General features: G+C 38.3%; 4 protein-coding genes and 1 long non-coding RNA gene across 6 annotated transcripts; 2 read left to right on the top strand and 3 right to left on the bottom strand.

Moving 5' to 3' along the window:
- Positions 1–50,994: 50,994 nt before the first annotated feature.
- Positions 50,995–54,158, bottom strand: LOC145739547 (uncharacterized). Its single transcript, XM_081994941.1, has 3 exons — positions 54,019–54,158; positions 51,983–52,276; positions 50,995–51,544 (listed from the first exon to the last, which is right to left on the bottom strand). Exons 1-3 carry the CDS (start codon positions 54,156–54,158, stop codon positions 50,995–50,997), a joined length of 984 nt encoding a protein of 327 aa, XP_081851067.1.
- Positions 54,159–56,847: 2,689 nt separating this feature from the next.
- Positions 56,848–57,652, bottom strand: LOC145739546 (uncharacterized). Its single transcript, XM_081994940.1, has 2 exons — positions 57,304–57,652; positions 56,848–57,233 (listed from the first exon to the last, which is right to left on the bottom strand). The coding sequence occupies exons 1-2, from the start codon at positions 57,650–57,652 to the stop codon at positions 56,848–56,850; spliced, it is 735 nt and encodes a 244-aa protein (XP_081851066.1).
- Positions 57,653–74,185: 16,533 nt separating this feature from the next.
- Positions 74,186–80,356, top strand: LOC145739517 (uncharacterized). Its single transcript, XR_014181065.1, has 3 exons — positions 74,186–75,134; positions 79,339–79,401; positions 79,452–80,356. It is a non-coding gene; the product is annotated as an uncharacterized LOC145739517 (long non-coding RNA).
- A 2,962-nt stretch (positions 80,357–83,318) lies between these two features.
- LOC145739536 (uncharacterized) lies at positions 83,319–92,601 on the bottom strand. 2 transcript variants are annotated; one of them, XM_081994933.1, is made up of 5 exons: positions 92,325–92,601; positions 91,937–92,127; positions 91,750–91,875; positions 91,439–91,670; positions 83,319–83,543 (listed from the first exon to the last, which is right to left on the bottom strand). In XM_081994933.1, exons 1-5 carry the CDS (start codon positions 92,411–92,413, stop codon positions 83,324–83,326), a joined length of 858 nt encoding a protein of 285 aa, XP_081851059.1. In that variant the 5' UTR covers positions 92,414–92,601; the 3' UTR covers positions 83,319–83,323. The 2 variants fall into 2 exon arrangements, with proteins under 2 accessions (XP_081851059.1, XP_081851058.1); XM_081994932.1 differs by lacking the exon at positions 83,319–83,543 and having other exon boundaries at positions 90,084–91,670.
- Positions 92,602–126,553: 33,952 nt separating this feature from the next.
- On the top strand, positions 126,554–132,139 carry LOC145739545 (uncharacterized). Its single transcript, XM_081994939.1, has 4 exons — positions 126,554–126,623; positions 128,931–129,103; positions 131,442–131,595; positions 131,828–132,139. Exons 1-4 carry the CDS (start codon positions 126,554–126,556, stop codon positions 132,001–132,003), a joined length of 573 nt encoding a protein of 190 aa, XP_081851065.1. The 3' UTR covers positions 132,004–132,139.
- Positions 132,140–135,550: the final 3,411 nt, after the last annotated feature.

Raw genomic sequence — 135,550 nt, 5'->3', positions numbered from 1 at the left:
TAAAAGTGTTTAAAAATTTGGAAGCGATAGCTGATAATAATGGGTTAAGAATTGCGCTTCTCCAATAAAAGCTGAAATAGAACGACTTTATGTAGTGCGCCACAACAAACGACCAATCAGGTATCAGCATCGCGCGCATGCGGATGGATCACGGGCGACGGCCAAACGCGCCTGTCACGATACGTGCAAGAATGGGGAGTATAACCCTTTTAAACGGTAATATTGTCGCAGATTCCAACATTTAAATTCACCATACCTATCGTACTATACACTGAATAATCGTTTATGTCAGAAAGTCTGGTAGGAATCTGGGTCAATAGACGAGTATTTATTCAGCAAGGCTGGCCATCTAAAATCACTGGTCTCCGGGTTGGTCGGCGAGCAACATTCCCTAACTTGAAGTGGTGGGTCGGCTCGCTACCCTCTTAGGATCCCAGGCTGAAAAGAGAAGGGTTCTCTCGCAACTTGAAGTGACCCTTAGAACCCTTAACCCTGTCAGTTTTTCACTTGGTCTTTTCGTCACATCGTACAAGAAAACCTTTGCGTGCCCCTTTACGGTGTAGCTGAAGGGCTAAAACCAAACTCACCCTCCCCGAACTCTCATGCGCTCAACGGCAATTACGGCCGTGTTGGCCCTTCTATTCTGGGGGTAAGAATAACCCCTCTTAAGTGTTTATTCTACGTCGTTTATAATAAATAAGGCTTACCTGTAACCAGAGTTGTTTCTCTACCATCCCTCCACTCAGGGCCCAACGTGCTGCAAAATTCTACACATCAACGCGGTGGTGAACGGTTACTATGTACCAGTAATTATCGACACGGGTGCAGAGTTAAACATAATAAGCCACCACCTCACAGAGGGGGTGTACAAGCGTGGCCAACACCCCACCCTACTACTCACAGCAGGAGGACAAAGAATAGCTAGTCAAGAAGAGACATGGGCATCTCTTGAACTTAGGGGCAACAAAGTAAGAAAATTGAAAGTGAAAGAGACAGTATTGACAGGCCCACCCCAACTTTTGATATTAGGGATGGAATTTTTAAGGGAAATGAAGGGGTCCATATGTTTAGTAATGAACACGCTCAGCTTGGCACAAAACATGATTATACCACTAAGACAGAATATGAAAAGCACCCACAAGCTGCACCCAATTGCCAATATAAAAAGCACCCACAATCTTAAATTAGAGCCAAGACAGGAAAGCAGCATACGAAGCTGGAGAGAAGTTTTCCGAGAAATGCCCGGATCAATTTTCAGCTTGTCGAGCAACATTGCATGGGCCTTTACGTGCTCCACAACGCCAAGCAAAAACAGAGGAGTCGGAAAAGCCATTAGAAATTAACTAGCGGAAAAAGAAACAGGCAAAATAAGCTTAGGCAGTACGAACAGCTTTCAGAAAGGAAACAGGCACGTCTTACAGATGGCAATAATAGGAAATAATGGCGAATGCACGCCCGCCCAGACACTCAAAAACTGCTGCACTAAATTAAAAGAATGGACAGTACGGAACGGTATCTCTAACATAGCCATCCCGAGATCGACTGCTCAAATAACAGAACCGACTGGACAGAAATTAAAAATGCACTCTACGAAGAATTCAAAGACACAAACTTAACGTTAGGGGTCTCTAAAGATAAGAACCCGCGGCCAAAACCCCATAAACTGAGCAAAGTCAGCTCATGGGACGCCCTGCCGTACTTTGTAAAAGACGAAGAAAACATGGCTGAAAAAATAAGAATGTGTGCAGATTGCGTCCTTAATCCAGGGGAAAAAAAAACAGTAAAAGTTGAACCTCAGCCCCCAGGAAACGACAAAAAACTCATGGTGCCAAACAAAGGGTTGTTGGTCCACAATAACCTCTTGTGCAGCTTAGATCAGCCAGGAGAAAAAAACACGGTAAATCTGACAAACATAGGACCCACAAATAGAGTAATTTTCAAAGGCACAACGATAGCACGGTTAGAAGATACAAATGAAGACATAAGCCACCTCTATACAACGTACAAAACTGAAGAGGACGTAGTGACACTAGACGACCATAAATTAGATCACATCACAGAAAAAGAATTCAAAAAGAAGCTGGAAAATTTGCTAACCGAATATGAGGACATTTTTTGTAAATCGCCTAAGTACATGGGAAAAACACTCATAGAGCACAAAATAGAAGTCACGGAAAATAAACCAGTCAAATGCCGCCTTTACAGATTATCTCAAACTGAGCGAGAAATCATTGACGCTCAGATACAAGAAATGTTAGAGTGTGGCGTAATAAGACCGTGCCATTCACCCTGGGCAAGCCCAGTTGTACTGGTGAAGAAAAAAGATGGCTCCACCAGATTGTGCGTAGACTACAAAAGAACAATAAACCCAGTGACTAAAAAATCTTGCTACCCAGTACCGCAGATCGACGACATTCTTACATATCTGGGAAATGCCAAGTACTTTACCACCTTGGATATGTTTTCAGGGTATTGGCAAATACCAATCGAAGAGTCATCAAAACAATACACGGCATTTACGGCACAAGGACACAAGTTATACGAATTCAATGTGTTGAGTTTCGGACTGTGCAACGCACCGGCAACTTTCCAACAATTAGCAGATAAGATATTCAAAGACATGAAATGGAAAGACATCCTAATCTACCTAGATGACATTATAATCTACTCAGAAAACCTAGATGACCACATCACAAAATTAAGAAAAGTGTTTCAAAAAATGAGAGAAGCCCATTTAACCCTTAAGCCAAGCAAGTGCGAATATTTACAGCAAAAGATAAGAATTCTAGGATTCTCTGTAAGCAGTGAGGGAATAAGCCCCGAAGAGGATAAGTTAGCTGAAATTAAGCAATTTCCCACCCCTAATAAAACAAAAGAATTACAAAGCTTTTTGGGATTATGTAATTTTTATAGAAAGTTTATTAAAAATTACGCAGTATTAGCTCGGCCCTTGCATGAGGCAACAAGAAAGAACAAATTCTGCTGGGGTAAGGAAGAAGAAGAAGCATTTCAAGTACTAAAAGAGAAACTCACTTCAGCACCAGTCCTGAAACATTACAACCCCAACATTGGCTGCACAATGCATACAGCCGCCTGCACAGAAGAAATAGGGGCAATTCTACTACAGGAGAGCGACGACGGACAAGAACACCCTATAGCCTATATAAGCAGGTCGCTGTCGAAAGCGGAAAAAAACTATTCAATCAGCGAATTAGAGTTACTAGCAGCAGTTTGGGGAATGACCTACTTAAGGCATTTAATTTATGGGCACCCGGTAAAAATAATGACCGATCACCACGCTTTATGCTGGATTCACAATATTAAGGATCACTCAAGGAGGTTGGCGCGTTGGGCTCTCAAACTAGCGGAATTCGATTACACTGTAGTGTACAAGAAAGGGAGTAAACATCAGGACGCAGACTGCCTGTGGCGGAACCCAGTGGGTAGTGCAGATGAGTACATCATAGAAGACTTAGACGAGGTACCAACGTTCACCATCTCAACAGTTAGTATGGGGTACTTGCAAGATCAAGACAAGAATTTACTTTTGACTTAAAACTTGCAATACGCAATCCTGAAGAAAGCAGTATTAACGCACTGACACGCAGAAAAGCAAAAAATTAAAGACTAGAAAACGACATTTTATTCAAAACTACCCCTACGAAAGATGGATTGGAATACGCACTCGTAATTCCAAGGGCATTAAGAGAAGAAATCCTATGGGAAGCTCATAATGCACCCACCAGTGGACACATGGGCGTCACGAAAACACTAAGCAGATTAATCCCTAAATATTACTGGGACTCTATGATTAAAGATGTCCGCGGGTACATTAGAGGATGCAGGGATTGTCAGGCAAGGAAGGGGCCCACAAACAGAAAACCACTAGGGTTTCTTCAACCCATAAAAGTTGGTCGGGTTTTTGATCAAATAGGTATAGACTTACTTGGGCCATTCAGGAAAAGTAGCCAGGGAAAAACCACCATTATAGTAGTAACGGATTATGCAAGCAGATATGCCATTACAGCAGCCCTACCCAATGGAAAAGCAGGTCCCGTGGCCAAATTTCTACTAGAAAAAGTAATACTGATACACGGGGTCCCACGGAGCATCCTCAGCGATAAAGGAAAAGTTTTTCAGTCGGAAATAGTACAGGAGTTGCAGCAAATCATGGGGATGAGGAGTACCTCATTGATATGCTAGCCCCCATGAAAATGGTACAAAATTTGGTTTTTATTTTTTAAAATCAAAGCAGCAACTCGGATCAAAAAAGGTATAGAATATAAAATAATCGTATCGGTATGAGCCATGCCTGTAAATAATTTGAGAGTCGTAAATGGAACAGTTTCCTAGAAAATTACGAAAGTGTGCAAAAATTTAAAGTGAACTTTGGCGACCTCTAGCGGCAGAACGGTTATGCGTAGAAACACTGTTCCAAAGCCAATAGATAGCCTAGTTGATTAGTTAAAAATAGTTGTATAATGGATGTTGAGCAAAAGTTTGAAATAAGCGAGTTATTCGCGATTGAACGGAGCGGTGCACAAAAAATTGATCGAAAGTACGGTTTTTCTAGGCTTTCATATGCTACCTACGAGTATATGACACCGTCAAATTGGATTATGACGAAACAAAATAATGTAACATAGGTAATTTGGGTATTCTAAACCCATTTCCAGTGTCAAATTGAATGTAACTGTCAAAGTGTAGAATTTGACCAAAAAAATTACATCATTTGTGAGATTTTAGAACATATTTAGTGAAATATTCATAAATAACTGTAAAACAATGTTTAAAAGGGGTAGCAAATAATAAAATCCGATAAAAAAACATAAATTTAATTTTTTAATAACAAATAAAAAAAGTAAACCGCTACCGAGATTCGAACCCACCATTATGCGGTCCCCAGGTCGGTCAGCTAAACACCGTTCCACGTTGTTTACGTAGTTCATTCGTTCTATACCGGTAGTGACATATATAATTTTGTAGTAGGTTAAATAAAATAATAAATAGTATAAAAACATAACACAATATGTTGTAGGAGTTGTAGGAAAAAAAAAGTAGAAGCTGACGCAAGACTCCAACCGTATACCCTACAGTTGCTAGTCCGCTCCTATACCACCGTGCCACGCTGTTCAGGTTGATTAGTTGTCTGGCTCGTGTAAACTTTCGGTTCTGTTGCCACGGATTTTCTTCCTCTAATTAAGAAGATTGACACATTGAAATTCAAAACAACTGCTGAATTAAACTATCTAGTTCGTAGGCAAATTGTACCCAAAATTCAGTGAAAGCTTGGAGAGTAGGGAGAGTTATGAGGTCGCCACCAGTTCGACGGCAGAACTGGAAACCCCAAATTGCATTTGAATTCCTAAACAGCAAAATACGAACCAAAGGTCATAACGTATAAACGAGTGGAGTACCCGAACGGCATTCCACTAAAACGGCTAATCAATATATATGAATCTAAAAATAAAACTAGGTACCGAAATATGAAGAAAAATAGCAATTTTGCACTTTACAAATTCCCCCTCCGTTCCGGAAGGAGGTAAATTTCCTAGAAGTTTACTGACGATAAATGAAAAGAATTTAAACAAATTGACATAAACTTTAGCTATGAAAACTCAACGGCATCGCTCAAATACGAAGCAATGACGAGGAACAAGCCAAGACCTGCACACGGTAATATTACACAAAATCCTATTTAAACTGTAGTACTACATATGCGATTTGACCAGCTAGTTCCAGTTCGTGCGCATTACAATACAGTTACCTAAAGGAATACCCACTTATATATTATCACAGTTAAACACATTTCATACCGCTAACAACAATTCGACCCTAAATAAAGGGCTACTAATTCCGCAATCTTCCTACATAACCATTACAGAATGTAAACCAAATTAGGTAAGGTGAGATAAGTAAGTATTTTTGAAAGTTATTTATTTTTTTTCTCTTTATTACTAAGGGAAAAAAAACAGTAAACTAGAATGTGAGAATGCTGAGCAGCGAATTTCAATCACTAGCCTGGTCTGCTAAATTAGTTAGAGCAGACGGACTATAAAAAGGTTTAAGGTCTTGCACGTGCCAAACACCCTTGGGATGTTCGAATTCATATAAAACTTAATTTTTACGCCAAACTTTATCTCCTGGGTTGAAGACAAGAGGACGCCTGCGTAAATTATACCTGTTAGCGTTATATACCCTAGCTGCCTCAATTCTATTTCTAACTTTTTTATACAACTTGATAAAGCCCTCCTGACGCCCCTTAAGGTAACTGTCAACACTGATGTCAGAATCCAATAACGCTCCAGAGTGTTCATCTCCATATAATTTGTGTTCCCTAACAAACACAATAAAATAAAAACTAAAACGGGTTGTCTCACTTGGGCAAGTTCGCAAAGCGCAATCAATCTCACTCAGATGTTGATCCCAAGTTCTGTGGTCATCCTGACGAACATAAGCGCGCAGCATGGTTTTAATAACCCGGTTATGACGTTCAACAGGATTTGCCCTAGGGTTATAATTGGCAGTGCAAAATATTCTGGCTCTATATTTCTCACACAACCTCTGAAATTCCTTGGACTTAAATTGAACTCCATTGTCACACATCAAATAATTAGGAGTACCAAAAAGCAAGAAGAACTCCTCCACACACTTTACCAACTAGCAACATCTTTTCTCATTTTTGGCCAATAGTAATGTTGAAGCAACTTCCCAAACGTTTTAAAAACGCCAACATGACCGGAGGTTGGTTTGTCATGACAGCGATGGAGAATATCCTTTCTTCTGTCTTTAGGAACAACAATCTTCCAATCATCGCGGTAGAAAGACAAATCTGGGATGGTAGACTTCACATACTTATAAAGGGTATCGTTCTCAACGCGCCAAACGGGAAATTGAACAGGATGCTGCTTCACACGCTCAAGCATATCCAAATACCATTCATCCTTTATCGTAGAAACTGAATTTTGCTCGCCAGCCCGTACGCAATCGGTAGCAACAGGAACTGAGCGCGAGAGGAAGTCAGGAACGATATTTTCCTTACCCCTACGGTGGACCAATTCAAAATCGAACTGCTGCAGGCGCAGTTGCCAGCGTGCCAGGCGGCCCTGGGGATCTTTCAAATTGTGAAGCCACAAAAGAGAAGCATGGTCAGTGAAAACCTTGAAGTGGACATGATCCAAATAATGCCCCAGCTTTTCGATGCTCCAGATTACGGCCACACTCCTTTTCTGTGACAGTAAGTTTCATTTCTTGCTTGGACAAAGATCTTGAAAGATAACAGATTACTTTTTCTTCGTCATCGAAGAATTGTGTGAGAACAGCACCCAGTCCATAGGACGACGCGTCAGTTTGTAAATGAAAAGTGCGATCAAAGTCGGGTACTGTTAAAACAGGGGCAGTTACTAGAGATTCTTTAAGAGCGGTGAATGAATCCTGGCATTCAGGGTCCAATTCCATTTGGCATGCTTTTTAGTAAGCTTCAGAATTGGGGCCAGTAAAAGAGAAAAATTAGGGATAAGACGCCTATACCAAGAAGCGGTTCCAATAGTAGTAGTAGTAGTAGTAGTAAAAGTACTTTATTGTCCAAGACGTCACGACAACAATCTTATTGACAAAGCATTCAAAAACAAACAAAAAAAAAACATAAAGTTACGCAAATTACAACATACAGCTGGACTTAAAAAGCCCGCTACAAACCTTATTTACTAATGTAAAATATAAAAATATACTAGAATATAAAATATAAAAACTGAACCTAAATGACAACTTCACACTCAGACATTTAAAAAGAATTCGTCTACTCTATAAAGAGCCTTTTCAAGTAGTACCCCTCCCAGCACTCGCCGGAACTCTCTCATATCTATCATGCTTTTGAGGTTGTCATCTATGTGATTGTAAATTCTAATGCCCTTGTATATGAGAGAATCCCTTACAAGACTGGAGTGTGGAATGGGAAGAGGTATATTGTTCTCGAGCCGAGAAGCGTGCGTCCGTAGGGGTAATAAACCGTCGGATTTCAGTGACATTAGTAGGTGGTGGTATATTTAGAATGGCCTCCACTTTTCCAGGATCAGGCCTAAGACCTGCAGAATCTACCATATAACCCAAATATTTAAGCTCTGACTTGCAGAAATGACATTTATTAAGCGAAACAACTAGACCCGACTCATGTAGCCTATCAAAAACTGTTGTTAACAGTTTCAAATGATCAGAGAAAGTGTGTGAAATTATAATGATATCGTCTAAATAAACGAACACATGTGGTTCCAACTCCGGACCCAATACAGTGTCAATAATCCGTTGCCAGGTAGCAGGGGCGTTAGTTAAGCCAAACGGCATTCTTTTAAAATGAAACAAACCCCGCCCAGGCACTGTAAAGGCGGTATACTCGCGGGATTTCGCACTTCAATTTTCGGGATTTTTCACATCAATGACACGAGTTTTGCTCATGAGAGTTATGGGAGCCTGCATATAACCAATACTTCTGCAAGTCTGTGTGAACAAGTGACAGAATGCTTAATCAAATTAAGATTTAGTTTCTAAAACAATTCATATCCCGGCAAACCTGCTAGCGTGCGAGTCTCGCCCGAGTCAAGCAAAGCCAAAATAGGACAACCCAAAACTTCGACAGATAGGTAAGGTCGTTGGTCACCGTGTGAAATGATATAATCTAATAATACTTGGTTTGGAAAAGTCGAAATGGCGGTCGCAGCACACTGAATGAAGGACATCTTACGACCTATCGATTCCTCCGAAAGTCGTTTCCCGAGTTATTACACTTTTGACAAGTACGAATAGTCACGTTGGGAGACCCACAACGAAAACAATGCGTTTTCCTAGGGTTAGGACAATCACGACTAATATAACCCGTCTTTTGGCAATTCCAGCAATTTACTTTCTTAGATTGACCTGTCTGACGTATTTCAAGGGGGTTAAAAGCCTCAGAAGGAGAATCAAGACAATCAGAATCAATCTGTTGAGTCGTTCCCGTAGAAACAAAGGTAAAATCAGGCTCGACAAATTGTTGTTTCTTCCGAGAAGGGGGCACGTAGTTGTCGACCCTGTACTTTTTGACCTCCAGTTTCAAACATTCTTCCTCAAGCTGAGAGATAGTATCTACAACAGGTAACTGAGTGGAATAAAAAGGAGCCAAATTCCTTGTGAGGATGTCAAGTTGTGCTGTTTCAGCCAATCCACCATAGCGTCTAAATAAGGCCTGCATACAGGACAAATATTCAATAATACCTTCGGAAGGGTCTTGTGTGCGTTCCAAAATTTCTCTGAACAATCGTGGACGGTAATCAGGAGGCTCAAAATGGCGGCGTAGAAGTACGGTGAGGGTTTGCCAATCTTCAAAAATTTTTTTGGGCAAATTTTACCCAAAACTCAGTGAAAGCTCAGAGAGTAGGGAGGGTTATGAGGGCGCCACCAGTTCGACGGCAGAACTGGAAACCCCAAACTGCATTTGAATTCCTAAACAGCAAAATACGGACCAAAGGTCATAACGTATAAACGAGTGGAGTACCCGAACGGCATTTCACTAAAACGGCTAATCAATATAATCTAAAAATAAAACTAGGTACCGAAATATGAAGAAAAATAGCAATTTTGCACGTTACAGTGTGATAATAGTTTTTTTCATTTTCTGAGGAAACCCTAATAGATAGCGTTCTTACTGAAAGAATCATTTCGATGGGTATCGAAAATGTCTACAAATTGTTATAATGCTACATTTACGTTAAAACATATTGTAACATAGTTATTGTTAAAAAACATATCTTAACTGCCAGTTTTGACATGCTGAATTGTCATTTGAAATATGACGTGATTTTAAAGTGGGTTTGCGTTTTCAGCGACCTCGAAAATACCTTAAAAGGTGGGTTTCGAGAAATTGGGAGAAAAAAAATTTCACCTCCAAGAGTACCTAAGCGAGCCGGCGAGTAATAATGGCCTTTTCTAACTTTTTTTTTATCAACCGATTTTCAAGTGTAGCCATATTTTTGAACGTAGAATTTCCCGCTGATTCACACCTGTCATTTTGACAGAAATTGAAAATAGCCAAAAGTTGCCTTTTGGTCCAAACTGGTGCCATACGAAGCCCGATTTTTCTTTTTTTTAAACCTGTCATTTTGACAGGTCAAAAAATGAAATCTGTCATTTTGACATTTTATCACATAGAATCGAGAGAAGGTATGGAAAATAGAGTAATCTGAAAATTTCAAGAAAATCGGTAAATAAATAATGACAGTACGGCGGCTGGAAAGTGTGACATATTTCCCTTATGACGGCGTATAAGTCGAGAACCTTAACAGTTAGCGTTTTCATCCTAATAGGCTTTTCGATGTAGTTTGTCGAGATGCATAATTTAGTATATCGTATGTTGTGACATAAAATCTATACTAACCAAGTTAATTGAAAAAAAACACTCACTAACATGTCAATTTTGACAGGTACAGCTGTCATTTGAATCTTGACAGAATTTTAACGTGCGGCATCGTTTTCAGGGACCTCAAAAACCCCTAAAAAGGTGGCTTTTAATATGTCATCCTGGAGCTGGCCCCTAAAATGTCATCCTAGAGCTGTCAAACAACCGTCATTCGATAGAGGGGGAAAAATCATTAAAATGACCTGTGAACCGCACTTTTCTAACTCTCACCGTTCGGCCGCTAGAACCTTTCAAAATCCGCCGTACAGGCTACAGGTCACAGCTGTCATTTTGACAGAAATCGAAAATAGCCAAAAGTTGCCGTTTGGTCCAAACTGGTGCCATACGAAGCCCGATTTTTAGATTTTTTTTTTAACCTGTCATTTTGACAGCTTGAAAATTTGAGATCTGTCATTTTGACAGTTACGAAAAATCGGTTGTCATAGGTCGATTTTACGCCCCAAAATTAGTAATACCTGAAAGTTACAAAGCAATCGAACAATTAGTTTGCCTGTAATACCGTTCCAACCTTTACTCGCTCCCGCCGATAATCCATCTTTCAAAATAAATGATTTTCCGTTTGTGACAATATCGAGACACCTCCTAGCGGTGGTGGATCTAGAAAGCTGAAAATTGTTTTCACCATTTTCTCGAACTCACATTTTCTTTGCTCTGTTAGACAGAATTTTTTTCCGAAGCGTTACTGTATATAAACTGCTCGTCAAAAAGAATGGAACAAAATTTTTGCTCTTTTTTGAGCGGCTGCTTCTTCAAATTGATTTACTTGATTCTAATAATTTTTTTGAGGATTAAAAGGTATTTTCTTCCTCTTTCTTTTGACCTAAATAATCTTTTTGCAAGGTGCCACGGATCCGAGTATACAGGGTGTGACTGAGGTGTAGTCAAAAAATGAAATATTCGGTATAACGCCATTTCTCGCAAAAAAAAAATTTACGTTTTACAATAGCCTTAATCGAGTCTTGCGGTCAATATCTCTAAACGTTTTCGCCAGTTTGGCGATTAAAGGCTGTTTACAAAATTTATTGCAAAATTTTTAAAATGTGGTACCTTTAATTCTCTTGTTTAAAATTAAACAATTTCTTTAGATCTTTTGTGGAAGAAGAGCGGGATTAGCAAGTTTACACTTAAAACTACCCAATAAAAAACATACACTGCGAGATTCAGGGTGACCCAAAAAAAAAAAATTGAAAAGAAAATCATATGTTTTATCATAAATCTTAGCATATTTAGTCATTTTAATGGAAAATAATGATATTGGATAGAGAAGCACACTATTTGTTTAGTAATCCAATTCATATCTCTAGACGTTTTCGCCAGTTTGGCGATTAAGGGGCCTTTACGATATTTATTGAATTTTTTATTTTTAATTCCCTTGTTTTAATTTTAAAAATTTATTTCTTTAGATCTTTTTCGGATGAAATATGAGATTAGAAAAATTACACTTAAAACTACCCAATTTAAGTAAAAACTTATAAACTGCATTCATACAGAGTGAACCAAAAAAAAATCAAAATAAAATATTATGTGCATGCTTTGTAGACGTGTGTTGAGTACCATAGCAACACGCTATTGTCAATAGTGACAATTTATTTCCACGCTTCGAATTTTTGGCATCGAATGACATTATTGATGTCATGATGGGGAATTGATGAATGGAGTAAGTGTATGTTCACGGATGAATGTCGGTTCAATTTGTATGAATCTGACGGGCGATTATTGGTATGGAGAGAAAGAAATGAACGATATATGGAAGAACGCATGGATGCTAGGGTTGCTTTTGGGGGAGGTGGAATTTCAGTTTGGGGCGGGATTATGAGGAATGGAAGAACAGATTTAGTCATTTTGATTGAGGATAGTATGAATGCGCAGAGGTACAGGAATATGTGTATACGTGATATCGTTGTTCCCTAGAGCAAATAACTGTGCAGCATAATAAAAAAATGTTTATTCTCAAATAAAACGAAATGGGTTGGATTTAGGTATAGGCAAGTAAATTGAAACTTATAGTAATTTTTAATGCTCAAAATGATTCCGTCATAAAAAATGTGGGTTTCTATTTAAAAAACTTGAGATTTTTCATTTTTTTTAGTGGCAAGTTTATGATTTTTTTTTGGCGACCCAGTATACAAATGAGTCATTACGCACCCTCAGTTTAATAAAACGACCCTTTATTAACAATAACCCAAAGTTTCATTGCAAAATGAAATACGGTTTTAACATAGTACAATAATATGTTGAGCGTTGCAACTGTCAGTTTTTTGGAAAAACATGAAATATTTCGAAAACGGCTAGAGATAGGCATAGGGCATTCTATGCAAAAGTTGGTCAGAATTTTGTGAGGAATCCAAATATGTAATAATATATAGGGTGTTGTATTTAAAATAAGAAAGTTGTGATCGACTTCCGGTATAAACGGAAGTGCAACCATCTTGAAAATATTTTAGTTGGATTGGGCATGCCCACATCAGTACCCTGCCAAATTTTCAAAACTCTCCTATTTATACTTTTTCCAATATCAATCGATGTCTTTCGTCGTGGGACACCCTGTATATAACAGCCGCGAGCACGGCTTATTGGAACACCATTTAGTAAGCAAGACTATGCAATAAATTTGTTTAAAACTCTAACTAGAAATATTTTTTCATTCTTCCATTGGCCCAGCCTCAGGAAACGATGTAGTTCAGTGGCGTTTTTGGTCTCAGATGACGGTGCTCATGTTACAGGCGAGTCTTTGGTTTTAGCAGGGGGCATGGCATCAAGATAGTAGAATAAATAAGCATGAACAAAATCTTTGTCCCACTCAAAATATTTACCATTCTATTACATTGTTAAGTATCACTTCGAGTTTTGCCATATCTCTTTTAAATATCCGCAACAGTCACAACATGTATATCAAAAAGAAGTTTAATAAATCGGACAAGTAGTAATACTATGCCGGTTCTGGACCATTTTTATGAAATGGTGAAGGCGCGAGGTTCGCGTTCGGTTCGTGTGCGGCGATAACAAGGGGGACGGTCGGTGGTGACGTCACGTGGATCCCCTTGGAGCCCCACCCGAGGGCCCCCCTGTGACCGTGGGGCCCCGCTGGAGCCCCCCACCTGTCAAATGTCATTTGTTAAGTGTACTGTGGAAGAACTGCGTGACCTACCACTTATTTTTTATCAGACACGGGTTGATAGTACAACGCTTTTAAATATATGGGGCAAGCTACCGTTTCACTATAGAAAGGATTTTCTGTAACATAGTTAGTTGAAGTTGTAACAGTTCATTGACATGCATAGCTAAGTATTATTATTAATCGTATTGCATCAATCGGTTCGCTATTATAAGTATTTTATGTATACACAGCAACCTATATTATATTGTATGAGTAGGCATAATAGAGTACGATAAATATAAGCGATTTATTCAGCAAATATATATTGAATACAGGGAACTTGCCGGAGTATCATTTACTACCTTTACATGGCGATCCTGCTAATTTTTCGTGGACTTCTGATTAAATAGTAAAAAGTAAAAGTTAAAAGAAAAGTGTAGTGCCATTGGTTGTGTTTCGTAATGTATCCGATGCCGACAAATCTGCTTAGGAGCTGAGCGTGGTATAAATGTGAGCTAAGATGGGGCAAACCAAGTCAAAAGATACCAAGCAAGAAGTAACGGAAAATGGCGTAGTTAACTCCAATTTTATAGTACAAGAAGCTGAGTACAACATCACTAAAGACGTCAAAGTGGTTCTGTATCTTATTTTCGCTATGTTGGCAATGCTCTTATTGTGGAGAATTATTCGGGCTGTCAAGAAAAATATGAAGAAGCAGATCCGCCGCGACATGGCAGCAGTCTCTTTAGCATCTATAAGAGAAACGTACTGTTGAGTAAGTAAACGTAAGAGCTGTTCCGGTAAGCGTGTGCGCGTATGTACAGTGATAGTGATGTGCTGTTTATTGTGCACAAACTCAACAAACTCAAGTGTCTTCAGTGTTAAGTTCTTGTGTGTAACTGTGCAAAAGAAAAGTAAGCAATAATTAGTCATAGTAAATAGTTTATTAAACTGGGTTTTATAATGGAACTTTTAAGTTGATTTCAATTCAGGCGTTTAAAAATTTTATTATAGGTATTATTGTCTATATGACTATTCTGTAGTTACTATCTTTAAACTGCAGTATTTGGATTAATTTTATTATTTTTGATAAATGACTAGTAAAGGATTAACAGAAGTTAAGAAAATTTACGAAACTGCAAAAAGCTTTTCAAGTAATATCAATAAAGAATCTACCGAGAGACGCGGAAATTTAGACAGAGTAAATAAATTACTTGTACAGATTGGTTTAATCGAAAAAGAGTTAAGCAACTTTAAAACTCAAGTTTTAAAAGAGAGTCAGAGCCCAGAGGAATTATTGGCAGCAGCAGCGCCCTATATAAAAGAAACTGAAAAACTAAATTTTAATTCCAGACAAACACTGCTAGAACGTTTAAAAAGTATCGTTGAAATATCAAAAATGTCGACAAGCACCGTAGAATTTTTTAGTTTGGCTAGTAAATTAGTTCCAAGTCAATTCGATGGTAACTCCGAAAATTTACAGTCATTTTTAGATGCATTAACTTTACTTAAAAACAACTGCGAAAATCAACTTGCTAACGCTGTAGCTTTCGTGAAAACTCGTTTGACCGGAAAAGCGCGAAGTCTTATTACGAATGAAAATACAATTGACGACATAATTTTTAAACTTCAAAATTCGATTAAAGGCGATACTTCACAATTATTGACTGCAAAAATTTTACATCTGAAACAAAACGATAAAGAAGCCACAAAATATGCTTCTGAAGTGGACGCATTAGCGCAAAAATTACAAACAGCCTATATTACAGAGGGCGTACCAGCGGAAGTTGCCCAACGGTACACGGTTGAAAATACTGTGCGAGGATTTAGCCAAAATGTCAGTAGTGAAAGAGTTCGATTAATAATGGAGGCTGGCACGTTTTCTTCGGTACAGGAAACTATTACTAAGTTTGTGAATGTTAGTTCGTTGGCACCGTCTTCGGCAAATATTTTTCAGTTTAGGCAAAACAATTTTCATAATGCGCGACGTCACTTTAGGGGCACAGGTCCACGTAATAATAGTTATAACCAGCATTTCGATAGGAGTTTCAATAGATATTCTAACAGTTACAATAGAAATTCTAATAATTTTGGAAACAATATTAATAATTATAGAGAACAATTTAGAGGCAGTAATAGAAGCAGAGGCGCATTTAATAGAGGTTTTAATCGTGGTAACACATCTGCTAGGTACTATAGAGGCTCTAGTCCTAATTTTGTTGGCTTTTCGGAGTCGGGAAACGGATTGGAGCACCAATCGAGCCAAGAAGCGACTCGGTTGGGCGATATGTAACCATATATAGTTTTAGTCTGACATTTTCAAATTTTGTGAAAGTTGAGTTAGAAATGACTGGTTCAGTTAGTACGCTACTAGTAGACACCGGAGCTGACATATCAATTTTTAAACGTTTATCAGTAAATCCTGATCAAATAGTTGATTTTTCTCGAGCCACTAGCATCAAAGGTATCACAGAAGACCTAATTAATTGATTAGGTGTTGCAAACACAAATATTTTTATCCAAGGGTGTACGTTACCTCACCAATTTCATATAGTTGATTCTAATGTTCCAATACCATGTGACGGAATATTGGGTAGAGATTTTTTAGTTGCTTACCAATCAATAATAGATTATTCTAACTGGAATATGACGGTACACTTAAAACACAAAAAGTTAACAATTCCAATTTTAAGCAGTCCTGAAAAGAATGTGTACCATATTCCTTCTAGATGTGAAGTTATTAGAGAGATCGACGTTTTGAAACATTTGACGCACGACGTTGTGGTGTTAAATAAAGAATTAAAGCCTGGTGTATACTTAGCTCGTAGTATAGTATCTCAAAAACATCCCCTTGTAAAAATCTTAAACACAACATTTGAAAATGTAACTGTAGACATATCTAATCTTGAAACTATCAGTCTCGATAAATTTAACATTTACAACATAGAAACAGAAAATCAAGATAGACATGTTCAACTCTTAAAAGAACTTAATCAAGATGTCCCAGACTTTGTTAAAAAAGATCTGCTACAACTTTGCGAAGATTATTCAGACGTTTTTGGATTAGAAACAGATAAATTAACATTTAACAACTTTTACACACAAAAATTTAAAGTTATTGACAAAAAACCTATTTATATTAAAAATTATAGAGCTCCCAGAGCACTTAAAGATGAAACAAATCGACAAGTTGAAAAATTGTTACATAATAATATAATCGAACCATCTTGCTCAGCATACAATAGTCCGGTTCTATTGGTTCCTAAAAAATCGCAAAATGATCAGAAAGCGTGGAGATTATGTATTGACTTTAGAGCTGTAAATAAGGTACTTATAGGAGACAAGTTTCCGATTAATCGCATAGACGATATTTTAGATCAACTTGGTAGAGCAAAGTGGTTCTCAGTAGTCGATTTGTTATCAGGATTCCATCAGATACCTTTAGATGAAGAATCGCGAGATTTGACTTCATTTAGCAGCGATAAGGGTTCATATCGATTTACCAGATTGCCTTTTGGACTTTCAGTCAGTCCCAACAGTTTTCAAAGAATGATGTCTATTGCTTTTGCCGGAATAACTCCAGAAAAAGCTTTTTTATATATGGACGATTTAATAGTAATAGGCTGTTCAGAAAAACATCACTTGAATAATTTAAAAAGCGTTTTTGAAACTTGCAGAAAGTACAATTTGAAAATAAATCCCAAGAAATGGAATTTTTTTAGAAAAGAGGTCACTTTTCTAGGTCATAAAATAACAGACAAAGGTATTTTGCCCGATGAAACTAAGTACGATATTATAAACAAATATCCGACGCCGCGAGCTGCTGATGAGGTAAAAAGGTTCGTTGCCTTTTGCAACTATTATCGAAGGTTTATACCAAATTTTGCAACTATCACATTACCTTTAAATTCGCTAACTAAGAAAAATGCTGTGTTTGTATGGTCAAGCGAATGCGAAAGTTCATTTAACCGTTTAAAGCAAGCACTAATTAGTCCTCGCATTTTGCAATATCCGGATTTCTCAAAACAGTTTATTTTAGTTACTGACGCATCCCAACTTGCTTGTGGTGCAGTTCTTTCACAAAATTTTAATGGTCAGGAACTACCTATAGCTTATGCATCTCGTATGTTTACAAAAGGCGAGTCTCACAAACCAACTATTCTTAAAGAACTCACAGCTATTCACTGGGCAATAAAGTACTTTCGTTGTTATTTATATGGACAAAAATTTTTAGTCAAAACAGACCATGGACCTCCTGTTTACTTATTCTCTATGAAAGACCCGTCGTCCAAATTAACCAGAATACGATTGGATTTAGAAGACTTTGACTTTGATATAGAATATATAAAAGGAACAGATAATGTAGGCGCAGACGCCTTATCTCGAATAAATATTTCGGATTTGCAGGAAATCAGAAACACGGCTCAAATATTAGCAATTACCAGATCAATGACTAAGACAAACCAAAATTTTAATAAACACACTACTACTGGGGATAAACAATTATCACGTACTGAAGAACCTCAGATTTATGAAGCCCTTAATAATTATAATGTATTGAAATTTCCTTCCTTAAGATTTGAAATTGATAAAGAATGCATTCACATTATTATTAATTATCGCAAAAAGAGCGCTCGTTGTTGGCTTTCAATTACTAATGGCAATTTTTCATTACCGAAACTATTGTCTAAGCTGAATAACATGGCTGGTGATAGTAAGTTTACACATTTGCGATTGAATTTAAATGACAAGATTTTCACACGGTGCACCGTAAATGAATTAAAGGAAGTAGGGCATAAAATACTTTCAAAAGTTAAAATTGTTTTATGTAAAGAAAGAAAATTAATCAAAGACAATGACGAGAAACTTAACTTAATCAAACAATTTCATGATGATCCTATGTTAGGTGGACATTGTGGCCAGAAAAAGGGAAATAATAGATGCCCAGATACAGGAAATGTTAGACTGTGGGGTAATAAGACCCTGCCATTCACCCTGGGCAAGCCCGGTAGTCCTAGTTAAGAAAAAGGATGGTTCCACCAGATTCTGTGTGGATTACAAGAGAACCATTAACCCGGTGACAAAGAAATCCTGCTACCCCCTACCGCAGATAGATGATATATTGACCTATCTAGGAAACGCCAGATATTTCACGACACTGGACATGTTCTCGGGGTACTGGCAGATTCCGATCGAAGAATCTTCAAAGCAATATACGGCTTTCACAGCACAAGGCCATGGCTCGTATGAGTTCAATGTACTAAGCTTTGGACTCTGCAACGCCCCAGCCACCTTCCAGCAGCTAGCAGACAAAGTTTTTAGAGATCTTAAGTGGAGAGAAATACTGATATATTTAGACGACTTAATAATATTCTCCGAAAACCTAGAGGATCACATCAAGAAGCTGGAAAAAGTATTCACAAGAATGAGAGAAGCTAACCTCACGCTTAAACCCAGCAAATGCGAGTATCTGCAGGAGCAAGTAAGAATACTGGGCTATACAGTAAGCGGGGAAGGCATATACCCCGAAGAAGGGAAGTTAGCAGGGATTAAAGAATTCCCGACGCCGAAGAAAACGAAAGAACTTCAAAGTTTCCTGGGCTTGTGCAATTTTTACAGGAAATTCATAAAAAAATATTCAGTGTTGGCACGGCCCCTGCATGAGGCCACAAAGAAAAACAAATTTCATTGGGGCACAGAACAAGAAAAGGCATTTCAGGAACTGAAAGAACGGCTGACAACAGCCCCGGTGTTGAAACTGTACAGAGGGCATTGGGGCGATACTATTGCAGGAAGGAGATGACAAGCAAAACCACCCCATAGCATACATAAGCAGGTCACTATCTAAAGCTGAGAGAAACTACTCTATAAGTGAACTAGAACTGCTGGCCGCTGTATGGGGGATGACGTACTTGAGACATCTCATTTACGGAAGACCGGTGGTAATAGTCACCGACCACCATGCACTCTGTTGGATACATAACATAAAAGACCACTCCAGGCGGTTAGCACGGTGGGCACTAAAACTAGCCGAGTTCGACTACTCGGTGGTATACAAGAAAGGCAGCAAGCATCAAGACGCAGACTGCCTATCGCGCAACCCCGCTCTACATATAGATAACATGGAAATCGAGGAGTTAGATGACGTACCCACCTTCACCATCTCGACAGTAAAGATAGACGAACTACAAAACAGAGACAAGGATCTAAGGGATTTAAAAGAAGCAATTGTAGACCCTGATAACAGTACCTGCGACGCAATAACACGACGGAAGGCGAAGAATTTCAGGTTAAGGGACAACATATTATACAAAGCCACCACAGATAAAGACGGCTTAGAATATGCGCTCGTAATACCACGGGCACTAAGAGAGGAAGTGCTATGGGAAGCCCACAACGCACCCACAAGTGGACACATGGGCATGACCAAAACCCTGAGTAGACTAAGCCCAAAGTACTACTGGGACAACATGGTGAAGGACGTGCATAAGTACATCCGAGGATGCAGGGATTGTCAAGCAAGAAAAGGGCCCTCAAACAGGAAACCCCTGGGGCTACTCCAGCCTATTCAAGTGGGACAAGTGTTCGATCAGCTGGGGATAGACCTATTGGGTCCTTTTCGGAAAAGTAGTCTGGGAAAAACAACCATTGTGGTGGTAACAGACTACGCAACGAGATACGCGATAACAGCGGCCCTACCTAACGGCAAGGCAGGGCCAGTAGCAAAATTCTTGCTAGAAAAAGTGCTCTTAATACACGGTGTACCCCGTACTATTCTAAGCGACAGGGGAAAGGTGTTCCAGTCAGAGATAGTGCAAGAGCTTCAACAAATAATGGGCGTCCAAAGCACCTTCACCACAGCATACCACCCTTCGTGCAATGGATTGACGGAAAGGCTAAACAAAACACTAGCCGACATGCTGTCTCTGTATTGTAACACGGAACAAACAGACTGGTGTTCGTACCTGCCCTTCGTCACCTTCGCGTACAACACGGCAATAGTGCAACTTAACGTGGAGCAGTAGGTGACCAAGTGCCACACCCCAGATCAGCCCTAGCAAAGGAAATAGTGTGGGCGCGCAGCTTAAGTTGCCGTTCCAGCTTACCTCCCTTTGTTAGGTTCTTCACGTCTTTGCCGGCTCGGTGAATGCCCTCGGACCTAAGTTTAGGGTTCATTCACCACCGCTAAAGCGCTGCCCTCCGTGTATCTTCAGCCTAGCCAGTTCACATCATGCCCCCAGCCATCTTGGCCATCTGGGGGTAAGATAACTATCTAGACAATAAGGCACAACTAATTAAATAAAGTGGGTTACTTGTGGAATCCTGTGTGTTCTTCCCCCTCAACCAACCCTTAACGTGACATTATTGTTATAGTCGGAAAAGTAGTAGGTACAGAGAAAATTTTATCGTAAAAGTAACTATATTTTGAGAGTGTATAGCTTTAAGTACTAAAGATTGCAAATTTGTAATTAAATTAACTTAAAACAGTTTTAATTAACTTGGCATCAGTAACCTTTTTTTTAGTAAAGTGCCCTTTGCAAGTGGCCATAGCAAAGGTCATTCTCTAGGAAAAGGAGGTGTAACATAGTTAGTTGAAGTTGTAACAGTTCATTGACATGCATAGCTAAGTATTATTATTAATCGTATTGCATCAATCGGTTTGCTATTATAAGTATTTTATGTATACACAGCAACCTATATTATATTGTATGAGTAGGCATAATAGAGTACGATAAATATAAGCGATTTATTCAGCAAATATATATTGAATACAGGGAACTTGCCGGAGTATCATTTACTACCTTTACATTGCTTACGAAGCTTGATTTTCTAATATTGCATCAGCTTTATGTCGGTCTTGTAACGATTTATTTTTGCTGTATGCAAGATCGTGCTCTTTGCAGGCCCACTATCTAAAGGATTAATTCCAGTGTCTCCTCTAGCTAAGCGTTCTTTCCCACGAGTTCCGGGTCCACACCACTGATAGGAAGGTAGATGTAGTTCAAAGGGTAATTTGTTAATTAGGGAGTTGACAATACCAGCACCTGTGTGCTCTTGGATTATTAACATACTACTGAAGTTACCATCTGTAAAACAGCTATATAAATAGGTTGTTCACCTAAAACAAGAACCATTTTTCTCTATGAAAATGGAGGTAGTGCTGCAAGACATAGATCTTCCAATAGAGAATTTAGACTTTAAAACAACTGAAGATGTAAAACATAGCAAATTATTGCCGAACTGTTTTCGCGCCATAATTTGTGGGCGAAGTGGTTGTGGAAAGACAAACCTGTTTTTATCGTTATTGTTTAATGTGAATGGATTACGATTTGAAAATGTGTATGTGTATTCAAAATCTTATTTTCAACCTAAATATGCGCTATTGGAGGAAGTGTTAAAAAATGTTAAAGGTGTGGGGTATTTTCCCTTTACAGATAATGATGAGCTAATTGACTATCAAAATGCTAAAAAGAATTCCATATTTATATTTGATGATATTGCATGTGAAAAACAGGATAAAATACGTTCATATTTTTCATTGGGTCGACATAATGACATTGATGTTGTTTACATTTGTCAAACGTATTCGAAAATACCCAAACAATTAATCAGAGATAATTGCAATATAATAGTTTTGTTTAAACAAGATGATGTGAATTTGAGACATGCTTTTGATGAACACGTGTCACCAGACATGACTTATGATGTTTTTAAAAAATTGTGCTCTGAATGCTGGAATGATAAGTTTGGAGTTTTAATTATTGCTAAAGATTTTGATTTAGATAGTGGGCGGTACCGTAAGGGTTTTGACAAGTATATAAAAGTGTTGTAACTGTTTGTATACTTTATTTCCGTTATGAAACTCCTTAGTAAAGCAGATGCAGAGCGTAAAAGAAGAATTGCCGAATTGAGCCAAAATGTTCGGAAAAAATATCAATCTCTTAAGCTAGGCCGATCTGAAGAGGACAAAACGTTGAACGAATTGTTCAAACCAGTTACAAAACCACTTGCTTTAATTCTAACGCAACAACAACAACAACAACAACAACTCGTTCAACCTCATCAAGAACTAAAACCTAAGAAATTGTTTGAGGCGGAGGAGGAGGAGGAGGAGGAGGCTGAGGGGGACGATGAGGATATAAATAATGAAACCAAAATAGAGCAGAATAGTGATGACACAAGTGATGACTATTATGAATCTTCTGATTCTGACTACTCTAAGATTGCACAAACATACATCACAGAATACCTCAAGGCATCACCAAAAATAGATATAACATTTGGACCTGCATTTAATAAAGCTGCGGATAAATGGACTTTAGGAAAGTCAGATCTCAGTTTTAAAGATAATGGTGATATAATAATAAACGGTACACGATTTAAAGGAACTTGGGGGCTTTACAATTAGTTGTTTTACAAAGATCCAAGTGATTTTGCAACCAGCGACCATGAGAATTATAAAAAAATTGTAAATCTGACTAATTTATACAGAACAGACTTTCTACCTGGTGGGAAAATAAAGGGGAGTTCATCTGCTAAATATAAGAATCTTGTTCGTAATTATCTATTACCTGCTCCCACACCTCAGAAAAAAGGTGGTGAAGTGAAAATGATTTATAATACAAATCCAGTTGACTATGTATGGTGGAATGATGTCAATGAACTAGTTGACCGATTACGACTGTTATATGCATCGAAAGGGGCCGGCAATACTTCCCATGATAATGAAATCGCATCAATAATTGAGGAACTTAAAGAAGCAAATATTATTATTAGCTCTCAGTATGAAAATGAGTCTTGATAAGTTCGGACGTCACTCCAGAAAACAAGCTGCAACAAGTTACTCCAAATCAGTGTTACCCCATACACCTGAAGGAGATATTGATGCAGAAAATTTGAGAATTTGTAATTTAAAACCACCTATAGACGAAAATGATGCTACTAAGGAATATGTAAATAATTTATTGTCAACTGGTATAAAAGAGATAAAAAATATAAAAATATCAATGACTAAGGAATATGTAAATAATTTAATTGCAACTTATATAAGAGATATAAAAATGATGTTGATAAGGCGCATGATCTACTTAAGCAACAGGAAACTATCTTAGAAGATCTTCAAAAACAGTACAAGCTCTGGTGCTATAGAAATGAAACCTGTGTAGTTCTCCCAGATATCCCCCGGTGATGTCTAAAGAAAAAATTCAGCTTATTAACGAGTTACATAAACCCATTCGAAAAAAGTTTCCTAGACGACGTACTATTATTAAGGGTTTGAATGATCTGTGGCAAGCTGACCTTGCTCAAATGGATATGCATGTTAGAAAATAAACAATTCAAATATTTCCTTGTTGTCATTGATTGTTTCTCAAAGTACGTTTGGACTGAACCTTTGAAGACAAAATCGGGTGAAGAAGTAACTGCCGCATTTGCTAAGATACTACAACGGGCTAAGACTGGACCGAAAAATCTTCATACGAATCATGGAAAAGAATTCTATAACCACAGGTTTCAAAATCTCATGCAAAAATGGAATATTAATCATTATAGTACCTTCAGTCACACCAAGGCCGCTATAGCGGAACGCTGTATCAGAACGCTTAAGGAAACTCTTTATAAATTTTTTAGTTTAAACGGAAGTCACAAATGGATTGGTATATTAGCAGACATTGTTAAAAACTACAATGAAACCATACACTCAACTACAAAAATGAAGCCCGTTGATGTTAATAAGAAAAATGAAAAAAAAATTGTTGTCTACAGCATATAATAATATTAAAATGGTTGATTTAACAAACAAATTTAAGGTGGGCGACTTAGTACGTATTAGCAAAGCAAAACATGTTTTTGAGAATGGATTTTTACCTAATTGGACTACTGAACTCTTTAAAATTAGTCAGATTAAACTTACAAATCCTGTAAGCTATTTATTGGAAGATCAGCAGGGTAGACCCAGTGTTGCCAACCGTTTCACGTTCTTCGCCGCCACCGGCTATTCAATATTCCGCTACATGTGCCAAAACTCCGCTACAACCAAAAAAAAAGTAGCCTAAGCGCGATTAAATGGTATTTTATTTGAGAATTAGTTTTATTTGTTCAGCTTAACTTCAGTACGTAGTTTAAATAGTAAAATTTTTTGGTAAAACTGCAGATTTACGTTTAACTGTATACATACCACTGCTTTATTTTTACTGTCTGAATATATTTAAATTTCCGCTACTTAAGCTACAATATGTTAATTCCGCCGCTACGCCGCTACATAGATCGAAAATCCGCTACAGTAGCGGAATTCCGCTACGGTTGGCAACACTGGGTAGACCCATAAAAGGGGCTTTTTACCGTCAAGAATTACAAAAAACCCAACAAACGGAGGTGTTCTTGGTTGAAAAAATATTGCGAAAGAAGGGCCAAAAGGTGTTTGTAAAGTGGCTTGGTTTCGACAAATCTCACAATAGTTGGATAGATATTAGTAATAAATTATAATTTTCAAATGCTTAAAAAATCTGATCAATTAAGTTTAAGCATCTTTGAGAACCCAACAAAATTTTAAATAAATGACTGCCTCCTATGACAATAGTTGTATATTAGTAAAAAATCATAATGCACATGCGTTAAACTAATAAAATAACACACACACAGCTTATCACTCTAAAATTAGTAGTGCTTCAATTTTCATTAAAGCAACATGTGTAGTGAAGTATTAGATCAGGATGTTACTGAGCTTTTAAATATGTATGAGAAAGCTACGCATAAAAACATTGCATTTAATGGGGGCAGTCAACCAGAACAACAGTGTTATCTGCTGAACACCACTTTTGCATGCCCCAGTAGCGGATTTGACATTTGTATTGGTCTTAATATGTCAGTGGATTTTCAACCAACTATAAGGATTCCAGTGGCAAACGGTACATTTTGTTTTACCGAAAGTGAGTGGAAACACCTCATTATCAATCTTCAGTGGTTTCAAAACAATTACTTTAAGAATAACAATGACGTCAGCATGCAAGTTTCATCCTGCAACGGCTTAATTACGACACACCTAATGAATGATAACACTAAAGTTCTTGCGTTAACCAATCAGGACGCCACATTGTACTTAACGGAAAGTAATGTATGCGATTTGTGCATTATTGATTGGTTTTTTATAGACACTAAAATTAGTGAGTTAAAAATATTGGATTTTGCCAAATATTATTATAATTTTGTGAATGTATTTCACGACTATATAACTGTTCATCATGTTTCTGTAGATAAAATTGAAGCTCTTGTACGCGTGTTTTGTAATATTAATTCTCATGTAGAAACATATTGTATAAGGGAGTGTTTAGCTAATAACAAAAAACAGCTTATACAAGATTTGCAAAACAATAAAAAACCATGAAAACGTGATTGAAGTATTTCACTGGAACCCTAACCTATGACAAATAAACCAGTTTTAAATTAATTGTATATCACTTTCTTAATCATATTACTCCCAACTTCCTTGCAGTAATGAAGTGCTTAATTGTGTTTTTGGTTTTAGTTAGCAGTTGTTGTTGTGATGCTAATTTTAGTGCTACAGATTATTTAGCTAAATATGGTTATCTTAATATTTCAAGTGCAAATGAAAACGCTCAAACAGCTCTAACGGATGCCTTAATGGCATTTCAAGAGTACTACAGCTTAAATGTAAATGGAATTCTTGATGATCAAACATTAGAATTTATGAAAAAAACTAGATGTGGTGTGAGTGACAATGCATTTTCACTTCAGGGAAAATCGGGTAAACAGAAATTAGTTTGGCATATTGCTCACCCTACCACTCCGTTACCACATACAAAACTAGTGCAACTAGCCTCGCAAGCTTTTAGTGTGTGGAGCAATGTTACTAATTTAGAATTTATAAGAGACATTAGAAACCCGGATTTGATAATTTCATTTGTTAGCTATAACCATTCTAACCAGGTTAGATGCTTAAAGAAAAACTGCCCTTATGATTTTGATGGGGTAGGTGGTGTATTAGGCCATGCGTTTCGACCACATGGACGCAATGGAAGTACTTGTCTCGAGATTCACTTAAATTCTTCAGAAAAATGGTATCTAGGTACAGATAAAGCACCTTCAAATGAGCACAGCTTCATAGATGTTTTAACGCATGAGATTGGTCATGCGCTTGGACTAGGACATTCAGCTGTTCCCAAAGCCATCATGTATGCATACTACAACGATAATTCACGCTTACACTCGGACGATATTTTGGCTATTCAAAGTTTATATGGATTTAAAACTCCTGCAACTACTACTACTACTACTACTACTACTACTATTGTGCCATCTCGCACCGTCTATAAACCTACTCTGACTAGTACCATGCACACACCCTATACACAGCCGCCCTTACCGTACAAGCCTGAAATTAAGCCGCAACTTGATATATGTGATGTAAATCCAAGTGATTTGTTTTTCTTAATAATGCATTACGACTTATATATCCTACATTCAGATCAAATATGGATTATGGATTTACAGTTTAAGAAAATGTCTATAAAGAGTATTTCTATCTACTCTGTATTTCCTTTTTTACCTAAAATAGAAAAAATTACGGCTGCCTATCAAAGACCTAATAATGAATTAGTTTTAATTGTAAATAAGGAAATCTATGTTATAAACGATAAAAATTTTAAGCTAAGTAGAAAACTTTATTTATCAGATCTACAGATTCCCTTTGAAAACGATTTGATTGGGGCAATCAACACTTATAGCGGGAAAACCATATATTTTTTTAGCGATAATTATTATTGTATAATCAATGAATGTTCCTTCACTGTAGAAAACTATGGGTATATTTCGAAAGACTTTGACGGAATTCCTCCAGCTATAAATGGAGCTTTCCGTTATACCAATGGGTTGTTGTATTTTTTCCAAAATCAGCGCTATTTTGAATATGAGGAATTTTCAAATGCTTTAAAAAAATCTGATCAATTAAGTTTAAGCATCTTTGACATTCCCTGTCCAAATTTGTCTTTGTATGAACAACTTAAAATACTACTTACTCATATAACAAAGGTTGTAAATAAATAAAAACATGTATAAAGTACATAATTAGCAGGTTTATTACAGCCCCCACAAAGCACGCCTATTTCATGTAATCTAACTACATGATTACAATGCTCACAAAAATAAAAATCCATTATTTCAGAACATCGTAGGGAATTGAGAAAGTCCACCTGCCCCTTCGCCTCCCCGTTTTCGTGTGGCGCGAGTAACAGCTCTTCAAACGGAAGGGGTGGTATTGGCAATAACAATTCTTTAAAACAACAGCAATTTTCTGCATCCAAAACGGTTTTACTCGACACCTGATCCATTTCAAACACCGTCATTTTTTTTCTCTGTCTAAACTAAAATAGAATTTTTACTGTAACCTCATCACAAATGCATAATCACTTGCGTGGGTGATGCAGTTCATGCGTGGGTAATGCAGTTCATATGTAAAAGCTTGGCTTTCACGAGTCAAGTAAATTAATAATATAAACATTTGCATAGGAATGACTTCATATATTTTATTCCTTTATCACATGCATTGGAAATGTGGTAAGCGAGGCGGAAATGTGGTAGACCACCCCCCTCCCCCAAATGCATATAAAACCAGTCAACAAGAGTTGAAAACATTAGTCTACGCACAACGTACCTATCTACCTTAAACAAAACAATCATGAACCTAACCAAAATTAACGAATCCGGCAGTTTGGTTGAAAAACCTCTACTAAAGTTTCAACAACTTGAATTAAACCAATTGTATCCCTTGCACAACCTAAAAGTGGTCAATTCAAAATTTGGTGATGTGGTTCGGGCCGAGTTGTCTGACAGCGTGGTGTTTTTGCCTAGTCGGATGACGACACCCATTAAAGACAGTTTGGCGGAGTTTATACCGCTGAAATATGGGCTAAAATGTTTAGGTATGAAAGTGGTTAGTGGTTTATCACCCACACCAATTGTGGAAATAACGGAAATTTGTAAGTATAATTAAAATATATTTAGGTGTAATACTAATCATGCTTTAATCATTTCAGAAAGATCGAAGATGTCAGATTGTACTCGAGCTGCAGCAGAAATCAGCGTACACACCCTTGAGTTATTCCGAAAAGCCTACGCCATATTGGTACTTCAGCCAGTACCTGAAGAAATAGCAGAATGGTTGAAAAAAATTTCAATTTCAATTAGACAAGTGCAAACTGTACTGCGGCGGCGGCGGTCGGACAACAATGTGGGTGTGTGCAAAAAACTTTTAACTAATTTAGGACATTTCAAAAGGCTTAAGATACTTTTTAAAAATTTAAACAATCACGTAGGTGGTGGTTTAAACAGAAAAAAAATATCTGATAGAGTTAAATGGTTAGATGTATCTTTAGCGTTTAACAGTAGGATAAGATCAGGTTTAATAATTAATTTAGTACATAAGCAGATTGGAGATTTTTTTGTTGATGCAGAAGGTTTATTTAAGCGTCGAATTTCAAACATTTTAAAAAAATATAATATGATTAAAGTAAATAGCACATTTTGTGGTGAATACATTATTAAACGGCAGGATAAGTTAAAAATTGAATTCAAATATTTTAATACCTCAAATTTTATTATTGATGGCAGTACAAATTTGACCCAGTGGTTTCGTGATAATATCACAAATTTAATTTTAACTAAAATGGAGGAATTTCAAGAAAAGGATAGTGAATGGGCGTTATCAAAAATTGTCAGTTTAGAAATAAACATTAATAAATATAATATATATAATATAATAAATATAGCCCTTTTTCCAACACATAAAAATTCGGACAGGGTTTCTTCTTATCCAAATTATAAAAGAGTGTTAAAAACTAATGGTATCGAAGCAATGTCTCTGTCTAATATTCCAAAATTTGAAAAACTCAATAAAATTTCAATTAACGTGTACATGCTTGAGTTGGAAAAGCAGGGTTATGTTACCGTTCCAGCCAGGCTCACTAGTCAAAAATTAGAAAAACATGTCAATTTACTTTTAATTCAAAACCAGTATACCATAAAATCTGATTATGCTATACAAGAAGATGAGACGGAGCTGAAATACCATTATTGTTGGATCAAAGACTTGTCTCGGCTTTTATTTAAACAGATAAATAAACATGATCATAAAGTTTTTGTTTGTGATAGATGTTTAAATTATTTTAGTAGTAATGATAAATTAAAAAATCATACCACTTTATGTGAGCAAAAAAATGTTGGTCAAATTACATTTCCGCCTTATGATTATGTGGAGTTCAAAAATTATTGCTATAAACAAACAACACCTTTTGTAATTTACGCTAATTTCGAGTCGATTTTAGAGCGACAAAATGATGAAGTGCACTATCAAAAACACACAGCATTTAGTGTAGGCTATTATTTCAAGTGTGACTATGATGATACACTCTCTTTTTATAAAACATATCGAGGTCTTGATTGCTTAGATTGGTTTTCAAACGAAATGCAAACTCTATCAAAATTGGTTAAATCTAAAATAAAAAATATTATTCCAATGGATCTTAGTACTGACTATGATAAAAACAATGGACATTGTCATATTTGTGAAAAAATATTTAACGCAAGTGACATTGTCACATGTTAGAGGTCTGAGCCATAAAGCCTGCAATTTAAACTTTAAAACACAATTTGTAATTCCAGTTTTTTTCCATTGTTTATCTGGGTATGATTCTCACTTCCTTATTAAAAAATTTGGGGAAAATGAGAGGATTACCGTTCTACCTCTTAACAAGGAAAAATATATTTCCTTCACCATCTACAATTCTGAAACTAATCTCAAGTTTCGCTTTGTAGATTCTTTGAGATTTTTAAATGCATCATTAAGTGAATTAGTGTCTACACTGGATCCTGCTGATTTACAAATAACAAAAAAAGAATTTTACGTGACCGACGACAACCGATTTACTCTATTAACAAGAAAAGGTGTTTTCTGTTACGATTACATTGACCATATAGATAAGTTGCAGGAAACTGCTTTACCAAGCAAAGAAAATTTTTACAGTCAGCTCAATGATGAAAACATTAGTGATGAAGATTATTACCATGCCCAAACTGTTTGGACAAGTTTTAACATTGAAAATTTGGGGCAGTATTCAGATTTATATTGTCGCAGATTCCAACATTTACATACCTATCGTACTATACACCGAATAATCGCGTATGTCAGCAAGTCTAGTAGGAATCTGGGTCAATCGACGAGTATTTATTCAGCAAGGCTGGCCATCTAAAATCACTGGTCTCCGGGTCGGTCGGCGAGCAACAGTCTCTAACTTGAAGTGGTGGGACGGCTCGCTACCCTCTTAGGATCCCAGGCTGATAAGAGAAGGGTTCTCTCGCAACTTGAAGTGACCGTTAGAACCCTTAACCCTGTCAGTTGTTCACTTGGTCTTTTGGTCACATCGTACAAGAACACCTTTGCGTGCCCCTTTACGGTGTAGCTGAAGGACTAAAACCCAACTCGTCTCTCCCGAACTCTCATGCGCTCTACGACAATTACGGCCGTGTTGGCCCTTCTTTTCTGGGGGTAAGAATAACCCCTCTTAAGTGTTTATTTTACATCGTTTCTAATAAATAAGGCTTACCTGTAACCAGAGTTGTTTCTCTACCATCCCTCACTACGCACCCCTAAACGTGACAATATCTTAAAACAGATGTTTTATTATTAGCAGATGTTTTTGAAAATTTTCGAAGTAATTGTCATACCATCTACGGATTAGACCCTAGTTGGTATTACACATTGCCTGGATACACCTGGGACTGTATGTTAAAATATACCAAATGTAAACTCCGGTTACTTAAAGATATCGATCAAATTATGTTTATTGAAAATTGTCTACGCGGGGGAATTTCACAATGTTGCAATCGTTACTCTGAGGCAAACAATAAATTTATGGAAAATTTTGATAGCTCAAAACCATCCACTTATTTATTATGTTTGGATGTAAACAACTTATATGGCTGGGCAATGTGCCAATATTTGCCTTATGATAACTTTGAATGGATGGAAGATTGTAATTTTGATGTGTGCAGCATCAATGATAATTCAGACATTGGGTATATTTTAGAAGTCGACTTGGAATGTCCCGAACATCTCCATGATTTACACAAAGATTTGCCGTTTTGTCCTGAACATCAAACTCCACCTGACTCAAAACTACCGAAACTTTTAACTACTTTTTATAAGAAAGAAAAATATGTCATTCATTACAAAAATTTAAAACAAGCGTTGAATCATGGAATTCAACTGAAAAAAATTCATCGTATTTTAAAATTTAGTCAATCTCCTTGGTTAAAACCATATATTGATTTAAACACCAAATTACGAACCGAAGCCACAACTGGTTTCGCAAAAAATCTTTTTAAACTGATGAATAACGCAGTTTTTGGTAAAACAATGGAAAATATTAGAAAACACAGGATTGTCAAATTAGTTAACCGCTGGTATGGCAGGTATGGAGCTAAAAATCTGATTTCCAGTCCAAATTTTGATAGTGTTGTAAAATTTACAGAAAATTTAGTGGCTATTGAGATGAAAAAAACTAAACTTGTTTTTAACAAACCACTTTATGTAGGTATGACCATATTAGATCTTTCCAAAACCATCATGTATGATTTTCATTATAGCTACATGCTTTACAAAGTGCCTCAGAATAATCTTAAATTAATGTATATCGACACTGACAGTTTTATATATGAAATTACATGTGATAACGCCTATGCGGAAATCATCAAAACTCATTTGCAATATTTCGATACTAGCGATTACCCGAAAGACAACATCTATGGGATTCCTCAAGCTAACAAGAAAGTTTTAGGTCTTATGAAAGATGAAACTGCTGGACGAATTATTACTCATTTCGTAGGTTTACGATCTAAAATGTATTCATATAAACTTGACAATACAAAATGTGTTAAAAAATTAAAAGGTATTAATTATCAAATTGTAAAAAATAAAATCACTTTTGATGACTATGTAAAATGTTTAAAATTTGGTGAAAATAAAATTGTTAAACAAAGAACTATCCAATCAATTAAGCATAATATATTTAGTTGTAATGAAATTAAGTTAGCATTAAATTCATGTGACGATAAAAGGTTTTTATTGAATGACTGTTACAATACCCTTCCGTGGGGACACTATAAAATAAAAAATAATGTTCAATAGTTATAAGAGCGTTTTCCTGTAAGGAAAAACAATGTTGCTGCTGTAAGAGAAAGAGAGTTTTTATGGAAAATACAGAATCAAAGTATAAAAACACACATTCGTTTTATTGTCTACCTCGCATATGATGTAAAACTGCAGCTGCCAATAAAAATAGAGATAAGGTAATTGTTATGGTACACCAAAATATATCAATCCACAAACACGCTTCACCACAATCACTTGTCGCAACTAGTTGTGTCAGGTTTCCCCAGCCGCTATCGCCGTGTGTTCGATTTGGGTACCAAAGCCTCAGCTTATAGTTGGTGGCGTTCTGTGGCACTGTTGCTGACACAATTAAGCCATTTTTGCTCATCTTCACCCATCTATCAGGCCAGCTGTCATTCATCTTATCGAAACACACGTATACATCAGGATTCTTTTCAGGTTGATACACGTATAGGACATTGTTGATTATTGCAGTGAGAATTAAAAAAGTTGGATGTAACAGAGCCATGTTACTAGAACGAATGGGAAATGTAATTAACATTGCACTCTATTTATATGTTTACAAACTGATTAAAAACATTTCAAAGATAAGTACATAGCGTGTAAAGCAACAGAACTTAGCAACCAAAAATCGACGATTTAAAAGCAAAAAAGTCTTTGTATTATATAATAAGTAATGTTTATTAAGTATAGGATTCATATATATTATTGTATAAAAAAATAGTGTTAGCTAGAGCACATACAGCGGGCGATTTTTTGTGAGACCCACGCCTAACTTGTTGGGACTTGATATTTACCGCTACACATATTTCCCTAACAGGTGTGGGGAAGCAGTAAGGTTTTAAAAATTCCAACTTTTCTAAACCTTTAACACATATAACATCGGCCTCCCTCGTAACTCTTTTGATAATCGCCGGCAGATGGTATAGTGGGGTGAATCCTTCATCCCACTGGATATAATGATGGTTGTTCATCAACCAATCCGCCTGCTTTTGGTATTGGACGGGAAGCATCTCGATCTTAAATGGCGGTTTGAAAATGAAATGGTTCTGCACCTCACCATCAAATGTGGCCAACTCTTTTACTATAAACTTGTTGGGTTCGTCTTTGAACCCCTGGAAATCGAGAACTATTGGCTTCATAGTGGTGGTGGTGGTTGAAAAAATGCTTTTTAAATCGTCGATTTTTGGCTGCTAACTTCTGCTGCTTCACTGCCTTACTACCGATTTCGCTTATGCTTTTATATGCAGTTGTGACCAAAGGAAGGACATTACCAAAACATATTTTTGTTACTTTCGAATATATTCTGTGGTGAAATTTATGAAAAATAAGCGAAAATCAACAATTATGCATTGATAGTAGGACTGATGGAGGACATTACAAACCCCATATTGGTTGTTTTTAAATATATTTTGTGGGTAGATACATGAAAAATAAGCGTACATCAACAACAATTATGTGTCGATAGTGGGAAAAGTGCAGCACCAAATATGGACTGATAGGACATAAACAAAAGCATAATTTTTTATATTTGAATATATTTTTGCAGCTAAATACCTAATTACTACGTAGTGACCCTGGTCAGACCATGTATGAAATTGGGAATCACTTTTTTGATTATTTTTTTCAGTAGGTGTCCGACTGTTGACCTAAAAAAGTTGAGCTCTCCGAAAAAGAAATGAAAGTGTTTTGCTGTTGATATTCAAGGTTTAATTACCATGGACTTCACCACGTGACGTCACCAGACTAGGGGGTGGGTGGGGGGTGGGGGTGACACGCAGGCACCCCCGGGACCCCCTTGGTGAAAGGTGGGCCCCACGGGGCTCGAGGCCCCCGGCGGGGCTCCACGCTACGAACGCCTTCACCCATAAAAATGAACCGCCCCGCCACAAGTGACAAGTGACAGGTGGGGGGGGCCCCCACGTGACGTCACCAACACGGCGGGGCTACGGGCCCCACGCTACGAGAACCTCGCGCCTTCACCATTTCATCAAAATGAGGCAGAACCGGCGTTGCTATACTACTGGGGACGGTTCATTACTGTTCCTCATCACCGAATCCTCGTGCCTGCATTGTCACCCGCAGCATACAGGCGCTGCCAATGACTGGTGCTTGCACCAGGGACTTGGTCGCAGTGAGGGTACCATTGACCATCAATGACACATTTAGGGACTGTGTCGTCTGTTCGGCATATTTCCCGGGAGACTCGGTGTGTCCACCGGTCGAACTTGAGTCTCTCGTGAGGAGGTGCGCAGAGGAGGACACTCCAGTATTAATTGGATGTGACTCCAATGCTCATCACGAGCTCTGGGCTCCGCCGGGACCAGCGGGAGAGGGGCGGACTTGCTGGAATTTCTCTGCAGGGAGGGTCTGGGGGTCCTCAATAGAGGTACCGTGTCGACCTTCTTCATGCCGGGCCGGCAGTCTGTCATCGACCTTACGATCTGCGGTGGGCCCTTAAAACTACAAGTAAAGCGATGGTGCGTGTCGGAGGAGGATTCCCTCGCCGATCACCGACACATCCTTTTCGATGTCGAGGGGATAAGCACAATCCCCTCTTCCACTTACAGGAACCCCCGGACTACTGACTGGAGCCTCTACAGCGAGGAGCTGGCCAGTAGGATAATGGTCATGTATAAAAGGACGCGCACGGCAGAGGACGTTGAGGTCTCGGTTGAGGAACTCAACGCCGCAGTACTAGCGTCATACGAGCACAACTGCCCGGCTAAGGAACGGGTAGTTGGAGGAACGTCATGGTGTCACGTCGGAGGCGTGGGTCGCCAGGGGATGCCCCCAAGGGGGCGTTCTCTCGCCCACTCTTTGGTGCCTAGTTGTTGATACTCTGTGTGGCCATTCTTTCGAGTGGTCGTGCCGTCGGGGGCCTGGCGAGGATTATCCAGGCTGCCCTTCGATCAACACAGGTTTGGTGTCAGGGGGAGGGGCTTTCTGTGAACCCGGAAAAAGTGGAAGTCGTCATCTTTACGAGACGACGAAAACTCGGGCCGTTGCCGGACTTAAATCTGTTCAGCCACATTCTGGGGTACAAATCCCAGGTCAAATACCTAGGGGTCATTCTAGATTCCAGGCTGACCTGGAACGAGCACCTTGCAGTCAAATCGGGAAGGCCCGCAATGCTCTCTGGGCGTGCAAAAGGGCCTTTGATACAACGTGGCGACTCCAGCCGAGAATCCTTTGATGGATTTACTGCGCTGTTGTTCGCCCAATGATAACATACGGAGCGATTGTTTGGTCCGGAGCTATGGATACGGCCAAATCACGAGCCTTGTTGGACAGGGTTCAAGACTTGTCTGTGTCTGTATTACAGGTGCAATGAAAACTGCCCCAACAAGGGCACTGGAGCGGCTATGTGGGCTCGAGCCGCTGCACCTGTTTATACAAAAAGAAGCCGCCAGGGCAGCCCACAGACTGGCAGGTCTCAATATGCTGATTACAGACTCAGCTGAATCGTGGGGTCATCTCAGGGGCTGGGGGGAGGCCCGGAACTGTTGATGAAGCAGGATCGGGTGCCTCCGACGCTTCTGTCAAGCGGATCTCTAAAGTTTGTAGTTTCCGAGAGGGAGGTCCGGTATTTCTCTCATCACTTTATCCTCCCGTCGCATGGAGACGTCTGGTTTACAGATGGATCCAAAACCGTGACGGGGGCAGGGGCAGGTGTATATGGTGCAACTTCGGGGACGAGGCTTAGCTTCCCTCTAGGCTGCCACTGTACCATCTTCCAAGCCGAGATATTTGCGATCATCCGATGCGGGGAGTTCATTTTAAACTCACCGCTATACCGGAAGGATATATTTATCTGTACGGACAGCAAGGCAGCAATGGCTGCCTTAAAAGCTGATTCAACGACCTCTGCGCTGGTGCTGGAGTGTAAGAAAACACTCTTGTCGCTCGCGCGGATGGCCAAGGTACGCCTAATTTGGGTCCCAGGGCACTCCGGTGTTAAAGGAAACGAGGAGGCGGACAGGTTGGCCCTATGTGGCTCCAAAGAGAGCACACATGCACATTCTGGGTCTGTCACAGGATCCGATATGTCGCTTGTGTCTGGAAGACGAGGAAACTCCGATACATGTTCTCACACAGTGCCCGGCACTTGCGACGATCAGAAAAGAGCTTTGGGGTAAGAGTGTGATCAACCCCTTAGATATTCAAGGCACCCGGCCAAGGAGGCTCTGCAGCTTTGTCAGGGCCACCGAATTGGAGGGGTACTAGCTTGTGATGGGTCACAATGGGCCCGGCTAACGGGTAACTACTACGGGGCCGTAACTACATTCATTCATTCATTCATGGTATAACTGAGACCTATAACCACCTTAAACAAAAATATTACTGGCCAAAATTAAGAGAATCAATAACCAATTACATAAATAAATGTGAAATATGTTTACAAAATAAATACGATAGAGACCCGTATAGAATTGCATTCGAAGGTCAACTACTATCAGATAAACCTTTTAAAACTCTTCACATAAACATTTTCCAATTTTTGAACTGTCAATTCCTAACCATTATTGATTCCTTTTCAAAATACGCCCAAGCATATTACATTACAGACAAAACCGCTGTAACAATTTTGAATAAACTTAGACATTACTTTGCTCATCATAACACTCCTCAAAAAATAGTTTCAGATCAAGGTAAAGAATTTCAGAATAACACCTTCAAAGAATTTTGTCAATTTTTTAATATAGAAATTCATTACACTACACCAGGAAATTCATCAAACAGTCCAATAGAAAGATTGCATTCAACAATACTTGAGAAATTAAGAGTATTAAAAATGCAAAATCCAGATGAAACACCTCAAAATCTGATGATATCGGCAATCTTAATTTACAATCAAAACATTCATTCAACAACTGGACATTCACCTTTCTCAATCTTGTACGGTCAGTATTTCAATGAACCTAGTTTAAATAATGATTTAACTATTTATGAGCAGTATAACGACAAAAGAAAGAATAAACTTTTACACTTTTACGAGCATGTTTATAAGACAGCACATACAAAACAATCCCAAAACACCCAAAAAGAAAACAAAAATCCTGAACAACCACCTAACATTCAAACGGATGATACTGTGTACAGAAAAAACCCGCTTCGTAACAAAATGAACCCTCAGTACATTCGCACGAGAGTTACGGAGACTAACAGAAATAAAATTATAGGTATTTCTAAAACAAGACCTGTAAACGTTCATTTAAGAAAAATCAAAAGACTTCGGAAAAATCCTACTTCTTTTCAGCCTCCCGATCCAGATCCTTCAGACGCAGGCCCTTCAAGTACACCGACTACCTAATACAGGGTACTACATGGAAAATGTATCCCCATCGCTTATTACTAACTATTATCATACTACGTATATACCATTTAACATATCTAGTATTAAGTTTACTTTATCTCAGTTCTTAACTAACATTGTAGTCTTAAAACTTTTAGTACCTGGATACAATTACTCAGAACTTTGATATACTAAAGCAAAATCAGCTAAATTCGATGCATAAGATCAACGAACTTAGTTCCTTTGCAGGTAATATAATGAATCAATTCAAGGATACTTTAGATATCATCAATAAAAATTCAAACACCATTAAAATGGGTTTTTCAAAATTATCGAATGAATTAATATTAAACTTGTGTTTACAAGATCAATACATCTAAATAAATGATCTAAATCAACTATTGAAAAAATTATTAAGGATGATATTGTCACACCCGTGTTAGTAGTTACGGTGCACACCCAGTAACCACCATAGTCAGCAAGGTTAGCGTAATGAGGTCGCTGACGAGTATAAAAGATGCACCGTAGCTCGGCTAAGGCACCGAACTCTGGGGCATCTCCAGAGGGAGGTCACTGGTCTCTAGGTCGGTCTTCGAGCAACAGTTCGAACTTTCTTGTGCCCGGACGGCTCGTTACCTTCTTGGAAGCCCAGGCTGAAAAGACAAGAGTTCTTACGCTTACTAAGTAAGTCCTTTGGGCGTGTCGGACATAGGGGCACCCTGCTCGTATCGAGCGGGTTCCGCTTGGCGACACTTCAGAAGGGCTTACGCACCTACACCTACAGGTAAACACCCACACACCCCCTCTTGGTCAGTGTTCACTGCCTAATAAAGAAGACATACTTGAGCTACGTACTTGTTTCCCTTCCAACGCTACCCCCTAAACGTGACATGGTGGAGGCGCCCCGTTCAATCCCCGTCTATTAATCCTCACATTGATAGACACACCCTCGCAAATTGAAGCCAATTAAGTCACAAGAAAAAGATGAAGGAATAACAGAGAAGAAAGAAGAGAGGAAAAGACCAGAAGAAAGAAGAGAGACAAAGAGAGAGAAAAAAAGAGAGATCAGGAAGACGACTCAACCATGCCCACCCCCATAAGTTCAAGCACACCCCAGAAGAATCAAGACGAGTTTTGAAGGACCAGCCTGCAGGTCCGCAGTTGCTTGAACTGAGTAGGGCAATATCAAGAGCGGCCTGTAGGTTATCCTAAACATTTTAGTGCATAGGAGCACATATAGTTTTGTATTTTATTGGGTAAGATAAAACTAAATTTTTTGATGACTAGGTTTTATAAAATAAGTGTATGTATAGTTAATGCAATTACAATATCTCGATTTCTAGGCCTGTAACGCCATTCCCGACCTAGACACTTTGCTGAGGTAGCAAAATCGCGCAAGTATCAGGTGTTTTGTTTATAATAAGGTTAGATGCGAATACATGTTATGTCTGTTTATGTTATTGGAGTCGGGCTTGTTTGCTAATTAATTGTTGACTTTAGGGGCCACCTAATTACCTCGTTGCGTCTATCGACAAATTGACCTGATTAAAGAAGCGAGAAGAAGAGGAGCAAGCCTAGGAGAAACCAGCATCTTCGGATGGGTTCCGCACCGTCGGTTCTACACCAGCGTGCACCCAGAGTCCTTCAGATGACGGGCTGAAGAAGGTTCTCCAGATAGGCTTAGAAATGACGATGTATAGTAGTCCAAAGCAACGTGTGCTAAAAAGAGAGCACGAAATGGACCAAAGATGTCGAAGCTAAGCGATGGATTTCCGCTTAGACAATGTAGTGCCGAGAGAAGGTACTAGAAGATGGTGCCCGATGCAGGGGACAATTTACGCTTAAATTAGAAGGCAAGAAGATGGACGCAACAACAAGGTTGAAAGGTGACCCAATGAAAGGAATAATTGTTTTTTGAGTATGCAAACATGGCAACTTCTAAAAATCGAGAAGTAGTTAAGATATTTTTTCAATAAAGCTTTCCCCACACTTTTTTTAGCAAATAAGTAACATGTGTTAGTTTTAAGAAGTAATAATTGTTGGTTTGAATAAAGAACATCCCTACCTGCTTTATAAAGTAAGATTAGAGAATAAGTAAGTTGCTCTAGTATATAAGTTTTAGTGTTCGGGGCGAACACTTGTTGGAAGGGGGAGATGTCACACCCGTGTTAGTAGTTACGGTGCACACCCAGTAACCACCATAGTCAGCAAGGTTAGCGTAATGAGGTCGCTGACGAGTATAAAAGATGCACCGTAGCTCGGCTAAGGCACCGAACTCTGGGGCATCTCCAGAGGGAGGTCACTGGTCTCTAGGTCGGTCTTCGAGCAACAGTTCGAACTTTCTAGTGCCCGGACGGCTCGTTACCTTCTTGGAAGCCCAGGCTGAAAAGACAAGAGTTCTTACGCATACCAAGAGGTGACCGTCCGAACTCTTGACCCTATCAGTACCTTAAGTAAGTCCTTTGGGCGGGTCGGTCATAGGGGCTCCCTGCTCGTATTGTCACGATCTAATTTTTAGTCGTAACGCGGGGACGTGTAGGCTGGGGTCGTAGTCAAGTTAAACTCAAAGATTGGATAACAAAAACAACAACGTTTATTCATAGAAAAACTAATAAAGAAAGATTAAATGAAAACTGAATTTATAAAAAGCATTGTCAGATATGTTGGTTTAATTCAAATTATAGAGTTTGTACTTACATGATAATTAATTCACAAACCATTTTGGACGAGGGTAAGTGTCAGGGTAGAGTTCCCTTAACTTTCGCGACCGAACCGTTTAGTTTCGCGGATAATTTCTAACTAACCCTTCTTTCCAAATTTCTCGGCTATTTATTGTAAGGTATTGCGATCCCTTAGTCAGTTCAATTTCTTAATTGCTTGTCTAAGCACTTGGATCATTGTCCGAACAATTGATGACTTATTGCTGACTGGCGATTGCAACACCTTAGCTAGCTTCCGTTCTAAAAGGTTCGATTGCTTATTTTGCAATTCAAGTGGTCGACGACTTGTTTCGGTCAGTGGCCGATTATTTGCTGACCAAGTAATTAACGTATTAGTAGTAGTTAGTATTAACGAAAATCTACTTGTGACACATTCCCCCGGTCGACAAAAGGTAGTCCCTAGCTTTTCACAATATTAATTATTTTGACAGAAAGTTCACTAGGCAAATTTTCTAAACAAAGTTAATTATGTTAATAAGTTTTTAATTATGGTGGCAATGTAACAGAAATTTGACACCACAAATTTTAATCTTATAGCAAACGAAAAAAAAAAGAGAAAAAAAAAAGATAATGATAATATAGAAAAAAGAGATAATGTAAAAATATCCTTAATGGATTTTCCCCCTTATTACAACAACACAAACAAAACTTATCATAGTTACATTGAAACACTAACTAACAAAGTATAGCCCCTAGTTTTTCACAGAATTAAAATTAAAAATAAATCATAAAATTTAATATCTATGGACACAAGTTCCGATAGGTTGATTAAAAAAAAAATTTCTGTTATTTTCGCTAGTATCCCGTTCATACCCCAAAAGAAAAATTATAAAAGAAAACATATAACGATTAGAATAAAAATAAATGTTTTTGTTATTTTCTTACCTCTAGAGTTTGTAAAAAAAAAAAACTTAATGTCTCTATGCTTTAACCCTGAGGGGGGAGATTTTTCACTCGCGATTCACTAATATTCCGCGCACTATTGTTTGTTCGGGGATTCTATCTTCCTTTCGCGGCACTTCACTGCACTAAACACGGCTTCTGAAGACAATTTGGACGGTGTCTGGAGCCTGGAACTACATATCTGTTTACTGCTCTGGATATGCAAGTGGAACAATTCCCAGAACTCTATTTTCACGATTGCCATGGTGTGTGGTTCGTGATCAAATTAGTGACGAGCCGGAACGGGACTGAATTATATCGGGGTCACCACAAGGGTACACCGCAGGTATCTATTTGTTAGTTATATGGGGCTGAGGTGACCGCATGGATACACCTCAGGAATTATAATTTATATAAGGGAGAAGAGGGTATGGGACCTGGAACCGATGATGGTTTGACTGGCCGAGGACAATAATATCACTAGAGCAACATAATTTCTGCCTAGTTCAGTACGCATGGGGACTGCGAAAGCATGGCCTATCGATCCTTTTGATGACCCTGGTAGAAGACGAGCATCCAGCGGACATTTGATTCACGCACTAGCTCGAGCGGGCTATGGTGCGAAACTATGCTATGCTCCGTTGGTTTATGTAAATATCTATCTATTTATTTTATTTATATAATATTTATTTATTTATTTATTTATTTATCATGCCTGAGTGCCTCTAAGGCCGTATCCTTTCTGAGAGAGAAAGATGAGTGACCGTGGTAGCGGACGAGCATCGTGAGGAAGAGCGGGCGGTAACCCACAAGGAGTTTGGGCGAGTCGGGCTACTCCAACTTCTTCGCTGTCGGTAGGGCATGGTAGGCGACCAAGACCTGGTGAAGAGGTATCTGGTGGTGGTCCTCATGATCGCGGGGTGCGCGGACGGACCAATCGAAACGAAATAATTAACACAACGGTGGCTTGAACCGATGCAGCGTAGGTATTAACGTAAAAAAAAAAAATTACTGGCTGTCATGCGTCAATATATTTTGACGGGAGCCGATTTGGGATCATCCCCCATAGTGTGTCTATTCCTACCGCGGCCACGATCACAAACCGACTCAACTGTGGTCGCGGTCTGACGTCCCGTGGCTGGTTTTTCATCGTCAGCGTTTCCAGTCTCCTTAGAGAAATGCCCGGACCTTTAACTTTTGCTGATTCTAGTTTCCATTTCCAGTGGCGTGTATTAGTTTTTACCGAGTCTGATCCAACGCCTTGTTCGCTCTTGATTTCGCGTAGCTACTCCCGTCAGTGTTAAATGCAATAAAAAACGTATTACTACCTACTGCTATTTTAATCTTAATGTCTAACATTCCCGGTATAATCATAAAATTCCTTGTAAAATATATAGGCATATTGATAATAGCCTTAGTTAAGTTATACACTAAAAAAAAAAAAAATCCCTTTGTTTTTCTTAAATATAATATAAACCTTTATTATAAATTGTCCATTTGCCTGTCACTGGTTTCTCCCTAATATGCTCAAGCCTATATAAGAAAAAAAAAGTATAAAATAAGAAGATATTACGTGTTTAATTGTTATCGTTGTGATCGTCTTTGGGATAAGCCAAGAGTCCAAGGATCATTAGATGGTAATATTCGGCTTACGTGTATTATATCTTTCTTTGATTTTTTCGATGTCCCCAGTTGTACCTCGTAGTCCACGTCCTATACCATCCTTGTTATATAGTAGGGCCCAGACCATCTTAAGAGTAATTTTTCGCTTTTCGCGACTTTTCTAAAGGGTGTGAATACTTTTACCTGGTCTCCTTCGGCATATTCTACGTGTCGGTGTTTGTTATCGTATCTTATTTTATCACTCTGTTGTTTCTTTTGTATATTGTTGACTGCCCGATTTCTAGCCGCTAATGCGCCCTCTCGGATGTCGTTACTTGTGCAGGGTCCTTCTGCGGGAATCAAATTTGCTTCTGTAGGTAATATTGGTTCTCGTCCGTATACTAACATGAAAGGTGAGAATTGTGTCGTATCTTGTCGGCTTGTATTGTAGACAAAGGTGACTTGGCCCAAATATTCGTCCCAATCTGTCTGTTTCGTGTTTGTATAGATTGATAACATGTCCGCCAGTGTCTTATTTAATCGCTCCGTGAGACCATTCGTACTTGGGTGGTATGCTGTTGTGAATTGTTTAGTTGTACCCATTTTCTTTAATAATTCGTTGACTAATTCCGACTGAAACACCTTTCCTCTATCGCTAAGTAAATATTTTGGTGCCCCGTGTCTTGTTACTATATTTTCGAGTATAAATTTTGCTACGGGCCCGGCTTTTCCGTTTGGTAATGCTTTTGTTTCAGCCCATCTGGTTGCGTAGTCTGTTGCGACTACAATCATAGTATTTCCGTTCGTTTTTCGAAATGGTCCTAACAAGTCAATTCCTACTCTTTCAAAAGGGGTTCCCACAGGGATCGGTTGCAGCAGTCCTATTGGTTTTCTACTTTGCTGTCCTTTTCTTGCTTGACAGTCTGCGCAGCCTTTCACAAACCTTTCGACGTCCTTCTGAAGTCCGTCCCAGTAATAACGGTCCTTGATTTTGTGCAAGGTCTTTGCCATACCGAGGTGTCCGCAAAGGGGTTCCGAGTGGTGGCTGTACATAATTTCTCCTACTAATTCCTTCGGGATTACCAACAATTTACTACGACCTGTATTGTTACTATTTATCTTGTATAGGACCTCATTTTCCAGTCTAAAGTTCTTGGCCCTTTTCGCTAGTCCAATACTTGCGTTTTCCGGGTGTTCTACAGCTTCAACTAGCTCTCTTATAGCATCATCTTTGTTTTGAAATCCTTGAATGTCAATGGCCTCTAACAGAAACGTGTCTAGTTCTTCCACTTCTTCTGGCGGCAGGACTGGGTGTCTGCTTACGCAATCGGCGTCTTTGTGAGCAACCCCACTCTTGTGTTCTATGGTGTAGTCGAATTCCGACAATGTGATAGCCCAACTCGCTAGCCTGCCTATTGGGTCCTTTAAAGTTTTTAACCAGCAGAGCGCGTGATGGTCGGTTATAATTTTTACTGGTTTTCCATATATTAATGATCTGAGATATTTTAATGCCCATACCGCCGCGAGTCCTTCGATTTCTGTTATGGTGTAATTTTTCTCCGCTTTTGATAGTGTCCTACTAGCATAGGCGATGGGGTGCTTCTTTCTTTCTTCATCTTCCTGTAGCAACACAGCTCCTACGCCTAACAAACTTCCGTCCACTCTTAGCTCCGTCGGCTTTTCGGGATTGTAGTGCGCTAACACTGGTGCAGTGCAAAGTTTTTCCTTTAAAATTTGGAATGCTTCCTCTTGACTTCCGCCCCAGATGAATTTTGTATCCTTATGTGTCACCCCGTATAGTGGCTTGGCCAACTGGCTAAAATTCTTTATGAACTTTCGATAATAATTACACAGCCCTAGAAAGCTTTGTACACTTTTTACATTTTTTGGGGTTGGGAAGTTTCTTATCGCTATTAATTTTGATTCATCTGGCTGAAGGCCTTCCCGCTAGACGCTGTACCCTAGAACATAAATTTTTTCTTTTAGGTATTCACATTTACTGGGTTTTAGGGTTAGTCCTGCGTCCCTCAAGCGTTGAAATACTTTTCTTAGCTTAAACAGATGTTTTTCTGTTGTTTTTGAAAATATAATTATGTCATCCATGTATATAAGTATTTCTTTCCATTTCATGTCTCTAAACACCCTATCCGCTAGTGCCTGAAATGTCGCCGGCGCGTTACAGAGTCCAAAACTCATATAGTTAAATTCCCATAGTCCGTGCCCTTGTGTTTGAAATGCAGTATATTGTTTAGAATCCTCGCTTATCGGTACTTGCCAAAACCCAGAGTACATGTCCAACGTTGAAAAATACTTTGAATTGCCTAGGTATGTTAAGATGTCGTCGATATTTGGTACTGTGTATGCTGATTTTCTTGTTACGTCGTTAAGTTCCCAACGGTTGTATTTTATTTCCCCCGGCTGCTGCAACGAAATTCAAATTTTCGTCAATGGGTTTATATTCTTTTATTAAATTACTGTCTATTATGCTTCTGCTGGATCTCGTGTCCAAAATTATGTCACAGTATGTGTTGTCCACTAGTCCTTTTATTTTCAGTATGTTCGGGCCTGATGTTTGGAGGGCAAACTCTGTTGGCCCACTTATTGGAGTCGCCCACTTTCGTTTGGGTGCGCGTTTCCGCTTCTTCTCTCACTATAGCATGTGTAGTGTCCTACTCGATTACACGTGTTGCATCTCGGTCTCCCGTCGCTGTACCTAGTATTAGGTAGATTTTGCGGTCCTGTTGGGCGTCCCCGATGTGTGAATCCTCTCCCCCTGGGGTTCTGTTCTCTTCTTTCGTCGTATCTTATGTTTTTATTCCTCCTGGGCTGGGAACTGTAGTTACCATTATTCACAAAGTGGGACGGTCTGGCGTTTCCTCTGTATCCACCGTTTCCTCTGTACCCATTGTATCCTCTGTTTCCACGGTAGCCTCTATACTGAGCTTGATAATTTGTCCGGTAATTTCAATTTGGACTTATGTTATTCGCCATTTGACGTTCGTCTTCGTGACGCCTGTTTGCAAAACTAGTTGTCTGAGAGAGCGTAAGCACTTCCGTTTGTGAGATCATTCTGTCCACCAGTACTCTTTCTCTGACGTCGCTCAATCTTAAGACGAGAGTTTTTAGTTTGTCTAAATTTGACGCATCGTTGCCAAATAGGTAGTAGGTCTCGGCAAACAAAGGATGCAATCCTTGTTCAAATTGGTCTTTGAATGTTTCAAAGTTCATATTCGGGTCGATTTCATTTGCTAAATTCAATAGATCGTAGTAATAGTGTTTGATATCTTCGCTGTCCCCTTGCTTTCTTTTATTGAACATAAATTTTATCTTTGGTAGAGGGCTTTCTCCTCCAAATTCTTTAATAAAATCTTCTTTTATGTTTGACCAGGTCTTATTCCGATTTGTGTCGTCCACGGTGTAGCCTTGATACCATCGACCACTTGGACCCTCGAGGAAGCTTTCTAAATATGCTATCTTGAAACCATCGTCCCAACCATTACAATTCGCTATTTTTTCATAATTATTTAAGAAGGTTATTGCCGAGTCCAAACTTGGGTTGAAGGTTGGGGGCGGGACAAACTTTGGTTTGGGAGGATTTTTTGTTTCTGATAAAGCGTTAGATAAAGTAACATTTGCCATTTCTACTGTAGTTACTCGATTATTTGGCGGAAAAGACTGTATAGACTGTGTAGGATTTGGTATGACCGTTTGGTCTAGTGGGTTGGGTGGTTGATCGACGTCCGAGTCGGACAAACTATTAGGGCTTTGGGCTATGCCGGCAGGCTTTTGACTGTTTCGTGGTTGGTGAATCTCGAATGTAAAACGTTGTTTTTTTGGACTACGACAGAGATCTTCTACGGTGGTGCTGCTTAGGGGAGGCTCAAATAGCGAATGCGATGGGGTGGGCGATGTCCCGATTTGCAATCTTAAATCCAATTTATTTTTTGCCGCACTACGTGTCGTTCTTTTATCCCCACTGCTCATTTAGAAATAATATACTCATACAAATATTCACCCTGGTATCTTAGGCAATCATTAGTTCCCACATAAAAAAAACACATTTGCACATAGCCGAACTTAGTCTGACAGAAAAAAAAAAAAGATAATGTTAAAAAAAAGATAATATGTAAAAATTTATTTAATCACTAGGCGCCTTTTCAATATTCGGGAGTTTCAATTTAACTGAAAAACTCTTCCATCTCTTCTTCAATAATTAACTGGAGTTTCCATTTGTGTACTATTGTCACGTTTAGGGGGTAGCGCAGGAAGAGAAACAACAATCGTAGCTCAAGTATGTCTTCTTTATTAGGCTAGGCAGTGAACACTGTCCAAGAGGGGGTTGTGTCGGTGTGGGTGTATGTGCGTAAGGCCTTCTGAAGTGCCGCCAAGCGGAACCCGCTCGATACGAGCAGGGTGCCCCTATGTCCGACACGCCCAAAGGATTTACTTAAGGCACTGCAACAGGGTAACGAGCCGTCCGGGCACTAGAAAGTTCGGACTGTCGCTCGTGACCTCCCTCTGGGGATGACCCCAGAGTTCGGTCCCTTAGCCGAGCTACGGTGCATCTTTTATACTCGTCAGCTAACCTCATTACGTTAACCTTGCTGACTATGGTGGTTACTGGGTGTGCACCGTAACTACTAACACGGGTGTGACATCTCCCCCTTCCAACAAGTGTTCGCCCCGAACACTAAAAGTCTATGTTTACTAGAACAACTTACTTATTCTCTATTCTTACTTTATAAAGCAGGTGGGGATGTACTTTATTCAAACCAACTTCTTAAAACTAACACATGTTACTTATCTTCTAGAAAAGGGGTGGAAAAACTTTATTGAACAAATATCTTAACTACTTCTCGATTTTTAAACGTTGCCATGTTTGCATACCCAAAAAAAACACTTATTCCTTTCGTTGGGTCACCTTTCAACCTTGTTGTTGCGTCCATCTTCTTGCCTTCTCATTTAAGCGTAAATTGTCCCCTGCATCGGGCACCATCTTCTAGTACCTTCTCTCGGTACTACCTTGTCTAAGCGGAAATCCATCGCTTAGCTTCGACATCTTTGGTCCATTGCGTGCTCTCTTTTTAGCACACGTTGCTTTGGACTACTCTACATCGTCATTTCTAAGCCCATCTGGAGAACCTTCTTCAGCCCTTCATTTAAGGGACTCTGGGTGCACGCGGCTGTAGAACCGACGGTGCGGAACCCATCCGAAGATGCTGGTTTCTCCTAGGCTTGCTCCTCTTCTTCTCGCTTCTTTAATCAGGTCAATTTGTCGATGGACGCAACGAGGTAATTAGGTGGCCCCTAAAGTCAACAATAAATTAGCAAACAAGCCCGACTCCAATAACATAAACAGACATAACATGTATTTATAAACAAAACACCTGATACTTGCGCGATTTTGCTACCTCAGCAAAGTACCTAGGTCGGGAATGGCGTCACTGGTCTAGAAAAAATTGTTATTTCATTAACTATACATACACTTATTTTACGAAACCTAGTCATTAAAAAATTTAGTTTTATCTTGCCCAATACTATACAAACTAATATGTGCTCCTATACACTAAAATGTTTAGGGCAACCTACAGGCCGCTCTTGATATTGCCCTACTCAGTTCAAGCAACTGCGGACCTGCAGGCTGGTCCTTCAAAACTCGTCTTGATTGGGCATGGTTGAGTCGTCTTCCTGATCTCTCTTTCTTTCTCTCTCTTCTTTCTTCTGGTCTTTGCCTCTCTTCTTTTTCCTCTGTTATTCCTTCATCTTTTCCCTGTGACTTAATTGGCTTCAATTTGCGATGGTGTGTCTATCAATATGAAGATTAATAGACGGGGATTGAACGGGGCGCCTCCACCATGTCACGTTTTACCCATTGACGTGATGTCACGTTTTACCCATCACGCGCTACCCCCTAAACGTGACACTATCTTGGTGGCCCAGAAACTTATTGCACCCCCTAATTTCCTATACCTGTTTACAGTTTTCCTTATCAGCGTGGTTTCTAATACCTTGACAGTAATTTTTATTTTTGAGAAGTATTTTAAAAGGTCAATTATTTCGTTTGCTTCAATAGTCTTTTCGTAAAATTTTTTAGAACAAACGTCATTGTACAGGGTGTCCAATCTTTTTTTAGCCCCCACGATATCGTTTATAAACCTCGTATATTCATTCATAGTTCAAACTTTTTTCTTTAAAGTTATACATACTAATTATGAAATACCCGACATGTAGGTAATGAAGACCTACATTTAAAAATACCCAGCGCCTCCACCAAGTTGGCACGATCTAATTTTTAGTCGTAACGCGGGGACGTGTAGGCTGGGGTCGTAGTCAAGTTAAACTCAAAGATTGGATAACAAAAACAACAACGTTTATTCATAGAGAAACTAATAAAGAAAGATTAAATGAAAACTGAATTTATAAAAAGCATTGTCAGACATAAGTTGGTTTAATTCAAATTATAGAGTTTGTACTTACATGATAATTAATTCACAAACCATTTTGGACGAGGGTAAGAGTCAGGGTAGAGTTCCCTTAACTTTCGCGACCGAACCGTTTAGTTTCGCGGATAATTTCTAACTAACCCTTCTTTCCAAATTTCTCGGCTATTTATTGTAAGGTATTGCGATCCCTTAGTCAGTTCAATTTCTTAATTGCTTGTCTAAGCACTTGGATCATTGTCCGAACAATTGATGACTTATTGCTGACTGGCGATTGCAACACCTTAGCTAGCTTCCGTTCTAAAAGGTTGGATTGCTTATTTTGCAATTCAAGTGGTCGACGACTTGTTTCGGTCAGTGGCCGATTATTTGCTGACCAAGTAATTAACGTATTAGTAGTAGTTAGTATTAACGAAAATCTACTTGTGACAGTATCGAGCGGGTTTCGCTTGGCGACACTTCAGAAAGGCTTACGCACCTACACCTACACGTACACACCCCCTCTTGGTCAGTGTTCACTGCCTAATAAAGAAGACATACTTGAGCTACGTACTTGTTTCTCTTCCAACGCACACTTAGAAACACTAGATTTGTAAATTTTGTCTCCAAGCAAAATAAATAAAATTTGGGAATATCTAAAAATTCATTATCTTAAAAAAGCTCTATGGCCTATATAACATATCACAGAATTAACCCTAATCTGTAAAACTGGTCTATTAATAATGGACGATATGGTCATTCTTGCAATCAAAATACCAGTGTTTGAAGTGAGTGCTTGTGATTTAAAATTTGTTTACCCCGTACCCAACAACGAGTCGCAAATTGTGATTACACCTAGCAAGTTCTATTGTAATGAACTTTGGTATAAACTTTGTAACGAAATAAGTGACAAGTGGATATGTTCGAACCCACTGATTGATAGCTGTATTTTATCCAAAAATTGTCAATATGCTTTAGTTCACAATAATTGAGGGGTCCAATGGAAGAACCGGCCGTCCATTTTTTTAAAAATGTACAGGAGAGTGAAATATGTTTTCATTTAGAAAATCTTAAATTCTAGATATTGCTGCATATTTTATTGTACTTGTTTGGTTCCAAATACCATGATAAACTGAGTGAAAAAAAAGTGTGTAAGTTTAAAGTGTTTGCATTTAATTAAAAAAATAATTTTTATTTGGACTTGACCGGTTTTTCGGCAGTATTTGGGATATAAAAAAACAAAATAATCCAAAAAGTAGGAAAAAGATTTATAATGTTTATTTTTCAAACAGATTATAAAATATACATTAGTACAGAACATAACCTATAAGCTAGAAAATATTTTCATTTATTCGTCGCTGCTATATTCAGACATTGAAGGGGTTTTGTCCGGTGCCGCATAAGATTTATGATACTCTTCTATCTCATTGTAAAACCATACGTCACACCGAGGGACATAGTTTTTTGCCAGTGTCATGACATGTTCAAACTTGTTTTTTTTAAGTAGTCTCCTACCCGAAAATAATTTTTGGGCATCGTTAGGTAAAGATATAGGCTCTAGAATTTTCTTATTCTCAATATCGAATGACATAAACACGGGTATACCTACAGATTCGCTACATTTAACTAATGTGCCAGAATTACTTTTTTCGTAGAGTAAAATTCTGTATTTAGATATTGTAAATTTGTTATTCTTCTTTGATGGATTCTTCAGAAAAAATCGCTGTAGATGATCTTTAAAATTTAGAAAAAAGTCTTGTGTTACTGGTATTACTTCAAAATTTTTACTTGAGCTTCGAATAATATTTATGTAATCCCGTGGTAAATATATTTTGTCGTGTTTTCGTTTGTCCATTTCTATTAGACCAAAACTGCGATCGCAAGGCAAAAAACTATGCCTAGGTTCTGGGTAGTGATGAGCGATACCGTGATATTTAAATCACAACGTTAATTGTTACCGTTATATTTTGATATCAGTGATTTAATAGTGTGACGTGATCACGACATTCAGGCATTCACGATTTCGGCTACAAGAAATAAAGATCATCTTCCAGCCATAGCTCGATGTACGTGCTGTTAATAAGGCGCGATGTCGCTTGCGGCTCGTGTTAAGTCTTACGATGGTATTCGATAATCGACTTTATAGCAAAAACCGCGTTTTAGTAAGTCGCAACTTTGAGATGGGAACATGGAAAAATCAGAAAACTGTAATCGTAATCACGTTATTCACGTCACGCTTTTGCGATACTTTTGGTAGCAGTCGTGATCAGTGATTTCTAAATATCAGTGATTAAATCACAGTTCGTTATATTTCGCTCATCACTAGTTCTGGGTACCTATGGCATATTACTTTATACTTATCAGTCTGTATGAGACTAAATAAAAATTGAACCAACGTATAGTTTTTATTTTGAGATGCGCAATTATCAGAAAATATATGAATTTCAGTTACTTCTGGCCTAAGATAGTTATTCAGAAAATGAAAAATTAAACTAGCTACTTCATTTTGACGTTTGGCACCCACGGTTTCGTCATAGACATAGAAATAACTTTTTTTGCTACTGCCAACATGGATACAAAAATTATACAGGGTGTCTAAAAAGTCTGGAATATTGCAAATATCTCGGAAACTATTGACTTTATTTTTCTCAAAATTTGCGTCTTGTTATAGTAAATAACAGCGCATGACGTGAGGGTGAAATGAGGTTCGCAAGTATACAGGGTCAGTCACAAAGCATACCAACTTTCTTAATTCAAACCTAACACACTGTATATTACTTCAGATTTTAAGAGTAATTATAAAGGCCAATTCAACGATATACGATTTTTTTTTTTTTTTTAATTTTTTTTTTGTACTGTAGATCGTTGAATTGGCCTTTATGAGTACTCTTAAAATCTGAAGTAATATACAGTGTGTTAGGTTTGAATTAAGAAAGTTGGTATACTTTGTGACTGACCCTGTATACTTGCGAACCTCATTTCACCCTCACGTCATGCGCTGTTATTTACTAAACAAGACGCAAATTTTGAGAAAAATAAAATCAGCAGTTTTCGAGATATTTGCAATATTCCAGACTTTTTAGACACCCTGTATAATTTTTGTATCCATGTTGGCAGTAGCAAAAAAAGTTATTTCTATGTCTATGACGAAACCGTGGGTGCCAAACGTCAAAATGAAGTAGCTAGTTTAATTTTTCATTTTCTGAATAACTATCTTAGGCCAGAAGTAACTGAAATTCATATATTTTCTGTTTTTTCTCTCTCAAAATAAAAACTATACGTTGGTTCAATTTTTATTTAGTCTCATACAGACTGATAAGTATAAAGTAATATGCCATAGGTACCCAGAACCTGGCCATAGTTTTTTGCCTTGCGATCGCAGTTTTGGTCTAATAGAAATGGAAAAACAAAAACACGACAAAATATATTTACCACGGGATTACATAAATATTATTCGAAGCTCAAGTAAAAATTTTGAAGTAATACCAGTAACACAAGACTTTTTTCTAAATTTTAAAGATCATCTACATCGATTTTTTCTGAAGAATCCATCAAAGAAGAATAACAAATTTACAATATCTAAATACAGAATTTTACTCTACGAAAAAAGTAATTCTGGCACATTAGTTAAATGTAGCGAATCTGCAGGTATACCCGTGTTTATGTCATTCGATATTGAGAATAAGAAAATTCTAGAGCCTATATCTTTACCTAACGATGCCCAAAAATTATTTTCGGGTAGGAGACTACTTAAAAAAAACAAGTTTGAACATGTCATGACACTGGCAAAAAACTATGTCCCTCGGTGTGACGTATGGTTTTACAATGAGATAGAAGAGTATCATAAATCTTATGCGGCACCGGACAAAGACACTTCAATGTCTGAATATAGCAGCGACGAATAAATGAGAATATTTTCTAGCTTATAGGTTATGTTCTGTACTAATGTATATTTTATAATCTGTTTGAAAAATAAACATTATAAATCTTTTTCCTACTTTTTGGATTATTTTGTTTTTTTATATCCCAAATACTGCCGAAAAACCGGTCAAGTCCAAATAAAAATTATTTTTTTAATTAAATGCAAACACTTTAAACTTACACACTTTTTTTTCACTCAGTTTATCATGGTATTTGGAGCCAAACAAGTACAATAAAATATGCAGCAATATCCAGAATTTAAGATTTTCTAAATGAAAACATATTTCAGTCTCCTGTACATTTTTAAAAAAATGGACTTGGCCGGTTCTTCCATTGGACCCCTCAATTATTGTGAACTAAAGCATATTGACAATTTTTGGATAAAATACAGCTATCAATCAGTGGGTTCGAACATATCCACTTGTCACTTATTTCGTTACAAACTTTATACCAAAGTTCATTACAATAGAACTTGCTAGGTGTAATCACAATTTGCGACTCGTTGTTGGGTACGGGGTAAACAAATTTTAAATCACAAGCACTCACTTCAAACACTGGTATTTTGATTGCAAGAATGACCATATCGTCCATTATTAATAGACCAGTTTTACAGATTAGGGTTAATTCTGTGATATGTTGTATAGGCCATTTCGAGATATTTGCAATATTCCAGACTTTTTAGACACCCTGTATACCCAAAGCTGGATCTTATAAAATACCTCACCACTTGAAGAAACCGGGAGTGGCAAATTTTGCTGATAATCAAAAGTTATCACCTCCATTTCAGGACTAATTTGTAATATATTTGTTTTGGCTTTTAAATCGGTATAAAAAAGTTCAGCTTTTCTTATATGTATAGACTTTTCTGTTTCCAAGGCACTTTTTTCTGCAACAGAATCAACGGCGTTTATTTTAGTTATTAATTTGTCACACTTTGTACAAGTATCTGACTTCGGTTTACCAAAATGTATCTTAAAGTTTTCAGTAAAAAATTTTCTAAAATATTCATATTTGACAACAGGATTAATCGGTTGATTTTCAAGAAATAAAGCATACTGCTCAGATTCATGTTTTTCTGAATAAAGCTGATGTAGTTTTGAAATACTTAATAGAGGTGACAGATAGTGTAACGTTAAGGGGTAGTTGAGGGGGAAGAACACACAGGTTTCCACACGTAACCCACTTTTATTAAGTAATAGTGCCTTAATGACTAGTCAGTAATCTTACCCCCAGATTGCCAAGATGGCGGGGAGCATGATGTGATCCGGCTTTAGGCAGAAGGAACACGGGGGGCGACGCTTTAACGGGGATGAATGAACCATAGACTTCAGACTAGAGATCAGTCAGTGACCTCCCTCTGGGGAGACCCCAGAGTTCGGTAATCTGTACGTGCTTTTGGTGCAGTATTTATACCCACATCATGACCCCAATTCGCCAAACTTGCTTAGACAGACATTGTACTGGGGGAGACCGGGGCAACTTAGGGTAACGGCACCTAGTGTAATCTTTATGTTACATGCCACTCCCCTAGAAAGTGTTCGCCCCGAACACTTAAAGCGAAACTTATACATAAAGTCTACATATACTAATGTTAATCTTAAATGCTATAGGGTGTATAAAGGTGGTGGAACGAGTCCTTTATTTCTTCACCAGATTACAATATAATAGCTTAATCCTATTCTTAATGCCTGCGAGAGATAGGGGTGTACTTTAAAACATCACAAATGTTACATTGGGTCACCTTTCAACCTTGCTGTTGCGTCTATCTTATTGCCTTCCTTATTAAGCGAAATTCACTTAAATTGCTCATTGTACCCTTCTTTGGCACCATCGTCTAAGTGGAAACGCTTCACCTAGGCTTCATTTCATCTTAGTGCCTTCTCTTGGCACTGTATTCTCTAAGCGGCGAACTTCATCGCTTATCTTCATTTCTACATACTGTGTCCTTTTGCGTGCTCCTTTAGCACACCTATCCTTGGACATGTATATTTCTTCCTAAGTAACGTCAGCCCATTTGGATATGCTTCTTCAGCTCGACTTATTAAAGACTTCGGGTGCACACGGGTGTAAGTAGAACCGTCGTGGCGGGACCCATCTGAAGATGTCGGCTTCTCCAAGACATAAGGCTAGTTCGCTTTTCAACAAGGCTGTAGCAGTTGATCGATAGACGCAACAAGATTGCCAGGTTGACCCTAAAAAAATAAAAATAAGATTCCAATTATTACTTTGTTTACCATTCATCTCTTAAAATATAAATAAAACCTTTTTGTATACCAGTACACTTTGTTGTTGTAACCTAAAACTTTATACTTGCACGAATTTGCTAGGTCATCACATACCTACACTTAGGTCAGGGACCGCGACACTGACCTAGAAATCAAGATATTGTAAATAAATAATTGCGCTAACTATATGTACACTTATTCTATGAAACCGAATTAAGAAAATTTGCCTTTTACCATACCCAATATAATACGAAAATAATGTGCTGCTATGCACCAAAAATGTTGCGCTATGGTTGCCTTCTTAGAGCGTCCTACAGGCCCCTCTTGACATTGCCCTACTCAGTTCAAGCAACTGTGGACCTGCAGGCTAGCCCTTTTTCTTCCACAACCTATCATTGTGTTTTCGCTATGTCTCTTCCTTACCCTTCTGGCTCTTGTCTTAGCTTATCTTCTTCCACTTGAGCTTCTGTACCTTAGTGCAAATGGGCAAATGTCAGTCTTTGCGGATCTCAAATTGTACCCTGTATTCATTCCGTTTTTCCTGCGCCGTTAACTGCGTCTGCGAGGGCGTGTCCACTAATGTGGGGATTAGCAGACGGGGATGAAACGAGGCGCCTCCACCATGTCACGTTAAGGGGTAGTTGAGGGGGAAGAACACACAGGTTTCCACACTTTTAGTAAGTAATAGTGCCTTAATGACTAGTCAGTAATCTTACCCCCAGATTGCCAAGATGGCGGGGAGCATGATGTGATCCGGCTTTAGGCAGAAGGAACACGGGGGGCGACGCTTTAACGGGGATGAATGAACCCTAGACTTAGGTCCGAGGGCATTCACCGAGCCGGTAAAGACGTGAAGAGCCTAACAGCTCGCCCACACTATTTCCTTTGCTAGGGCTGATCTAGGGTGTGGCACTTGGTCACCTACTGCTCCACGTTACGTTACACAATAGGCATACCCAGACTAACCCAGAGATCAGTCAGTGACCTCCCTCTGGGGAGACCCCAGAGTTCGGTAATCTGTACGTGCTTTTGGTGCAGTATTTATATCCACATCATTACCCCAATTCGCCAAACTTGCTTACACAGACATTGTACTGGGGGAGACCGGGGCAACTTAGGGTAACGGCACCTAGTGTAATCTTTTTGTTACAATAGTACCGATGTAGATTGTCTTTTCTACTTGTGTAATGTGATTTATACTTAGGGAAACTAAGAATATGTTCACGTATTTTAGCATTGGTATTTTCAGGCAACCTGTTTGCTCTATTTTGATGCTTTCCTCTGCGATCTGTAGGAGCAGTTTCATTATCATTAGACAGGTGCTTTTGCAAACGCTCGAGTCTACTTTTAGTGATCCCATGTAAGTTCAAAAAGGCTTTCTTACATGTTGTTTTTTCTTCCCCATTGTGGCGAACCTGTAATATACAGTTGAATATAATCACTACTGGACAACATATTCTAATAAAAACTTACCACCTAAGAAAAACTCGACATTTTTTCTTGTCCATCACCTGAGCGAGGTCTTTTCCGTGCTACTAACCTTCTTCTGATAAGTCCGTATAAATAAGCATCTTGCAAATCCTTAGAAAGAATACTATAAAAATTTGCAAATATCTGGTTACATCCTTCTTCGCCAATTTTGTCGAAGCACTTTAGTTTGCAGTTGCAGTTTTCACCAATTTTTTTTTCTGGCACTAATAAGCCGGTAGTATTGGTATAACTCTTTCCTTTGACTCTTTTTACCTTTCGTATGTTTCTCTTCCACAAACATTTGCGCTGTAACCGTTTTTTGCCTACTTGTGGTGTTTCACGAGAAGTTCCAGGCTGCTCCTTAACATAACTTTCATTTTCTTGGGACATATCTTTATCTGAAGAACTTCCAGACAACTCAGTATTGAGGTTAAATTTTTTTTAGTTTCAGGAATAAAATCTTCATCAGAATCTGTGTGTGTTCCACTAAAAGGATCATCAATGGATATTTCACTATCTGACATTATTTTGCACTTTTTTGGACGATTTACACTTAAAAGATACTGCTTAAACTTAAAATCCTTGATTTAACTTACACATGTCACAAAGTAAATATTGGCTGAAAATACAATGCAAGAACAGGTCAAGTCCCGGACTTGGCCTGTTTTTGCGCAGTTCATATATGCAGGCAACCACCAATACATCTATATTTGTGTTATTTTTAAAGTTAGAGATCCGGTTCTTGCACTGGACGAAAGCGATATTTTTACTTTGTTAAAACGCACACTAATGTAATTTTGCTTGAAAATAGGACTTCGCTTGAAAAGGGCCGGTTCTTCCATTGGACCCCTCAATTATAAAGTTCACACATTAACACATGCACATGCTTTATTGTTCTGTACAAAAACATCAGAAATAATTTATGAAGATTGTTTTAGATTTGAAAAAGTGTTAATAGATGGCTGTACACTTTTACAAAGTAAATGTGATGTAATTATTGATAAGCAAAAGTATTCTACTACTACTACTACTAGCTATTAATAATGTAACCACACTTTTACCAGATGTACCAAGTTTACAAATTACCAACTTTTCTCTAAATCTTAAAATTAAACACTTATATAATCCAGGTCAGGTTCCAGACGATCTTTTAGAACCTATTAAATTTGAAGAATTACTTTTGCAGAATAACTCGCACTTAACTTTAGTTATTATTACTCGTATTTGTATTATAGTTTTAATTTGTGCTTTTTATGTAATATTTTACCAATGGAAAAAACATAAAGATTTTAAAGTTATTCCCTTAAAAACGCTTCAAAATATTATCAACGAGGACGTTGAATTAAGTTGGGGTGGAGGAGAAATATCCCTAAACCATATATGCACCTAGTATTTCTGCTGATGCACCCAATATTTCTGCTGAAAACAGCTACTTTTGGACATGTTCCGGTATCTTTAAACTTAGATCGGCGCATCGTATGGAATGTTCGCGATACAATAAACGTTTACTGGACGTATAGCGGGAACATTCTGTGCATACAGGAACATTCGAGAGAAATATCACTAAACCATATATGCACCTAGTATTTCTGCTGATGCACCCAATATTTCTGCTGACGCTAGAATTAAGTTTTATAAAGGCGATTGTAACGCTGCAACCGTAATCATTAAGACCGTGTCAAAGCTTCAGGCTGTTCGGCTTAATTGTGCACCATAATTTTAAGTTTTTAGTTTAGTAAACGTCCTATTTCAACAAATAAGTCTTTTTTAAAAGTTACTCCGTCTGACTTCTCATTTAATTCGAGAATCGATTGCCCACACATATATAAACCGACCGAGCCGACGGACAGTCAGTTGTGAGTTGTGAAATAACAATGGCGCGATAAAGCAAAGAGCAAAGTAGTGAAAAGTGCTAAAAGTGACTTTAGTGGTTTAAAAGTGATTTCTAGTGTTGTAAATTGTTGTGTAATTAGTAAATAAATTTTGTTGAGTTTATTCAAAGTCTCACTTATCAAAAAGAACCCAGTAAAGTGTAACATTTGGTGTCGAGAAGTGGGATAAGTGAGTGAAGAATTGTGCTGTACGTGAATGGTGAATACAAGACAACAAACGGCAAAAATTGAGGAACAACTGGCGACATTTATGGCGACAATACTACAAATGATGGATTCCGAAAAAGAACGACAGAAGGAAAAACAAGAGGATGAAGAACGACGGCAACTTGAAAAAGAGGTACAAGAGAAACGCTACCAAGAGGATGAATAACGACGACGACTTGAAAAAGAGGTACAAGAGAAACGCTACCAACAGGATGAAGAACGACGACGACTTGAAAAAGAGGAGCAAGACAGACGCTACCAAGAGGAGGAAGAACGCAGACAAAAAGAACAGCAAACTATACTTCAAGCTCTTGAGACAAATCGATCGGAGTTGCAAGCCTATATCAATGAACAACTACAGATGGTAGAGGATAAAGTAGAAAAGGTACACCATAAAGTCGAAAAGGTGGATCATAAAGTCGACGAGGTGCAAACTGAGTTTGGTAACAAACTTGGACAAATGGAGAATAAATTTGGACAAATGGATAATAAATTTGGACAAATGGAGGCTCAATTTGGACAAGAAATTGCAACTTTACGGAAGGAAATCATGAGCGTTCGCGAGGTATCGAGGAACTTAGTCGAGGTATCTCCGATAGAAAACTGACCGAAAGTTCGACCGGATGCGACAATGAAGTGAAATGTTTGACGGGGAAACTTCGTGGGAGTTGTACAGGAAGCAGTTTGAGGCTGCCTCCGTGGCTAATGGGTGGACCGAAAATCAAAAAGCCACCGAGTTGGTTCTGGCACTACGTGGTAAAGCTCTCGAAATACTCCAGAACATCCCGGAGTGTAAACAAGGAGATTAGTATTCCCTTGCAAACGCGCTGGAACTAAGATACGGGAATAAATACTTGACCCAAGTATACCAGAGCCAATTGGAGTAGAGCCCAAGGGTCATCAGAGACTCTGCAAGAATTTGGAGCTGAGATTGAGCGATTAATCCGACTGGCCTATCCACAAGCACCGGAAGAGTTTCTGAACCAGATCGCTGTCCAAAATTTTACCGATGGTGTCAGAGGAGCAGATCTACAGCTTAGAATTTGAAGCTGCAAAGAATATCTCCTACAAAAAGGAAAGAGTGCGGGAAGTAAAATTTTCGGATGACCAAGATCAAACAGATTCAACCATGAATTTGATTATAAAGAAGCTGGATCAAATTCTGCAAAAGGGCGACAATAACAGAAGAAGCCACTCTCCAACTAGAAAAGATGTAAAATGTTACAACTGTGGACGCAAAGGACACTACAGCAGGACTTGCAGGCAGCGTTTTCGTTCACCAAATCCACAGTACCGAAGTAACCAGGACCAGGAAAACTTGAGGTTGCCGGAGTAAGGGGGCGACCGCTGGCAAGTAACCCTTCAGCCCCCAAATTAGGATTTCGATTAAGAGGTGTAATGGTAGTTCAATCGCTCAAGGACTATTGAACAAGAAGAAAGTGAGTTTACCATTGACACTAGGGCAACAAGATCTATTGTGAGGCTTGACCTTATAACATCTACGCCGATGCAGAAACTTCGACAAACGCCTATTTTGGAGACAGCAAACGGCGATCGAATAGTTGTACATGGCGAAGCAGTTGTACAGATAACAATTGGCAGCTTTAAACATCAAGCCAAAGTTGGGGCCAAACTTGGAAAGAAAGACAGACTTGGGTTTGGTGATCGTAGAACCCCTTGAACATGAAATGGAGGATCTTTTAACAGCAAGATGCTTAGTGGATTCGAGCGATGCTTCACATACTATTCCAGTACGAGTTGCCAACCTCAAGGACAACCGGATTAGTTTAAAGCAAGGAAAAGTCAGCACTGTGAACCAATTGTACGTGTGGCACGCTGCAGCGAGGATGTACAAAAGACAGCATCACGTCATCCTACCACAGAGGAACTGTCAACCTTCAAAAAGACCTGGACGCATCTGGACCAACATCAAATGGCAAAGGCTGTTCAATTTATTTATTCTGAAGCATGACGTCTTTGCATGGGAGAAAATTGAAGGACGAACAAGTCTTGTACAACATCGGATCAATACCGGACTAGGGCAACCCATTCGACAACGACCCAGACGACTTCCTTTTATGCGACAGAAAGAAATAGACTCCATGATAAAGGACATGCTTGATAACGGGATCATTGAAGAATCTAGCAGTCTATGGTCATCTCCAGTCGTACTTGCGACAAAGAAGGATGGTACAACTCGCTTCTGTGTTGACTATAGGAAGCTTAACGACATCACGAAGAAAGACAGCTACCCACTGCCGCGTATCGATGACACATTAAACACCCTGGCTGGTTCCAGATGGTTTTCTACCTTGGACCTGAAGAGCGGCTATTGGCAGGTGGAAGTTCATAAGGACGACAAAGAGAAGACAGCCTTTACCACCGGCAGCGGCTTATATCAACTCAACGTTATGCCATTCGGGTTGCACCTGCCACTTTCGAACGACTAATGGAGCTTGTTTTACGTGGACTTACGTGGGAGACGTGCTTGGTTTACCTGGATGACATAATGGTTATTGGAAAAGACTTTGAAGACCACGTGAAGAACCTTAAAGGAGTTATCTCAAGACTCAGGAATGCTCATTTACAATTAAATCCAAAGAAATGTTCATTTTTCCAAGAAAAAGTTTTTTTTCACAAAAAAAAAACGACATTTCCTCGGACATGTCGTTTCTACAAATGGAGTGGAAGCCGACCCAACTAAAATCGAATCTGTGAAGAATTGGCCCATACCCAAGACTAAAGGAGATATCAGAAGCTTTCTTGGATTATGTAGCTATTACCGCAGATTTGTAAAGGATTTTGGACAGATTGCAAAACCTCTTCATCGCCCACCAATTTTCCTGGAGACCAGATTGTCAGCAAGCTTTCACGAAATTGAAGAAGCGTCTTATCTCAGCCCCTATTCTAGCTTATCCATCGCAAGAAGGGACGTTTGTATTGGACACTGATGCTTCGCAGTATGGTTTAGGAGCCGTCCTTTCTCAGATCCAAAATGGCCAAGAAGTGGTTATTGGCTATTACAGCAAGTCGTTGGGAAAACCTGAGAGAAACTACTGCGTCACTCGTAAAGAACTCTTGGCAGTTGTGAGAGCTGTAGAACATTACCACAGCTTCTTATACGGTAGGAAATTTCTTATCCGATCAGACCATGCAGCACTACAATGACTGTTAAATTTCAAGAACCCGGAAGGACAATTGGCACGTTGGTTGGAGAAACTTCAAGCTTACGATTTTGGCTTAAAATACCGGAATGGACGATCTCATGCCAACGCTGATCGCTTGTCGAGGAGGCCATGTTGTAAAGAACATTGCGAGTTTTGCGAACGGCAGGAGACTAAAAATGAAACTGAGACCATTCATCAAATCCGGAATGTGACCCACGAAGAGGCTACAGCAACACCAGTAGCGCAGAACAGCGTCTCTCGGGAACAGATAGCAGACGCACAACGCTTAGATCCCGATTTAAATATAATTAGAGCATGGTTGGAGAAGGACTCAAAACCAGAATGGAAACACATTTCGAGACATGGACCAACGGTTAAGGGTCTCTGGCTACAATGGGATTCGCTTCAACTGCGAGATGACTTAATCACTCGCAAATGGGAAAGTCCAGATGGGAAATCCCTCGTTTATCAAACCATAGTGCCCAATTCCTGCAAGGAGAGTGTGTTACAAGAACTACATGACAGTCGTAAAGGAGGAAACTTTGGAGTGAACCGGACTTTAGCCAGAGTGAGAGACCGCTTTTACTGGATCAATTGTAGAAAGGACGTCGAGGAATGGTGTAAGCGGTGTGACCTGTGTTCATCAAAGAAAGGTCCAAGAATGAGATCGAAAGGAGCAATGATGCAGTATATCTCCGGCAGTCCATGGGAAAGAGTAGCAGTGGACATAGCAGGTCCATTTCCCCGAACTGAATCCGGCAACAAATATCTGATGGTAGCTATGGACTACTTTTCAAAGTGGCCAGAAGTGGTACCTTTGCCAAATCAGGAAGCAGTCACCGTAGCGGAAGCCTTGATAACCAACGTAATTGAAAACCATGGAGGTACCTTTGGAGATTCACACGGACCAAGGCAGGAATTTTGAATCAGATATTTGGAAGCAATTAATGACTTTTTGAGAAAAACTCGAACGACACCAATCCACACAGTCCGATGGAATGGTCGAGAGACAGAACAAGACCATCAATCAGTACCTTTCCATGTTTGTGAGCGATAATCAAAGAAATTGGGACAAGTTGATACCGCTATTCCTCTTGGCTTATCGGAGTTATACAGTGCAGGTAAAAAGTTAAAATTTTCGCATTTTTGTTCGTGTTTTACGACGAAAGGGTTCAAGTTACAGATCTGAAAAAATACACAAAACTAGTCCGTGATAGGTACTACAACTTTCATTAATACGATTTTTCAATCAAATCAACCGTACAGGCGCAAAAAATCAAAACCGTTTTCCCATGTTAATCTCCTATGTCCAGGGTGCTCTTGGACACCTGGTATATATATAAATCATCTTTATTTCTAGAAATTCCAGAAATAGGCTATCGACCTATTGGTCTTTCTGCCCATGTTAGTATACAAGTATACAAAAAAATGTAGAGTAAATATTTACATGAAAAAAAAAGTAATCACAAATTATGTTTATCTTCTTATAAAGTAAATTTTCAAGTAGGGTACAAGAAGGAAAGTGGAATAGGGATAGTCTGTCTTGTCTTGTCAAGCAAAGAGGATTCAGTATGGTAGCCTGTATTTGTAGCAGTTTTTCAGAGATTTTGGATATTTGGGTGCGTAAAAATAAATTTCTCCCAATCCCTGTGATTTTCATGAATGTACGATCTTATTGCTGTGATTATCACTTGGTTGACTCTTTCAGTATGGTTCACTTGTGCATGATATTTAGCGTTATACCAAATTTTCTGGACATTATTAGACTGGACTTAGTCATGAGATCTTTAAATTCCTTGCTAATAAATTGACTACCATTGTCACAAGAGAAAATTTGGCAAACCCCAAACAAAAGGAAAACTTGATTTTCAATGAACTTAACTATGGCCTTAGAAGTCACCTTCACCATAGGGTGCACAAGTACAAATTTAGTGAACCAATCCACCACAACAAGAACGTATTGGTTTCCCGATTTTGATCTTGGATAAGGAGCAATAAGATCTGGAAAGACAATAACTGGAAAGGAAAATTTATATTTCGGTATTGACCCATAAGACATACCTACGGTAAATGACTAGATTTACAAGCAGCGCAAATAGTGTAAAAAAATTCAAATAATAATCTATCTAGCTACAGGAGCTGAAGGATTCTTCATGTTATTCAACCAAACTAAAGGGAATGGTCAGTATGGACCGTAAAATGTGTCCCTTCTAAATAATATCGGAATTTTTTAATACCAAACAAAAGAGCTAACAATTCCCAACTAACAATTCAGTGGTTGTATATTTACGTTTACATTTGTTTAAAGTTCTACTCGCATAGGCAATAGGGTGTTCCAAACCATCCTCTTCTTGATACAACACACAGCCAACTCGTGTGTCAGAAGCATCACACATTAAACTAAAAGGCTTGGTATAATCAGGGCTGGCTAGAACAGGAGCAGTAGTAAGTGTCTCTTTAATTTCAGCAAAAGCAATGTTTGCTTCAGGATTCCAAACAATAGGTTAACCTTTTTTACTCCCTTTTAAAAGGTCTGTAATTGGACTACATAGAGTAAGTAAGAAAAATCCTTAAGAAACCTAATATAATAACCTATCAAACCGACAAGTCTACCAATTTGCGTAGTATTCTTAGGAACAGGGTAATCCAAAATAGCAGAAACTTTATCAGGGTTGGTCCTAACCCTTTCGCGGCCAAACACAAAATATCCACTAGAAAATAATTTCCCCAGTTAACAACCAGGTTAATTACATCTTTATGGAAGTGCTCAACTTACCAGAAATCGCAAACGTATTTTTTTACCATTTAATGGTATGTCCATTGGGATGGACATTGCCAATTCGAGGAGGTAACATTTTATCTGTCCTGGTGGGATTGAAAATTGAAAATTGAATTTTTTTCCTGCAGCCTTCAAGTTTGCAACGCCCAGCTTCTTTTTTTTCATCATACTCTGGAAAATGCCCATATCCATCTGGATTCAGCTGCCGGTTTCCTCTCACAATTTTGTACACTTAGTTGTGCATCACTGACTGACGAGACAGAAGGACGTCCACGTTTTGGAGATGCTTTGTTTAAAATAAGTTTTTCAGCAACATGCTGACGGAATCCCAGAAGATCTAATACATTTTTCTTCGCAATTCCTAGACTTTACGTCTATATTCCAACCAAGCATTTAGTAAGGCCATATCAAATGCGTGAGATATCATTCGCAAAGTCCATTTTCTAGACCTTATGTGCGAGCGGTAACTGAATAAAAAATCAGCTTTGTCTACACCACCCATGTTGTCGTTATATAATTTTATGCATTCTGGTCGACTTACTTCTATATACCGCTTTTCTGCTTTGTCCCAACGGCGGCATGTATCTGACGTTCCCTGTCCAATAAAATTTGATGCTACCAGCACTGCTTTATTGTCAAACCATTTTGTGATGATAATTCCGTCTTTGCTGACTACAGTTTTGGCGGAGCCTCTTCCTTATTTTTTCATGACAGAGTCTGTAGGTAGTGGTGGATTGCAGAATCGACTTAGTCTCACAGTGCCTACAGCAAATATCGACTTCATTGCTAGGTACTGAAACAACTGATAAGAGCCAAAGTAGTTGTCGAAATAAAGTCTATGATTTTTAGAGACAATTCTTTGGCACAGATGCGTGATAACAGCAGCACTTGAGCCCAGTGCAGTTAGCTCAGGCTCAATTTCCGTTGTAGAGCCCTGGTATATTATGAAATCATAAATTTGACCGCTCTGACCAGCCAAGACGAACAATTTGATGACCCATTTTTTTGGTTTATTTTTTATATATTGTTTTATATTTATCTGTCCTTTGAAAGGCACCATTTGTTCATCTATGCATAAATCTGTTTCTAGTGGAAGTTCCAAACATCTGCTTCTTATAGAATTATAAATTGACCTGACTTTCCGTAGGTAAATACAGATCGGTGTATTTCCAACTTCTCTAGCGGTAATATCCACTAAATGAATGCTTTGATGCAATTTGGAAAATCTTTTTAGGGTCATGTTCTCTTTGATTATGGAAATGCCAATGGAAGAATCCCAATACATTTTTATTCTCGGTAAGTTCAAATTTCCCATCAATATGTGGATTCCAACAAATTTTTTTATTTCTGCAATATTTGTTGCAGAAAATCTTGAGAACTGTTGCTAAGTTGCATATAGATTGGTTTTAGCAGACATTTCGTCATAAATATATTCTGAAATATATTTTTCAAAAAACGTTATTGGCTCCTGCAAATCAATCACTTCTTCTTCGAAAGAAGCCGCCCACTTCACAGATCTTGTTTCATAGAAGGCGTCTTCTATTCATTGCGCCTTTTTTTTTCGGTCAAGTCTTACTTTTTATAAAACTCTGAAATATCCAATTGGCCCTTCGTCGCACTGCGGCGTTTCATGACTGATTGACTTTCCAGGGTCAGATGAGGCTGCTTCAATATCGACATCACCCGCGCATATATTGGGATCTAAAACATACAATTTCTAAATTGGACTTGGAAAAATGGGTACAAGATATGTGTACCATCTTGTATGTAATCAACATCGATGTCAGGAGTGATCTCAGATTTTTATAATTGGAAGTACATAAAATGTTATCAAATAGTTTTACCTGTTTCGAACAGAGCACGATCACACCCTTCAGATGGTTCAACCTGCATCATATCAGCATCGCTTCCTAAATGTAAAATTTATTATTTACTTTATAAAAAACTCCGAACCTTTACTTCTAGAACAATCCGTTTTTTCCCAGCCATCATCTTCATCAGATAAAACATCGATGTCTGAAAATGCATCGTTTTCAATTATTTCCAGCAGCTCTTCGTCTGTGAGATTTTTTTTCTCCAAGCCATCTACTAAAAAAAAATCAATATGAAACTAAAAAAACGCTTTAGTGTAATTTTTACTCCTTATGTACTTTTGTCCATCTCAATGGACATGTTTATAAATATACGACTAAGTGACAATACAGCTTTGACTACACAATCACTACAGTTGGATTATCTTTGGCAAAGTTTATACTTACGATTTCTGTGCAAAAACACCAATATTTTTCAAATTATCACTAATTTACAAACAAACTTATAACCGCGTGTTTACGTACCGGCGTACACGGGTTTTTCAATGCAAAGTAGCCACCCTGAATATCTTCCAAAATAATTTCTCTGTTAAAAAATGCTAAGACACGTCAACAAAGATTGCAAGGGGGACATCTTTTCACGTAGGATTTGAATTTCTGCCATCAGCCCCTTTGCCGCCATAGCCACCCCCACTAAGTTTTTAAATGGCACCATACCCTGTGTGGCACATCGTTGGAAAGGGTATTTCATAAGGAATTAATTGCACTATTTTATTTGTACATTTGCTTTTAATTGAGACCAAAAAAAAAACATTTTTTTGTTATTTTGGTCAAACTGCTGATAACACTACCGAATACCTGTTTTCCATTTCATGTTCTTGCCTCAGTCGGTCAACTTGTAAGTTCGTTTTGAAGGAACATTGTCAATATGGTTTACACGACTGCCGAAAGAATAGAAATTGTACGTTTTTATTTCAAACATAACGACTGTGCACGTGCTGCCGCGCGCGCTTTCTATGCAATCCATCCAGATAAATTAATTGGTCATCAGTATGTCTTAAAGTTGATGCAAAAATTCATGGAGACTGGTTCAGTGACAAACAAAAAACATCAACCTGAAAGACAAATTATTAATGAACCAATTGAAGTTGCTGTTTTGGGACACGTTGCAATGGATAATAATCAGTCTTTAAATAAAATTTCCCATGCATCGGGTGTTTCGACAAGCAGTGTATGAAGAATTTTAAAAAAACACAATTTTCATCCACACAAGGTAAAATTGGTTCAGGAATTAAACGAAGATGACTATGATAGAAGACTACAATTTTGTGAAATTATGTCTACTAATCTGACAAACAACGTGAACTTGTTGTACAATATTTGCTTCAGTGATGAGTGTATGTTTTTTTTTAATGGAGAAGTGAACAGGCATAACTGTAGGTATTGGTCAGACACGAATCCACATTGGTTTAGGGAAACCCATACCCAATATCCAGAAAAACTTAATGTTTGGGCAGGTATTTTAGGAGACCACATCGTTGGTCCGTTTTTTATTGATGGTAATTTGAATGGCGCTACTTATCTTGAGCTTCTTGACACCACTGTTGATCCGACCATAACAGAGCTTGAGATTTGAAAATCAACTAATTTTTCAACAAGACGGTGCACCTCCACACTATTCACTTCCCGTTATCTGAACAATCGATTTCCTGGAAGATGGATTGGTAGACGTGGTCCCATGGAATCGCCTGAGAGATCACCCGACTTCACTCCGTTGGACTTTTTTCTATGGGGGCATTTAAAATCTAAAGTCTATGCAACACAGCCGGCCAATATTGCAGACCTTAGGCAGAGAATAATACATGAATGCCGACAACTGACACCGCAAGTCCTCACAAATGTTCGCGGACTCTTCCAAAGTCGCTTGTATTATTGTATGGAAGTTAACGGAGGTTATTTTGAGCCATTAATTAAATGATAACCGCTATTTGCTATTATTTCTGCAGTTAACAAAAAATAAACACAAAACGTATTTTTTATTTTTTTTTGGTCTCAATTCAAAGCAAATGTACAAATAAAATAGTGCAATTAATTCCTTATGAAATACCCTTTCCAACGATGTGCCAGACAGGGTATGGTGCCCTTACCCTAAACAACTTAAAACTTAGTGGGGGTGGCTATGGCGGCAAAGGGGCTGATGGCAGAAATTCAAATCTTACTTAAAAAGATGTCCCCCTTGCAATCTTTGTTGACGTGTCTTAGCATTTTTTAACAGAGAAATTATTTTGGAAGATATTCAGGGTGGCTTCTTTTCATTGAAAAACCCTGTATATTAATTTTAGTAGTACAGCTGTTGTGTTAAAATGTGTCCACTGGGGTGGACGAATCCTCCGAAAGGGCTAAGCCCATCACGATCAACAATATAACCTAAAAATTTGAGAGACGACCTACAAAATTGAGTTTTGTCCAAATTAATAGTCAAACCAGCATCCTTAAGACGTATAAGTAGATTTTTTAAAATATCACAGTGTGTGTCAAAGTCAGGTGTGACAATAATAATGTCATCAAGATAATAAAATACATAAGGCTCTAAAGCCGGTCCTACAACCGTGTCCATTAATCGATACATACAATGGGCACTACCACTCAATCCAAAAGGTAAAACTTTATAATGAAAAAGCCCTCTACCATGCACTGCAAAATCGGTTTTCTCTTTTGAAGTGTCATCAAATGGAATTTGATGAAAAGCTTGTTATAAATCAATTGAAGACAGGAATTTAGCATCTAGAACCTTGGTGATAATAGAATCAATAAGAGGCATTGAATAGGCACTAGGAATACTAACAGAGTTAAGCTTCCTGGCATCCAAGCACACTCTAAACGAGCCATTCCTTTTTTTGGCAAGCCACATAGGCCATAGACTTACAAGATAGACTTGTTTATTACTTTTTAACTTCTAACCAACAATAATACACATTCTAAACGCTACCGTCCCACAGTCGGCTCAAGTTGTGGCGTTGATGCCAAACTGTACAAATTTTAGTTTCGTGTCTAAGAAATGTAGCGCGAGAAATGAGGACGCCCTGCAGCCATCTACGGAATTTTCCCCACCACCAGCGTTTTCATTCATAACGCATTGCAGGGAACGACAAAATGTAAACAATGCATAAACGATGTTGGTGAGAAATTTTTTTGAGTTCATGAATGACTTGCCCGGTCTATATACTTGTCACTAAAAAAAAATGAAAAATTTCAAGTTTTTTAAATAGAAAACCAAATTTTTTATGACGGAATCATTTTGAGCATTAAAAATTACTATACGTTTCAATTTACTTGCCTATACCTAAATCAAACCCATTTCGTTTTATTTGAGAATAAACATTTTTTTATTATGCTGCATGGTTGGGATTAGCTGGTACTCTAGTTGGCCATGCTTTTGACACACGGTGATATTGGAGACCTGCAGTGCATGTTAATAACACTAGTGACTTGAGTGTTTTGACAACTGCCAATATGCCGTCGCGGTTACGTTATTCAAACCAAGATTACTTAAATCTGTTTATTATTTACGGAGAATGTGATAAAGTTGTGAGTAGAACATGTAGGTATTTGCCGCTCAACCTCTTTTAAGTGTTGCATTAATTTAAATGAAAAATGGTGAACTTTATGTTTCTTCAGGATCCTCTGAATTGAACTAGGCCACATGGCACCTGACACAAAGAAACACGACCACAAACCGACGCTTACCCGACAAAAATCGAAAACTAATCACGTGACTACGGTACCTGATAACTTATCAGGTCACGCACCCACATTAACAACAAAATGTGCACAAAGTGCAAACGGAGCTATTAAGCGATCGGAATCAGCCTGCCAGTGTAACTAGGCCCATGGACATTAAAAATACAAACTAAACGGGTTACGGACGAAAACTCTATTTCGTACGTAACAATTCCTTAGGCGACGCAGTATATTTGTCTCATTTTGACTTGTCTCAGGGATATTATCAAGTAGAGCTAGATGAATCTTGTAGAGATATTACAGCTTTTATAACTAATGAAGGACAATATCAATTAACTTCGAAATATAATTAATAATATCAATTAAGTTTTAAATGTAATAATAATTTCGAAATATGATGTGTATCTGGACGACTTTTGGTAACAGTCTCACACAACACAATAAAAATCTGATAAAAGTATTTGAGCGATTGCGTAAAGCAAATCTAAAACTAAATCCAGCTAAATGTAATTTTCTTCGGAAGGAAATATTATATCTGGGCCACGTTATATCGGCACAAGGGGTTTCTCCCGATGTAGAAAACATAAGCGTTTTAAAGGAATATCCAACTCCGCAGGACGCGGATGCGGCTAAACGATTTGTAGCATTTATTAACTAGTACACATCATTTATACCACAGTTTGCCGATATAGCGGCTCCATTAAATAAACTAAGTAGGAAAAATATGAATTTGAATGGACACCCGAATGTGATAAAGCCTTTCAAGAGCTAAAATTAAGGTTAATTAAAATCTCCCATTCTCCAATATTTGGATTTTTCTACAAATAATCGATTTATCCTAAAAACTGATGCGTCGGGAATTGAGTTAGGCGCGGTATTGTGTAACGGAAACGACAAACCAGTTGCATATGCCAGTCGAACAAATTTTTTTCAAATTTGTATTCCATCGTTGGACCCAAATCAGTCGTACAGTTGCTTTCTTTGCACAAGAACAGTAAAAAGTATAATTTTAAGAAAAAAGATTCAAGACTTTCTCACTGTTTTGAATTTTACCAATGTACAACGAAAATGTGTAGAAGAAAAAACTAAAAATCAGAGAAAATCTCAATTTTGGTTAGAGGAGCGACGAAAGCGCTTAACTTGTTCTAATTTTGGTAAAATTATAAAAGCTAAAAACAATATATCAAAAATCAAGCTAGCTAACGTAATGTTATCTTTCAAAGATATCAGTCATGTAGATTCAGTTAGGCATGGCATCAAAGAAGAAGAAAATGCCCTTCGAGAGTATAGTATGAGGTCTGGCAATGTGGTGTTGAAAAGTGGTTTAATCATTCACAACAAATATCCATATCTAGCTGGTTCTCCGGATGGTTTGGTGGGCAATGACGGAATAGTTGAGGTAAAATGTCCCTACAGTATTCGAAATGAGAAAATTACTTTTACAAAATTGAAATACCTCAATTCGACTAATGGTCAACTAAATAAAACCAATTTATATTATTATCAGGTACAAGGATTAATGGAGGTTTCGAATCGTAATTGATGTGATTTTGTTATATTTACAAAATGCGACATGATAATAGAACGAATAAACCGAGATGAACGGTTTTTTGATACGCAAATACTTATGGTACTTTGAGATTTTTATTTCAAATATTATTTACCCGCCATGCTTACACCAAACGAAACGTATTCGGAAGATGAAAGAAACTGGCTTCGTTCCTTATCATCAGATATTAGCGATGCTAGCGCCGATAAAAAACATAATTTAGATCAAGATGATCTAACTAAAACTGAATCCAAAAGCTTCCAAATTTTGGAAAATGGATTAATAAATGATCCCAATTATTACAAGAAAATCGGAAAAACGACTACATATTACATTGCTACATTTAAAAAGTTCAATGTTAAAGTTGCACAAGTTAACTGTGTAGAATTTGAAAGCCTTTTTGGAGAGGGTTGGTTATATGATAACATAATTAATATTGGGTTACATATTTGCAACAAGAATGAAAGAATTCAAACAATGGATATAACCTTAGTGGAAGTCGTTTTAGGTGGATTCTTCGATCATGACTTTCTGAACGACTTTCGAATAACTGCTCCTATATTGGTGTTCCCAGTGAATGTAAATCAAAACCATTGGTGTCTCGCCATCGCAGATTTTGAAAAAGCTACGTTCGGTTTTATAGATCCACAAACACAAAGGCGTAATATGGCTTTAAATCAAAGTGAACGTTATTTCAAAAAGTTCAAACAATTTTTTAACTTTTACAATAGCAAATTTAACACTTCCTTTGATTTAAATATGAAAATAGTTACTTATGACCACGTCGTTCAGACAGATTCTTATAATTGCGGTGTATACGTAATCTATTTCTTTAAACAATTTTCGCAAGGAAAAGCGTTAACACTCGAAACAAATATTAATAATTTTCGAGATGACATCAAATACATGTTTCTGTCTGAATCAGAAAATATGAAACATATCTGTCCATTGTGTTGTCGTTGCGTCAAAGAAAACCACGAATACAATAAATGTAATTATTGTAAAAGAGCATTTTGTATTTCTTGTTTAGAAAGAACCAAATGTCGTTTCAGAATTGTTGTTATTTTTGCAAAAATTACCTTAAAGAAATAAAATAAATGCAAAAATTATACTGATCGAAATGCAAATGTTGGATCAAGTCTATTGCACTCATTGAGAATAAAAAAGTGCAATATACAATTCAGTAAGCCATTATAAGAACATTATGCTATTTCCATAGCTATATATACAAAAGGATACTTCCTTAACAGAAAAAAAGCGCAAATGTTACAATGGCATTTTAGACATTAAGAGCCTTATACAGTAAAATCATTGATTTCAATTTAATCATCATTGAAAGTAATTATCTTAAATCCGTAATGAAAATATATTTATTTCTTTTTTAAATATAAATTTATACAAATAAAAAATTAAATATACCTAATCAATGATTTTATAGTATCTTAGTTGTGTCCGTCAATCATCCATACGGTGGCGTAGCATTCAAATGTACCTAATAAATGTGTTCAGTAATGAAATTTTGGCCCCCACATTCTCTCTCTCTATTCTCATTGTTTTAACTGTTATATAAAAGGAAAAGACAATTTATGATAATTGTTTCATTCAAATTAATTTACCTTTATTATTATTTGCTATAAACAAGGAACAAAGGAAAATATTTTTACTAATTGTGAGAGTAAAAAAATTCTCAATTATTTTGTTGAAATGCATGGCGGGCCAATGTTCTTCATTGACATAGCTACACCACTGTGCTTCCATAACAATTAGGTACAAAAAGCACCATTTTAACAGAGGGGTCCTATAAGATGTGCGCAATCAATAATTGTGTCAAAAATAAAAGTTACAATGGCGTTATAAAGGCTTAATGACCATTTTAACAGGGACCCCCTAATAACAATAATCTGTGCAATAAACAAAATTGTGCAAATAGTTACAATGGTGTTTTAAGGGCTTTATGCTCTTCTATTTCTAACATTCACAAAATCAAAAATGCCCATTATTGTAACAATAAAGATTACATAAAAATTGCGCAATCAATTTTTTCTAGTTTTTTTTTTATATTAGCGACCTTGTTTCCTATTTGCACACAGAGTGTGTTGAGAAATACTGCATGACAGGTGAGTTTATATTACTATTATGTGTAGGTAACTATTATTATGTTGTATAGCTTTTTGCATCATATGTAAATTTAGTGCAATTGTGAAAAATTTTACATATAATAATAATAAAAGCGTTGCGATTTTAATTAATTCATTAATATGTTACAGCTTCCATTACAACGGAATGAAGCAAAGAAACAAATGGAACAACTTGATACTTTCAGCACAGTCTTTCAATCGAGTTGATAGCCACATAAGAACTCCTGGTTTGAGTTTGACTAATTTGCTGCAGTTAGGTAAATGCTTTCCAGTCATATTTTGTCTGCTATTGAATACAAATTTAAAAGTACGTTTTCCTATAATTTTAAATTTTCTATTTATGTGATGCAGCATAAACAGCAAAGGCACTCAGTGATATATCTTTCTCGGAGTCATCTTCTTTAACAGGTCTGTGACATCCTGAAACTGTGTTACATCTGTACGTGTTGGATCAAGTATGTTAGAATACCAGGGTCAAGCATAAGGATACATTTATTAATTATTGATAAATGTATAATCAAGCAACGTGATACCTACTGAAGATCTCATGGAACCTTGGATACAAAAGATAAACAAGGAAAATCCGAAGTAAGTATATATTTTTTTAAGTGAAAGCAAAACTCAGAGTCGATCTTCACAAATATATTGTTACGATTTTCCCGTGGGTTTACACAAAGTCAGTTTAACTCAACGATTAATAACTTTATTTACACTTCAAAACACTCCGTACAATAATTAACACAGCTACTACTACAATTCCACAATTACTCCGCTATTTAAACTTTACCGCGTTCCCAAATTCACTACTACTCTACTCTACTTCGCTCTACACTGTCGTCGACGCCGCTTCTTTTATATTCGCAAACCACGTTCTAGAATACCCGCCAAACGCTTCGCGGGTTGCCTTGACCATTCAAGAATCTTCCAGGTAGCGCTTCGTAACTGTGGCCTACTTTAATACGCGCCCGGCCAGATATTGCGGCGCATCGGTTTCATGGAGTATCGAGCATAGTAGGCCCAAACCGTAACACTGCCCCCCTCTTAAAGCTGATCGTCCCGATCCGCTTCATCTAGTCCCTGGTATTTCTTGAGTCTGTCCAGATGGACAATTTTCATCTTGCCTTTGGGGCTGCGTTGGACTCTGTACGCGACGTCATTTAACCTTTTTACCACATGGTAAGGTCCCTCCCAGTGTCGTTGCCATCTTTGACTTAATCCTTTGCTCCTCCTGGGTTGAAACATCCACACAGCATCACCTTCCTTATAATTGCCACCAGTTGGTCTGTGGTCCAGTGTCATCTTCATACGGTCGTTGTTTGGTTTCATCTTCTCTCTCTCAAGTTCCCGAATTGTGATGGATCCCTTCTGTAACGAACACTGGTCACACCGTTTACACCATTCCTCAACGTCCTTTCTGAAGTTAATCCAGTAATATCGATCCCTTATTCTAGCCAAAGTCTGGTTTACTCCAAAGTGTCCTCCTCCGCGACTGTCATGTAGTTCTCGCAGCACATTCTCTTTGCAGGAATTGGACACTATTGTTTGGTAAACAAAGCGTTTTCCGTCTGGACTTTCCCATTTGCGAGTAATTAAGTCATCTCGCAGTCGAAGCGAATTCCACTGCAACCAGTAACCCCTTACTGTTGGTCCATATCTGGAAATCTGTTGCCAATCCGGTTTCAAATCCTTCTCCAACCATCTTCTGATTACTTTCAAATCAGAGTCTGAGCGCTGTCCTTTTATTATGTCCTCCTTAGAAACGCAGTTCTTCATTCTTTTTGTAGCCCCTTTATCTGTCACCATCGCGATTTGACCAATCCTCCAACCATTATGAATTTGTCCTTTCCGATACCTTAAGTCACTATCCAAAGCTTGACGATCCTCTACATATCGCGGTAAATGTCCTTCCAGGTTCTTCATTTCCTGCTCCTGGTTACGCCAGTTCTGCGGGGTCGGTAAACGAGACTGCTGTCTGCAATTCCATTGGTAATGTCCTTTACGTCCACAAATATAACATGTAACGTTTCTTTTAGCAGAGGAGTTCCGGTGATTTGTTCTGATGTCCTGGTTTCGTCGACACTGTGGGTTTGGAGAACAAGACCGCTGTCTGCAATTCCTTCTAATGTGTCCCGTACGTCCGCATCGATAACACTCCACTCTCGTGATGGGGCGTGATCGTTCTAATTGTGTGGACTGACTATTTCTTGATGCTGCCATTTGTTGCACTAATTGGCCTACCATTGCTTTAATTTCATCTATTAATGTAGCAGCATGATCGGCTGGCGGTACTCTTTCCTCTTGAATAGGCTCTGGCTTTAAATCATTGCACGCAGCTTCAATTTCCAGCGCTCGAATCAGTAATTCGCTGTTGTTGCTCCCTTTGAACATCTTCAGCCATTTCTTTACCTCTGGATCTCGAATCCCATCTACAAAATACTGTGCCACAAGTTCTTCTTGGATTTCATCCGGGACGGCTGGGTAAGCCAGATGCACAAGGCGACGAATTTCGGTTTCAAACTCTTCTAGATTTTCACCAGTTTTCTGCTGTCTTGCCATTAATTGCGTTCGATACAGTCCATTCTTATGTTGATCCCCATAACGATGTTCTAATGCAGCTACTAATGCTTCATAGTTGCTTCGTTGGGCGATAGGCACCGTCTGTAACAGCTCCAATGCAGGTCCTCGTAATGCCACTACTAGTGCTACAGCCATTTCCTTGGTACTCCATCCATTTGCATTTGCAGCGGCCTCAAATTGGAGTTGGTACATTGCCCATGAAGTTTGACCGTCGTATGTGGGAGGCTTGATCTTGTTGAGCCCGTTTCCGGTGATCACTGTAGAGCTGGCTCCTCTGCTGTCAATTTTTCGCTCTAAGTCGCGTAGCTTTATCTCGACATCATTCCGAATTCTATTAATGTCCTCCTGAACATCATTCTGAATTTTATTGAGACTATGGGTTACATACTCATAGATTTCTGTCTTGGTCCTCGCTAGAACGTCCAATATTTCTACATTACGCTTTTCTTGCCACTCTCTGTCTTCTTGTCGAATTCTTTCTTCTTGTTGTCGAATCCTTTCTTGTTCTTCCTTGTTTTGTTTTCGAATCCTTTCTTGTTCTTCTTTGTCTCGTTGCCGAATCCTTTCTTGTTCCTCCTTGTTTTGTTGTCGTTCTTCTTTGTCTTGTTTAAGCATTGCCATAATAGCTGCAAATTGGGCCTCCATGTTTGCACTTTGACGTCTTGTTATTGGCATAAAATAAATTTAACACACCACTGTTCCGAAAATCTCTAGTCCGGTTCTGAACACAAGTCTCTAACCCGAAGTTTAGTTCCAATTCACGTCGCACTAAAGTCTGATCGCACTTCTGACACCAATTGTTACGATTTTCCCGTGGGTTTACACAAAGTCAGTTTAACTCAACGATTAATAACTTTATTTACACTTCAAAACACTCCGTACAATAATTAACACAGCTACTAAAAACACTACTACAATTCCACAATTACTCCGCTATTTAAACTTTACCGCGTTCCCAAATTCACTACTACTCTACTCTACTTCGCTCTACACTGTCGTCGACGCCGCTTCTTTTATATTCGCAAACCACGTTCTAGAATACCCGCGAAACGCTTCGCGGGTTGCCTTGACCATTCAAGAATCTTCCAGGTAGCGCTTTGTAACTGTGGCCTACTTTAATACGCGCCCGGCCAGATATTGCGGCGCATCGGTTTCATTGAGTATCGAGCATAGTAGGCCCAAACCGTAACAATATATTAATAATAAGTTGTTATCTGCCTAACATGTTTCGGGTGTATTCAGACACTCATCTTCAGAGGCTTAACTAGATCACTAGTCTGCTGGCTGTCATTCTACAAAGGGGGACAGCTGAACTCAGATGTACTAAGGTGGTTTTTTAATTCTACACGGGGGAAAAAACCTTGATCAAAAAACCCAGTTCTGGTTCTGAGGTGACAGGTTGCTTGGTTTTTTATTCTCGAAGGGGAAAAAAACTTAATCAAAACCCAAGGAAGTTGAATGATGTAAAAGCTGCATTTTTATCTGAAGGAGACCAAATAGACACGAAAGGGACGTCACACAACAAAAACCGCGGTGGACATTCACAAGTTGGACATTGAACAGATTAAAATAAGGGCGACTTTCCCTTTTTTGTCACTGTGGAAGTGTGACCGTGCGGGGCTTCATGGCTTGGGTGCGGACATGGAGCACCGATCCGGCCGCACCATTTTAATCTGTTCAATGTCCAACTTGTGAATGTCCACCGCTGTTTTTGTTGTGTGTCGTCCCTTTCGTGTCTATTTGGCCTCCTTCAGATAAACATGCAGCTTTTACATCATTCAACTTCCTTGGGTTTTGATTAAGTTTTTTTCCCCTTCGAGAATAAAAAACCAAGCAACCTGTCACCTCAGAACCAGAACTGGGTTTTTTGATCAAGGTTTTTTTCCCCCGTGTAGAATTAAAAAACCACCTTAGTACATCTGAGTTCAGCTGTCCCCCCTTGTAGAATGACAGCCAGCAGACTAGTGATCTAGTTAAGCCTCTGAAGATGGGTGTCTGAATACACCCGAAACATGTTAGGCCAGAAAACAACTTATTATTAATATATATTTGTGGAGATCGACTCTGAGTTTTGCTTTCACTTACACTCACTACTCCACTGCGTGCATATGGACTACTACTTTTCGATATATTTTTTTGTTTTTGATCAGTATGACAGTATCTACAATATGAAGACTACAAATTTCATTCTCATTGAAATCTTTTTATTCTATAGGAAACGTGAGAGTATATTGCAAGAGTCCGTCTACCTTGTCGCAATAAAGTATTTCAGAAGAAGGTAAGGGTTTACAAAAATATAACATTCATTATATTTTATAAAATGTTTAGGTTTCTGATGATATGGTGGACTCGTTTTGCTTTGGTAACAATCGTTTATACGATCAGAAGAAAAAGCCCAACAGCTGCAGTCTTATGGTTTGAAATGAAACTTCTATATATCCGAAAGAAATAACACTAGAAAAGTACAAGTGCATTAGGAAATAATAGAAAAAGGAGATTTTATGTGGCATTCCGGAGAAAACCGAAACCCGTCATTCTCAAATTGCAAGGAAGATTAATGCTGAATTTGTACCCGATTTCGAAGTGATTTTTCAATGTTTTGTTACTATTTATATAGTTTTATCTTAAACCTATGTTATATGTTTTTGTAAATATTTTTGAAAAGCAATAATACGCCAATTCTGTTTGTCATAAACTTTTTTTAACGAGTTACATAGCTATATTATCAACGTACCTAGTCATAGTTAGAATACCAGAAACTAATTTTGATTCTTTGATTTCTGGAAAATGTAACAATAATTGAATGTAAAATTTTATTTTAATTGAAAAGTACTATCAGATAATATTGTTACGATTTTCCCGTGGGTTCACACAAAGTCAATTTAACTCAACAATTAAAAAATTTATTACACTTCAAAACACTCCGTACAATAATTAACACAGCTACTAAAAACACTACTACAATTCCACAATTATTCCACTATTTAAACTTAACCGCGTTCCCAAATTCACTACTACTGCGGTTGACACCGCGTCTTTTATATTCGCAAACTACGTTCTAGAATGACCGCGAAACGCTTCGCGGGTTGCCTTGACCATTCAAGAATCTTCCAGGTAGCGCTTCCTAACTGTGGCCTACTTTAATACGCGCCCGGCCAGATATTGCGGCGCATCAGTTTCATCCCGAAGCGAGCGCTCGTTAAGAAGTATCGAGCATAGTAGGCCCAGACCGTAACACTGCCCCCCTCTTAAAGCTGATCGTTCCGATCCGCTTCATCTAATCCCTGGTATTTCTTGAGTCTGTCCAGATGGACAATTTTCATCTTGCCTTTGGGGCTGCGTTGGACTCTGTACACGACGTTGTTTAACCTTTTTACCACATTGTAAGGTCCCTCCCAAACAGGTGTTAATTTCGGTGATTTGCCTTTCTTCCTCTGAGGGTTAAACAACCAAACTTTATCATCCTTCTGGAACCCTCCCGAATTGGCCCTCAGATCATAACGAGCTTTCATCTTGTCGCTAGCTAGATTCAAACTTTCCCTGACCAGATCATGGATGTTCAGTAATCTGTCTTGCAACTCGTCAACGTAGTTCTCAATGTTCGTGCTTTGGCCTGTTGGAGATCCGAACACCACATCACATGAAAGTCGCAGTTCTCGACCAAACAGAACTTTAGATGGTGACTGTCCCGTTGAGTTGTGGACTGCTGCTCTATAAGCCATCAAGAAGAGCGGAATATGCTGGTCCCAATCTTTCTGATGCTGATCAACAACCTTTGAGAGATGTTGCTCTATGGTCTTATTAAATCTCTCGACCATGCCATCCGACTGAGAATGAAGCGGCGTTGTTCGGGTCTTCCTAATGCCTAGCAGGTCACAGAGCCTCTGAAAGAGCTTGGACTCAAATTTTCGTCCTTGATCAGAGTGTAATTCCAACGGCACACCAAATCTACTGAAGACATTTTCGACGAGAATATCAGCGACTGTGCTGGCTTCTTGATTTGGAATTGCAAACACCTCAGGCCATTTGCTAAAGTAATCCATGGCAACAAGAATGTACTTGTTGCCTCTGTTGGTCTCAGGAAAAGGCCCAGCAACGTCTATGGCTAAACGTTCGAACGGCAATCCTACGTTGTACTGCTTCATAGGCCCCCGGGATCTCGTCTGTGGTCCGTGGCTAGCTGCACAAATGGAACATTGTCGACACCATGATTTCACGTCTTGGCAGTAGTTCACCCAGTAAAAGCGTTGCCGGATTTTGTCCAAAGTCTTATTTACTCCCAAATGAGCACCAGTCTTTCCATTGTGCATTTCCTCCAGTACGTGGTCGACCCTTCCTCTGGGAACTACCAGCTGCTTCCTTATCTCTTTTCCATCGGCACTCTCCCAAGCTCTTTTTAGCAAGCCGCCTTCAACCACAAGCGAGTCCCACTGAGCCCAAAGTGCTTTGAACGTCAGGCCTTTGCTAGAGATTTCTTGCCATGTTGGTCTTGGCTCGCTTTGTTCCTTTCTCAACAACAATGGGCCTATGTCGCTGTCTTCTAGTTGATCCTTAATAATCTCATCGGGACTCCATTCATCATCGGTCTTTAGCTGAACCATTCTGATGGACACAACTCCCTCACGTTGTTCCGCTTTCTGGCAATGTTTGCATTCTTCGGCGCAAGGTCTTCTTGATAGAGCATCTGCGTTATTATGCAGCTTCCCGGGTCGATGCTTGATGTTGAAATTATACTGCTGGAGTTTTTCAAGCCATCTTGCTACTTGTCCTTCCGGTTGTTTCATTCCGAGGAGCCACTTGAGTGCCGCATGGTCAGTCCTTATCAAAAATTCCTGTCCGTACAAGTACTTGTGAAAGTGATCGACTGATTTTACTATTGCCAGTAGCTCTTTTCTCGTTACACAGTAGTTCCGTTCTGCTTTGGTAAGTTTCCTACTGAAGTATTCTATAACATGTTCTTCTCCGTTTTGGATTTGAGACAATACAGCTCCAATACCAGAATTACTGGCATCTGTGTCTAAAATGAACTTTCCTTTTGGTTGTGGATAACTGAGGATGGGACTGGAGCATAGTGATGCCTTTAATGTTCTGAACGCCTGATCACATTGGGTATTCCAACAGTAGGGTGTTTTGTCCTCAGTAAGTTGATGTAGCGGAGCTGCGATGTTGGCAAATCCTTCCACAAACCGTCTGTAGTAGGTGGCAAGTCCTAGAAAGCTTCTGAGTTCGTGTTTATCCTTTGGTACTGGCCATTCTCTAATTGCTTGGATCTTCTTGTCGTCCGTCTGGATTCCGTCGACCGACACCACATGACCAAGAAATTCGACTTGCTTTTGGAAGAACCAACACTTTTTGGCGTTCAATCGAAGATGGGCACCACCTATTCTAGCAAATACTTCTTGCAAGTTGTTCAGATGTTGATGTCTTTCAAACGTAGCAGGAGCATTACAAAGTCCGAAGGGCATCACATTGAATTGGTACAGCCCATTTCCAGCAGAAAAAGCAGTCTTCTCCTTATTTTGCTCCTCAATGCCAACTTGCCAGTACCCACTCTTCAAATCTAAAGTGGAAAACCAACAGGATCCTGCCAAAGTCGTCAGTGTATCGTCGATACGGGGAAGTGGATAGCTGTTCTTTTTGGTCACGTCATTCAGTTTTCGGTAATCGCTTGCTGTCTAGAGCAACGGCCACAATGCATGCCATTATTGGAAATGTCAGTGTCACCAGTTTGATGTCAGTATTCAATTGTGTATAGTTTTGATCCCGTTTTTGAGTACCTACGCAGTAAGGTTAGTTGTATTAGATATTTAGCGGTTTGTAGAAAAAATATTGTATGTATTACGCGCACAATGTGACTTTAATGACTCCACTTTGTGTCGCGCAGCAAACGTCATTCTCAGAGCATAAAAGTCATACATTTTGCGGTTAATACATAAATAACTATTATGCGCGACTTTTCGGACCCCACTGTATAGTATATTATTAAACATTCGTACAAAAAATAAGTTTCAAAATCTTTGCTGTTCTGGTGGCTGCAACGAGTTGGTAGTAAATAAACAAAATATGGTATTTTTTTATCAATTTTATTAATTTCCAAAAACATGCTTTAAAAAAATGGCAGCTAATTGGTCTGCAAAGAGAAGAAAATAGTTAGTATTAAAAGAAAATGTTTTATTGATGTAAGCTTACTCCTTGTGAGGTTAAGGCCTCCACCGCCCCTCCAACCACGGCGCCGGCCCTGGCCCTGGCCCTGTCCACGGCCCCAATCTCCCCGGCCCCGGGCTGAGCCCCTGTTGTTGTCTCCGGCCTCCCGGGGCTCCTGGCCAGTTATAGGACGGACCTAGCCAGGTTCGGGTCGCTGGGGACGTTCGGGGCACTTGGGGGGCTGTTTCGTACAGAAGTCGCACATACACATCGCATCTGCAAAAAAATAAAATAATAAATTTTCCCGAACGTTAATTTACTATTGTCAAAAAATATTTAAATACATGTTTGTTTTATTTCCTGAAATATAAGGTTTTGGTTCATTAAAAAAATAATAGAATATAATTAAAAAACTGAAAAGATAAACTAACCAAATAAAAAACTACTTTTTTGAGAATGTCGACTGAGCACTATGTTGCTTTTTACTGCAAATGGCCGCCAAAGTCAAAGCCAACAAAAATAAACTATTTTTCAGCTTTTTCAACATACAAACAAACATTTTTTGTAACATGTAATATACCATTTTAAAACAAAAACCTCCTCCTCCTCGGGGATGGATGCCAGAGTCTCTGGCATCTCAAGTTTATTATTGTTTTGACTCCTGAAACAATTTGGTAAAGTAATTGCAAAGCGAGTAATTTAAAAAAACAACAATGTAGTCTAGTCTAGTGATCGACCGATATGAAATTTCGGGCCGATACCGATTATAGCCTATATATCAGTATCGGTCGATCACTACTAGTCTAATTTTACTAAATGAAACGCTGGACAGTTAAAACATATCACTTCAAAATAATTTAACTGAAATTTCTTCGAAAGAAATCGAGCGGTTTCTTTCAACAATATGCCAGCAATTTAGTTAATTAACACGAGATATTATTGGCGCTAGACGAGTACCTATTTAATTACTTACATTTTTTCAGAACACCACTACAAACTACCAACACCAAGATCAAAACAGAAATGAAGCCACCCAACACCCAACGAAACCGAGAAAGCCTTAAAACCAACAAAGATAAGAGACAAAAACGAACAATTCTGACCAATTCCCATTGTATAACCATACCATTGTAAAAAAGTTGCCAGATTTTATTAGATTAAATTGCGTTCGCTAGAATAGATAATTCAAAATTGCCACCCTCTGTATCGGCACGTATAGGAACACCTGCATTCTTGCCTTCATGGAATTACCCAAAACGCCACTAAAAAACTGTTTTGATATATATCCCCCGATTTACCGCTCCCTGTTCTAGGCACGTACACGTCTGTTATATGGCGCCAGAGTGGAAATTTTCAGTCTGAACTTGTTAAACCACATACATTTACAAAATACATTTTGCGATTAGACGCTATACTTGCAAAAAATCTAATTATTCTTAAACATGGCTCTACTATGGGTAATGTAACAATAACTGGAAGTTTCTATCCCAAAAACCAAAAACCAACAATATATGCTTAGTATTCGTATTCATTATGTTCAATTTTCAAACTCCCTACGGCATGCAAGGACAAGTGATTGGTACCCAAATGTACCTACTAATAGTCACTATTAAAGGCCAGAAAGACAATGTGGGAGGCGGGACAGTTTGTCCAGAAACCAAGAAAAACCATCAAAATATACGCTTAGTATTCTTATTCATTATGTTCAATTTTCAAAGTCCCTACGGCATGCAAGGACAAGTGATTGGTACCAAAATGTACCTACTAATAGTCACTATTATAGGCCAGAAAGACAATGTGGGAGGCGGGACAGTTTGTCCAGAAACCAAGAAAAACAATCAAAATATACGCTTAGTATGCGTATTCATTATGTTCAATTTTCAAAGTCCCTACGGCATGCAAGGACAAGTGATTGGTACCAAAATGTACCTACTAATAGTCACTATTATAGGCTAGTAAGACAATGTGGGAGGCGGGACAGTTTGTCCAGGAACCAAGAAAAAACAACAATATATGTTTAGTATTCGTATTCATTATGTACAATTTTCAAAGTCCCTACTGCATGCAAGGACAAGTGGTTGGTACCCAAATGTATCTACTAATAGTCACTATTAAAGGCCAGAAAGACAATGTGGGAGGCGGGACAGTTTGTCCAGAAACCAAGAAAAACCATTAAAATATACGCTTAGTATTCGTATTCATTATGTTCAATTTTCAAAGTCCCTACGGCATGCAAGGACAAGTGATTGGTACCCAAATGTACCTACTAATATACACTATTATAGGCCAGAAAGACAATGTGGGAGGCGGGACAGTTTGTCCAGAAACCAAGAAAAACCAACAATATATGCTTAGTATTCGTATTCATTATGTGCAATTTTCAAAGTCCCTACGGCATGCAAGGACAAGTGGTTGGTACCCAAATGTACCCACTAATAGTCGCTATTATCGGCCAGAAAGACAATGTGGGAGGCGGGACAGTTTGTCCAGAAACCAAGAAAAACCAACAATATATGCTTAGTATTCGTATTCATTATGTTCAATTTTCAAAGTCCCAACGGCATGCAAGGACAAGTGGTTGGTACCCAAATGTACCTACTAATAGTCACTATTAAAGGCCAGAAAGACAATGTGCGAGGCGGGACAGTTTGTCCAGAAACCAAGAAAAACCATCAAAATATACGCTTAGTATTCGTATTCATTATGTACAATTTTCAAAGTCCCTACGGCATGCAAGGACAAGTGATTGGTACGAAAATGTACCTACTAATAGTCACTATTATAGGCCAGAGAGACAATGTGGGAGGCGGGACAGTTTGTCCAGAAACCAAGAAAAACCAACAATATATGCTTAGTATTGGTATTCATTATGTTCAATTTTCAAAGTCCCTACGGCATGCAAGGACAAGTGATTGGTACCCAAATGTACCTACTAATAGTCACTATTATAGGCCAGAAAGACAATGTGGGAGGCGGGACAGTTTGTCCAGAAACCACGAAAAACCAACAATATATGTTTAGTATTCGTATTCATTATGTACAATTTTCAAAGTCCCTACGGCATGCAAGAACAAGTGGTTGGTACCCAAATGTACCTACTAATAGTCACTATTAAAGGCCAGAAAGACAATGTGGGAGGCGGGACAGTTTGTCCAGAAACCAAGAAAAACCATCAAAATATACGCTTAGTATTCGTATTAATTATGTACAATTTTCAAAGTCCTTACGGTATGCAAGGACAAGTGATTGGTACCAAAATGTACCTACTAATATACACTATTATAGGCCAGAAAGACAATGTGGGAGGCGGGACAGTTTGTCCAGAAACCAAGAAAAACCAACAATATATGCTTAGTATTGGTATTCATTATGTTCAATGTTCAAAGTCCCTACGGCATGCAAGGACAAGTGATTGGTACCCAAATGTACCTACTAATAGTCACTATTATAGGCCAGAAAGACAATGTGGGAGGCGGGACAGTTTGTCCAGAAACCAAGAAAAACCAACAATATATGCTTAGTATTTGTATTCATTATGTTCAATTTTCAAAGTCCCTACGGCATGCAAGGACAAGTGGTTGGTACCCAAATGTACCTACTAATAGTCACTATTAAAGGCCAGAAAGACAATGTGGGAGGCGGGACAGTTTGTCCAGAAACCAAGAAAAACCATCAAAATATACGCTTAGTATTCGTATTCATTATGTACAATTTTCAAAGTCCCTACGGCATGCAAGGACAAGTGATTGGTACCAAAATGTACCTACTAATAGTCACTATTATAGGCCAGAGAGACAATGTGGGAGGCGGGACAGTTTGTCCAGAAACCAAGAAAAACCAACAATATATGCTTAGTATTGGTATTCATTATGTTCAATTTTCAAAGTCCCTACGGCATGCAAGGACAAGTGATTGGTACCCGAATGTACCTACTAATAGTCACTATTATAGGCCAGAAAGACAATGTGGGAGGCGGGACAGTTTGTCCAGAAACCAAGAAAAACCAACAATATATGTTTAGTATTCGTATTCATTATGTACAATTTTCAAAGTCCCTACGGCATGCAAGAACAAGTGGTTGGTACCCAAATGTACCTACTAATAGTCACTGTTAAAGGCCAGAAAGACAATGTGGGAGGCGGGACAGTTTGTCCAGAAACCAAGAAAAACCAGCAATATATGCTTAGTATTTGTATTCATTATGTTCAAGTTTCAAAGTCCCTACGGCATGCAAGGACAAGTGATTGGTACCCAAATGTACCTACTAATAGTCACTATTATAGGCCAGAAAGACAATGTAGGAGGCGGGACAGTTTGTCCAGAAACCAAGAAAAACCAACAATATATGCTTAGTATTCGTATTCATTGTGTTCAATTTTCAAAGTCCCTACGGCATGCAAGGACAAGTGGTTGGTGCCCAAATGTACCTACTAATAGTCACTATTAAAGGCCAGAAAGACAATGTGGAAGGCGGGACAGTTTGTCCAGAAACCAAGAAAAACCATCAAGATATACGCTTAGTATTCGTATTCATTATGTACAATTTTCAAAGTCCCTACGGCATGCAAGGACAAGTGATTGGTACCCAAATGTACCTACTAATATACGCTATTATAGGCCAGAAAGACAATGTGGGAGGCGGGACAGTTTGTCCAGAAACCAAGAAAAACCAACAATATATGCTTAGTATTGGTATTCATTATTTTCAATTTTCAAAGTCCCTACGGCATGCAAGGACAAGTGATTGGTACCCAAATGTACCTACTAATAGTCACTATTATAGGCCAGAAAGACAATGTGGGAGGCGGGACAGTTTGTCCAGAAACCAAGAAAAACCAACAATATATGCTTAGTATTTGTATTCATTATGTTCAATTTTCAAAGTCCCTACGGCATGCAAGGACAAGTGGTTGGTACCCAAATGTACCTACTAATAGTCACTATTAAAGGCCAGAAAGACAATGTGGGAGGCGGGACAGTTTGTCCAGAAACCAAGAAAAACCATCAAAATATACGCTTAGTATTCGTATTCATTATGTACAATTTTCAAAGTCCCTACGGCATGCAAGGACAAGTGATTGGTACCAAAATGTACCTACTAATAGTCACTATTATAGGCCAGAGAGACAATGTGGGAGGCGGGACAGTTTGTCCAGAAACCAAGAAAAACCATTAAAATATACGCTTAGTATTCGTATTCATTATGTTCAATTGTCAAAGTACCTACGGCATGCAAGGACAAGTGATTGGTACCCAAATGTACCTACTAATAGTCACTATTATAGGCCAGAAAGACAATGTGGGATGCGGGACAGTTTGTCCAGAAACCAAGAAAAACCAACAATATATGCTTAGTATTCGTATTCATTATGTTCAATTTTCAAAGTCCCTACTACAATTTTTCAGAAAGCGCCTATAAGTAAATGTGGCAACGTTGTATTTGCTGTCATTTTCTTTCTTGGAGTATTCGAGTATTTTATATTCGTAGATTTGTTTACTATTTATCAGTCTGTTGAATGTGCACTTTTAATAAAAATTGAGTTTAAAGGTGGTAACTTAATAAAACATAATTGTATTGCTTTAATGTGTATTGTTTCAGATGATTATAAGTACTATAACATGTAAGTAATTAAAACTGTACCAATTTTTGAATGTATTTGCCAATAGAAAAAAAAAATCGCCGCCACTGACCAATCGGGTATCTTCGGCTCCGGCTTGCTGGAATCCGGCTTGCTGCCTTCACACCAGTACTTCATAGTCATAGTCATAATCATAAACTTAATTTTGGTCCATAATAACTCATAGTAAACAAAATCGTCCTGGTTACTTGTTTATTATATGTTCCAATGAACATAAATTTAGTTTATGATTACGACTATAACTAAAAAGTTGGGTAAACCCGGCCTAACATCCGAAATGAAAAGCATTGCAGTTTTCATTATTGTTATGTTTAACACAATAATTATCATTACACAATTTAGTAAACTGCATTGCTCAACCTTCAGTTTATATGTACATGTGTATATTATATAGTGTCTTTATCAAGGGGTAGACCGCCGATAATTTTTTGTACACCAAAATGCCGTTTTGCACACGAAGTACCTTGAAATGCCTTTAAAATACCTTACAATGCTGCTATTATTGCTCAAAATGCCTCTTAGTTATAATGCCTTAAAACTGCCTAAAATGCCTCAAACTGCCTTGAAATACATCAAAATGTCTTTAAATTATAGTTGTAAGTCCCCTGGTATTGAGATAATTCAAGAGAGTTAAATTTCAAAGTAATATTGCTTTCAATAACCCTTATGACTATACCAGGTGTCCAAGAGCACCCTGGACATAGGAAATTAACATGGGAAAACGGTTTTGATTTTTTTGGGCCTGTACGGTTGATTTGATTGAAAAATCGTATTAATGAATAGTTAAAGGAAAATTTGTACAGGGGTGATTAAAAGTTACATGTGAAGGAAACAGTTTAATTTTTTTTCCAACATTTTCCTCAAGAGCTAACTCTGAAAATTTACTTATAAATATAGTTTCTAAAGCTCGAACAAATTCTACAATATCTCGAGAAGGTATTGTTAGACCTGATGTTTCAGTATATGATTTTAGATGACAAAACGTTTTTTCTTCGGCATCTAAGTTACCTAGTTGGCTGAATTCTTCGCATGTTTCACATGAATGTTGTAGCAAACATTTTCTTAAAAAATATCCCGTTACATATACTAAAGAATTACCTTCCGGTGTTTTAAGGTTTTTGTAATCATTCGTAAAAACTTTAATTGAAGTACATGTAACGGGCGGAATGGGTGGAAATATATTAACTTGTTGAATAACAGGAGAAGCATTTAGTAGTAATTCATTAATATCTTCAATGCAGTTCGTACCTTCGGTTTGTTCCAATTGACGCAAAGTGAACATTTTTTGAAAAGCACGACAGAATTGTATTGGAGTTGGATTTTTCACGTAACCGCAACAATTTCTTATATGTCCAAAAAAATTTTCGAGGCAGTCTTGGTTTAGATTCCTAGTAAACAAATACTTATAATTTTTAGTTTGCAATTTTTTAAAAAGAATGAGAGTAGCATTAATGCTCAATCTCCATCCAAAAATAAATTTTAATTGTTTTGTTACATTTTTACCATTATGGTTTTCAACTTTCAGGTTTTTAAAAATAGTTTCCATTTTATGTAGAAAAGATACTTGTTTTTCAGTACCCATAAATGCTGTGTAGTTTTCTAGAGTGTTAGAGTTTAGCAAATCAAATAGAATATTAATATTCTCAATAAACTCTGCAGTAGGTGTTGCTTCTTTAGGAAGAATACCAAAATCTATATATGTAAATAGCGCCACGGCAACTGAGTGACTAAATACCTGGTTCGCTAATTTGACCTTCATTTTTTGAAAATTGTTGGGAAAAATATGGTCATTTGAAAGTTTAGGTGCTAATCTGTAATTTTTTTCTTTATCACTTGTGTACATTTTCTCCAAATAAACTTTACTGGTTTTTTTTTCCATTAAAAATAAATTTATAAGCATAGAAATTGTTTCTCATAGATTTAATTAAATGGGGTACATCAAAAATATACACAAGCTCTTTTTCATCAACCTTGAACACTGGATTTTCTTCACTTAATTTCAATAGGTTTCTAACTAAGCTATAAAAATTAGAACCCTGGTCAGAAACTACTCCTAATACATTAAGTCCAACAACACTTAATTTTCTGATAGACTCAAATAAAATATCTTTAAGCCTTACTGATGTAGGTGATGTCTTGTAAAAAAAGTAACCAAAAGGTTGCTTCCAACTTCTTGCAATGCCCCGAACCATTAACACTAAGACATTACTTGCTATATATGGCGATGTTGTGTTTAGACCCTCTTGAAAACCAATTATTTTATCTTTGGAGATGTCATAATATAAATGCGATTTAATAGACATTTAGTCTATACATATGACACAGTCTTTCGCCTTCTCTTCCAATATCCCAGTTCTCAATTCAAATAACTTAAAAATAAATTCATTAAAGTCTGGCTTTATAACCCAATGCCTAATAAAACGTTGTAAAGTTGATTGAGAAGGCAAACGACATATTTTTGACATTTTTTTGTATGGGTTGGGACCGACAAGATATAATCCCAAAGCAAACTTCTTAAATTCATCCGAATACCTTGAGCCCTTAGGAGATTTATTCAAAAGTGTAAGCTGAGCCTGAAAAAAAGTGCAAAATTCTGCTGGATAATTATCGTCCAAGAATTTTATGACATCATCTAAAGTTATTCCAGTCTCTATTTTTTTTCTACACTTTTTCACTTCGTCCCTCAAAGTTTTTACGGTTTTTCGTAATTCAGTTTTTCGGGGGGTGTTTGAAGAAATACTTTGTATTGTCTGGCAACATTGGTCTGAAAAGTAATAAAACATGTCATAAATAAAAACTGTTTACAATAATAAAATTTCATAATTGTGTTTTTTTATATTTACCTTGCTTTACACATATATCCGTCTGAACTAAGGAGTTGGTTTGAGCTGGATTTTTAGTTTGTGATGATACATCCTGTAATTTCACGAAAGACGTGTCGCTATTTGTAGTACCGGCACTAGCAGAACCTAAAATAACCACAGAAACAAGAATATTATTTAAATTACATTTAAACTTGGAAAAACTTACTTGTGCTTGCCCTGCATAAGTGTAGTGCAGGAATAGCATTAGATTGAAGACGTTGTTTCAGAGGCGACATAAAACTATCATCGGTAAAATGAAGGCTACAAATCTTAATTCGTTTATGTAATAAATCAGAGCTGAGATTCGCATATCTGTGATTCACAGTAAACCCCAATTGAGTTTTCCAAACTTGACACCTACAAATAATTCTTATTATTAAATACATAAGAAAAACTGTATGAAGTATATGGAAGGTTTCGTAAGTACGGAATATAACTATAATGATGTATGATGGTTTCTATATTATATAAACTTGTACGTATGTAACATATATTTTCGAAACAAAATCAAGTGTTGGTTAGTTGTATTTACAGAGATATGGTTGAATACATACCTTACTTCATCTACGGGACATCTAAAAAATGATAACCCAGTACCGCGTTTTGTAACACAACTTTCAACCGAACAAAATTCTACAGGCATTTTGCGCAAAATATTTGGTCCACCTAGTTAGATACGCCGATATTAACACTGCGCGTGCCGAAAATCCACTGTGTATGCTCGGGCGCTGAGACCGGCGGTCTGTGGGATCAGAGAGGGACGAGGAGCGCGGAAAAGGTAAACCGGCGCTTTGGCGAGAGTGACGGAACTTATATTGTATTCTGTAAACTTTGCCTTAAGCGATTTGAAAGTTATTTTGTTACCTTATGAGCGACTGTTTTAGCTCAACTGTTCCTTTACTTGTAAGTACCCCCTAGGGTGTTTACATGACTGTTTTTCCCAAAAAGACCCAAAAGCTTAAAATTGATTTTTTAAAGGTCTCGTCACAGTTTTTAGATTAGGTTAGGTGACAACGTAAAGGTTTTACCAAATTTTTGACACTTGATTTCTAAGGTCAGGTGACTCTTTCCGAACTATGACCAACAAAAAATATTTTTTGTATGGTTGCCTGAAATTACGGGTTATATTTTAACGTTTGCATGAATCTTCTGACTGTCATAGTAACTAAGTTAGCACGAGTCAAATAAAGACACTTATCGTTTTAAAGAAACAGTTGAAAAATTGGTAATTTAAATTTAGACAGTAGTAAAATTGTACTAACTAGGTCACATGACTTGATAATTCAATTTTGGAGATTGCAACATTGTAAAAGCCAGTTGACATTGTCAAAAACAGTCACGTGGACTTCAAAATGCAGTTTAAACTTTGAAAAATGGTAAATTAAATTTAAACAGTTGTTAAAACTTAAATTGAAAAATATACGTTGCGTGACGTTGAAAATGCAATTCTGCATGTTCTTGCAGCACTGTAAAGGCCAGTTGACATCTGTCAAAATTAGTCACGTGACCTTTAAAATGTGGTTTAAAATTTAAAAATTTGGTAAATTAAATTTAGACTATTTTAAACAGTTGAAAAACTGAAATTGCAAGAGACACATCACATGACTTTGATTATGCCATTTTAGAGCTTGCAAGACTGTCAAAGTCAACTGACACCTGTCAAAACCAGTCAAGTGACTTTAAAATGTAATTTAAATGTTGATCATTTGCTAAATTAAATTTAGACAGTTGTAAAAGCTGAAATTGTAAAATACACGTTGCGTGTCGTTAATAATACAATTTTGAACTTGCATGACTGTTAAAGCCAGTTGACACCTGTCAAAAACACTCACGTGACCTTAAAAATGTAGTTTAAATGTTGAAAAATTGGTAAATTATAATAATAATTTGTAATGAATATTGTTTCAACTCAATATCATGTAACAAAGATTTTACCATATTAATTAAATGTGCCTATGCTGTTCTGTTCAATTTTCAGTTAATTTTGTTATAAATATACAGACAATGCATCAAAATACTCTCAAATGACTTATAAAACAAACAACAACAAACATACTTTATTGACAACTGTCAAAGGGCTAACGACCGGGGTCTTCCTGCCCGAATACAAAAATTTTCTTAACTTAATTTATACCAAACTCATTTCCACATTCAATACCCACATTTTCCTGCAAATTGCAAGGTGATACTCCGGATCTGTTAAGAAGAGGGGTGGGGTCTTTAGAGTTGCAAAGGAATCGACCGGAAGTGTGAGAGACTTTGAAACAGATGTTGATATTGTGTAGGCTAAAGAGATTCTTCAATTGTAGGGAAATGCCACCAAGGAAAGGGATAGAGAAGAATTTTGAGGTTATTTTGTCCTCTTGTATTATTAGATTTTTTTAAATAAATTTTTTAAATTGGTTGAAATAAGTTTTATTGATTAAGGGGGGGGGGGAAATTTGTTGTTGATGGCCACAGTTCTAACCCAGGATAGTTCATTATTGAAATTGGATTGGGACATTGGGATGTTGTACAGGCGGGTGAAGAAGCAGTTGAGGGCGGCCATTTTTTGGTTAAAGGGATGGTTGGAATCAAAAGGAATAATGGAATCAGTGCTGGTAGGTTTATGGTAAATGGACAAGTCAATCTGGTTGTCAAGTTTAGTGCAGAGTATGTCAAGGAAGGGGAGGGAATTATCGGACTCCAATTCCATGGTGAAGGTTATAGACTCGTGTAGGGTGTTGATGAATGTAAAAAAGTCGTCCAAATCACTAGCGGTGCCGTCGAAGATGCAAAAAATGTCATCTACGTAGCGTTTAAAAAAGAGGACTTTGTGAATTGAATGGTAAGACTCCAATGAATCTTCAATTTTAGCCATAAAGACCTCAGCCAGAAGTGGCGAAAGGCAAGAACCCATTGCCAAACCTTTGATCTGGGAATAGTAATTAACCACCAAATTGGAAAAAGTTCTGGTCAAGTACTAAGGAAACCAAAGATAACAAGTCCTCAACTTGAAAAGGATCAATGGTTTCGGAACTGGAGAGCAGCTCTTGGACAAAGGTAATACAATCGGAAGGTGGGATACTAGGAAATAAGTTACAAACGTCGAACAAAACCATAACAGCAGATTGAGGAATAACAATATCCTTGAGTTCTGAGCATAATTCAACTGAGTTTTTAATTGAGTATTTACTTTTAAATTTAGTGATTTGTAGTATGGTGTCATTCAACCAAGAGGAGAGGTGGTGACAGGGAGAACCACAAAAGGAAACAACGGGTCTAACTGGGATATTAGGTTTATGGATTTTTGAGAGGCCGTAAAGTTTGGGAACAGAAGGATTAAGTGGGGTTAATCTGTACTTGTTAAAACCTAGCGGTTTTGTTTAAGGTTGATTTAAATTTTGTAACAAACTTGTCCAAAGGTGAAGTGTGTAAGGGTGTGAAAGAGTCAGAGTCCAGAAAGGTCAAGACCTTGTCAACGTACTGGGCTCTGTTTAGAACTACCACGCAGTTACCTTTATCTGCCTTAGTGACAATAAGGTCGTTGTCTTTAACCTTTTTTTCGTAAAGTTGACAAGGCCTTGCCCTCACTCATTGGTCTAGAGTTGTTGGAAGACATGTGGTGATGATGGAAGTTGTTTAACTGGACAGCACAAGCAGAACGGACTGCACCCTGTGATGGTTCAGGGACAGCTCTGGAGATGACATTTTCTACATGTGCAGAAAGAGTATGTAAGTCTGTAATTCTCGGCTGAAAAGTAAAATTAAATTTTAAGCCACGGTTCAGGATATTTAAGTCGTCATGAGAAAGAGTACAATTTGAAAGATTGAGAGTACGAGGGTGAAAAGAGAAATTCGATCTTGGTGTCTTTTTGACACCGAAAATGCCCACAAAAACATCATTGGAAAATTCCACTGAATCTGAAGATGTTTCAGGGAGTGTGGGTGTGGGAGGTAAAATGGGTTGTGAAGGAGAAATATCAGGATTGTGGATGGGAGTGAAAGCAGGGGAATTGTGTGAAGGTGTAGGCAAAGGACGTAACTGAGATAGCTTGGAGCGTAAAGACTCAAACTTTCTGTCCCCCATGTCAGCCACAAAATCAAGGAGGGCATGGTGCAAAGTGTCAAATTTAACGGGGTGTAATGAGGCGGTAAGTTTAAAATAGATACCCTTAAGTTTAAGGTCGGTGTTACTTAGCTGAAAATACAACTTCTTCAGTTCCTCTCTAATCCAGATTCTTGTGGCGTGGGAGATGGCTTTCCTGGAGGAAGAAGAATCCGTGTTGCAGCGAAGGGAAATGTATCTGGGTTTGTGGTTCCTACTTAAGCATTCGCAGTTGAACCAAATATCCAGCTAGTGAGCTTCCTCGTGAGCAAGCTCTTTTTGAACTCTCGGACCAAAAATGCTAGACCAGCAGTTTGTAGTTTAAAGTAGAAGTCCATTGTCTCGCAGTGGAGGTGTAATAATACAGGGTGCGGAATAACACACAGTCTTCTCCACTATAAATTTATTAACCCACCAGTTAATGGGGGCGCGCTCGACTAGTTTAGGGCATAGACATGCCCATCATCAGGAGCTAAAAGAATTAAAACGCTCTACAAAGGTGCACTCAAAAATGTGGACAATGGCGAAGGACATACCTTAAAAGCTGCTTAACACATTAGACGCTGTTTTTCTATACAGGGATAGACAGCGAGACCCATTAGTGGCAAAGAATTATCCTAAACATTAATGGAAGGCAACTAAACTGTAAAATGGTTGAAAAAGAATTTGGAATATAAAATTAAAGTATAAAAGAGTTTCATTACCTTATCATGGAGAAAAAACACTTAACTACACTTAGTAACTAGTAACATGTTAAAAAATTTAATAAAAATTAAAAAAATAAGCCCGCAGGGCAGGGGGACCCCATCCCGTAGGCGCGGGAGCCCCAATCGTGCAGGGGAGTGCAGAAATTTTCACTATATGTTGCTAAGGGCAAAATGGACGAAGCAGACCAATTTATTTTAAAAAGTTAATTTGAATGTGCGCATAGGAAAACTGTTAAACTTAAGAGTGGGGAGGGAGGGAGGTGTCAAGAAAGAAGAATTATTGATGAATAAAAATAAAAATACATATTACTGTTTAGTTGCCTTCCATTAATGTTTAGGATAATTCTTTGCCACTAATGGGTCTCGCTGTCTATCCCTGTATAGAAAGACAGCGTCTAATGTGTTAAGCAGCTTTTAAGGTATGTCCTTCGCCATTGTCCACATTTTTGAGTGCACCTTTGTAGAGCGTTTTAATTCTTTTAGCTCCTGATGATGGGCATGTCTATACCCGAAACTAGTCGAGCGCGCCCCCATTAACTGGTGGGTTAATAAATTTATAGTGGAGAAGACTGTGTGTTATCCGCACCTGTATTCTTACACCTCCACTGCGAGACAATGGACTTCTACTTTAAATTATAAGAATTATCTTTAAAGAATTTTATAAGTTCTTCCCAATAGTTTTCAGTAAGACACACAGAATATCGAAATTTAGTTTGAAATAAACTACTTCGAATTACATGATAACGTCCTTTAGGTTTTAGGGTAAAAATGATTTGATTCGTATAAGTATTGAGGCAATTGTCAGTTATTGGAATGTTTAAAATAGGGTCTTCTGCATCTGAATGTACAGTTATGTCATCAGACTCTCGACTTGGGGCTTGTATTTGGATATCAGATATTACATTGATGTTGGATGTATTGGTTTCAGCTTCTACTGGTCTAATTATGTCATTTAATTCATGGATTTCTTCTTGACTGAGACTTCGATTTCGTTCTTCTTCTATGTAGTGATCAATTTCTCGATTTATATCTCCTGGATTTCCTAGCATTGATTGATTTTCGGCATTTGTATTAAGAGATCCTTTTTTATATTGAACTTCATAGTTAAACTCTTCAAGTTTGAGTTTCCATCTAATTAATCGCGAATTAGGTTCTTTCAAGCAGAAAAGATATTGCAAAGGTTTATGATCAGTTATGATTGTAAACTTGCGCCCAAATAAATACGGTCGGAAGTATTTAGTTGCCCACACTATAGTGCAGTATGTGGCAGACACCCTGTATATTGTGGTTATTAGTTATTAGTGTTACATAGCGATAATTGTAAACTCGCTGAGACAGCAGTAAGCGCGGGCCAGGTGAATGTATTGTAAAACATGACTAGGACAGAATAAACTAGGTTATCGAAGTAAAGAGTTGTCTTACTATTCGGGAATCCTGGCTAGAGGAGGCGGACTAAATATAAAAGTATTACAATAGCCAATAGCTCTTTTTCTATTGTCGAATAGTTGATCTCTGCTGGATTTAGAGTTCTGGACGGATACGCTATAGGAAGGTCACTACCTATTTTTCCTTGACTCAATACAGCGCCTATAGCTACATTAGATGCGTCGGTCGTCAAAATAAATGGTTTTTCAAAGTCGGGGTACTGTAAAACTGGATCGTTACAAAGAATATTTTTACAAATTTCAAAAGTTTTTATATATTCAGGAGTGTGCTCGATGGTAGCTCCTTTCTTCAAACATTTCGTAAAGGGTCGAGTTAGTTTAGCAAAACCTTTAATAAATCTCCTGTAATAACCAAGCAATCCCAGAAAAGATTTTGATTTCCTTAGCGGTTCTTGGAATTGGATATTTTTGAATTGCCATTATTTTTCTTGGATTCGGTTTTATACCATCTTTTGTTATTAAGTGGCCCAAAAATTCAACTTCTATACGTGAAAACTCTGACTTATCAAGCTGAATTTTTAGTCTGGCATTTCTTAATCTTTCGAAAACTTTTTGGAGATGTTTAATATGTTCTTCGAGACTAGATGAAAACACAATTATGTCATCCATGTAGACAAGACATATATTTCCTTGCAATCCTTGCAGAACATTGTCCATGACACGCTGGAATGTTGCAGGTGCATTGTTTAGGCCAAATGGCATTCGAAGGTATTCAAAATGACCATTTTCGACATTAAATGCTGTTTTCTCAACGATTTGGGGTCCATTTCTATTTGGTGGAAGCCAGAAGCGAAAAGTAATAAGCCTATAGTCGAAAAGTAAGTACATCTACCTAACTTGACTAGGATGTCAGTAATGTTGGGTAAAGGGTAACGGTCGTCAATAGTCTTGGCATTGATATCGCGATAGTCTACGCAAATCCATTTTTGCTTGCCACTAGCGTCTAACTTTTTGGGTACAATCCATATTGGACTACTCCATGGACTTTGGCTAGGACGGATTATGCCTTCATCTAACATTTTATTTATTTGTCGTACTTCATTTTTATGTACAAAAGGGTAACGGTAAGTTTTTGAATATACGGGGATCTCGTCAGTTGTTCTAATTGTGTGTTTGACTTTATTGGTAAAGGACAATTTTTAGTTTTCTTGGTGGAAAACATCTGAGCATATTTTTCTTCAGGATTAAGGTGGTCACATCTTAAAGAGTCGATAATGTTAACTTTGCTATTTTTAGCACTTTCTTTTGAAAGAATATTATCCATATGAAACAATGAAAAATGTTCGTGGGAAAATAAGTGACACGGCATGGATTCCTTGAATAGCACAGTAATGTCATTACTTGTGTAATTAAAAACTCCTGTTGCTGCAAATCCGTTCTTTGCAGTGGTTAGTGTTTCAGGAAAATAAAGATCATTTAAGTAAGTTTCGGGTATGATTATGTCAACATTATGGTGAGAAACAGGGACGTTTACCTTCTTGACTTCATGAGAATGTACGGTGAAACCGTAGGTTTCAAGTTGCGGTTGTCGGAATTGTATGGAAATTGTTAGTATGTTGTTGCTAAGTTGATCATTTACAAGGTCAATCGATAGATTGAAACGTTTTAAATCATACAATCCTATAATACCGTCAAAGTATTCATGAAAATCAAATAAGATGAAAGTAATATAATCATGAACTTGAAATTCTTGAAATGCAGGTATATTAGCTTTAAACAAAGTTTCCTTTTCGCCAACACCTGTCTTAATTATTGAAGGTGAATTAAAAATTGTATTTGGAAAGTATTTTTCAGCAATAGAAGGACGAATTATTGAATTATAGCACCCAGTATCTACAAGTAGCTTTTTTTTAACTTGGATTTTTAATTTTGATGTAGGGTAAACTATTCAAAATCTCAGTATGCATTTCTACTGTTAGGTCTGAGAAGTTGAAGGGCTGATCTGATGAAAATTTCCATAATTTTCTTCTGCTTCAGCGTAAGTTAATTGGTCTTTACTTTCTCCATGAACTTCTTCATTATTAAAATGTTGGTGCATATTGTGATTTTGAATCTGTTCGTCGTCACAAGAATAGTCAATTTGTGGAAAAGCAAATTCATCAATTTCTTGTGGATTTTCTTCCAAATGGTAAAGTTCTTGAGACACAAAATTTCTAGGTCCGTTTGGTCTAAAGTGGTTATTTCGGGATGAAAGGGGTGGCATTGTATAACGAGAACGTGTTGACATTGGTTCAGGTTTCTCAACCGGTATTTTACCGGTTGGTTTAAAAACATCTTGAGGAGGTCCGAAAACTTGTCTGCTTATCGGGAAATGTTGATTTTGGATTGGTCGAGGTTGTATATTAATAGGTCCTCGTGGAAATGCCGGTTTGTTTCCGTAATTTGGAAATGATGGCTGATTATTAAACATGTTAGGTTGACTAAACCGATTGTAAGATTGTAAGTTAAGTTTTGATTAAAATGATTTGGAATCGGGTGTCTTTGCATATGACTTCCATTAGGTTGGTAATTTCGGTTGTAAGATGACATAGAGGGGTTTACGGGTGGATAATACGATTTATGTTGTGGTTTGTTATGAAAAGCAGGTTTATCTTGTAGTGGATTTTTGAAAAGGCTTTGGGTGTATTGAAAGTTTTCCTCTTCAATAATGTAATTCATTGCAGTTTCAATGCAATCGGGATTTTTCAAACGAATTATACTTTGCAAAAATCCAGGTAAGCTTCTAATGAAAGTTCTCAAACATAGTGGGCCGTAAATAAATCACTTTAGTGGGTTGATCCATTACGTTAGTTGGAAGTGAATTAATTTTTTGAGCGAGCGTGCTTCTTAGAACTTGTATCCTTTTAGCAAATTCTAAGGAACTTTCACTTTTATGAGGAGTTGCCATAAACAAATCCTGTTCTAGACATTCTAAATTGCGTCTATCGCCGAAACAATCTGACAAAGCTGTTTTAAGTTTGTTCCAAGTATCTAATTCGTTTCTTGAACCAACTAAAATTTGAGGATTATCAGTAAGCTTCATTCTTATAGTACGAAGTAAGTAGTTTCTTAAAACATTGTCATTAGGTTGACCGTTAAGGTCACGTTAAGGGGTAGTTGAGGGGGAAGAACACACAGGTTTCCACACGTAACCCACTTTTATTTAAAACGTACTGACTTAGTGGCTAAACAGTAATCTTACCCCCAGATTGCCAAGATGGCGGGGAGCATGATGTGATCCGGCTTTAGGCAGAAGGAACACGGGGGGCGACGCTTTAACGGGGATGAATGAACCCTAGACTTAGGTCCGAGGGCATTCACCGAGCCGGTAAAGACGTGAAGAACCTAACAAAGGGAGGTAAGTAGGAACGGCAACTTATGCTGCTCGCCCACACTATTTCCTTTGCTAAGGCTGATCTAGGGTGTGGCACTTGGTCACCTACTGCTCCACGTTACGTTACACAATAGGCATACCCAGACTAACCCAGAGATCAGTCAGGGACTTCCCTCTGGGGAAGACCCCAGAGTTCGATAATCTGTACGTGCTTTTGGTGCAGTATTTATACCCACATCATAACCCCCATTCGCCAATCTTGCTGACACAAACATTGTACTGGGGGAGACCGGGGCAACTTAGGGTAACGGCACCTAGTGTAATCTTTATGTTACAATATGTTAAAAAAAGAAAGTCACCAGCTGATAGAAAACTATTCAATGTGATAGAATTTCCATCGTATAGAGGAATAGTGTCAATAGACAATTTAAGTAAAGTATAATTTACTTTAGGTGCTTGAGAAGCGTTAGATGCGTTCTGCATGTTGGAAGATTGTCTTAAATTACTAGATAAATTTAAAGTATTATCAAATTGATTGACTAAATCTTCAACTTCTCTGTTCATTAACAGTTAGTTATTTTTTCTTACTTTTTCTTTTAACTTTTCTTAAAAAATATTAACTTAAAATTATTTCTACTCTCCTAACCAGGGAAAGTGGAAAAGCGACAGGAATACTGGGACACTCACCCTTGGTGTTGTCGGTCTTTTCTCCCTGCTTGGTGATCCTCTAGAGCCTTGTGTAGCACAACCCAAAATGAGGAAGTGATGTCCTGTTGTTCGGTAACACACGCACAGCAAACTCAATCACTTTTCGGAGTACGAAACAGTCTATCACGTTCGATAAGAGCTGAGGAGTTGAAACTCGCGTTAACAATTGAATCGTTCCGATAACGTGACTTCGATTGTAACTGTCCTTATCCTACCGACTGCGCCAATTATAAGTTTAAAAATACGAAATCCGTTTTTTAAAAACTTTTATTTTTCTAACTTGGATGTGAACTATAGCAAAGCGGTCTAAAGAATGATTTGACTTGATACAATGGCTATACTTAATACCTATGCACTGCTAAGCTAAGCACTTCTACTATACTAGATACTGGTCAGCTGTTATGGGTCCATAACTTTCAGCTGATCCAGTTTTTTTTCGGTTATCAGCTTTTTTCAAAAACAAAAATAAAATTTATAAATATCAACAAATAGTGTGATCACGAGTTATTACAACACGGATTACTATTTTGGCCATTTAAAACAATGTTAAAAATCTGGGATAAGCAAAAGGAATGTCTTAATATGCGATTTGAGTTTGTTATTAGAAATTCCATGCATGTAAAAAAATTACACTTAGAGCTCGAATCAGATGAGAAAAGGCCACCGCATCATCAATGACGCAGTTTTTAAAACTATTTCTTTCTCCTTCTACAGTTGCCGTCGCATTAGATATAATCAGAGGCGTCCTATTAAAATATTCCCGAAAATATATTGTTAAGCGGTCAAAAAGCCACTTGGCAACGTAGTACGGTTTTTACTTGGACACAATTAAAACAGATGCGGCAGCGGCCAGGGACATTTGGACCTTTTTATATGCTTTTACTAGCCGGCACTCTAAACGGTGTTGCCAAGTTTAAAAAAATGTAGTGGCGGACAGGGAGACTTAGGGGGTTAGGTTAGGTTCCGTTTTAGTCTGGTGTTTTGGTTGTATTGTTGATGGTCGCAGTTGAAGTTCACATAGTGTTATGAATAAAAAACGTTATTTTGTCAAAATGTCTTTCAAAAAGGTTGGAAAGAAAGGTGTTATCATATACAGCCAAGGCCGTGAAATCGTCAGTAACGTCTTACAATTTATGAAGAAAGAAGCAGAAGGAGTTTCCATTCCTTTGAAAAACTTGTTGTCTTTTATTTTCTTTATTAAAAACGACGAAAATGTTTCATTTTACTGATAAAATAATAGCACGCCACTGACTGGCTGCAACAACTTGGAAAGTAACGAGAGCAGCAATATTTAAAGCGAGACGTACAGAGATCGTGACATCATCGTTTGATGACGCCTGTGGCCTTTTCTTAGCTGATTCGAGCTCTACCATTGCTGCTTTTTTATGTTTTGCCAAAACATATCTCTGCAGTATCTTTGTATGGAGCGACAAGCCCCAAGCTGGCACACTTTTCATAGATTGCTTTCCAACACTCTATCTTTTTTTTTTGTCAGACTTTTAGACATTTTTAATTACATGCACAGTGTATCCGGAATTTGAAAAACACAGAGACAAGCGCCTGTCTCTGAAAAAAAACTCTTTTATCAACTTTTGTAGGTTATATTATCTCTTGTTCCCGCAATTGTTTCTGTCAAAAGTCAAATTCCTCAGTGTAACCGACAAATTTAACTTGTCATGGATATTCAAGCAAAGGTGGAACTCTAAATGCGCTGCTAGTGGTGATAAGGCGCAACGGCCCCTTTACCGGTATGTCATCAAAGTGGGGTCTCCGAAAGGGGTATAAAATACGGGGCATTCCCATAATGTAGGCGTAATTCGCATGATGCATCCTAACCTTATGTTCAGGCATATGGTCAGAGCATGTCCGTCGTATTTTCCTCCTGTCGGCGTAGGGTCACAGGGTTTCCCCGTCATTATAGCGTGGTTCGCATGACGTCCTGTACCCGCTACCCGCAACACGTTCTGGCGCATAGTCGGACGTAATCCTGTCTCGAACCAACTATGGCGTAGGGTCATATGGTAGTTCGATCATTTTGGAACTGGCGTCGTGCCGGTGCCCGTCTCTCCGTCTCTTTCGAAAGGCAAAATGTAACTAAAGCAAGACGGTCGCCGAGCAATACCGCGTTAGACTAGGCGGTAGTATAAGTTAGGCTATGCCGTAAAATAAGTTAGGATAAGGTTACCTTACCGTGAGTTGTATCGGTCGATTGTAAATAATAAATTGCGTGTACCGTTTGCCTGTTTAGGTTAAGTATAAAAAATATGAATTTATTAATTAGTTGGGAAAAATTTCTACTCCTCTTTTTAATGCAGAATCTATGGAAGTTTATGAGAGGCAGCAGCGCTCCGAACCTGGAGGAACTCCTGAGGAGGTCTTCGGTTATCAAAAAGTAAGCTCACAGCATTAAAGCATTTTTTTTTCAATAATAACAATTTTCAGGCAGAAAGACCGTAATGGTCGATAGCCGTTTTTTCTTGTTGGAAAATAAAGATTGTTTATATATATCTAGATCTAGATTGTCTATACATATATATATCTTCTTTTTGCAGACCAATTAGCTACAGCCATTTGGCAGCAGCTCTTTGGGAAGTTTTAGTTTTAGTTAGTAATATTAGTATTGTATAGTATAGTATAGTTTTAAGTTTAGTATTAGTTTATGTTTCTTTTTATTTATAAACATATTTTGTTTAAAAAATTTCTATTGTTTATTTACTGATGCTAATTTGGTGTAATTGGTACAGAAAAAATCACGTGTGCTGCAAATAGCAAAAATAGGATAACGCAACAATGCAATAGACAGGTACTTCGTTTTGAATGTGATGATAAACAGAGAAGTAAACAACTAGTAACAATTGCAGATCTGGACTTAAAGCTGGCTGTCCACCAGAAATATCAGTAATATCATCCTGTAGCCTTAACTTGCTTTTTTACTAACATATTTACCGCAAAATATATAGAAAAAAGTCACCAAACAAGCAGGATGTATGGAAAATGAACCACAAAGCGTGGGTTTAGTCCACCAATTTTAGAAGTCCATACGAGGAATGGAATTGCGGTTTGATTCTGAAGCAAAGAATTCATGATTTTATTTGTTATTAAAAATTAACTGGAAACACAAGGAAGATTAGTTCATCTGCACGATCTGAAACTGGTATCATTAATATCGGGAGTACCTTTTTGATTCGAATCCAAATGCTTCAGGAGGCACCACCCATTTGCAGATTTTGTCTCAGCGAGGAGAACAGCTGTAATGAAAGTCCCGTGGTTAATTTATTTCAAAATTACACTTTTGATTGCCTCAGAAAGAATATTGAAGATCGCTTAGGGGTCAAAGTATGTATTTGTCTTTCTAAGTCCTGAGGATAAAATCCCACCTTTAATTTGCCAGCGTTACGTGGATAAAGTAAATTACTATAGCGATTTCCTGGAGTCCCTTTACAACTGAACAAAATGGCAGTTAATTATTTAGCAAATGAACAGAAGTTATTGGGCATGGTGAACTATAAATAGTGGGCTTTTGCTATGCAGAATTTGTTGGTTCTTGATGGCAGTGAAACAGACGAAAAATAGAAAAAGCAAAGGCAAAACTGGTGCTTTCCATTGATCCGCCTTCGTTTGTACATATCAAGAATGCCACAACAACCGAGGATTTATGGAATAAGTTGAGGGACACAGGATAGTTGCGATTTAATGGATCATTATGTTAACCAGGTTATTCAAACTGCCCAGAGACTTCGTAAGACTGGTTTTAACAAAGACGATTAGTGAATTGGATCATTATTGTTAGCTGGGCTTCCAGAAACGTTTAGTTGCATGATCACGGCCATAGAGCATTCAAGAATTAAAGTTAATACTGATTCAATTAACAACAAGCTGCTAGATATGCAGATGGAAAACAGCAGTAATGGTAGTGCTTTTGCAACCAAACCAATCAACCTTTGTTTCGCCAAGGACATATCAGCAGAAAAACTGGTAGTCAAGCTAATAATTACAAGAAAACCACCCAGTAACAGGTGTAACCGGTTTGGCCATTTTAAAAATAAATGTCCAACACAAGACAATGCAGGCTCAAGCAGTTCCAGTCAGAAAAGGTCAAATGCATTTAGTGCATTTTTTTTAAATGTAGTGTTTGATAAAACGGACTGGTATATAGACTCAGGAGCCTGTGTGCATTTGACAATTAATGATCAGTGGTTGGTAGAAACCAAAACTCCAGTGCTTAAAACTATTATGATGGCAAATAAGGCTGAAATTCCAGTTACTTCATGTGGAAAAGTGAGACTACCGACCAGTGTAGAGAAACAAGTTCATGATGTGACTGTGCAAGAAGTTTTTCATGTACCAGAGTAGTTTTTGCTGAAACAAACTGTAAAGTTTATAATTGTGACAATGAACTTATAGCAACGGCAGATCTTGTCCAGAATATTTATAAACTTAATGTTGCCAATAATGTAAATAGATGTTTTGCAGTTTCTGAGACCGTATCTAGTGAAATTTGGCACAGACGTTTTGGTCCTTTGAACTATAATTTTTTAACAAAACTAAGACCTTTACTCACAGGTTTAGAGTGTAATGAAAGTTTTGAAAAGACAAAAGCTTGTATTGTATGTTGTGAGGGAAAACAGACACGTCTACCTTTTGTTAGTAGTAAAACTAGGGCCAGTACTTAAAGTTGTACATGCTGATGTTTGTGGGCCAATGGAGGTCAAATCTTTGGGTGGGTCCACATATTTCTTACTTTTGCAGGATGATTGTAGCAGAATTTTGTTTGTTTATTTCCTGAAGAGCAAAGATCAAGTTTTTGAGATGTTTAAACTTTTCAAGGCTATGGCAGAAAATCAAACAAACAGAAAAGATAAGTGTTCGCGGTCAGATAATGGCGGAGAATTCTGCAACCGGAATTTTGAGTATTTTTACAAAAATGGCATATTACACCAGAAAACCAATCCTTATACTCCTGAACACAATGGGATGATAAAAAGGATGAACAGGACTATTGTAGAGAAGTGAAGATGCTTACTTTTTGATGCTAATCTCAAATAGGAATTATGGCCTGAAGCTGTAAACACTTCAGTAAACTTGTATAGTAGATCATCAGTAAGTGGTCTTAAAATTACACCTTTTGAAGCATGGACTGGCCAGAAACAAAATGTTGCTAATCTGCGCCACCCATTTGCAGATTTTGTCTCAGCGCGGAGAACACCTATAATGAAACTCCCCTGGTTAATTTATTTCAAAATTACACTTTTGGTAGCCTGAGAAAGAAGACTGCTTAAGGGTCAAAGTATGTTTTTGTCTTTCTGAGTCCTGATGATAAAATCACACCTTTAGTTTGCCAGCGTTATATGGATAAAGTAAATTACTATAGCGATTGGTCACTTTATAGTCACCATCTTCCAGGATTCGAAAGAGACGGGCACCGGCACTACGCCAGTTCCAACATTATTGAACTACCGTAGGACCCTACGCCATACTTGGTTCGAGACAGGATCACGTCCGACTATGCGCCAGAACATGTTGCGGGTAGCGGGTACAGGACGTCATGCGAACCACGCCATAATGACGGGGAGACCCTGTGACCATACGCCAGAACATAAGGTTAGGATGCCATCATGCGAATTACGCCTACATTATGGGACTGTCCCATAATGCCTTTTGGTCGGACAGTGGTAGGAAAAGAGCGAGTCTGCGAAGTTAGTGCAAGACTGCCGGAATACTCTTTCGGGCAGTATTTTATACCCCTTTCGGAGACCCTACTTTTACCGGTATAAAGGGGCCGTTGCGCCTTATCACCACTAGCAGCGCATTTACAGTTCCACCTTTGCTTGAATATTTACCTCTTGGGTATACTTATAGTAACGAATTTCAAAACACTTTGTTACCCTACCATTTAGGACAGCTAAAACGTACGGCTACGGCTTGCAGGCAGCTTTAGAACGGCGGTACGCCGTCTTATGACAACTGACTTTCCGACGACGGTGTTTTCAGTAAATTTAGCAAAGAAACGCGGTTATGAAGATAGCGGTGTCCCGTCACTCGTTTCAACCTCCAAATGCCTCAACAGTTCCCCGGCATCAGACAAATGGAGCCTCAATTGTGAATGGAGCTTCCAACATCAGTTTCCCGGGGCCATGAAATTGAGGTTCTTGACTCGTGACGTTGCTAGTGCAACGGCAATTTATTTCACGCCTTCTCGCTGGCTTTCCTCACCAGTTCCCTGAGATGAGATTAACGGAGCTGTAGGATCCGATTAATCAAGAATTTTCCCGTCAACTGATCAAGCGGCCAGTCACCAAATCAGTCCACAAGTCTGGTCTTGATCAAACAGTCGTCCTTGATTGCCCATCCGTTCCCCGGATTCATGCAATCAAAGTTCGGGTCAATGAGATCAATTACCGGTTCTAGTTAATGATAACTTAACTTCTTTATATTTATCCGCCGTCGACCTGTCTGTACTGAAGGTAAACGCGACTTTTTAAAATGCCTCCAGTATTTCCTAACGTTAGTTTGCAATATTTGAAAACAATTACATATTTTAAAATTGTAGGAAGTTTGGGCGTGGTCTCAAAAAATTTTTCGTCTTCGGCGCTATTTGCCCCTCGTTTTGTGCACTCCCTTTCAAATTTACTACGAGCCGCCACTGATATAAAGTGTAAAGTTGAGGGGATAGAACGGTGCCTTGTGGTACACCTGCACACAGATGCTTTGGAAGAGAATAGCGTTCTTCGATGCGAACTTGGAATGTACGATTTTGGATGTAGGAGTGAATTAAGGATACAATATACAGTGGGAGGTTAAAAATTGCGAAAAGCTTGTATATTAATCCAGCGTGCCAAACTGAATCGAAAGCTTTCTCCATGTGAAGTAACAATGATGTAACATGACGGTGTTCATCTTCACATGCTCATTCAAGCTTCACATGCTATTTTTGCAGCTAACATGTTTATATCAAACTATGAAGGCTTTCACGGCCGGCTAAAACTGATAGACAAAAATTATCCGGGCTTATAAGCCGTGGTCCAATGGAATTTCTTCCTGTTTTCCGGGCTTATAAGCCCGGATAACATGTTTATGTTGTGTGCCGGTCTAAAACCAAACTGCTCCGGAATAATCAAGAGACTTGCACCATCACATTCTTTTCAGGAGAATTTTCTCTACCAACTTTGGCAGAGAGTTAACCAGAGATATTGGGCGATATGATTCTCGATTTGTCGCTTCTTGCAAAACCATCATCCATCGAACGATGGTTGTGTTGTGTGATGATGAGGTTACATCATTGTTACTTCACATGGAGAAAGCTTTCGATTCAGTTTGGTACGTTGGATTAATATACAAGCTTTTCGCAATTTTTAACCTCCCACTCTATATTGTATCCTTAATTCACTCCTACATCCAAAATCGTACATTCCAAGTCTGCATCGAAGAACGTTATTCTCTTCCAAAGCATCTGTGTGCAGGTGTACCACAAGGCACCGTTCTATCCCCTCAACTTTACACTTTATATACATCAGACATTACCAAACACCACATGACTAAGCTGGCATTATACGCGGACGATATTGCTATATACAGATTGTTTTATTTTCCCATGAGAAAAAGACAAGACAAGAAGGTAAGTAAATTCTGAATCACCGTCCTAATGGTTGATACTGTTTTGGTTTGACGGATTTTTAAATAGAAATCAGTCACCCTGGTTCTTGATTGTGTAAATTAGAAAAACGATTGCACACCTCAAGAAACAAGAAGGAAAAAGAAAGTAAAGTATCTTGGAGTAATGTTTGACAGCAGACTAAACTTCTACTCGAATATATCCTACCTTGTCCAAAAATCCTCAAAGATTATACCCGCTCATGAATCCTAAATCTCCCCTAAGTCTTAGCAATAAACTACAAATCTACAAAACCATACTCCGACCAATACTTACCTGTGCAGTACCTGTATGGATCATAATACCTGACAGACAAAAAAAGACAACTTCGTAGTACAAGAAAATAAAGCCTTGAGGGCGATAACGTCATCAAGGATTTATACTAGAGTACAAGATTTACGTGCTATGACTGGAGTTGAATACATTAACGACTACATTGACAAAATAGCCGCAACATTTTATACTCACCAAATTCACGGTTCGGAGCTAACCAAACATCTAGCTAACACAAGATTTGACCCAAACAGACGACTAACGCACGGTCTTATTTATAAGAAACTGCCAATTTACTTCCGAAATTTATAATACACGTTGAAATTCACAGATTCATTTAACCCTAACCTAACCTAACCTAAAATTTCTACATAGACCAGTTAACAAACACTGAAACACAGAAATGACCTGACATAAAACACGTTGACAGGCACGGAAAGTAGGTGGGTGCTCCGATCGTCGAGCCAGACATTACATCTGATGAGTCGAGAGGAGTCATGAACCAAAATCCGGTGCAGTTCTTACAAAATACTCGAAAAGCCTAGAATAGGCCAACCGTTTATAATATACGGTACCAATATTTAAAGGGTTTTTTACTTTTTATTTTCCCTAATTTGTCTCTGGAAACACACTAAACTCTCGCATCTTTCTTGAAACATTTTTTGCCTTCACGGCTTTGAGAATCTAAAGTTCCCCCATAAACGAATACCATAACGTTCCCCATAACGAAACGATGACGTAATTAGAAAAAATCTATAGTCATTGGTTTTCGATATATGGATGATAATTAATAAATAATAAATAAATAATTAATAAACAAATTTTTGCATTTTTGGAAAGCGCTTAAAAAATCCATTTCAATGCTGTATTTGATGATGGTATTATTTAGTTTCTAAACGGCAGAAAAACTTTTTTAAATTTTTGTCATAGTTGGCCTTCGAAAATGCAAAAAACAAGTGTGCTTTGTGCAACTAATTTTTATACAACTTCTGCCAGTGTGCTACAAATTTTTATAATTTACAAAATTGGGATTTTTTTTTTTATTGATTCCATTACTTGACTTTTGCGTACATAATAATGTCGAATTTGCCTGACATTATAAAAAAAAAACTGGATAATTATTTTATAATGCCAATTTTATTCTTCGACCGACTAAAAACCTTTTTAAAAAAACGACAACCGACACGCCCAAAGGACTTGCTTCAAGTACTGATAGGTTCAAGAGTTCGGACGGTCACCTCAGGGTTGCGTAAGAACTCTCGTCTTTTCAGCCTGGATTCCAAGAAGGTATCGAGCCGTCCGGGCACTAGGAAGTTCGGACTGATGCTCGATAGACCGACCCAGAGACCAGTAATCTTCGATGGCTTGAGACGCCGATTAAATACTCATCTCATGACCTCAATTTGCCGGTCTCGCTGATTCGGCAGTGTACTGGGGGAGACCGGGGCCAGCCTAGGTAACGGAACATGGTGCAACTTATGTTAATCGTGACATCTCCCCCCTCTGAAGAGTGTTCGCCCCGGACACTTAACCCTAACGTAACTAAATAACCTACATGCCCCATGGCTTTATTTATAACGTGTGACCAATCGTAACTTATGTCTTATTACGCTCCCCTTGTTATCTCTCTTGTGGTTCTCCTGGAAACTGTTGCTCCTTCCTGGAGGGCGGCCTTACGCGGCTTCGTCTTGCCTATCTGTGCGCCAGAGCACCCGTTACTCAGTTCGCGGGTGGTGGCGCCCTCTATTGACTTTCCTCGTCCACTTTGAAGTGCGCGGGATGGTCGCTTGCTCCGTGAGTTCCTAGGTTGTGGTATCCTGGCTGTAGAGGGCGTGACGGTTGGTCAACCTATTTAAATATGTATTTTGTAAGTTTATGTTTTATTGTTTATACTTAATTGTTTAGACTATGTAAGCTTTATGAAATATACTTAGTTTGCACCCTACTTATGCAAAATGTTACCCTTACAACTTATTTTATTGTTTAACTGGTCGCCGAAGTGTAAGAACAAGAATAATGGAATCAGGTAAGTTTACTTTTTCCCGCTTTTCCTATTTTTATCTTTTTTTCTTCTTCTCTTTCTTCTTTTAGCCCCGTGTTTTCAAGGCTTCCCCTGCGGTCGACGGCGGTTGCGGTCCCGGGTGCTGCGTCTCCTGCATTCCGTCCGTCCTGATTTGTCCCAAGTATGTTGTTCTAGGAGCCAGTTTGGGGCTGCCAATCGTTTCCTGCTATTTCATCATCGTTTTTTCTTTTTAAGGGAGTTGCACCGGAGGTGTACATCTTCAAAGTGCAGTTTGGTGATTGGCCCCCCAGCTACCCGGACACGCATGTCCTGCTCCGCGAGGGGTCTTTTTGTGGTCAGATCTGCCTGATCACCTTTACCCCTCGTCTTCGGCGACCTGTTTTACACATATATTATTAGTATTTACTGTTTTTTATTTCTAGTCCTAAATATATTTTTATCCTATCTAGTTGTTTTCTTGTTCTATGTCAAAGTTTGAGTGACTTGACTTATTGCTCGTCCACTGTGCGCGCGTTTCCTGTCAACTGTCGTTCTAATTGATGGGCCACACCTTCGGTCAGTGTCTTGCCTAGTTCTGATGATTCGTCGATTTTCAACACGAAGGTTCTCGGTACCTGATGGCGTCCTTCTGCCGCCATGCTTGGTATCTCTACATTTTCCTGGCTTCCCTGTCTTAAACCTTCAGTTTCGGTGCTCTGACTGGGTGATTTGTGTTTTTTACGGGAGGTAAGGTAGTGTTTCAGCAGGCCGTACAATATGACGCCGATTATTATCCCTCCGATTAGCCACGTTGTCACGCCCAGCCAGTATTCCTGCGTGCCCCCCCCGGGTGCTTGGGGTGCCCCGTTTTCTGTGTGGGCTGCCTGTGCCAATGCGAGTAATGTTGGTCTTCGTAACAGTAAGTAAATTACCGCTATTGACAAGACTATGTTCCACGTGAACATGAAGGAGTGGTTGCCCTGGTGTATTTCCACGTGGGCGAGGTGTTCCTGTTTTTCCCATTCGAGGTCCATGTTTAACCTTACTTCTTTTTCTGAGGTTAGGTTGAAATGTGGCAGGTTTGTGGTCCAGTTACTGTTTAGGCATTCTGATAGGTTATGAAAGGTAGGTAAAAATGCCTGGCTATCTGATGGTTTTAACACGAATGTTTTTAGGTTAGTCCATGCGGCTGGTAGTATGTGCCGTATGGAAGCTGGATTTTCTTCGTCTTTGCAAGGAAATCGTTTTTGGATGACAACGTCCTTGTTTACTAATAGCTGGCATTTGCATGGTAAGTTGATTTTTAATGCTCCTGGTAGTTTTAACATTTCCTCCCCGAGTTTAGTGGTGCTTTTAGGGCAGCTGATTGTCGTGTTAGCTTTTGGGTGTGTGATGAGGAATTCTTCGGACCCTGTTTCAGATATGATCATTAGGTTCGACTGGTGGCAATGCATAGGGCAATGTTCCGCTATATCTTCCACTGTGGATCCATGAAACAGTTTTCGAGCGCACGAAGGGCCTTGCGTTTGGTCGCCCGAGAACCTTGGTAAGTAGCACAGCCTATCTTGAAATGGTTTGCATTCGTGTAGTGCAATGCCTGTGATTTCTTTTAGGACCGTGGTCCCCTGGTTATTTGCTACGGCCATCATCAGAGGTGAGTGCTTTAATGTGCATGTCTGGCCCTGCCATGCGAATGGGTTTGTCTGGAGTTGGAATAGCTGCCACTGGTGATTTTTAGTTACTGTTGGTACCTTGACGTGTACCACCAGCTGTTCTCCGGAGAAGGTGCACTCGCTTATTGGTATACGGAAGTATGATGCTAAGTTGGATACAGGTATGGCTAAATCGATGTTGTCTTTTCCTATCTCGTTCTTTATTTTATTTAGATCGCTCCTTAACGTCTCAGGTTGAATTAGTGACAGTGGTATATGTTTATGCCTACATTCTTGTATTGCGGATTGGCTCCGCATTCTTCTAATTAGTAAGATCATTTTCCTTGCCATCCCCAGATTTGCTTGCATGTTTGCCTCCAGAGACCCTGTCGCTAATTCCCTTCCTGCTATTTCCCTTTTTCGAACCTCGTTTAGGAATTCCTCTAATATGTGCACCCTACTTTCTGTTTTCTTGATTGCCATGTTGGTTTCTTCCTGGCAGCGTTTCTGTTCTTCAGAATGTGTACTGATCAATTTCAGCGTATTACTCATAGTACCATGTAGGGCATTTATATGTGCTTCCAGTTTGCCCTCTTCCATGGACATTGAGTCAAGTTTTTCCTGGGTTGCTACCCCGCAGCAGTAATTAAGCCCGTCCGCAATGAATCCTAGTGAGAACGTTCGTTTCTGACGTTTTGTCTTTCCAGACTCTGACCACTCCGGGTACCAGGCTGCTTTGTATTTGTCCATCTCCACATCTATTGCCCTTTCTAATTCCTCTAAGTGTTTTTTCGCTCTGCAGTATATGTGTTGGCCATTGCTCTCGCAATTATCTGCCTGTCTGACCCCTGGTTCTGTGCTCAGTTTAGGTTCTAACCATGGGATGACGTAAGTCAATGGAATAGTGCCCTCATAAAGTATTGTTTCTGGTAGTGTTTTCCATGTTGCCCCAGCTGATACTTCCACATGCTGTGTAACCGACGTGCCGGGCCTACAAGAATTGTTTTTATTACTGTCTCCGTTCCATGTAGGCCGACCGACTTGTGCTAGTCATTGTTCCTCTTCCTTGCATTCCACGTCCGAATCCCCCTCGGATATGTCTCCCAACGTCCATTCGTCATAGAATGGTAAAATCCTCCCTATGTGTACTATATCCGTTTTTTTCCCTTTTTCTTGTTTTACTTCGTAGTTAACCTCACTGAGTTTCTTTATTATTCTGTAGGGTCCGAACCATCGTAGTAGCAGTTTCTCACTTTTTCCCACCTTCCTGATAGGAATGAATATTTTCACCCTATCTCCTACCTCAAATTCACCATTTCTGTGGTATTTATCATAAATGTCGTCCTTCTCCTTTTTTTTGTGGATATTGTCTACAGCAATTGCCCTTAACAGTAAAGCTTTTTCTCTTAATTCGTTCGTGTTTGATTCGTCCTCAGTTTCTAAAAGGGTGGCGTCTAGTGGGAGTGTGGGGTTTCTTGCGAATATTAGTTGAAATGGGCTAAAACGTGTCGTCTCTTGTTTGGCCGTATTGTATGCAAATGTCACGAAAGGCAGATAAGTGCACCAATCTGTCTGCTCTGTGTTGCAGTATAGTGACAGCATGTCTGCCAACGTTTTGTTTAAGCGTTCAGTTAGGCCGTTGCACGAGGGGTGGTATGCCGTTGTAAAAGTGCTTTTCAGACCCATAATCTGTTGTAGTTCCTGCACTAGTTCGGATTGGAATACCTTGCCTCTATCGCTGAGGATGCTTCTAGGGACGCCGTGAATTAGTATTACACGTTCTAATAGGAACTTTGCCACAGGTCCTGCCTTCCCGTTAGGCAGGGCCGCTGTGATGGCGTATCTTGACGCGTAGTCTGTTACCACCACTATCGTTGTCTTGCCTTGGTTACTCCTCCGGAATGGTCCCAGTAGGTCTATTCCTACCTTATCGAATACTTTGCCCACTTTTATTGGCTGGAGTAACCCTAATGGCTTATCGTTTGTTGGCCCTTTCCTTGCTTGGCAGTCCCTACATCCTTTAATGTAATTCCTGACGTCCTTAGTCATAGAATCCCAATAATATTTGGGAGTAAGTCTACTTATGGTTTTTGTTACCCCCATATGTCCGCTAGTAGGAGCGTTGTGAGATTCCCACAAACGTCACGTTTAGGGGGTGTCACGTTTAGGGGGTGGCGTAGGAAGAGAAACAAGATCGTAGCTTAAGTATGTCTTCTTTATTAGGCAGTGAACACTGACCAAGAGGGGGTGTGTGGGTGTGTACGTCTAGTGGTAGGTGCGTAAGCCCTTCTGAAGTGCCGCCAAGCGGTACCCTCTCGATACGAGCTGGGTCCCCTATGTCCGGCACGCCCAAAGGACTTACTTAAGGCCCTGCAAGCCCTCTTGAAGTGTCGCCAAGCGAAACCCTCTCGATACGAGCTGGGAACCCCTTTGACCGACACGCCCAAAGGACTTGCTTCAAGTACTGATAGGTTCAAGAGTTCGGACGGTCACCTCAGGGTTGCGTAAGAACTCTCGTCTTTTCAGCCTGGATTCCAAGAAGGTATCGAGCCGTCCGGGCACTAGGAAGTTCGGACTGATGCTCGATAGACCGACCCAGAGACCAGTAATCTTCGATGGCTTGAGACGCCGATTAAATACTCATCTCATGACCTCAATTTGCCGGTCTCGCTGATTCGGCAGTGTACTGGGGGAGACCGGGGCCAGCCTAGGTAACGGAACATGGTGCAACTTATGTTAATCGTGACAATATTGGCCCTCCATAACTCCTCCACCCTTAGCGTAAAGTTCTGGGGTTAACTTCAGAATTTTGTTGCTTAGAATGACTGGCCATCATGTTCACTTCTTCCGAGGTTTCCGTTTGCTTCTTAGTGGCATAATATTTGCTTTTCAGAAACCTGTATATCAATAGAGTTAAATACTATTGAAGTATCTTCGATTTTGTCCATTTCTTGCTTCTTTGCTTCTAGGGCTTCTTTAATTGGTTGAAGTTCATTAAGGTTAACATCGTCCAGTTTGAATGCACTTAATTTTGAAGCAAGATTATAATTGGGTTTACTATAGTTTATACTTGGTAGAGTTATTTGCTTAAATTTGTATTTATTGTTTTTGAGATTTTGTAATTCTTTGATTTTGTCTTGATTTTGATTTTCACTACACAGTCCGGGTTCAATTCCACTAAATAACTTCCTTTGAAAGGGATGTTCTCGCTGGTTTTTCCATTTCTGTACTGCTACTGTATGATCCGGGCTTACAATGATCCATTTGTTCAGCTCCACTTTTTGTACTTTTATATCAGTTATTTCCACAGGAATTGGTTGGCAATTAGACACATTTGTGATCATTTTCAATAATTGAACTTCACATGGTGATTTCTCCTGTGATTTTGCAGTGATAGCTTCATGGCAGATAAATTCTTCAGGAATTATTTCGAAACAATTTTCGTTAGAGAAAAAGTGATTTTGCTCATTTATCATTAGATATTTAGATTTTGGTAATATTAATTGATAAGAATTATCCTTCATTACCGGCATCGGATACAGACGATATAAATTGTACATTTGACTTTCTACAGTAGGTATTTCGATAATAAATATTATTTTGTTTTCACTACTGTAGCTTTTGATTTTTGATATTTTTTCAAACATTAACCTTGTTTGGTTCAAATGGAAGTTTTGTGGTAGTTAAGTATTTAGAGACTGAATTTCATTTAATAATCCATTTGGTTCAATTATTGAATTATGAAGAATATTCATTTTTGAAAATGTAATTGCAGTTTCAATTCTTTCAAATATATCATAGATAGCTTGAAATTCAGTAGTTAATTGAGAGATTACCATTTCTGTGTAGAAAAAGTAGTAAGTTACGATAGCTTGGGCTTCCAATGCATAGAAAACGTCTTTAATATGATCTATTCTTGATTTTAACAGTAATTGATTTTGTGTTAAATTCTGCATACTTGCTTTAAATACATCAATTGCTTTTTGGAACAGCGTTATTTGATCTTTTACCGACGTTTTCAACCTTGATTGATTGGTAGATAGTTTTTCTATCGCTTTCTCATACTTTTCTGCATCTTCTTGATCAAGATTGCCTGTAATAGTTTTTATAATTGACCCTATAGCATTTATTAGTCCTCTTTTCTTTCTATTGTTGACAATTGGATTTAACTGATTGATTTGTTCTAAAATCCGATTTTGTAGAAATGTTGCTATTGTCACGTTAAGGGGTAGTTGAGGGGGAAGAACACACAGGTTTCCACAGGTAACCCACTTGTATTAGATTATAGGGCCTTAGTGGCTAGACAGTAATCTTACCTCCAGATTGCCAAGATGGCGGGGAGCATGATGTGGTTCGGGTTTGTCAGGGGGAACACGGGGGGCGACGCTTTAACGGGGATGAATGAACACTAGACTTAGGTCTGAGGGCATTCACCGAGCCGGTAAAGACGTGAAGAACCTAACAAAGGGAGGTAAGTAGGAGCGGCAACTTATGCTGCTCGCCCACACTATTTCCTTTGCTAGGGCTGATCTAGGGTGTGGCACTTGGTCACCTACTGCTCCACGTTGCGTTACACAATAGGCGTACCCTGACTAACCCAGAGATCAGTCAGTGACCTCCCTCTGGGGAAGACCCCAGAGTTCGGTAATCTGTACGTGCTTACGGTGCAGTATTTATACTCACATCATGACCCCAATTCGCCAATCTTGCTTACACAGACATTGTACTGGGGGAGACCGGGGCAACTTAAGGTAACGGCACCTAGTGTAATCTTTATGTTACATGCCCTTCCCCTAGAAAGTGTTCGCCCCGAACACTAAAACTTTGTTTTTTTCATATGAATCTTAAAATTAACCGATGTTGCTTATTTGCTAGAGAGGGTATGGGAAACACTTTATTCAAAAAATGTAAATTTTTCTCTTAAAACTACTTCTCGATTCCTAGATAATGTTTTCAGACACAAAAAAAATAATTAATCCTTTCATTGGGTCACCTTTCAACCTTGTGTTGTGTCTATCTTCTTGCTCTCCTTTTTGGCCAAAATTTACGTCAACTGCACATTGCATTGTACACTCCTTTGGGCACCATCATCTAGGCGGAAATGCATCACCTAGACTGTATCTCATCAGAGTGCCTTCTCTTGGCACTGTACTCGCTAAGCGGCAAACTCAATCCGTTAGCTTCATCATCTTTTGTCCTTTGCTGCTTTTCTGGCACATCTATACACTTCTCGACATAAGTCCGTTTGGAGATGCTTATTTCGACTTTGGGTGCACACTGGTTTAGAACCGTCGTGGCGGGACCCAGCTGAAGATGCTGGTTTATCCAAGACTTGCTGCCTTACTTGTTTAAAAGATATGGCAATTCGTTGATAGACGCAACAAGGTCGACCGGTGGCCACTGAAATGAACAATATATATATATTTTTTTTACTTTATATACATAGAATCCTATAACCTGTATTTGTTCTTGACCTAGTTTTAAATAAACAAACGATACTTGCACTATTTTGCTGTCTCAGCAAGGAACCTAGGTCAGAAATAGCGTCACTGGCTTAGAAAATTGAGACAATGTTATTACTTAACTGCAACTATGCAAACTATATACATACTTATTTTTACGATACCCGATTACTCAATTTTACCTTTACCAAATTAAAACAAGCATACATATTATTGTGCTCATCTGCACTGCATAGACTGTTGCTTTAGGGCGTCCTCCAGGTCGCTCTTGACTTTACCCTACTCAATTCAGGCAAATGCGACCTGTAAACTGGTCCTTCAAGATCTTCAACATCTTCATTTTTCGGAGGGTCGTAGGGTCAGGGGCAGAGCTGGGGTGTGACTACTGATATGAAGATCAGTAGTCCGGGATCAAACAGGGCGCCTCCACCATGTCACGTTAAGGGGTAGTTGAGGCGGAAGAACACACAGGTTTCCACAGGTTTTTATTAGATTATAGGGCCTTAGTGGCTAGACAGTAATCTTACCCCCAGATTGCCAAGATGGCGGGGAGCATGATGTGGTTCGGGTTTGTCAGGGGGAACACGGGGGGCGACCCTTTAACGGGGATGAGTGAACCCTAGACTTAGGTCTGAGGGCATTCACCGAGCCGGTAAAGACGTGAAGAACCTAACAAAGGGAGGTAAGTAGGTGCGGCAACTTATGCTGCTCGCCCACACTATTTCCTTTGCTAGGGCTGATCTAGCGTGTGGCACTTGGTCACCTAATGCTCCACGTTGCGTTACACAATAGGGGTACCCAGACTAACCCAGAGATCAGTCAGTGACCTCCCTCTGGGTGAGACCCCAGAGTTCGGTAATCTGTACGTGCTTACGGTGCAGTATTTATACTCACATCATGACCCCAATTCGCCAATCTTGCTTACACAGACATTGTACTGGGGGAGACCGGGGCAACTTAAGGTAACGGCACCTAGTGTAATGTTTATGTTACACTATGTTATGACTCTTTCTTGAATTTACCTCAATCGGTTTTCCTTTTGTTTTAGTCTCAATCGACTTTCGTAATTTACTTTGGCCTCGTTCTTTTTCTTAGCTTTGGCTCTTCCTCGGCTGCGCCATATAATGTTTTTCTATTAACACACTGAGATACTACTCAAACAGAACATTTAACGTATGTTAAATTAACGTATGTCAGAAATTTACCGACCCTAAAAAAAATTGATTTTATGCAAAACACGTATTTGTCAGCGCACGGGATAACCCTCCAGTTAAAAGCAGCCGACTGAAATTCTTGCATTTTTGGAAAGTCCTACTGATTATAACAATTTTTGTGGAATGATTCAAAACGAACTTTCAAGTAAAATCGTTTCTACTTGCGAAAATTTAAGAAACCTGCACTGCACCGTATGTTCCAACAATCATTGTGTGGTTATTTAGGGAAATTGCAACGTGTTCCATTGACGTTTGAAAATTTTTGATTCTCTTATAATTTTTTTTTTCTTTTTTTTTTTTTTTTTTTTTTCTTAGATTTTATTAAGTAATATGGTCCTAAGGAATTTATCTAAATATTTTCGTGATTCCAGCGTTGCCAACTGATGCTTTAGGGTTGACGAATAAAAATCCGTTGTTGCCACTGATTTCATGTAGATGCGGCAACGCTGGAATAACGAAATTATTTTATATGAATTCCTTATGGCCATATTAGTTTATAAAATGTTTGTTTCAAACATGTATACGTTCCCAAAAAATAGTAAATACAAAGTAGGAGGGACGTAGCATTGGTTTTTTTATATATTGGAACACCCTGTATATTATTGAAGTTTTGAATAGTCCTATTGCTATAAGAAAGATTTTGTTAGACAAATGACACCGTTTTTGCGCACCATTTTTGAGCTTTGTTTTTTATAAGCTATGTGATAATATGGTTTTAATTTAAACTCGTCATTTTTTTTGGTTTTCTTTTAAAGTGAACAATTTTATTAAAAATATTTTTTCCAATGAAAATTGCAAGCGGCATCTTTAAATGGTTAACAGACAAAGTAAGATCAGAATGTGCACTCGATCTTTCCTTAAGTGCAGTGCTGTGGGTTTTTTAAATTTTCGCAAGTAGAAACGATTTTACTTGAGAGTTCGTTTTGAATCATTCCACAAAAATTGTTATAATCAGTAGGACTTTCCAAAAATGCAAGAATTTCAGTCGGCTGCTTTCAACTGGAGGGTTTTCCTGTGCGCTGACAAATACGTGTTTTGCATAAAACCAATTTTTTTTAGGGTCGGTAAATTTTTGACATACGTTAATTTACGTATACGAATATACAGGGTGTCCATTTTACGAGCTCAACCATGGGGATCTCGGTTATTTGAAGAGATACAACATCGGTTAAATTAGGTCCAAGATGCGCATTTTCGAGCTTTGTAAGGTGTTGTTAAGAACAGTGACTATTTATTAATATCTTATTTAATAAATGTTCTATTTGAGTAGTAAAATGAAATGGAAGAATTGTATCTGAACAGTGTTGAAGTAATAAGTGCAGTGGATATTGGAAGTGACACAAAAGGTGGTAGGGCTTGGTTTAAAAAGGTTGTGTTGAATGGGACTGAAATAGAAATGAAGTTAGATTGCGGAGCAGAGGTAAGTACTTTACCAGAAGTTTTATTTAATAAGTATTTCAAAAGTAAAGTGAAGCTAACCCCAACTGATGTGATTTTAAAATGTTATGTAAATTTTACTGTTTGTCCATTAGGTTGTGCATTGTTGGAGGCTAGATATAAATCAACAGTAATTAAAGAAAAAATTTATGTTATAAAAAATAAAGAAGTACCTTTGTTAGGACTCACTGCTTGTGAAAAGTTAAATTTAATAAAAAGAGTTGAGGAGTCAAGGGTACGAAATGAAAAAATAGAAACTGTGGAACAGTTTATTAATAAAAATAGAGATTTATTTGGTGGATTAGGTTGCTTTACTGGATTATGTAAAATTGAGGTAGAGTTGGGTTCTAAACCAGCAGTTAAGCCAGCTCGTAGAATTCCATTGAAGTTAAGAGAAAAATTATAAACAACATTAGAGAGTTTAGTTTCTAAGGGAGTATTAGAAAAGGTGGAAAATCCTCAGGGTTGGGTAAGTAATTTAGTAATTGTCGAAAAGTCAGATGGTCAATTGAGAGTTTGTCTTGATCCAAGGGATCTTAATAAAGTAATAAAGAGACCTCCAGAGGTACTTATTTCAACTCTGAATGATTTTTGACCTCCCTCTGGGGAGACCCCAGAGTTCGGTAATCTGTACGTGCTTTTGGTGCAGTATTTATACCCACATCATGACCCCAATTCGCCAATCTTGCTGACACAAACATTGTACTGGAGGAGACCGGGGCAACTTAGGGTAACGGCACCTAGTGTAATCTTTATGTTACAATATTGCTGATTTGTTGTCTCGTGCTTATGTTAATAGTAATGATGGTGATGAACTTTGGTTGTTTGAAGAAATACATTCTGTGTCAATAAACCTGAATATGTCAGATGTAAGAAAACAAGAATTTCAAAATGCTACAGAGAATGATGAAATTTTAAGTAGTGTTATTAGGTATTGTGAACAAGGTTGGCCAAGTCATGAATATCAGGTAGATCAAAAAGCTAAATTTTATTTTAAACTAAGAAATCAACTACACTGTAAGGATGGACTGTTGTTTTTAAATTTTCGGGTAGTTGTACCAAAAAATTTGCAAAAACAAGTTCTAAATACTATACATGAGGGTCATTTTGGAATGAATAAAACCAAATAACGAGTTCGCCAGTTGCTATATTGGCCTGGTATGAATTCAGACATTGAAAAATTTATTGAATCTTATTGAGTATGTGAAAACTTTTCCAATTCTAAGTCTAAAGAGCCATTGTTATGTCATGATATCCCGGATATTCCTTTCTATAAAGTTGGGACTTATCTCTTTCAATGTTTTGGTAAAGATTTTCTAGTGTTACAGGATTATTACTCAAAGTGGTTGGAAATAGCAGTGTTAGAAAACAAAACAGCATCAGAAGTAATTAAAAAATTAAAAGTTCTCCTCACTATGCAAGGAGCAATGGTCAAGCAGAACGGTCAGTACAAACAGCAAAAAATTTATTGAAAAAAAGTAAAGAATCAGGTACTGATCTTTCTTTGTGTTTTCTGGAGTACCGTAATTTACCTATATCTGGTTTAGATTTATCACCAAGTCAAATTTTATTTTCCCGGCGAACTAAAACTAAATTGCCAGTTTATTCGGAACTGTTGAAACCAAAGGTTGATATATCAGCTTATAATAAAATCAGTAACAACCAATTTCAGTACAAGTTTTATCATGATAAAAGATGTAGACCATTCAATCATACATTTAAAGAGGGAGATAATGCCGTTAGCAAAACTGTGCATGATAATACTTGAAAACCTGTTAAAATATTGTCGAGTCATCAGAGTCCTAGAGCATATACTGTTCTAAATCAAAATGGAAATATAGTTCGTAGAACATCTAATTACCTAAAACCTAGTCAAACAGAGTTTACAGTGAATACAGGGACTGATGATTTCTCTAATGTAACTGAAAATGATCTCAAAAATGTAAATAACAATGTAAATGTTAATGATAAGATGATTTTCCTTGTGAACGGGGAAGAAATGTGTTAAGTGAAAAATTGAGTGAAAACCTAATAGTGACTGATAATCAGAATGCGGTACCTAATGCTGTACCTCGTGCTGCACTAAATAATGACGACGTGAAAAATAAGACGGAAGTACAGACAAGATCGGGTCGAGTTGTGAAGACTCCGGCTAAGTATAAGGATTTTGTTTGTCATTAATTTAATTAAAGTTTAAGTTTTTGTTTGTTTTAAAAAGGGAGGTGTCAGGGCATGTTATGTACTGCTACTTTAGTTTAAGATAAGTCGTGGTATAAGTTGGCCTGTCAGCTGTCTGTCAATAAGACTGCGGCAGTTGGACAGTCATTGGTCATTAGATTAAGTGGGGTTATGTGGATGATGAGCCACATGGAGTTGTTAAGAACAGTGACTATTTGTTAATATCTTATTTAATAAATGTTCTATTTGAGTAGTATCTCAGTGTGTTAATAGAAGAACATTACACATCGTCATAGCCAATTTTTCTCCTCTACAAGATGGCGGAGTCATATTTGGCATCCGACGTTTCGATTTTCCGAAACCATCATCAACTTTGTTTTTTCATATGGTCGCCATCTTGGATTTTTGAATTTTTAGATTCAGCTTTTTTTCTGGTTAAGATGATGTCTCACATGTTAACATTCGGACTTGCAGTTTGGAGGAAATATGAAAAATACTTTCTATGCGAAAAGGACATTGTAAACAACGGTACATGACGTTATTTTAATAAACAAATTATTGGCACTCCGACTGGATGTCACCTGTATTTACTAATTCGGTGTAATGTTATTATTAAAATGCTCTTTTCAAGTGAAGAAAAACGAGATATGCTAGAAATTTACTACTCTTTTTATCAAGAGTATTTTTTCCAGCAAGAATTTTGCCACTCGTCCTACCTTGCCGTTATGTAGGGCCGCTGTTATTGCATATCTCGTTGCATAGTATGTTACCTCCACGATGGTTGTTTTTTCCCAGACTACTTTTTCGAAAAGGACCCAACAGGTCTATCCACAGCTGATCGAACACTTGCCCTACTTGAATAGGCTGGAGTAGCCCAAAGGGTTTCCTGTTTGAGGGTATTTTTCTCGCTTGACACTCCCTGCACCCTCGGATGTACTTATGCACGTCCTTCACCATGTTGTCCCAGTAGTACTTTGGGCTAAGTCTACTCAGGGTTTTGGTCATGCCCATGTGTCCACTTGTGGGTGCGTTGTGTGCATATTCTAAGCCGTCTTTATCCGTGGTGGCTTTGTATAATATGTTATCCTTTTTCCTAAAATTCTTCGCCTTTCGTCGCGTTGTTGCGTCGCAGGTGCTGTTACCTGGGTCTAAAATTTCTTCTTTTAATTTCCTTAAAGCCTTGTCCTTGTCTTGAAGTTCATCTATCTTCACTGTCGAGATGGTGAAGATGGGCACGTCATCCAATTCCTCGATTTCCATATTATCTATGTGTAGTGCGGGATTGCGAAATAGACAGTCGGCGTCTTGGTGCTTGCTGCCTTTTTTCTATACCACCGATTAATCGAACTCGGCCAGCTTTAATGCCCACTGTGCTAATCGTCTTGAGTGGTCTTTTATGTTGTGGATCCAACAGATGCATGGTGATCGGTAACTATTATCACCGGTCTCCCGGAAATGAGATGTCTCAAGTACGTCATCCCCCATACAGCGGCTAGTAGTTCTAGTTCGCTTATAGAGTAGTTTTTTTCAGCTTTTGATAGTGACCTGCTGATGTAGACTATGGGATGGTTTAGCCTGTCCTCCCCTTCCTGCAGTAGTATTGCCCCTATGCCTTCTGTGCATGCGCCTGTGTGGAGAGTGCACCGATGTTAGGGTTGTAGTGTTTCAACACCGGGGCTGTTGTTAGCCGCTTTTTCAGTGCCTGGAATGCTTCTTCTTGTTCTGTACCCCAACGAAATTTGTTTTCCTTTGTGGCCTCGTGTAGGGGTCGAGCTAACACTGAATAATTTTTTATGAACTTTCTATAGAAGTTGCATAAGCCCAGGAAACTTTGAAGTTCTTTAGTTTTCTTCGGCGTCGGGAATTCTTTAATCTCTGCTAATTTCCTTTCTTCGGGGTATATGCCTTCCCCGCTTACTGTGTAGCCTAGTATTCTTACTTGCTCCTGCAGATACTCGCATTTGCTGGGTTTAAGCGTGAGGTTAGCTTCTCTCATTCTTGCGAATACTTTTTCCAGCTTCTCGATGTGATCCTCTAGGTTTTCGGAGAATATTATTATGTCGTCTAAATATATGAGTATTTCTTCCACCTTTTGTCTGCTAGCTGCTGGAAGGTGGCTGGGGCGTTGCAGAGTCCGAAGCTTAGTACATTGAATTCATACGAGCCATGGCCTTGTGCTGTGAAAGCTTGCTTTGAAGATTCTTCTATCGGAATCTGCCAGTACCCCGAGAACATGTCCAGTGTCGTGAAATATCTGGCGTTTCCTAGATAGGTCAATATATCATCTATCTGGGGTAGGGGGTAGCAGGATTTCTTTGTCACCGGGTTAATGGTTTTTTTGTAATCCACACAGAATCTGGTGGAATCATCCTTTTTCTTAACTAGGACTACCGGGCTTGCCCAGGGTGAATGGCAGGGTCTTAACCCGGCCATTCAATTATCCGGGTCGTCTACCCGGCGCCTCCACCATGTCACGTTAAGGGGTAGCTCAGAGGGAAGAATACTCAGGTTTCCACAGGTAACCCACTTTTATTTGAATATAATAATTAATAGTTTTACAATATCCTTACCCCCAAATCGCCAAGAGGGCGGGGAGCATGATGTGATCCGGGTTGACGAGAGGAACACGGGGGGCGACGCTTTAGCGGGGATGAATGAACCCTAGACTTGTGTCCGAGGGCATTCACCGGGCCGGTAAAGTCGTTAAGTACCTAACAAAGGGAGGTAAGTAAGCACCGGGGGTCAATTTTTCACACCATACGTTAATTTACGTATACGATTATATTTAAATATAGATATAATACTGCGTGTTGTTAAAAGCTTCTTCGGAAATTTGAGTATAAATTTTATACGTTTCTAAAGTTGCATATAGTCAAAAGTAAACCCCCCAGTGTGTTAGATTACCGTTCAATATGGAATGAATTTTTATACTGATTTCATGCTACAATGGCCGCATTCATAAGAACACATCGATTAGCAATCGCTAAGCAATTTTCTTATAAATGTACTGAAACAAATCGATTACTGATCGAAAAAGCATTACTTACACGTCATTTTGCTCGTTTCGTTGCATTTTGCTTCAGCTGAAATCAGTTAAAACACATTGACATTTCTTAGACTCTTGTCGTAATATTATTTTCTTGGTCTTGGTTCAGATATTCTCCCAGTGAAGCGAGATGCAAAAAAAGTCATCCAGGTGAACATTGGAATTCTTATTTATTTTATTAATAAACTAAAGATGGAGGCGCGGGTTGTGTGGACTTTTATTTGCTGTTATGCCATATGCAGCATTTTCCTATCCACAATATCTGGCCGAATAATTTTCATTTAATGTCCAACTAAATGGTGAAGTATCAGACAAATTGTCATTCCTTTAAATGTCAATCTACGCATGGCGAAAAGCAATCAGTCATTAATATTTATCAAACGTACAATTTATTTTCCAACTGATTAACATCCTACAGCAAAATTAACTTTTTGTGTCTGCCCAGCTCCGATTTATATCGAAGAATCAATGCCAATCACCTGTGTATTCTAAGAATTATCCAGAATGATTATTATTAAAACTTCAGAAAACACGCGTTTTTGAATGTGTTCACAAACTTAGAACATGTTTGAAACGCTCTTTGAGAAAGAAATATAAAAACAACACATTTTTCTTTACACGACTTGAGGCATGATCCGATATTGGTTGGGACTTTAAAACTCAAATTTGTACACTCAAAAGTTTACACATTTTTTTTAATTTGTACTTTTCTTGCAATTAATCTCTTGAGTAATACTTCTTTTCTTTGCTACTACGCCTTTTTCTAAAATTTCATTTTGATGTTTATTAGTTGTCAAATATTTTACGACGGATTTTTTGAAATCTGTGATCGAGATGGTTTCTTGTTCATTTTGTTTGTACAACATATATGCATTCGCCATAGATGTGGTCAAAAGTAACTCGAAGGCGGCTATCTGATCAGATAGATCGGCAGATTCCTTAGCCTTGATATAATCCCAAACAGCTTGAGGTTTTAGTTGAACCCCCTTGTGCCCTCACCTCGATCATTATGTCAGTATGTTTACTTGACTTTTTTTATACAACTGCTTTTGGCAAACCACATCGGTTTTTTCGTACCGTACCTACTAAGTGCATATGTAATAATGTTATCGACATTATTGGAGGTTTGGTGGTGATGCAGCAACTACTACCCAGTAAAACTCATAGTCTTGGTATTATCTGTCCATCTATTGCTATTATCTGGTTACAAGGACTTCTCTAGTCGAGACTTAACTATTAACTAACTTTAGATATATTGAAACAATCCGCTAATTTTTTTATTTGCTTCAGCATTATTCCAATATGTAGGACATCCGTTAAGCTGGATTCATAGTTCTAATTCCACAAAAAGTAAGCCGCATATATCAAGCAGTAAGAGGTAAGAAGTAGCCTTCGAAAAATGTTTCAATTCATAGTTCGACGCTTCGACGTTAGAAGACTGACAGACCACAAATGATTTGACAGTTTAAATTTTTTTTTACAATATAAATTTGGTTAGAATTTTTTATTTCCATTCTATTCATTGAATGTTTGCTGAATTTTACGGAAAATGAATTTTGTCGACTATTACTGCTATTCTATCATAGCAGCTGCGAGTGTGTTATGCCGCCTATTATTAACAGGCATAAGAAGTAAGCGCACAACGGAAAACCAGAAAAGATCGGAAGTGGGTTTTTATAAAGCATATTTTCTGCCAATGAAAGCCAAAGACAGTAAAATGCTTTTTAAATATACAAGAATGTCTACAGCATCTCTTTCATATTTTTCATTGTCCGAAACCCGCTACTCTGTTCAACTGTCTACAGCATGTTTTAACAAGTTGTTAAATTTGATGGCACCTAAATTGTTAAAACACAGTTTACCAGATGGAATAAATGTGAAGGAACATTTGGCTGTTACATTGAAGTAAGTATTTAATTTTAAAATTTAATAAACATTTTTATTCAGTGGCTTAATGATTATTGTTTTCAGTTATTTTTCATAAGGAACATCCATGCAAAGTAATGCATGGAGTTACTATGTTGGCCATTCGACCGTGCATTACATCATTAAGAAAACAGCCAAGGTTATTTGGGACACTTTGGCAGATAATTATTTGAAAACTCCATCATGTGAAACCGATTGGTTGAAAATACTGTTACGGTCTGGGCCTACTATGCTCGATACTTCTTAACGGGCGCTCGCTTCGGGATGAAACCGATGCGCCGCAATATCTGGCCGGGCGCGTATTAAAGTAGGCCACAGTTAGGAAGCGCTACCTGGAATATTCTTGAATGGTCAAGGCAACCCGCGAAGCGTTTCGCGGTCATTCTAGAACGTGGTTTGCGAATATAAAAGAAGCGGCGTTGACGACGGCGTAGTTAGTTAGTAGTGTAGTAGTGTAGTGAATTTGAGAACGCGGTAAAGTTTAAATAGTGAAATAGTTGTGGAATTGTAGTAGTGTTTTTAATAGCTGAGTTAATTATTGTACGGAGTGTTTTGAAGTGTAAATAAAGTTATTAATTGTTGAGTTAAATTGACTTTGTGTGAACCCACGGGAAAATCGTAACAATTGGTGTCAGAAGTGCGATCAGACTTTAGTGCGACGTGAATTTGAACTAAACTTCGGGTTAAAGACTTGTGTTCAGAACCGGACTAGAGATTTTCGGAACAGTGGTGTGTTAAATTTATTTTATGCCAATAACAAGACGTCAAAGTGCAAACATGGAGGCCCAATTTGAAGCTATGCTTAAACAAGCCAAAGAAGATCTAGAAAAGATGCGAAAACAAAACAAGGAAGAACAAGAAAGGATTCGACAACAAGAAGAAAGAATTCGACAACAAAAAGAAAGGATTCGACAACAAGAAGAAAGAATTCGACAACAAGACAAAGAAAAACAAGAAAAGATTCGAAAACAAAACAAGGAAGAACAAGAAAAGATTCGACAACGAGACAAAGAAGAACAAGAAAGGATTCGAAAACAAAACAAGGAAGAACAAGAAAGGATTCGACAACAAGAAGAAAGAATTCGACAACAAGACAAAGAAGAAGAAGTAAGTGAAAAGCGTAACGTAGAAATATTGAACGTTCTAGCGGGGACCAAGACAGAAATCCAAGAGTATGTATCCCAAAGTCTCAAAAAGATGGAGTGTGATGTTCAGTTAAAATTAAAGGATGTTCGGGAAGACATTAATGATGTTCGGGACGACATTAGTAAAATTCAGATTGATGTCCGGGAGGACATTAATAAAATTCAGGTTGATGTTCGGGAGAACATTAATAAAATTCAGATTGATGTTCGGGAGGACATTAATAAAATTCAGAATGATGTTGAGATAAAGCTACGCGACTTGGAGCGGAAAATTGACAGCAGAAGAGTCAACTCTACAGTGATCACCGGAAACGGGCTCAACAAGATCAAGCCTCCCACATACGACGGTCAAACTTCATGGGCAATGTACCAACTCCAATTTGAGGCCGCTGCAAATGCAAATGGATGGAGTAACGAGGAAATGGCTGTAGCACTAATAGTGGCATTACGTGGACCTGCATTGGAGCTGTTACAGACTCTGCCTATCGCCCAACGAAGCAACTATGAAGCATTAGTAGCTGCATTAGAACGTCGTTATGGGGATCAACATAAGAAAGGACTGTATCGAACGCAATTAATGGCAAGACAGCAGAAAACTGGTGAGAATCTAGAAGAGTTTGAAACCGAAATTCGTCGCCTTGTGCATCTGGCTTACCCAGCCGTCCCGGATGAAATCCAAGAAGAACTTGTGGCACAGTATTTTGTAGATGGGATTCGAGATCTGGAGGTAAAGAAATGGCTGAAGATGTTCAAAGGGAGCAACAACAGCGAATTACTGGTTCGAGCGCTGGAAATTGAAGCTGCGTGCAATGATTTAAAGCCTATTCAAGAGGAGAGAGAACCGCCAGCCGATCATGTTGCTACATCAATAAATAAAATTGAATCAATGGTCGGCCAATTAGTGCAACAAATGGCAGCATCAGGAAATGGCCAGTCCACACAGTTAGAACGGTCACGCCCGATCACTAGAGTGGAATGTTATCGATGTGGACGCAAAGGACACTATAGAAGGAATTGCAGACAGCGGTCTTGTTCTCCAAACCCACAGTGCCGACGAAATCAGGACATCAGAACAAATCACCGGAACTCCTCTGCTAAAAGAAACATTACATGTTATATTTGTGGACGTAAAGGACATTACCAATGGAATTGCAGACAGCAGTCTCGTTTACCGACCCCGCAGAACTGGCGTAACCAGGAGCAGGAAATGAAGAACCCGGAAGGACATTTTCCGCGATATGTAGAGGATCGTCAAGCTTTGGATAGTGACTTAAGGTATCGGAAAGGACAAATTCATAATGGTTGGAGGATTGGTCAAATTGCGAAGGTGACAGATAAAGAGGCTACAAAAAGAATGAAGAGCAGCGTTTCTAAGGAAGACATAATAAAAGGACAGCACTCAGACTCTGATTTGAAAGTAATCAGAAGATGGTTGGAGAAGGAACAATACTAGAGGGGTTTTATAGTGCATGGAACTTTCCTAATTGCCTAGGGGAATGGGCAATAGATGGAAAATATTTTCAAATTCAAGCCCCACCCAGAAGTGGAAGCTTATACTTCAATTACAAAAAGACATTCAGTATTGTTTTGATGGCCTAGATATTGTTTTGATGGATTTTTGTTTTGATGCAAAGTGTTTTGATGTAAGTTTACCCTGATAGATATTGGTGCATATGGAAATGAAAGTGATGGTGGCATATTCAACACTTAGTACTCAGTATTTGGACAACAATTAGACAGAAATGAATTATTTATCCCACACCCAAAAAAGCTTGCAAATAGTGACATAGTTCACCCATATACTTTGGTAGCTGACGAAGCATTTCCTTTGCGCACAGACATATTAAGACTCTATCCAGGAAATAATTTAGAAGATTCCAAACGCATTTTCAATTACCGTTTGTCAAGAGCAAGAAGGGTAATTGAAAACACTTTTGGAATCTTAGTGAATCGTTGGAGATTATTAAGAAACACAATAATTTGCTGATGTTAACAACATTGAGCTGTTTGTGAAAGCAATAATCTGTCTTCACAATTATGTGAACAAAGAGTCCGAACAAATTAATGATTCTTCATATTGTCCACCAGGCTTTCATGTCTCGGACAGTTCTGAAGGATATTGGCGGGAGGTGAAACCTTTAAGGTCTGTGGTTGATTGTCAGCCAATAGGGCTTCAAGACTTGTTTATGATATGCGTGACCATTTAAAAGACTACTTTGTCAAATTCTGAACAAGTACCATGACAAAACAGTGTTGTACATGAAGGAAGAGATCCTAATTTTACTTGTAATACATAGGTCACCTGATTAAATCTTGTGTACTACCATTGTACTACATAATAAGTTTAATTTTAAATTATAGAAAAATGTATTGCGTATATAATAAATACAAATCTACATTTTATATATTGTCTTTATATAAGGTTCTATCAAAGGACAATAAAAAAACACATTTAGTCAAATAAATGTCATATACTTAAATTAGTTTTCTTGAGAATTTAAAATTTTCATTATTTGTGTTTTTTTTTACGTTTTGCTCCTCTTCAGTTATGTCATCCAAGCATAAACCAATATACTGTCCAAACGCCCGGTTTTTAATGGGTACAGCACGTGACTTAATAAAATTTTGTAGCAACTCTAACGTTTCCTCGACTTTATGTTTTTTTGCTAGATTTACCCTTTGCTTGCAGTATTCCTTTCAGGGGACTTACCTTAAGTACATCTTGAAGGGGAGGTTTCATTAGGTCTAAACATTTTTTTTTTGTTTTGGGATCGTTCGAGGTTAGAAAACAAGGAAAACAACAAGCAGAAGGGCGTTGGAAGTTAAAATAAAGCTAGAACGTGATAGAAAGAGTCGTGATCGTGAGTATATCGTATCCTTTTGCCCATTTATTATTCCTTTTTATATTTGATTTCATTGTGGCTTGTATTTTGTGCCGATCGTTTGGAAAACTTGTTCATACTTGCGCCTACTTACGGGCAAGTGTGAGTGCATTTTGGTTGATTGAAATAAAGAATATTTTGTTGTTTTGTTTCCCAATTTGGCGTCTGAATCTTTCGAGGCGGAGTTAAAAGCAAATATTACAAAGCGTGGAGTTTGCAAAGCAAAATTGACTCTGTTTGAAAAGTTTTTGAACACATTAGTTTCGTTAAATCCTGATGAAATCAGTGCTGTGAAGTTTTGTGAACTAGAGAACCGGGTTGATAAGTTGGTTGACGTTTTTTCGGAGTTTGATTCTCTGCAAAGTTTCATAGAACTGCATCATGAGATTTTTGATAAGCAAATTGTAGAAAGAAAAACTTTTGAAAACAATTACTATAGTTTGATTGTCATTGCTAAAGATATTTTGAATACATATCATGCTAAAAGTAGTAGTGACGCTGGATCTTTGTTGAATGTTGTACAAAATGGCGACAACGTTAACATACATGGCAACTTTTTGGCCACAAGGTTATTTTCGCTCTAGACCTAAGCTTCCTTCAATACCCATACCCAATTTTTCTGGTGAGTTCGATAAATGGTTGGAATTTCGAGACACGCACAAATCTTTAATTTGGCCACTAGGTTATTTTCGCTCTAGACCTAAGCTTCCTTCAATACCCATACCCAATTTTTCTGGTGAGTTCGATAAATGGTTGGAATTTCGAGACACGCACAAATCTTTAATTCATGATAACGCGGATATCTCAAACGTTGAAAAATTTTTTCATTTTTTACGTGGTGCTTTGGAGGGATCTGCTAAGGCTGTGTTACAAAGTTTGGAGGTAAGTTCGTCGAACTATTCTATCGCTTGGGATTTATTATGTGAAAGATACGATAATAAGTCTATGTTGGTTACAAATTATTTGAAATCCTTGTTTGGTTTGCCCAAAATATCAAAAGAGTCGTCGATTGCCATTAGAGAACTTCTTAATGGAATAAACAAAAATTTGAGAGCTTTGGAAGCCCTTGACATTCCCGTTAAATCCTGGGATGTTTTATTAATTCATGTTGTGTGAAAAGTTGGATTTAATAACAGTTCGTGAGTGGGAAGAAACTAAATCGAAAAATGGGGGGGTGTTGCCTACTTTAGATCAGTTTAGATTGTTTCTCAAGTCTAGATGTGAACTCCTAGAAACCTTGGAGATGATCAATGCTGATCTCAAATCTGGTGGTAGAGCTGGCCACGGTGAAAAAAGAATCACAAAATCGTTTGTTGTTGGAAATGGGTCTGGTCCTATTTGTGGAAAATCTCACTTAATAAATACTTGTACTAGTGATCAGTTTTTGAGGTTGTCAACCTACAGGCGATTTGATCGAGTAAAGGAGCTAAAACTTTGCTTAAATTGCCTGAAAGGGAACCATGTCAGCAGAGATTGTACATCTAGCAGCTGCAGGAAATGCTCATTACGTCATCACACTTTGCTGCATCATGAAAACAACCACCCTGCAATTGATGGTATCAGACGTCCCTCTGATGGAAATACTAGGGATTTGAGTGTTTCAAAATCCAACTCGCTCATTGCTTCAGTACCTGACGCTGCTGCAAGTTCGGGCTTGGAAAATTCGAGTTTAGTCCATGTCTTCTTGTGATGTTATGCAAAACGATGCACTATTGTCTACAGCAATAGTCAATATAGTTGGTTTGAACGGTCAAGGTCGTCACTACCGTGTCTTATTGTGCAAAGAATTAAACATTCCCTTGCAAAATATTGACATTTCCGTCGTTGGAATAAACCAAGTAGTTTCAAATATAAATCGAAAATGCCACTTGACTGTTGAGTCGTTGTTTCAATCTTACAGGAAAACCGTATCGTGTTTGGTAGTTCCGCAAATTGTTGGTAACATTCCTTGTAAATATTTAGATGTTTCGAAGTTGGATATTCCTAAGCATTTGGTTTTAGCTGACCCAACGTATGCAAAACCCGGTGCTATTGACCTTCTTTTAGGAGTAACTGTGTTTTACGAGTTGTTGTGTATTGGACAGGTAAATTTGGGTGCAGGCAAACCAATAATGCAAAAAACACGGTTTGGATGGATTGTGTCTGGTCCATTAAATTCTAGTTTCTCACAGAATGTTATACATTGTAATTTGAATGTTGATTTACAGTTGCATGAACAGATTGAAAGGTCATTTTTGGTCTATAGAGGAGCCTCCTGATGCTCTAAAACCATTTTTGTCCAATGATGAAAAAACTTGTGAGTCTACTTTTGTTAGGAATTTAAAACGGAACCAATTTGGAAAGAGTATTGTTCCCATTCCTTTTAAGAACCCTCCTGCTACTATGGGCAGTTCGGAAGCGTCTGCGAGGAAACAATTTATGTCATTGGAGCGTAGACTCCAGAAAAATCCTAAGATGTTGAAGTTGTACATAGATTTCATGGTAGAATATGAAGCTCTTGGTCATATGTCTCAGGTTGTTAGTGATGACATGGACAAAGTTTCATATTTCCTGCCGCACCTATCAGCCCCATCTGACAATGGAAAGTCGCTGAATGATATTCAGTATAAAGGCCCTAATATCCAGGATGATTTGATATCCATATGGCTAAGG

This window comes from Ips typographus, unplaced genomic scaffold, assembly GCF_016097725.1.
Source record: "Ips typographus isolate SLU unplaced genomic scaffold, UJ_Ityp_2.0 IpsContig33, whole genome shotgun sequence".
Lineage (NCBI taxonomy): Eukaryota > Metazoa > Arthropoda > Insecta > Coleoptera > Curculionidae > Ips > Ips typographus.
This window is presented reverse-complemented; position numbering and strand designations above follow the sequence as displayed.

Bases quoted from the DNA above. Each gene is read 5' to 3' on its own strand.
- LOC145739547 (XM_081994941.1), bottom strand. From the start codon at position 54,158: ATGGACGATATGGTCATTCTTGCAATCAAAATACCAGTGTTTGAAGTG. The intron at 52,277-54,018 runs GTATAAAGTTTG...TAAAGTCAATAG, and splicing joins TTCTATTGTAATGAACTTTG to TTTCCGAGATATTTGCAATA. The intron at 51,545-51,982 runs GTACCCAGAACT...CCCAGAACCTAG, and splicing joins TATAAAGTAATATGCCATAG to GCATAGTTTTTTGCCTTGCG.
- LOC145739546 (XM_081994940.1), bottom strand. From the start codon at position 57,652: ATGTCCCAAGAAAATGAAAGTTATGTTAAGGAGCAGCCTGGAACTTCT. The intron at 57,234-57,303 runs GTGATGGACAAG...GTTGTCCAGTAG, and splicing joins ACGGAAAAGACCTCGCTCAG to TGATTATATTCAACTGTATA.
- LOC145739536 (XM_081994932.1), bottom strand. From the start codon at position 92,413: ATGCCTGTAGAATTTTGTTCGGTTGAAAGTTGTGTTACAAAACGCGGT. The intron at 92,128-92,324 runs GTATGTATTCAA...AATTATTTGTAG, and splicing joins TGTCCCGTAGATGAAGTAAG to GTGTCAAGTTTGGAAAACTC. The intron at 91,876-91,936 runs GTAAGTTTTTCC...TGGTTATTTTAG, and splicing joins CTTATGCAGGGCAAGCACAA to GTTCTGCTAGTGCCGGTACT.
- LOC145739545 (XM_081994939.1), top strand. From the start codon at position 126,554: ATGAACCCTAGACTTGTGTCCGAGGGCATTCACCGGGCCGGTAAAGTC. The intron at 126,624-128,930 runs GTAAGTAAGCAC...ATTTTTCATAAG, and splicing joins TAAGTACCTAACAAAGGGAG to GAACATCCATGCAAAGTAAT. The intron at 131,596-131,827 runs GTATTGTTTTGA...ATACTTTGGTAG, and splicing joins CAATTACAAAAAGACATTCA to CTGACGAAGCATTTCCTTTG.